Source organism: Chaetodon auriga, chromosome 12 (assembly GCF_051107435.1).
Source record: "Chaetodon auriga isolate fChaAug3 chromosome 12, fChaAug3.hap1, whole genome shotgun sequence".
In the NCBI taxonomy this organism is placed as follows: domain Eukaryota; kingdom Metazoa; phylum Chordata; class Actinopteri; order Chaetodontiformes; family Chaetodontidae; genus Chaetodon; species Chaetodon auriga.
Window position 1 is genome coordinate 4,575,431 of NC_135085.1, and position 139,043 is coordinate 4,714,473.

Genomic DNA, 139,043 nt, shown 5'->3' on the forward strand with positions numbered 1-139,043 from the left:
CATGAGGGCGAGCCCAGCTTGCCTGCTGAAGCTGTCTGGAGCACCGCTTGGAGCCATATTGGGCCCATTTATTGCTATGCCAGGAGCGACAGAGTTAGCTGGATAGCCAGGGAACAGTGCCTTGGATCCTGGGGTCATGGTGTTGAGCAAAAGATTTCCTCCTTGAAGAGAGAGGCTGCTTCCAGTCAGTTGTGAGCCTGCTGAACCAAGCATGGAGAGGCTGGTAGTGTAATTCCTATCAGTGGCAGAGAGGGATGAGGGATGCTGCGAGGAAAACTGAGCACTCCCCAGAACCAGTCCAGCTCCCTGATACTGAACAGGCCCACCTTGCAAGTTTTGTCCTTGCACAATGGCAGTAGTAGAAGCTGACTGGTCAGCAGTATTGGTGGTATCACCAGGTTCTGAGTTCTCTGGGTGTTTATTCTCACCCTGGTCACCTTCTGTACTTTCCTGGCCGCCTTGCACCCTTTTGGAAGTTCTGTTGCTTCTCTGTCCTCCTTCTCCTCTGTCTTCTTCCTTCTCTTTCTCACCTTCCTCCTCAGTAGATGCTTTTATCTTGGTGGATTTCTTCATTTTCTCACTGCTACCCTTTGTTTTCTTACCAGACTTTCCTTTCCCTTCCCGCTCTCCACTTCCTTTTCTATCCTGCCTTTTATCTCTACTCTTTTTTGAGCTGCTTTTCTCCAAGTGGGCCGGCTCAGTTTTCCTTCTAGGATGGACTTTGCTTTTTCTTAGCGGGTTCAAGTTTAGTTTAACCTTCAGTAACGGGCTTGACTGGACTTTAGCTTTGTGTGTTCTTACTCTTCCTCTCTCCTTGTCTCTGGAGATCCCTTCCTCCTCCTCCCTCTCATTCTCGCCTTGGCTGTTTCCTTGCACTAAGGTTCTTGACCTCTCCAGATCAAATGTTACATTTCTTGTTTCTCTTCTCAACTCTGTGTTCTTCATTATGTCAAACTGGTTGTGGTTAACACTCCTACCCCTGTCAATCTGTCTGTACTGAGAAGGGAAGCCATCAAACAGAGCACAGTCTTTCATGTGGGTGCGGGTAACCCCTTGTCTCATGTTCTGCTCTGGTGGTCTGTATGTCCTGTGGCAGCTCTCGCAGTGTAAAGTCTCATCTCCTTTGCTGTTACCTTCCATGCCAGTCCTGTAGCTCTCTCCAGCCTCTCTATAAGCAGTCAGGGTCTCTGGTCTCTGACTGAAGGTTTCTTTACGTGTATGAGAGGAAGAGATGGTGTTGCCATGAGAAAAAAGCTTGTTAGGAATGTCCCTGATCAAGATTCCCTGCTGAGTCCCAAGCCTCCGTCTTTCTTCCTCTGTCATCATCCTCACTCTCCTCTTCTCTATTTCCTCCTCTACCTGCATCCCTGCATTTATCCTGTTGTTCCATCTCATTGGGTTCACCCCCATCCCTCTCGGTCCTTCGGTGCTACACTCCGGGCACCAAAAATGGCTGCCGTCTTCTTCAACCCGGGACCTAAACTGGTGAATATAGCCATCTGTCCTTTCATCTGACATCATCACTTTCCTGTCCCAAGGCTGGCTGTTATTTGCTGGCATGAAGGGGTCTCTCCTCTTTTCACTAGCATCTCGGTGGTTGACATGATGATTTGCCATTGTGCTGCTTCCCTCTTCTTGCATTTTCTGTCTTTGACTTTCTTTCAGTTTCTTCCTCCAAGACACTTGATAGTAGATCAGGACAACCAGCAGAGTTAAGCCAACGCCACCTGAAGCACAGCAGGACAGGTAGGTCATTTCTTCGATGGATATTCACATTCATCTTTACCATTTTACATTAAGGTGATGTGTAGTATCTGTTGTGAGATATGACTGAATAATAGGTTTCCTTGAATTAAATGGATGCCTCTCCACTTAGTGTCAAGTAAGCTAGCAAGTTAGCTGCTGCTTTTATGTTACTAGTCAGAATCCTTGCTTGCCGAGCAGCCTGCTGACCAGTTGAATAAAATGCAATTAGCTGCTACAATATGTTTATCTTTTACACAAAATAAGGTCTTTTTCCAGCCAGCATTGTGACTAAATAAACCAATGTCAATGTTATCCACTGCACAACCCACATGTCACATTTCTACATACTTCTGATCTGACCATGACCTAATGTCAGCCTGCTGTCTCACTGTGTATGCTTTTTATTGGTGCAATATGAAATAACACAAAATGTGACATAAATGAGACAAATTTGCAAAATATACAGACAATAAACAAAACAGACACAGCATACATTACACTGTGATACTACATGTTTGACTGGAGAAAACAAAGGTGAGGCGATGATCACAACTTTGAATGAATTACGGCGAGTCCACGTGGACAGCTGTGCTGTCACCAAAAAATCAGATATGAGTAATTGTTATTTACTTTGTGTTCAAACACTGCTTCAAACTTTGTGTTTCCATTGTCTTTTCTTCTCTTTTACTCTTGATGCTTTAGTGCAGTGTGTGTTTATACAGTAAAATGTTTCAAATCTTATTCTCTTTAACTTTTTCATGATTACTTAATTTGTGACACCATGACACAGCTAAACTCAACAAATCAAACCATTTTTCTTCATTTTGTTGAGTAACATTCTCACCAATAAAGCAGATGACCGCTGTGATGGCCAGGTCTCGAGCGTACAGTTGAGGCGTCACGCTGCTTCTTGTCTCTATCTGCACTGTGATGTTCTGATTGGATGGGACACAGTTGGCCTCAGTCAGCTCCAGCACTGTAGTTACAGCCGGGTTGTCAGCACTCACACACACCATCCTCCGGCCATTATAGAGGGTCTGAGAGCAGCAGGGGGAAGATGTAAGGTTTATGTCAACTAGTCATTTTCTCCTTAAAACAACTAAGAAATATCTGCAGTGTAAGACCATTTGCTGGGTGCTTGATTCAAAATCCTCCTCATTATTGAGTACAATTTGCTCAATAGCGAAGGAAGGACACCTGCACCTTGTCAGGTTGTTGCATGAAGGTGGCCAGGAAGGCAGCCAATTCCAGCAGCTGACAGGAACAGTTCCAAGAGTTGAAGTCCAGGTTGAGGTTTGTCAGCCAGCTGAGGTAGGAAAAAGCCTCAGCAGGAGCAGAACTTAGATGGTTTCTGGACAGATCCAGAGTCTGCAGGCTCACCAACCCATTGAAGCTAAAACCATAAAACAGGATCATGCTGTACACATAACACTGGTGGTGGTGCTGAAACTCTTCTTTCCTTGAAAGACAAAATGTAGATCTTGAAAAAGCAGAAATACTGTCAGTAATGTACATTAAATATGCACTAACCTGTTTCTATCCAGATGATGTATGAGGTTATCAGACAGATCCAGACTCTCTAGATGTTTGAGGTCATTCAGAGGGAAGGAACCGGAGTCCAAATGGGTGAGCAGGTTTCCCTCAAGCTTCAGGCTCCGCAGGGCCTTGCTACCTTTAAGCCATCCGCCTTGGATCTGCACATCAACGTGGAGAATCATGTCAGAGGCTTTCACCCAGAGAACACAGAGCTGTACTACAGATGCATGTAGTTCTTTCCCACTCCAATAAGAGGTTTGTGGTAGCTATGTAAAACATCTACAGTGTGCTTTCATTCATTATGATTGCGCTTATAGAACAATCTCTCACCCACTGGACCACCCAAATCTTGTCTATTTCAAATATTTTCCCAGGTCTGAATTAAATCTAATCAGCCATACCCACCATGCTGATGAGGTTGTGGCCCAGGGCGAGGACCTCTAGCTGAGTTAGATTGGTCAGAGCTCCCCCCTGTAGGGCCTGGCTGGTCAGGAGGTTGTGGTCCAGCAGTAAGGTGTGGAGTGAGGGCAGGACTCTGAAGGACTGTTCAGCCAGCACTGAGATATGGTTATGACTCAGACCTGAAAGACAGACACACACATTTTAAAGCCACTATGTGTAGAATTTAAAAGACTGCGAGGCAAGCACCTGACTTGTTGCTATTCTTCTCTTCTTAAAGAGAATAACATGTATGCATGTCCATATGCAAACACACACGCACACACACATGCAGGTACTGACTGACCTATGACTGTAATGTTGCTGAGATCTGACAGTGAGGCAGGCTGGACTGTGGAGATGGAGCCCTCTGTTAGCAGCAGAGCCTGGGTCGTGTCTGGAGCCTCTGGTAACACACACACAGTTAACACACACAAACACACTGTAAGCACATGACGTCCCATCAGTAATAGTCTACAAAGTGTGTGTGAGGAAAAATCGAATACAATTACTCATTTAGACTCGCCAACATGAAACACAAAAGCCGGCTTTCAGTGTAAGTGTGTGTGTGTGTGTGTTTTACCGATAATGTGAGTCAGTCTGTTACAGATGACGGCATCTTCAGAACAAACCACACAGGAAGCAGGGCATGATGGAAAAGGGGACACACGCTGGGCTCTGATGACTGACAACACCAGCACCAGCAAAATACCTGCAGACAGATTGACATTTTCCACAAACAAAAACTGCATGAAAAATGACATAATGGAAAAGCTCAACCCTCTTAATTCCTGACACTGATGGACTGGAGTGCGTTTTTTTATTCACCTTACAGCATCTCTCTCACTAGTTTTAGCCTACAATATCTGTAGGCTGCGATGAATTTCAATAATGATTTCATTTGTCTGTGATGGAAATCCATTGTGTGTAGCACTTACTGGTCATGTTGTGTTACAGGAGAGGTAACACGGTGAAGAGGTCGCATCTCTTCCATAGGGCTGTAACCTGATCCAGCTGCAGCACTGTCATGATCATCATCTGTTCGGCCTATAGAAACACAGAATTGCATCTTTGAACATACACCATAATCATCCGTCTCCTCTCCAGCCCCCCAGGACCTGACGTTCATGTCCTGTGTTCAAAGATCAGCAGTCCTGACCACCAGTACCAATCATCAGCAATGATCGATACCATCATTATCATCAGCAGCAATGTTTTTGCTTTTTGCTTTCGTGTTTCCATCTGCGAAAACTTATTTTGTCCAAAAGCGCACACACACACACACACACACACACACACACACACACACACACACACACACACATTTGTGACATATGTGTATTTTTAACTGCATATACAATGTAATGAATCCTGACTGCTTTTATTTTAAAAAAAAATGATGTCATGGGCCATCATACTAAATGCTTGTGGGATTAGCATGAGTGCAGTAACATTGAGGAATAGATTGTGATGTCTGTCATTAGTCATTTGGTGAAAGGTTAAAAGACACAGGATTGAACTCTTCTTCAGTTTGCTTGGGGCCCTCTGGAGCCCCATCAGAGTTCTCAGTGTGTCCAGGGAACAAAGTCTGTGAACCTGTGTGATGGCTCACCAGTGAGTAATGTTTGTTCATCATTTGTTCTGAGTTGCTAGGCAAACAAACAGTGATAAATGGGTTGGCACTGAACTGTGTGTGTGTGTGTGTGTGTGTGTGTGTGTGTGTGTGTGTGTGTGTGAGATCATGGGGGGGAGGTTGTACCCAGAGGATGCTGACTGATAGATGACAGCCAGATATCGTAGCAGGATGAGGCCTATCATGTTTCTGCTGAAGCTCTTTTCCTAATGGACTTTCCTCCAGTGAGCTGCCCTCTTTAATGAACAAACACGAGTTACTCCACAACAATAATGTTTCCATGAAACATATGAACCAGAGCGGATCAACAGAATGTGAACATGAACAACCAGAGAACAGAGAAGCACAGAAACAGAGTATGATGTGTTATATGCTGACAGGCTTTGGGCAGTTTCACCTCAAATGATGACAAGTGTTAGGGTATTTTATTTGAGTAATCACTGATGCAAACCCAGCGCAGATACCTGGAACTTAAACAGCAGTTCTACAGTGTCAAGCAATTCATGATTTAAGAGCATCTGAAGCAATATTGCTTTGAATCAAACTGAATCAGATGTGGTCATTTTGCATCTATTTGTGATCATTCTTTATGGTCATTCTCAGTCACCTTGTAGTGCATCTCTGTCTCTTTATCATGTTGTTTTTTTCAGTAACATTTTGCAGGTGGAGTCCACTGACCCTTGGGCCCCTGGGCCTGTGCCCAGTAGGCCATTCAGCAATCAATGCATGATTGTATGGTTGAGTACTGTATAAATTATCTCATCAACCTTCAATATAAAGTCATAATCAGCAGTTTCCAACAAAAGAAGCCCTGATAAACCCACTGTGCGCCCTGTGTGAATGGTGTGCTTGCTCTTGTGAGTCTGTCCTCTTCCAGGTCTCCATGGTGAAGAGGAGGTTGTGTCGCTCAAGTCTGTTTGGCAGCACCTGAAGTTGCTCACCGCCCTCCTGGGTACGTATTCTTCATATATGTTTCCAATCTATAATTTAGTCATCCTGATTGTCAAGTAGTTTTACTATGCTGATCTACTCTGTCCACATGACACCTAATGCATGGCTGTCCATTATGAGAGAGGAACCCCTCCTCTGTTGCTCCTTTTGCTCAGGAGTTTGGTCTCAGGAGACCAAACCAGAGCTAAACAGAGAGTACATATTGGACTTAACAATTGTTAACAGGACAGGAATGCAATTTGCTAAAACATTAGCCAAAAGCACTTGGTAAGTTTATATCATGTCAGCATCTGAATTTTTGTGCTGGTTTTGAAGTGTCTCCTAGTGGTCAAAAATGAGTGATGCAGCTTTAAATTAAGTCACTTAAAGGTGGCTGTTACCCATGTGATTGGTTCACCCAAAGCAGTGAGGAATTAGGTAATGCTGACCGTCATCCACGGCTCATGATTCCTCAGTGTGTCTTTCTGGAGTAGTTTACATCAGGACTGAATTAAACAACCAGGAGCGCAGTCCCAGGTTTGCTGTATGTCAGTTAATATTTGAATTTCTTTAAACATAAATTTGTATATGGAGATGCATATCAACTGAAATATCAAAGGTATTAAAAAGCATCAAGCCTGGGTAAAATGGTTCATAATACAGAACAAGTTTGCGATTAATCAAATTGCCACAAAGTAAATTGAAATACATTACCCAGAGCTGGCGTGCTCTCTGCCTGGTTGGTAATCCAGCCTTGGTTTTGGACATTAGATGTCTGACCTGAGAACAGTTAGTTAATGAACTACTGCTAATGAACTGCTAACTCACTATAAACCATTTCATTAGTGTGGATTTCACCAAAGCACATTTTACTGTCTCATTACTGTGCGGTCTACATGGTGTTTTGGACATTTCACATTTCTCCATTAGGCATAATATTTCAAAGATTTTTGTTGTTCTTTCCCCCCATATTTGTAGTCTTTAGCCCAATTCAAAACTATACCTTCACCCTGTGGATCAGGTGCTTTACAACCTGACTGATCCCAGCACCACCTAAACATCTTCTCCCTCCATCCTGCAGGCTTGTAACTCGACCATTAAAATATCTCAACAGAGAAGTAAATATACCCACAGCTGTGTGTTTACCACAATACACCAGAGACAATTAAACTTTTGACAACTTTTTTCAGCAATTCCACTGATTGGCTCAATGCTCTCTGCCTGGCTTTAGTTTCTGAACATTCATACATCTCTTCCTAAACCAAACAAATCATGTCTAAAGTGCGGGGTCATTGAAAACCCATTACAAAGTGCTTACCTCTTGAACAGAACCCAAAGGTCCACCCCTGCAGAAGACATGGTACACTCCACTCACATATTAATCCATCAGAATGATCTGTAGCTCTATGGGACTGTCTACCGTTGGGGGTCAGCGCTCCATACTGGTTGCTACAGTGCCGTAGCAGGTACTGTGTAAATGTGTGTGCCTAGCTTAAGTTACCTGGCCCTCCCTGGAGCATGCCCAGTGGAGCCGGCTGTCACCTGAGAGGCACAGATGTCATGTCTGACTCACTTTCCTGAGTCAGAAATGAGCTTTTAACTTTACTCTAATACCTTAATTTCTTCCTCCTAAATAGCTATATTGTTAATAGTACTGCCACACAAATATTCAAAAAATATGTTTATTATCTTATTGATCCATTTTAATTTTCATTCACAATTTACTGCTAATAAAAATGTTTCCATTGCTTTAGCTTTCTTTGATTCCTTGCATGAAGGCACAGTGGTATTTCTACTGCTAATCTTCTGTGACATTAACAGTGAGTGTAACACAGTGTAATACAGTTTTACAACTGACGTCTGAAAAATCAGCAATTTCATTTAATTCCTTTCTCTCAACTCAAATGCTTGTGTTCATTATCATCAGCTGGGTTAAACAATATTCTCATCATTCTTGATTAAATCACAGCCGCTGTCCAGTAAAAAACCATGAACAGTGTATTATTGAACAACTACAATGGTTCATCTTAAAGATCCACTTAAAGCTGCACTAATCAAATTTTAGTTTTAGATTAGTCATGTCAACAGGGTCACGTAGTGACAATCCACAGAGAATTATCAGCCAAATCTGCAGTTCTGCTCAGCTCTACAGAGCCTTTAAGCGTTTCTGTAGCCCTTTGTTTTGGTTCTCTGGCCAGCAACTTCACTGTTTTGGTTCAGTCTCACCAATCTCATCGGCCTCATTTACAGCAGGCAGCTGTCTTCAGAACAAAAGCTCTGCTAACACAGTGGACCACCTGCTCTGCACCAGCAGACAGACACAGTAAGTGACTAGCTGGTGACCATAGTGAAGCATTTACCATGAAAGAGCTATATTTTTTCTCATATTGTGTCAGTGAAGACCAAAACTGTGTTAAAAAGAAATAGTTATTGAATTTCACAGATTTGTGAGGCGGCCAGAGACACAACTTTAAATACACTGAATGCAAATCCTTTGCAAATTTTTACAAACATACCAATTTTAGGGTGGCAATATGTTATTGCTGTGTTTTCAGAATGTACTGCTGCTTCCAAGTGGGCAAAAATAAACAATAATAATAATAATGCAGCTTTAAAGATTCCATGAAATTTATGTTTTTGCTATTGAAGATAATTTTCAGTGATCAAGCTTAATGTAATCATGCTCATCATTATTCACCCCTTCAAGAGACTCCCCTTTATGAACAGCCAAAACCCTACTTAGTGACCTTTAACCTCTGACATAATCACACCATCACATGGTCAAGACTATCTTCCCAGCTGCCCCGGGAGACTCAATGATGTCGTGGTGGGCCTGGGCAGCCTTCTCGAGCGGATACTGAGAACCGACGACTGGACGCAGCCAACCGCTTTCCATCCCTGCAGAGAGCAGCGCTGCACACTCCTTCTTCTCCTCCTGAGAGAGGAGGACAGGAAGTGATGTGCAACAGTTATCAGCATTACGTCCAACTGAATGTATTATCAGCAGCTGATATGACACACTCATAAGTATCATCAAGTGTGCGTCGGCATTTAAACCCAGAAAAATCTGACCACTGTGTGTGTGTGTGTGTGTGTGTAAAGCATGGCTTATGTAATGTCACTGCTTTGTACCGGTGTAGCAAAGGAAAGGGCCACTCCCACGATGCTGCTCTCTTTAGCCATGGTGTCTCTGGGGTTGATCTCTATGGGACCTCTGGAGCCAACGATCTGCAGATAAAGACGGTGAAGGAGCATATAGAAATGCACTGAGATGAGCTACACTGGGATAAAACTACTACGAAGAACTATAAGCTATAAACTAACAACGTAAGAGACAAAGTGCTCGACTGTACCACAGAGCTACAGAAAGATGGGGCTGGAAAAGAAATCATGCTGATTGTATTTATTTCCAGATAAAAGCTGCTTAACACATCAGTACTTTACTTTGTTTCATGTATGAAATCTGTGAAGCAGTTTGTATATCTGTCTAAATGTAATCACATTTGTTGCTCTCCTCTCCCATATATTGCTGAATATTTCATTTCTCTTCTCACTGCAGAGATAGTAAGTTCATTTGTGAAACATGATGTCATCCATAGCAACAGAGTCAACCTCGCCCTTCCTCTTATCTCAGTTACATGAGTAGCTCTTAAGAGGAACCCTTAGTTGGAACCTTTAGAGCCAGGAGGTCAATGGCCTCCTGATGACCATAAGATAAGAATACAGCATTAGCATCAGCATTAGCATTTGGTGAATACGGCCCCTGGAGTTTAGTCCTACTGACCAGAACACGTCCACCATAGGCCAACATCTGGAGGTCTTTACTGAGGTTGACATTTGACAGCATCTCCACGATCACATCTACGCCTCTGCCCTCTGTGGCTTTCTGGAACACACACACACACACACACACACACACACACACACACATATATATATTAACAGAGTCTATATCTCCATAACCACGGCTAAAGCAAGATAAGTTTTTCCTCCATAAATAAGATAGACGGAATAAAGATTATCAAATGTTTGAATTCTTGGTGAGCTTCTAACATGTTCCTTTCCCTCTGGGGCTCCTGCAGGGTGTGTGTACACGTGTGTGCGTGTGTGTGTGTGTGTGTGTGTGTGTGTGTGTGTGTGTGTGCGTATACCATGATTTTGTCTGTGTAACCCTCTTCCCTGTGATTAAAGGCCAGGTGAGCTTGGTTGTTGAGAACCAGCTTCATTCCCTCTGGTGTCCCTGCTGTCCCCAACACCTTGAGACCCAGAGCCCAGGACAATTGGCACGCTACCACACCAACCTACACATACACAAATACATGCAATGACATTTCTATTTTTTAAAATGGAACTAGAAAGAAAAGAAAGAGGAGGAAAAAGACAAGAAATGCACCCCTCCACTGGCTCCATGGATGAGGACGGTCTCTCCAGGCTTGGCGTGGCCTCTGCAACACACAACATATCAGTTAAAAGACATTTTAGTCATAACATCTGTGATTAGCTGGCTCACTTAACAGGTAGGTCTGGTGTCACACAGTCCTTAGTAACACAGTGCACTGCGGCTTTAAAGTGATGGACTTTCAGGGTGAGAATGGCTTCTTTCAGGTTCAAATTAATTCCTCATGGAGTGACTTTCAGTGCACTTTTGCTGGAGTGGGTGACGACACAGGTACAAGAATAACACATGCACAGGTAATGTGATGTGCAGAGATGTGTCGATTTAGAAAAATAGAAAAAAAACAGTGAGAATGTGTAAATAAAAATTCAGATTTCACATTAACAGCGATGTTACATGTTAAGTGAAAAACAAAAGTGCTCTGATAGAATGCAGGCTCGGAGCTACATTCACACCTGTGACACCTTATCCACCTGAACCCTGAATGAAGTTACTTGAAATGTTGCAGTGGCGAGGTCTTACTTATGAACCAAAGCTCTGTAGGCGGTGAAGTAAGGGATCCCTATGGCTGCACCCTGGGTGAAGTCTAAAGCATCGGGCAGTTTGTGGACACAGTCGTCAGCTGCCACAGTGTACTCTGCATACCCTCCATCAACTGTGGCTGTGGTGAACACACGGTCTCCTGCCTGGACAGCACACATGCACAATTACTTACACATGGACTGGATTCATTGCCCTAAAGTGGCTGCAGTGTCCCACTGTTTGACTTAACACGGTAACTGCTTCCGATGCACATTGTGCATGTTCCCTCACCGGCCAGTTCTCACTGTCAGTGCCTCTGGTTTAAAGTATACAGCCTGTGTTTTCATGGTATTTCAAAAGCTGTCAGTGCTCAAGCAGCAAGAACTGCAGGACAACCAGTTGGACATGTAGGCCTGTCTATCACAGCTCAGAGGGTTTCAGACTGCAAGCTGTGCCTGCATAACATGATATACAGGTTTTTTGAAACTGTACACGGACAAATATCTGCATTATTATTGCATGAGCCAGTAATATTTAGTGAACAGTGAGCATTCTGTACTTTGCTACATGTCTCTTAGCTCTGGATGTGCTAACGTCCTCTTCTGGCACAATACCTGCAGACAGGATTCAGACCATTAGGCCAGCCTGCGTTTCAATAACATTAAGAGTAAAAGAATGACATTAACAATAAAAACAGGCAGAGACAAAACATCAATCCACACGCACAAAAAAAAAGAGCCCGCTGGGATATATTAATGGTTAAAACAATAACTTCAATCATTTAAAGAAAAGGAACAGATCCTGTGGAGGTCAAGACTTTAAATGAAGATGTGTTTGTTGTGGTTTAGAGGAAGAACTGTCCAGGATGCCAGATGCTCTCATAAGCAAAATAAAACTGGTTTACTGGCTGTGCCTTTGTGCCCATCAGTGTTTGTTAATCAGACCTTTACTGCAGTGACTCCCTCTCCAATAGTTTCCACCACTCCAGCTACGTCTGACCCTGGGGTGTATGGCAGGGTGGGCTTACGGGTAGATCTCCCAGCCCGGATGTAAGTCTCCACCGGGTTCACTCCACAGGCGTGGACACGAATCAGCACCTGCAACATCGTGGACGTGCTTGAAAACCATAAAGTAATAAATTATAGACACGACATACATACACAAGAATATAAGAGACAGTATGTCCCCTAGTTTAACTGCAATTACTCAGTAGTTTGTTTGTTTGTTTGTTTTTTTGAATCCCTATGAATGATAATATCTTGTATAACTGCTTTTTCATATTCCTAACATGCGCTACTTTGCCTTCATTGCAGCTCAGCTCTGCAGCTAACATGAGCAGCTGTAAAGTGTCTGCACATTTACAGACAAGTGACACATTCTGGTGTTTAATGTGGGATCATCTTCAAAGAGCAGCTTTGTGTCCACTGAGGTCTCACCTGTCTGCGTCCAGGCTGAGGCACAGTCACATCCGAGGACAGTCTGAGCACTGACGGAGGTCCGAACTCACTCACTCTGATGGCTTTCATGAGCCTGCTGCCCGACATGTCTGCGCGCACACACACACACACACAAACTGTCGGTGGGTTGTGGGGCGACAGATTCAGACACTTCAGCCTCACGCTCCTTCCAGTCTCGAGTACAGTTCTGCTTCTGCGCTTCACAGAGCGTGCATTCGCGCCACCTTCTGGTCAGGAGTGTACTGCATGGGTTAAAAAAGATAACCATAAAATGTGAAGCGTAAACCAGGCTTTTCTGTGCCTTCTTACAAAGCTCCACACCCATAAACCAAGACTGATGGAAGACCAAAGTACTGGACTGATTTAAATTTTGAGCTGATGATGGCTCTGGAGAGGAAGAGGAGAGGGAACAGAGCATCACTGAAGTCAGGAGGATTCACCCTCTGGGGACCATGACGACTTGAACAAAATTTTATTGCAATCCACTCAATAGTTGTTGAGATGTTTCAGTCTGGATCAAAGGGGTGGACAGACAGATGAACATTGCTATCCACAGAGACTAGCATGGCTATAATGTGAAGTGCGTTCTCCACTGTGGTGTCAGTAAACTGCAGCATGTTCATTTTGTCAGCTCAGTCTGTCAGTGGGACCTCATATGAAAGTGGTTAGATTTGTGCTGTTGGTCAGTCTGTTTTCGTGGACGGAGCGGTCACTCACTGCTGTTCAGGACACAAAGTGTGTGTCACTCTCACATTGTAATTCAGAGTTAGTTGTTTTGCTCCTGTGTGGCCCCATTAAAATACTGTTTCTGCCTCCAACAGGCAAGACCTGTTTGTCATCCTGCGAGATTTCAGCGGCTTGACACAAGTTCTAATTCCTCAGGAAGAAGTAAGGATCCAAACAATTCAATGACCACCATTCAGTGTCTGTTATATCTGTCACAACAAATAATAAAGATATTTAGAATGTAAAACCGTTTCCAGCACAGAGGATTTACTGAAGTAAACATCATTAAAATAAGGACTTAACACTGAGCTCATTCTTGTTTAGGTGCAGTGGAAGGTCGACAAAGCTGTGACTTACTTGAGTTTAACCTGTTTTTGTGTGTGTTATAAGTCTGCCAGGAATTTGAAAGCAGTGCTGTGTGATCTGACAGCCGAGTCTGTCATCAAGGTTACAGCAACAGTCAGACGACGGCCAGCAGGACAAGAGAACAAGGTTTGTGTATGTTTGTGTGCAATATTAGATCATGACTGGCTGCCAAAAGCAGGTCCCCCCATTCATATGAGGACATTCAGCCCAGGCGGGGGTGGACTCAACATACAGTTTGCAGAGCAAGGCTGGAGAACAGCTTTAAGAAAACAGTGAGCAGGACACTTAAAGATCCTCTTTATTTTGGTGTTTGATTTATTCTTAATCTAGGCATTGCAAATTTTACATATAGTTTCTCAAAAACTGTTGCAGCACATTGCTCACCTTTGGCAGAAAACCTATTGTTCAGCCAGAGGGATGATGGACAACACTGGACTGAACATCTTTACACTGACTGTCCCTCTGCAGCTCAGGTGTTTCAAATAGCCCTGATTGGTTTGATTTTAGTGATTCCCTTGTGGGCAGAGCCAACCAGGTCCAAGTCTATGACACTTAATTGATCCGCAGGAAGAAAATGGTACTGTTCCCATACCGGGAGTCAAACACGGGCCGCCTGGGTGAAAACCAGGAATCCTAACCGCTAGACCATATGGGAATATGCCAAGGAGAAGAATTCCAGTCACCTCTGCAGTAAACACCTCTGATCATATGAAGAATCCAGTCATTGACCGATCATTTGAGATATTACTACAGTTGATTTATCCCAGAATTCATGCAGCTTTTGTCATTTGCAGACCAGTTCCAGTTTGTTCAGGCTGGCTGAAAGAGCAGTCAGGGTTGGGAGTAGCTTCAGTGACGTGTTTCCTGTGACGGGTCTGATATGTTCTGTGTCATATGTTGAAATGGATCGACTGGTGGGTGGTGGGTTCTGGGTTCGGTAATGTTTCCCTCTAATCTTTCTCACTGTTGGACGATGTTTCAAGAATGATGTTACTACTGCTAATGAACGGCTAACTCACTATAAACCATTTCATTAGTGTGGATTTCACCAAAGCACATTTTACTGTCTCATTACTGTGCGGTCTACATGGTGTTTTGGACATTTTCACATTTCTCCATTAGACATAATATTTCATAGTATAGCAGGTACTGTGTAAATGTGTGTGCCTAGCTTAAGTTACCTGGCCCTCCCTGGAGCATGCCCAGTGGAGCCGGCTGTCACCTGAGAGGCACAGATGTCATGTCTGACTCACTTTCCTGAGTCAGAAATGAGCTTTTAACTTTACTCTTATATCTCAATTTCTTCCTCCTAAATAGCTATATTGTTAATAGTACTGCCACACAAATATTCAGAAAATATGTTTATTATCTTATTGATCCATTTTAATTTTCTTCACAATTTACTGCTAATAAAAATGTTTCCATTGCTTTAGCTTTCTTTGATTCCTTGCATGAAGGCACAGTGGTATTTCTACTGCTAATCTTCTGTGACATTAACAGTGAGTGTAACACAGTGTAATACAGTTTTACAACTGACTTCAGAAATATCAGCAATTTCATTTAATTCCTTTCTCTCAACTCAAGTGCTTGTGTTCATTATCATCAGCTGGGTTAAACAATATTCTCATCATTCTTGGTTAAATCACAGCCGCTGTCCAGTAAAAAACCATGAACAGTGTATTATTGAACAACTACAATGGTTCATCTTAAACATCCACTTAAAGCTGCACTAATCAAATTTTTAGTTTTAGATTAGTCATGTCAACAGGGTCACATGTGGTGACGACCCACAGAGAATTATCAGCCAAATCTGCAGTTCTGCTCAGCTCTACAGAGCCTTTAAGTGTTTCTGTAGCCCTTTGTTTTGGTTCTCTGGCCAGCAACTTCACTGTTTTGGTTCAGTCTCACCAATCTCATCGGCCTCATTTACTGCAGGCAGCTGTCTTCAGAACAAAAGCTCTGCTAACACAGTGGACCACCTGCTCTGCACCAGCAGACAGACACAGTAAGTGACTAGCTGGTGACCATAGTGAAGCATTTACCATGAAAGAGCTATATTTTTTCTCATATTGTGTCAGTGAAGACCAAAACTGAGCTAAAAAGAAATAGTTATTGAACTTCACAGATTTGTGAGGCGGCCAGAGACACAACTTTAAATACACTGAATGCAAATCCTTTGCAAATTTTTACAAACATACCAATTTTAGGGTGGCAATATGTTATTGCTGTGTTTTCAGAATGTACTGCTGCTTCCAAGTGGGCAAAAATAAACAATAATAATAATAATGCAGCTTTAAAGATTCCATGAAATTTATGTTTTTGCTATTGAAGATAATTTTCAGTGATCAAGCTTAATGTAATCATGCTCATCATTATTCACCCCTTCAAGAGACTCCCCTTTATGAACAGCCAAAACCCTACTTAGTGACCTTTAACCTCTGACATAATCACACCATCACATGGTCAAGACTATCTTCCCAGCTGCCCCGGGAGACTCAATGATGTCGTGGTGGGCCTGGGCAGCCTTCTCGAGCGGATACTGAGAACCGACGACTGGACGCAGCCAACCGCTTTCCATCCCTGCAGAGAGCAGCGCTGCACACTCCTTCTTCTCCTCCTGAGAGAGGAGGACAGGAAGTGATGTACAACAGTTATCAGCATTACGTCCAACTGAATGTATTATCAGCAGCTGATATGACACACTCATAAGTATCATCAAGTGTGCGTCGGCATTTAAACCCAGAAAAATCTGACCACTGTGTGTGTGTGTGTGTGTGTGTGTGTGTGTGTGTGTGTGTGTGTGTGTGTGTAAAGCATGGCTTATGTAACATCACTGCTTTGTACCGGTGTAGCAAAGGAAAGGGCCACTCCCACGATGCTGCTCTCTTTAGCCATGGTGTCTCTGGGGTTGATCTCTATGGGACCTCTGGAGCCAACGATCTGCAGATAAAGACGGTGAAGGAGCATATAGAAATGCACTGAGATGAGCTACACTGGGATAAAACTACTACGAAGAACTATAAGCTATAAACTAACAACGTAAGAGACAAAGTGCTCGACTGTACCACAGAGCTACAGAAAGATGGGGCTGGAAAAGAAATCATGCTGATTGTATTTATTTCCAGATAAAAGCTGCTTAACACATCAGTACTTTACTTTGTTTCATGTATGAAATCTGTGAAGCAGTTTGTATATCTGTCTAAATGTAATCTCATTTGTTGCTCTCCTCTCCCATATATTGATGAATATTTCATTTCTCTTCTCACTGCAGAGATAGTAAGTTCATTTGTGAAACATGATGTCATCCATAGCAACAGAGTCAACCTCGCCCTTCCTCTTATCTCAGTTACATGAGTAGCTCTTAAGAGGAACCCTTAGTTGGAACCTTTAGAGCCAGGAGGTCAATGGCCTCCTGATGACCATAAGATAAGAATACAGCATTAGCATCAGCATTAGCATTTGGTGAATACGGCCCCTGGAGTTTAGTCCTACTGACCAGAACACGTCCACCATAGGCCAACATCTGGAGGTCTTTACTGAGGTTGACATTTGACAGCATCTCCACGATCACATCTACGCCTCTGCCCTCTGTGGCTTTCTGGAACACACACACACACACACACACACACACACACACACACACATATATATATTAACAGAGTCTATATCTCCATAACCACGGCTAAAGCAAGATAAGTTTTTCCTCCATAAATAAGATAGACGGAATAAAGATTATCAAATGTTTGAATTCTTGGTGAGCTTCTAACATGTTCCTTTCCCTCTGGGGCTCCTGCAGGGTGTGTGTGCACGTGTGTGTGTATACCATGATTTTGTCTGTGTAACCCTCTTCCCTGTGATTAAAGGCCAGGTGAGCTTGGTTGTTGAGAACCAGCTTCATTCCCTCTGGTGTCCCTGCTGTCCCCAACACCTTGAGACCCAGAGCCCGGGACAATTGGCACGCTACCACACCAACCTACACATACACAAATACATGCAATGACATTTCCATTTTTTAAAATGGAACTAGAAAGAAAAGAAAGAGGAGGAAAAAGACAAGAAATGCACCCCTCCACTGGCTCCATGGATGAGGACGGTCTCTCCAGGCTTGGCGTGGCCTCTGCAACACACAACATATCAGTTAAAAGACATTTTAGTCATAACATCTGTGATTAGCTGGCTCACTTAACAGGTAGGTCTGGTGTCACACAGTCCTTAGTAACACAGTGCACTGCGGCTTTAAAGTGATGGACTTTCAGGGTGAGAATGGCTTCTTTCAGGTTCAAATTAATTCCTCATGGAGTGACTTTCAGTGCACTTTTGCTGGAGTGGGTGACGACACAGGTACAAGAATAACACATGCACAGGTAATGTGATGTGCAGAGATGTGTCGATTTAGAAAAATAGAAAAAAATCAGTGAGAATGTGTAAATAAAAATTCAGATTTCACATTAACAGCGATGTTACATGTTAAGTGAAAAACAAAAGTGCTCTGATAGAATGCAGGTTCGGAGCTACATTCACACCTGTGACACCTTATCCACCTGAACCCTGAATGAAGTTACTTGAAATGTTGCAGTGGCGACGTCTTACTTATGGACCAAAGCTCTGTAGGCGGTGAAGTAAGGGATCCCTATGGCTGCACCCTGGGTGAAGTCTAAAGCATCGGGCAGTTTGTGGACACAGTCGTCAGCTGCCACAGTGTACTCTGCATACCCTCCATCAACTGTGGCTGTGGTGAACACACGGTCTCCTGCCTGGACAGCACACATGCACAATTACTTACACATGGACTGGATTCATTGCCCTAAAGTGGCTGCAGTGTCCCACTGTTTGACTTAACACGGTAACTGCTTCCGATGCACATTGTGCATGTTCCCTCACCGGCCAGTTCTCACTGTCAGTGCCTCTGGTTTAAAGTACACAGCCTGTGTTTTCATGGTATTTCAAAAGCTGTCAGTGCTCAAGCAGCAAGAACTGCAGGACAACCAGTTGGACATGTAGGCCTGTCTATCACAGCTCAGAGGGTTTCAAACTGCAAGCTGTGCCTGCATAACATGATATACAGGTTTTTTGAAACTGTACACGGACAAATATCTGCATTATTATTGCATGAGCCAGTAATGTTTAGTGAACAGTGAGCATTCTGTACTTTGCTACATGTCTCTTAGCTCTGGATGTGCTAACGTCCTCTTCTGGCACAATACCTGCAGACAGGATTCAGACCATTAGGCCAGCCTGCGTTTCAATAACATTAAGAGTAAAAGAATGACATTAACAATAAAAACAGGCGGAGACAAAACATCAATCCACACACACACAAAAAAAGAGCCCGCTGGGATATATTAATGGTTAAAACAATAACTTCAATCATTTAAAGAAAAGGACCAGATCCTGTGGAGGTCAAGTCTTTAAATGAAGATGTGTTTGTTGTGGTTTAGAGGAAGAACTGTCCAGGATGCCAGATGCTTTCATAAGCAAAATAAAACTGGTTTACTGGCTGTGCCTTTGTGCCCATCAGTGTTTGTTAATCAGACCTTTACTGCAGTGACTCCCTCTCCAATAGTTTCCACCACTCCAGCTACGTCTGACCCTGGGGTGTATGGCAGGGTGGGCTTACGGGTAGATCTCCCAGCCCGGATGTAAGTCTCCACCGGGTTCACTCCACAGGCGTGGACACGAATCAGCACCTGCAACATCGTGGACGTGCTTGAAAACCATCAAGTAATAAATTATAGACACAACATACATACACAACAATATAAGAGACAATATGTCCCCTAGTTTAACTGCAATTACTCAGTAGTTGTTTTTTTTTTTTGATCCCTATGAATGATAATATCTTGTATAACTGCTTTTTCATATTCCTAACATGCACTACTTTGCCTTCATTGCAGCTCAGCTCTGCAGCTAACATGCGCAGCTGTAAAGTGTCTGCACATTTACAGACAAGTGACACATTTTGGTGTTTAATGTGGGATCATCTTCAAAGAGCAGCTTTGTGTCCACTGAGGTCTCACCTGTCTGCGTCCAGGCTGAGGCACAGTCACATCCGAGGACAGTCTGAGCACTGACGGAGGTCCGAACTCACTCACTCTGATGGCTTTCATGAGCCTGCTGCCCGACATGTCTGCGCGCACACACACACACACACACACACAAACTGTCGGTGGGTTGTGGGGCGACAGATTCAGACACTTCAGCCTCACGCTCCTTCCAGTCTCGAGTACAGTTCTGCTTCTGCGCTTCACAGAGCGTGCATTCGCGCCACCTTCTGGTCAGGAGTGTACTGCATGGGTTAAAAAAGATAACCATAAAATGTGAAGCGTAAACCAGGCTTTTCTGTGCCTTCTTACAAAGCTCCACACCCATAAACCAAGACTGATGGAAGACCAAAGTACTGGACTGATTTAAATTTTGAACTGATGATGGCTCTGGAGAGGAAGAGGAGAGGGAACAGAGTATCACTGAAGTCAGGAGGATTCATCCTCTGGGGACCATGACTACTTGAACAAAATTTTATTGCAATCCACTCAATAGTTGTTGAGATGTTTCAGTCTGGATCAAAGGGGTGGACAGACAGATGGACATTGCTATCCACAGAGACTAGCATGGCCATAATGTGAAGTGCGTTCTCCACTGTGGTGTCAGTAAACTGCAGCATGTTCATTTTGTCAGCTCAGTCTGTCAATGGGACCTCATATGAAAGTGGTTAGATTTGTGCTGTTGGTCAGTCTGTTTTCGTGGACGGAGCGGTCACTCACTGCTGTTCAGGACACAAAGTGTGTGTCACTCTCACATTGTAATTCAGAGTTAGTTGTTTTGCTCCTGTGTGGCCCCATTAAAATACTGTTTCTGCCTCCAACAGGCAAGACCTGTTTGTCATCCTGCGAGATTTCAGCGGCTTGACACAAGTTCTAATTCCTCAGGAAGAAGTAAGGATCCAAACAATTCAATGACCACCATTCAGTGTCTGTTATATCTGTCACAACAAATAATAAAGATATTTAGAATGTAAAACCGTTTCCAGCACAGAGGATTTACTGAAGTAAACATCATTAAAATAAGGACTTAACACTGAGCTCATTCTTGTTTAGGTGCAGTGGAAGGTCGACAAAAAAGCTGTGACTTACTTGAGTTTAACCTGTTTTTGTGTGTGTTATAAGTCTGCCAGGAATTTGAAAGCAGTGCTGTGTGATCTGACAGCCGAGTCTGTCATCAAGGTTACAGCAACAGTCAGACGACGGCCAGCAGGACAAGAGAACAAGGTTTGTGTATGTTTGTGTGCAATATTAGATCATGACTGGCTGCCAAAAGCAGGTCCCCCCATTCATATGAGGACATTCAGCCCAGGCGGGGGTGGACTCAACATACAGTTTGCAGAGCAAGGCTGGAGAAGAGCTTTAAGAAAACAGTGAGCAGGACACTTAAAGATCCTCTTTATTTTGGTGTTTGATTTATTCTTAATCTAGGCATTGCAAATTTTACATATAGTTTCTCAAAAACTGTTGCAGCACATTGCTCACCTTTGGCAGAAAACCTATTGTTCAGCCAGAGGGATGATGGACAACACTGGACTGAACATCTTTACACTGACTGTCCCTCTGCAGCTCAGGTGTTTCAAATAACCCTGATTGGTTTGATTTTAGTGATTCCCTTGTGGGCAGAGCCAACCAGGTCCAAGTCTATGACACTTAATTGATCCGCAGGAAGAAAATGGTACTGTTCCCATACCGGGAGTCAAACACGGGCCGCCTGGGTGAAAACCAGGAATCCTAACCGCTAGACCATATGGGAATATGCCAAGGAGAAGAATTCCAGCCACCTCTGCAGTAAACACCTCTGATCATATGAAGAATCCAGTCATTGACCGATCATTTGAGATATTACTACAGTTGATTTATCCCAGAATTCATGCAGCTTTTGTCATTTGCAGACCAGTTCCAGTTTGTTCAGGCTGGCTGAAAGAGCAGTCAGGGTTGGGAGTAGCTTCAGTGACGTGTTTCCTGTGACAGGTCTGATATGTTCTGTGTCATATGTTGAAATGGATCGACTGGTGGGTGGTGGGTTCTGGGTTCGGTAATGTTTCCCTCTAATCTTTCTCACTGTTGGACGATGTTTCAAGAATGATGTTACTACTGCTAATGAACGGCTAACTCACTATAAACCATTTCATTAGTGTGGATTTCACCAAAGCACATTTTACTGTCTCATTACTGTGCGGTCTACATGGTGTTTTGGACATTTTCACATTTCTCCATTAGACATAATATTTCATAGTATAGCAGGTACTGTGTAAATGTGTGTGCCTAGCTTAAGTTACCTGGCCCTCCCTGGAGCATGCCCAGTGGAGCCGGCTGTCACCTGAGAAGCACAGATGTCATGTCTGACTCACTTTCCTGAGTCAGAAATGAGCTTTTAACTTTACTCTTATATCTTAATTTCTTCCTCCTAAATAGCTATATTGTTAATAGTACTGCCACACAAATATTCAGAAAATATGTTTATTATCTTATTGATCCATTTTAATTTTCTTCACAATTTACTGCTAATAAAAATGTTTCCATTGATTTAGCTTTCTTTGATTCCTTGCATGAAGGCACAGTGGTATTTCTACTGCTAATCTTCTGTGACATTAACAGTGAGTGTAACACAGTGTAATACAGTTTTACAACTGACTTCAAAAATATCAGCAATTTCATTTAATTCCTTTCTCTCAACTCAAGTGCTTGTGTTCATTATCATCAGCTGGGTTAAACAATATTCTCATCATTCTTGGTTAAATCACAGCCGCTGTCCAGTAAAAAACCATGAACAGTGTATTATTGAACAACTACAATGGTTCATCTTAAAGATCCACTTAAAGCTGCACTAATCAAATTTTTAGTTTTAGATTAGTCATGTCAACAGGGTCACATGTAGTGACGACCCACAGAGAATTATCAGCCAACTTTGCAGTTCTGCTCAGCTCTACAGAGCCTTTAAGTGTTTCTGTAGCCCTTTGTTTTGGTTCTCTGGCCAGCAACTTCACTGTTTTGGTTCAGTCTCACCAATCTCATCGGCCTCATTGACTGCAGGCAGCTGTCTCCAGAACAAAAGCTCTGCTAACACAGTGGACCACCTGCTCTGCACCAGCAGACAGACACAGTTAGTGACTAGCTGGTGACCACAGTGAAGCATTTAGCATGAAAGAGCTATATTTTTTCTCATATTGTGTCAGTGAAGACCAAAACTGAGCTAAAAAGAAATAGTTATTGAACTTCACGGATTTGTGAGGCGGCCAGAGACACAACTTTAAATACATTCTAACTGAATGCATACCAATTTTAGGGTGGCAATATGTTATTGCTGTGTTTTCAGAATGTACTGCTGCTTCCAAGTGGGCAAAACTAAATAATAATAATGCAGCTTTAAAGATTCCATGAAATTTATGTTTTTGCTATTGAAGATAATTTTCAGTGATCAAGCTTAATGTAATCATGCTCATCATTATTCACCCCTTCAAGAGACTCCCCTTTATGAACAGCCAAAACCCTACTTAGTGACCTTTAACCTCTGACATAATCACACCATCACATGGTCAAGACTATCTTCCCAGCTGCCCCGGGAGACTCAATGATGTCGTGGTGGGCCTGGGCAGCCTTCTCGAGCGGATACTGAGAACCGACGACTGGACGCAGCCAACCGCTTTCCATCCCTGCAGAGAGCAGCGCTGCACACTCCTTCTTCTCCTCCTGAGAGAGGAGGACAGGAAGTGATGTACAACAGTTATCAGCATTACGTCCAACTGAATGTATTATCAGCAGCTGATATGACACACTCATAAGTATCATCAAGCGTGTGTCGGCATTTAAACCCAGAAAAATCTGACCACTGTGTGTGTGTGTGTGTGTGTGTGTGTGTAAAGCATGGCTTATGTAACATCACTGCTTTGTACCGGTGTAGCAAAGAAAAGGGCCACTCCCACGATGCTGCTCTCTTTAACCATGGTGTCTCTGGGGTTGATCTCTATGGGACCTCTGGAGCCAACGATCTGCAGATAAAGACGGTGAAGGAGCATATAGAAATGCACTGAGATGAGCTACACTGGGATAAAACTACTACAAAGAACTATAAGCTATAAACTAACAACGTAAGAGACAAAGTGCTCGACTGTACCACAGAGCTACAGAAAGATGGGGCTGGAAAAGAAATCATGCTGATTGTATTTATTTCCAGATAAAAGCTGCTTAACACATCAGTACTTTACTTTGTTTCATGTATGAAATCTGTGAAGCAGTTTGTATATCTGTCTAAATGTAATCACATTTGTTGCTCTCCTCTCCCATATATTGATGAATATTTGATTTCTCTTCTCACTGCAGAGATAGTAAGTTCATTTGTGAAACATGATGTCATCCATAGCAACAGAGTCAACCTCGCCCTTCCTCTTATCTCAGTTACATGAGTAGCTCTTCAGAGGAACCCTTAGTTGGAACCTTTAGAGCCAGGAGGTCAATGGCCTCCTGATGACCATAAGATAAGAATACAGCATTAGCATAAGCATTAGCATTTGGTGAATACGGCCCCTGGAGTTTAGTCCTACTGACCAGAACACGTCCACCATAGGCCAACATCTGGAGGTCTTTACTGAGGTTGACATTTGACAGCATCTCCACGATCACATCTACGCCTCTGCCCTCTGTGGCTTTCTGCAACACACACAGATATATTATTATTATATTATATATTAACTATAAGTCTATATCTCCATAACCACGGCTAAAGCAAGATAAGTTTTTCCTCCATAAATAAGACAGAAGGAATAAAGATTATCAAATGTTTGAATTCTTGGTGAGCTTCTAACATGTGCCTTTCCCTCTGGGGCTCCTGCAGGGTGTGTGTGCACGTGTGTGTGTATACCATGATTTTGTCTGTGTAACCCTCTTCCCTGTGATTAAAGGCCAGGTGAGCTTGGTTGTTGAGAACCAGCTTCATTCCCTCTGGTGTCCCTGCTGTCCCCAACACCTTGAGACCCAGAGCCCAGGACAATTGGCACGCTGCCACACCAACCTACACATACACAAATACATGCAATGACATTTCTATTTTTTAAAATGGAACTAGAAAGAAAAGAAAGAGGAGGAAAAAGACAAGAAATGCACCCCTCCACTGGCTCCATGGATGAGGACGGTCTCTCCAGGCTTGGCGTGGCCTCTGCAACACACAACATATCAGTTAAAAGACATTTTAGTCATAACATCTGTGATTAGCTGGCTCACTTAACAGGTAGGTCTGGTGTCACACAGTCCTTACTAACACAGTGCACTGCGGCTTTAAAGTGACGGACTTTCAGGGTGAGAATGGCTTCTTTCAGGTTCAAATTAATTCCTCATGGAGTGACTTTCAGTGCACTTTTGCTGGAGTGGGTGACGACAAAGGTACAAGAATAACACATGCACAGGTAATGTGATGTGCAGAGATGTGTCGATTTAGAAAAATAGAAAAAAATCAGTGAGAATGTGTAAATAAAAATTCAGATTTCACATTAACAGCGATGTTACATGTTAAGTGAAAAACAAAAGTGCTCTGATAGAATGCAGGCTCGGAGCTACATTCACACCTGTGACACCTTATCCACCTGAACCCTGAATGAAGTTACTTGAAATGTTGCAGTGGCGAGGTCTTACTTATGAACCAAAGCTCTGTAGGCGGTGAAGTAAGGGATCCCTATGGCTGCACCCTGGGTGAAGTCTAAAGCATCGGGCAGTTTGTGGACACAGTCGTCAGCTGCCACAGTGTACTCTGCATACCCTCCATCAACTGTGGCTGTGGTGAACACACGGTCTCCTGCCTGGACAGCACACATGCACAATTACTTACACATGGACTGGATTCATTGCCCTAAAGTGGCTGCAGTGTCCCACTGTTTGACTTAACACGGTAACTGCTTCCGATGCACATTGTGCATGTTCCCTCACCGGCCAGTTCTCACTGTCAGTGCCTCTGGTTTAAAGTACACAGCCTGTGTTTTCATGGTATTTCAAAAGCTGTCAGTGCTCAAGCAGCAAGAACTGCAGGACAACCAGTTGGACATGTAGGCCTGTCTATCACAGCTCAGAGGGTTTCAAACTGCAAGCTGTGCCTGGAGCACATGATACACAGGCTTATTGAAGCTATACACTGAAAAATATCAGTATTATTATTGCATGAGCCAGTAATATTTAGTGAGCAGTGAGCATTTTGTACTTTGCTACATGTCTCTTAGCTCTGGATGTGCTAACGTCCTCTTCTGGCACAATACCTGCAGACAGGATTCAGACCATTAGGCCAGCCTGCGTTTCAATAACATTAAGAGTAAAAGAATGACATTAACAATTAAAACCGGCAGAGACAAAACATCAATCCACACGCACACAAAAAGAGCCTGCTGGGATATATTAATGGTTAAAACAATAACTTCAATCATTTAAAGAAAAGGACCAGATCCTGTGGAGGTCAAGTCTTTAAATGAAGATGTGTTTGTTGTGGTTTAGAGGAAGAACTGTCCAGGATGCCAGATGCTTTCATAAGCAAAATAAAACTGGTTTACTGGCTGTGCCTTTGTGCCCATCAGTGTTTGTTAATCAGACCTTTACTGCAGTGACTCCCTCTCCAATAGTTTCCACCACTCCAGCTACGTCTGACCCTGGGGTGTATGGCAGGGTGGGCTTACGGGCGTATGTCCCAGCCCGGATGTAAGTCTCCACCGGGTTCACTCCACAGGCGTGGACACGAATCAGCACCTGCAACATCGTGGACGTGCTTGAAAACCATCAAGTAATAAATTATAGACACAACATACATACACAAGAATATAAGAGACAATAGGTCCCCTAGTTTAACTGCAATTACTCAGTAGTTTTTTTTTAATCCCTATGAATGATAATATCTTGTATAACTGCTTTTTCATATTCCTAACATGCACTACTTTGCCTTCATTGCAGCTCAGGTCTGCAGCTAACATGCGCAGCTGTAAAGTGTCTGCACATTTACAGACAAGTGACACATTCTGGTGTTTAATGTGGGATCATCTTCAAAGAGCAGCTTTGTGTCCACTGAGGTCAGCTGAGCCTCCACCTGTGCAGCGTCTCACCTGTCTGCGTCCAGGCTGAGGCACAGTCACATCCGAGCACAGTCTGAGCACTGACGGAGGTCCGAACTCACTCACTCTGATGGCTTTCATGAGCCTGCTGCCCGACATGTTTGCACACGCGCACACGCACACACACACACAAACTCTCGGTGGATTGTGGGGCGACAGGTTCAGACACTTCAGCGTCACGTTCTTTCCTGTCTCGAGTACAGTTCTGCTTCTGCGCTTCACAGAGCGGTGCACAAGTGCATTCGCGCCACCTTCTGGTCAGGAGTGTACTGCATGAGTTTAAAAACATAAGCATAAAGTGTTTCTGTGCCTTCTTACAAAGCTCCACACCCATAAACCAAGACTGATAAACAACAAGTCAAATAGTTATTTGATAGACCTTAAAATGTCTTTAATTCTCCAAAGAACTTTAAAACTTGAAAAGCGTCCAATCCATCCACATGTATATTCGCTATGTGTATTCGCTAAGTGTGTAACTATAAATTCCAATAAATGTATTATTTTTTATTCACTTATTTATCTGTATGATAATTTCTTATTTTCTGTTGTCACTGGTGATTAGAAAGGTCTATTATTGCTGTAATTTTTTGCTTTAATAAAGAGACGAAAGCACACCATCATGGAAGATGATTTAGATCGTGTATAAGTCTGTATTATTGAAAAGTATTATTATTATTATTATTATTACTATTATTATTATTTTTATTTTATTTTTTTAAGACATCTGGATTATCATGTCACCCATCACCGCTCATTTAAAAACTACAGTGAATGTCCGCCTTGAAAACCCACTGCCAATTGATTACAGATTTAAATCGATTATGTTGCAGGTTGACTACTTTAGTCTAAAACCAACATTTCGTCACATCCGCTTTCGCCCCGCAGACTCCTACATGTATGGACCAGCATTGAGCTCATGTGAAGCGCCACAGAGAGTCCATCCACATGAGCAGAGGGGCGTGAAAGCCGCTCAGGACGACCGCTACTGCGGAACCAGGACCAGAACAAGAGACAGCGGAGGTTTCTTACCCAACCCACACAGCTAGACCCGGTCTGTGAAGTCCGGTCGCCGGTGTTAGCGCTCTCATGTTCAATAATAGAGAAATTACATTAACAGAGCCTGCATAGAGGCGTGTTTCCGTGTCAGAAGCGCTTCCATGTGCGTCATTCAAACAGCAAGACTCCTCGATAACTTCCAGGCTTATGTCACGTTAAGTCAGCCTCACTTCGTGTTCATAGAAAATGGCAACAAGAAGCAGATATGTGCTGCAGAGAGTGTTCAGTGGACTCAGGGCTCACACTGTCTGCTATCAGAGCTCAGCTTTGACCTCAAGCCAAGGACGCCTGCTGTGGAAACCTCAGCGCAGACACCTGAGCTGCTCGCACACTCTCCACAAGTGTGACCCTGCCAGCACAGGTACCCTGAAAGCCACCAGCTCTGCGACTGATTGACAGACAGACAGCTGATAGTTTACTGACTGACGTATTGTTTTTGCACAGGGACTCCTGTTAGACTCCAGGATGTGCACAAATACAATGATGTATCTCCTTGAAGTTAGACCCAAAACTCACGCAAGAGAGTGATTGTTGTTTCAGGCTTTCTCCAGGAATGCTCACAGTAAATACACAAAAGGTGTCAGCTGACAGGGAGAAATGATACTCACTATACAGTTTAACACTGTATTAATCTGCTGGGAAATTCAGTATAAGACTTACAGGCAAACTGAAATTATAGCATTTTTTATGTCTATGCACTGACATATAACAAAGTCACATGACAGAATCAAACTCTGTATTTGTGCTTCATAAAACTCCAACGGCTAACTTTTACTTGATCATTTACTGGTTTGCGGCTTGCTTTGAGTCATTCATTTGGACAATGGACTTCTGTAGAAGACAGCATCACATGGTCATATAATCACAACTGTCTCACTCATCATCCAGCCATAATCTTAAATCTGTTTCTTGTCCAGGTCCCAGCAGTCTGTCGTTCAGGAGTCACACCTGTGGAGAACTGAGATCAGATCATGTGGGAGAGAGAGTCACTGTGTGTGGCTGGGTGCAGTACCTCAGGTATTATTCTGTTACTTCAGTCTGCACAGTGAGGTGGAACTAACTATTACATTACATACAGCAGTGAGAGGTAACAGTTTAGCCAGAGAGTCTCCAGCCATGCTAGCAGCTCTGTGAGGCTCTTCCTCACCGCAGTGGTACTCTGGCATGTACTATAATTGTTCAGGATGCTGGCAAGCTAATGCGCTAATTAGCATTTAACACAAAGTACAGCTGAGTCATTGGTTTGCATATGGTGTATTTGGACATGAACCAAAGTACTGGACTGATTTAAATTTTGAGCTGATGATGGCTCTGGAGAGGAAGAGGAGAGGGAACAGAGCATCACTGAAGTCAGGAGGATTCACCCTCTGGGGACCATGACGACTTGAACAAAATTTTATTGCAATCCACTCAATAGTTGTTGAGATGTTTCAGTCTGGATCAAAGGGGTGGACAGACAGATGGACATTGCTACCCACAGAGACAAGCATGGCTATAATGTGAAGTGCGTTCTCCACTGTGGTGTCAGTAAACTGCAGCATGTTCATTTTGTCAGCTCAGTCTGTCAGTGGGACCTCATATGAAAGTGGTTAGATTTGTGCTGTTGGTCAGTCTGTTTTCGTGGACGGAGCGGTCACTCACTGCTGTTCAGGACACAAAGTGTGTGTCACTCTCACATTGTAATTCAGAGTTAGTTGTTTTGCTCCTGTGTGGCCCCATTAAAATACTGTTTCTGCCTCCAACAGGCAAGACCTGTTTGTCATCCTGCGAGATTTCAGCGGCTTGACACAAGTTCTAATTCCTCAGGAAGAAGTAAGGATCCAAACAATTCAATGACCACCATTCAGTGTCCGTTATATCTGTCACAACAAATAATAAAGATATTTAGAATGTAAAACCGTTTCCAGCACACTGAGCTCATTCTTGTTTAGGTGCAGTGGAAGGTCGACAAAGCTGTGACTTACTTGAGTTTAACCTGTTTTTGTGTGTGTTATAAGTCTGCCAGGAATTTGAAAGCAGTGCTGTGTGATCTGACAGCCGAGTCTGTCATCAAGGTTACAGGAACAGTCAGACGACGGCCAGCAGGACAAGAGAACAAGGTTTGTGTATGTTTGTGTGCAATATTAGATCATGACTGGCTGCCAAAAGCAGGTCCCCCCATTCATATGAGGACATTCAGCCCAGGCGGGGGTGGTCTTAACATACAGTTTGCAGAGCAAGGCTGGAGAACAGCTTTAAGAAAACACTGAGCAGGACACTTAAAGATCTTCTTTATTTTGGTGTTTGATATATTCTTAATCTAGGCATTGCAAATTTTACATACAGTCTCTCAAAAACTGTTGCAGCACATTGCTCACCTTTGGCAGAAAACCTATTGTTCAGCCAGAAGGATGATGGACAACACTGGACTGAACATCTTTACACTGACTGTCCCTCTGCAGCTCAGGTGTTTCAAATAACCCTGATTGGTTTGATTTTAGTGATTCCCTTGTGGGCAGAGCCAACCAGGTCCAAGTCTATGACACTTAATTGATCCCCAGGAAGAAAATGGTACTGTTCCCATACCGGGAGTCGAACCCGGGCCGCCTGGGTGAAAACCAGGAATCCTAACCGCTAGACCATATGGGAATATGCCAAGGAGGAGAATTCCAGTCACCTCTGCAGTAAACACCTCTGATCATATGAAGAATCCAGTGATTGACCGATCATTTGAGATATTACTACAGTTGATTTATCCCAGAATTCATGCAGCTTTTGTCATTTGCAGACCAGTTCCAGTTTGTTCAGGTTGGCTGAAAGAGCAGTCGGGGTTGGGAGTAGCTTCAGTGACGTGTTTCCTGTGACGGGTCTGATATGTTCTGTGTCATATGTTGAAATGGATCGACTGGTGGGTGGTGGGTTCTGGGTTCGGTAATGTTTCCCTCTAATCTTTCTCACTGTTGGACGATGTTTCAAGAATGATGTTATGATTTAAGATTTCATTGGTTTCAAATAGTTTTTCAGGGTATTTTGAGAGACTTCCTCTGACGTTTTTGAAGTAATCATTTCTTATTTAGGGTGCTCCATCTTCTCATTCTGCTGTGTTCAACAGGAGATGCCAACCGGGGAAATAGAAATCCTGACTGAGAGTGTGGAGGTTTTCAACAGGTGCCGGAAGCTGCCTTTTGAAATCAAAGACTTTGTCAAAGTAAGTTCATCTCATGTTCCTCGCATGTGTGCTATTACTCTTACAAATGGTCAACAAAAAAATTAGAATTGGTATTAACACTGAATGGTTGTTTTGTTGTGCAGAAATCAGAGTCTTTGCGGATGCAGTATCGCTATCTGGACTTGAGGTCGTCTCAGATGCAGCAGAACCTCAGACTGAGGTCTCAGCTGGTGATGAAGATGAGAGAGTACCTCTGTAACGTGCACGGTATGGAGAGCGAGACACACACCGTCACATCCACACTCTCAAGAATATTGCTCCTGTTGATCCCCGTTCCATGTGACCTGCCTGTCATTGGATTAGTGGAGTTAGAGGACGCGGAGGAAACCCAAACGCCTCACAAACACTACAGAAACCAACAGTAGAATCAGGTCCTCATTGCTGAAGCATGAATAAACTCAACTGTTTGTAATTCTCTCTTGTTTTTCTCATTTGTAGGTTTTGTTGATGTGGAAACTCCTACGTTGTTTAAAAGAACACCAGGGGTAAGAAGGCCCTTTGAATGATTTCAGCTCCACACAGTCACAGCCACTGGAAGGGAGACTCAAACATTCAAAGACTCAAACAATTTCTCTCTCTGTCTCGCTAAAAAACCCAGAAAAATAACAGAATAAACAAAGAAACAATGCATTATTTGGTTTGTTTTTTTTCCTCATGCGAATTAAAAAAACAGAAATCCATATCATTTTAGCTTTTATTGTTATACAGTATCTATATTATCTGCCTCTACTGCATCTCTACAGAAACACTGTCAGTGGCAATTTGGAAACTCCCAAAAGGCAAAACACAACACATATGATATCTAACATCCAGGAAAAATCGGAATATAGCAGTTACAACATACACTGTACGTATGATGCCCAAAATGAGTTTATTCTTTTGTGTTTCAGGGAGCCAAAGAGTTTGTGGTTCCATCCAGAGAGCCGGGCCGGTTTTACTCTCTACCTCAGAGTCCACAGCAGTTCAAACAGCTTCTAATGGTGGCTGGTATAGACAGGTGGGTCCAGGCTTGAGCACAAGAAGACTAAATGTTCCTCCAGCAGTGGTCTGACTGACATTTGCACTGTTACAGAAGACCAGTGCCCTGTTCTATGTGTGTGTGTGTGTGTGTGTGTGTGTGTGTATATGATGGTCTGCAAATCACTCATCAGACATTCATAGATTTGCATCTTTGTTGTTAATTCAATAGAGTGTCAGGAGTCCGTGCTGAACCTGCACACAGTACTACACAGTAGAGACCTCAGGTAGTGTAAAGCTGCCTGCTGCAGCTTTACACTACCTGCTCAGCACACACAGTTAGACGCTTGCTGGTGAACACAGGAGCGTCTGCCACTGTTGTGTCACAGTCTGTTTCTGCTGCCCCCAAGTGGACAGAAAAATCATTAAAACATTTTAAGTAAGCCTCGGAAACTTGTGCTAGTGAAGTCAGTGATTGACTCAATAATGTCTGCACAGCAATCTGATGTTTTGTTGCTTCAGCCAATAGCCAAGAAGCATGTAATGACCAACATGCTTTGTTGTCACTGTGCAGGTACTTCCAGATGGCCCGGTGCTACCGAGATGAAGGCTCCAAGCCAGACCGGCAGCCTGAGTTCACGCAGGTAAGACAGAGCACTGTACTCTCAAAGACGTTACTTTCTGTTACTGTCGTTATTTCGTCCCTCTTCTTAAAGTGGTTGAGCTGAATGAATTGAGATTAGCTTAATGATGAAATTAACTTAAATGTTTGTTCCCATACCGGGAGTCGAACCCGGGCCGCCTGGGTGAAAACCAGGAATCCTAACCACTAGACCATATGGGATGACATGGGAGAGCAGAGCTCAGTCTGGACAGCACTTTTCAGATAGTCTGCACTCTGGAGTGATTTTACCAGTTTAATTTCTCTTCTGGTGTGACAAACCTACTTTGGAGATTTCACACTTCACCTCATTCATCACATTTCTATGCATTAGTTAGCAGGTACGAGGTGTTCCTTTGGTCTAGGTGCTGATTTTGATTTGATTTGTCCTGTTTTTGATCCAGTTTCTCTTTGTTCTTAGCTCTGGTGTTGACTTGGACTTTATACTGTACAGTTTGTCACTTCACAGCCAGTTTACAGTCCTGATCTGTGTTTTCTGAATGTTATCCTCTCATTATCTCTCACAGGTAGACATAGAAATGTCCTTTGTGGACCAGGCAGGCATCATGTCCCTGGTGGAGGGATTGATACAGCACTCCTGGCCTGCAGAGAAAGGTCCCATTAAGGTTCCTTTCCAAACCATGACATATGAAGAGGCCATGAGGGACTACGGTGTGGACAAGCCTGATACCAGGTTCAGTATGAAGGTGGGTGATTGTGGGTTGTTTGAGGAAGGCCTGGAACAACACAGTGATTCTACTGACCTATACAAACACCTATTGCTGTTCATTACTGGTCAGTTAATCACAAAGTCTACTTTTGAGCCATGTGGACCAAAGTACACAACTCCATTACTTGGTTCAAAGTATAGAAACTTAGTAGTACTGCAATACAGGTGAAAGCTGTTCACTCAAATCTTTACTGGAGCACTTGCTTTTAGAAATACTTAAAATTCCAAAGTACATTTTCTTTTAATAAAGATAATGAAACAATCTCTATAAACCAACATCAACAACATTTTCACATCAGATTAATTCACAAACCAGTTTTGGTGGATGATAGCATAGCATAGCATGGCAGAATATAATCCTTCATTAATCCCACAGCAGGGATATTTGCAGTGTTACAGCAGCAAAGGGGACAGTGCAATAGTAAAAAGCATCTGTTAAAAAAAAAACAATATAATGCTTAAAGCAGAGAGTTTAATTGAGTTATTCACACACAGGGAATATTTAATATCGCACAAGTTTCACATGCGCTGATGTTCCTCATGAATTGTCAGTTTGGTGTGTGTGGTCTACTGGGAGCAGTGTTGATGTGTAAAGTCTGACAGCAGCAGGAATAAAGGACCTGTGGAAGCTCGGAGAACAGGAACACTGTTTCCAGAGCAAAGACCAATGAGAGGCCAGCGAGTGGCGTCTTTGTCCATTCATGTCTCAGGAAAGGAGAACACTGGTCAGTCCTCTGTTGTGCCTGTCCTGAACGTGCCTGTTGAGCCTTGCTGGGCGACAGTGAGAGTTGGCTGTGTTAACCCAAACAAACTGTTGGGTTTTGGCTGCTGACTTTGAGCTAAAAAAAAAATCTTTGCTGTTAAAGACAGAAAATGCTTTTCCTGGTGTTATCTGCCTGAATCCCTGTCTTTCTTCTTGTCTGTCTGTCTGTCTGTCTGTCTGTCTGTCCAGCTGGTCGACCTCAGTGACGTTTTCTTATCCACGGATATTGAGTTCCTCAGATCAGCTCTCAGCCAACCAGACGGCTGTGTTCAGGCCATTTGTGTCCCCAGTGGAGCGGTAAGAACAAATTCTCTCCTGTTGACTGTACACACAACTTCAGAGTAATGAAAATCACTCAGAACCATGTTTGATAAGTAACAGGTTTGGGTGTATCTGTGTTTTGCCACCCTTTGCTGAGCCCTTCACTGCTGTCTGTCTCAAATGAGATTCTCTGTCTTGTGTCTGACCACAGAAACTATTTACTGGGAAAGATTTAGAAAAACTGAAACAAACAGCTCAGACTCAGTTTGGCCAGGTAGGTTTGTCTTTCCTCTTTTTCTCTATCCTTTCACATTGTGTTGTGAGTTTTTTGTGAAGTCAACATTTCTTGTTATGTCAGTTTAGTAGCACATAGTAGCGCAGTGTAGCAGTAGCCAACGTTAAAGCCTCTGATAACTTGGCTTGAAATCAGAAGGGTTTCTCTATAATGTGAAATATTCATGACTAAATTAGCACCTGTCAAAGTAACAAAAAGGTATTAGTTATACAGAATTTATCTGTTTATCTGCGTCACTGTGATCGTGTGGGTGCAGTTTGCTCAGATTTCACTGAGATTATTGCGTTAGGGCTCCAAAATGATCATATTTCAAGTGAAACTGAAAAAATGTTAACAGTTGCTTAATAGTACTAAATACAAAGTACAGCTGAAACTGATGGGGATGTTTTGCAGGTATTAAACCAAAGTACAGATTCAGACTTTGATGTGACGATGGCTCTAGATGAAAAGTCAGAAATCCCCAAAAATTGTTACAATTCATCCTGAGAGGGGAAAGAATGTGTGTACCAACTTTCATGGCAGTCCATCCAGCAGTCACTGAGACTTGATTACAAATGTAAACCGCATGATGGCACAGGAGGTGATGAGGATTCATCACCTGAGAACTGTGAATGTCTCTCCAAAATTTTGCTGCGCTCCATCCAATAGTTGTTGAGATATTTCAGTCTGGACAGACTGACAGACCAACAAGAGTGAATTTTACAGGTGTTGTATTATTGTGTTCACCCACAGTACTTTCCTTCATGTGTTCATGTCTTGTCTGAAGGAGCTCAGCGTGGTGCTGGTCAAAGCAGACAGGACATTGAAGTCCCCCCTGAAGAAGCTGCTGTCTGTCTCAGCCACAGATGAGTTGCTGCAGAGGACTGAAGCCACAGCAGGAGACCTGCTGCTGATGGCAGCCGGCTCCCTCCACACTGTGGTCAGAGACTCACTCACACTACGTTAGACGGATGATCTATCATGTGAGTGTATGTTGACTTCTGTTCTTCTGTCTCTCCACCCTGCCCTCTCTCTCTTACTCCACCCTGCTCTGCTCTCAGCGCCTGTTGCTGGGTAACCTCCGCCTGCAGTGTGCACAGCTCCTGGAGTCTTGTGACATTTCGGTCCGCGACCCTTCAGCCTTCCACTTCCTGTGGGTTGTGGACTTTCCTCTTTTCTTGCCCAAAGAAGAGGAGCCGGAGCAGCTGGAGTCAGCCCATCATCCGTTCACTGCTCCAGTGCCAGAGGACACTCAGTTACTCTACACAGAGCCACACAAGGTAGACACAGACTCTTTGTAATTCATTTTTGGATATTTAGACATAATCAGACGTCATATGGGATGCATCAAGCCTTATGGAGAGTTTTCTGTCATTCCCAGGTACGTGGTCAGCACTATGACCTGGTGCTGAATGGCTGTGAGATTGGAGGAGGCTCCATCCGCATCCACAAGGCCTCAGAGCAGCTTCATGTCCTGAAAAATATCCTCAAGGTCAGTCGTTGTGTATTTTGCTAGCGTTCAGCCTACCTTTGGATTTGGGCTGAATCAGTCACCGGTCATAACTGTTCTTGACGTGTGTGCCATAGGAGGACCCCACTCTTCTCTCTCACCTGCTGGAGGCTCTGGACTCAGGAGCACCGCCACATGGAGGCATTGCTCTGGGTACGGTCAGATCAGAGTGTGCTTTAGCAGTCACTGGTCCATTCAGCTGTCAGTCTACATGCAGTTTACTGCTGCTGTTACAGTGTCACAGATGAGCGTCTGATGCAGTGTAACTGCAGGAGTAAAATAATAACCTGCAAATGACATTCACTGAGTTCAGCTGACAAATCACACTCTTTGGATTTATTATAAGAAAATTAATTGTAAAATATTATTTCATTGTTCTTGCCATTATGATAACGTAGGTTTATTTTATATCATTTTTATTTCATTGTAGAAGTACCTTTATTCAAAAGTCAAGTGTTTAAAGTCAAGTTTTTAAAAACTTGACATGAATGACAACGAGGCTGCTCATGCTGTTTACCTCGCAAGCTTAGTAGCGAGGTCGGTTTGTGAGATTGGATCATTACTCAGCGTCAAAGTGAAGCACCAGTGTTAGGTGCTACTCTCGCTAACCTGCGTTAAATGGCTAAACATGGCAGCAGTTGAGCTGGCTGTCTTAACAGGCAGGGGACATGGGGACATCCCATATCAGTGTGCTGCAACTTAGATGTGGAACGTTGAAATTTGACATCAGAGTTTAAGTGGCAGTGGTGCATTGAGCAGATCGTACCCAAGTGATATATGTAATATTCAATACCACTTCTAAAACTACACAAAGCTAAAAGGTGAGAACAGTCGCATAATTATTAAGTTGTCGTAATTACTCTTCCATGCATTTCTAGGTTTGGACCGGCTGATCTCCATCATGGTCGGGGCTCCCAGCATCCGTGACGTCATTGCCTTCCCTAAGTCATTCCGAGGTCACGACCTCATGAGCAGCGCCCCTGACTGGGTATCTGAGGAGGAGCTGAAGCCTTACCACATCTCTGTCAAATGGCCAGCAGAGCAAGATGCAGGAGAAGGGGGGGGAAGTGAGGAAGTAAAGAACAGAGATAAAGAGACATGATCGCATCTCTGTAACCCACAAAACAGAGGAGCATGACGATGAGCAGACAATCAGCAGGCGGTGCGGAGACTGAAGCCTGTGAAGATGTCTGCCAGCTGGCCAGCAGACACGAGGAGGAGAGAAAATGAGGAGGAGGTGATGTTGTGGCTGCATCTCAGTACTGTTACTTTGAAATGGAAGAGGAAAAGGAACATGGAAACAGCAACAGCATACAGCATGGAAATCTGAAACACTGGCTGCTTCAACGAAGACAAAAAGCTCGCTACCAAGTCTCACTGATAATGAACAACACTTGAGATTCACACATACTGAACATCTGTCATGATGGTGGTTCCTCCAAGACCAAAACCTCATATAATCCCTCTTTAATAACAGGAAGTTTATATAAATACTTAACAGTTTCCTCAATTCAAAAAGAGTGACATCATTTCAAGGACTTAGAGCTGCACTGACTCTAAAGAGCTGCTCATTTTGTTCTGGTTTGTGTCACATAATGGTCTAAATGTCGCCTCAGAGTGTGTTCCACCTTGGTAAGAATAAAACTGCAGAGAAACACTTCAAACCTGTAATTTGCAGGAAGGCCACTATTAATGAAGACAATATCTGACTGCTGTAACGCTAATGAACAGCTGATGGATGTTGTGGTTTGTATTCATCAGTCTTGACCATGAATGAACTATAATATCAATACAGACGGCAACAAAACTTTTCTTTGTTTTGTTAAAATAATGCAACAATGTGTAAGAGGTTACTCACAGTGATGAGTGTAAAGAGAATTATCAAACTGATCTGCAGTCCCCCTCAGCTTTACACAGATTTATAAGAGTGTCAGCTCATCGTTTAGCTGTATTGTGACCAGAGCTTGAAGACAGTGAATATTAGATTTATTCACCAGGCAGCCGCAAACAAGAGTCAAGTGAATGCTAATGTTTCTGCGACTGCTGAGTGTGTATATAAACAGTTATACAATGTTTCTATATATTATGCAATTCAAAAATAAATGTCTTATTAAAATATTGTTTTTTTTCGTTATGAAAATTAATGGGGGAAAAAACAGGCTCCCCAACTGATGACGTCACCAGTGTTAACCCGGAAGAGAAGTGGCCCTTGACCTCCGTGCTGTGTACGTAACGTTAGGGAGGTAAAATGACTGAACAGAGATGTGATTGTTCCGTTTTGCCTTCGACACCAGTGAACTCTTGGCTTGCTTCGGCGAGTTAACAGCGAGAAAAAGGAGCACAGTCGAGCTGTCCGACCAGCGGAATGTCGCTGCAAGCAAACGACAGTCGGCTGTTCGGTAGATTTCGTCAGACAGACGACGCACGATGCTAAACGTCTTGCCAAATCGTCGACATTAGCCGGAGTGTTGGTGCTTTGACAGCTGCAGTTTATCCGCCGTTCAGCTCTTTGCTACATGACAGTCGACGAATTTATCCGAAAACTAAGCGCCAGGTGCGAAGCAGCCAGTTAGCCGCTCTGTCGGAACTTGGGTGGCGGTGACAGCCACGTCAGCTAACGCTAGCTCACGTCCCTCCAGTCTGTTACACTGCGAGCACTTCACTGCTCTTGCTTTGGGTTTGGATTTTGGATTCCAGCAAAAACCTTAGAGGCTGTTTTTCTGCGCCAATGGCCCCGATGGGTATCCGGCTGTCCCCGCTCGGTGTGGCGGTGTTCTGCCTGCTTGGAGTCGGTGTCATCTACCACCTGTATGCAGGGGTCTTCTCCAGCCGCTTCGCTGCGTTCAGGTCAGACTCTTCTCTCATTACCATACTTGTTATACCGTCACATTATCTCACTGTACTGTATGTGCAGCTGCAGGGCTTGACACCAGACCACCATCTGCTGCTTGTCTCAGTGTTTCTGAAGATAACAATAAGTTTGATGTCCTGAAAGAAAGTTAGATTGTCCACTCTCTGGCGTGAATGATGTAAGGGTAACAACAAGCTGATATTCCAGCAGGTTATCTGTCATTATACTGCAGGTTAAAGGTGTAGGTGAGGTCATACCACTGTACGCATTTGGATGGACATCTGGCTGATCTTTTGATTGAAGTCTAATATTCCTCAGCCAGTGTTGTCTGCTGTCATTATGCTTGAGGTTTGTGCCTCACCGTCGCCCAAGTTAGTTCTATTATTTATTGAATGTGTGGTGAGTCACGCTGCTGCTCACTCAGGCTGGGTTTGGAACTTTAAGCACAGGCTGACAAATGTCTGTTGCATTGAATATTGAAGGCTGTAAAGCACATAAAGCTGCCACTGAATGTCCAAACTTTATCAATTATATTTAGGTCTTGTACAGCTTTATACATTATATATATATTATGAAATATATATATAATGCCGTCCCTAAAGCGTTACCATTCACTGGCTTTCAGTGGTCTGTGGGTAAACACTGAATCTTTGTAAGTGTGTGACATAACAGTGGTTTGTTTGTAAGATAATTAGTATGAGCACACAATTTCAGCTTCATTTCAAAAATACTAAGGGCAGTGTCCAAAACCTGCTTCCTCATTCGCCTCCCCAAAGCTGAAGAGGCTGATGTGGTTTCATCAGGTTTGGTGTCAGTGCTGTTTTGAGGCAAACGCGTTCTTGTTCTGTCCCTTCGTCTCTGCAGACAGAGAAGAAAAGTGGATCTGAGGGACCTGCTGGCTGTCTCAGTGGAGGCTGCAGTACTGGGTGGCAAAGAGGTAAAAACACTGTTTTTTTCACAGCTTAATGAACAAGTGTCTCGTAGGCTTTCATAGTACAGACACTGAACTAAGAAGCATTATCAAGTAATTCACCATTAATAGCTTGTAATAGCTTGCTGAGTCATGCGATCTTTACAGTTGTGTGAAATCTGTCTTTGCAGGTCTTTTTCAAATATTTTTTTACCCACTGTCATTAGAGCAGACAGGAAGTGGTTGTTCTTTTTGAGCTGCTCACCTTCAGCAGAGTCACAGGCTTTGTTTTGGAAAAGTAAACTGTATATTTTTCAAGCTGTTTCTCACCTAATGTTTAGAATATACTGATATTATTAAAATTTCCAGACCAGACTCAGAATGAGTTTCCTATATCACATGTTTTATCACTTCATTATGGGATGATTAGGTGATGTTTTTAAAGAAGAATCAATTCACCCAAAGACATGAAAGACATTGTGTCACTTGCCCCTTCTAGCCATGCACATAGTTTTGTTTTAGTGCCCTGAGTATAGTCTAGCAGCCTTTCTTTGAACCTGCTTTCTGCTTAAGAAATAGTTGAATCACTCGAACATGTTAACTTCCTTAAATTTAAATGTGGCACACCTGTAAAGAAGGCTGAATTTGTAGAGTTATTAACCACTGCTGTGTTGTGCAGTCCACAAAAAGTGAACTTTCCCCAAGCTATGCCATGCTAAAGAAACCACAGGTGTACATGTGGGTGCAGCTTGGACTCTTAAACCATATCAGTGTGTGGGATGTGAGTTGTTTTTCTGCTCCCCAGGTGAAGACGGTGCGTGATGAAAATGGCCTAAACGAGAAGTCAAAGGGCAAGACGAGGGAGGGAGCCAGCGAGCCTCTGACTATGGGTGACCTGCAGTCTCATAGAAAGATGTTTAACCTCCTAAAAAACACCTTTCCTGAGATCACGGTGAGCACAGTGTCTTTTATTCTGCACAGTGCATCGTTGTTGCTGTGTTCTTGCTTCGTTCAGTCAGTAATCGTTTACTGGGGAAACTCAGTGATGAATACCAGTACTTGTTTGGTAGATGAAGGAACTCAGTTCTGTTTAGTTTCACTTAACTAAGACAGTTCAATCACAAATTATAATCTCTCATGAACTAGCAACAAAGCTAGAAGCCACAGAACAAAAGCTTGTCAGAGGCAGACCTTTATGAAAGCTGCCCTCATCATTCCTTCACTTGCTTTAATTATATCTCAGTCAGACTGGAAAGACCGGAAAGCAGATGTATGGGATGCCTTCACATACAGTTCTGAAGCTTGAAATGAGCCTAATGCACAGGACTTCTAATTCTGTATGTATGTGTTTGCTTTCAGGTGAACAGCGAGGAACATGACAACATGGTGGACAAGGCAACCTGGAGTCGGGACATTCCAGCTGACATACAGGATAAGATCGAGGGGGGCAGGGAGGTTCCTACAGAGAGCATCACTGTGTGGATCGATCCTCTAGATGCCACGCAGGAATATACAGGTGTGCATATTTCTGAAGTGAAGTCATTTTAGACGACATATTGGACAATAATGTTCACCTCTCGTACATCTTGAGCTGCTCCTCTTTAAGGAGCTGTGAAAAACTGGGCGTTGATTTGTCTTTACAGTTGAAGCTCACGGGACTCACTCACAGTGTAGTGCACACAAGTGTTATGTTTAAAAAGCTTAAATGGATATATGAGGTTTGGTGGCTGCACTTGTTTGAATAAGGTATGTTTTCATGGTGCTGTGCAGCAACGCCCTCTTAGCATTCATCCAGCTAATCTCATACAGCCCGAAGCTGCCAAATACAGTTCCTGTTTGCTCTGTCAGCCACTGACAGGACGTCCACATCAAGCCAGGGAAATCTGTAAACATCTTTCTCTTTTTGTCTGTTTCGCCATCTAGACTCTAAACAGAGCTTTTTCTAAACAGTGATCCGAGTGTATAAATTCTACTGTGTTTATTAATATGATGTATAAAAACAGGCTCTGTGTTTCAGTGTGTACGGGGTAAACAGAGGTTTTGCAAAACGATGATATGAGCTGCCCAGTGAGGGTTGGGGGCTGAGTAGAGTTAAGAAAGACTTTCTGTTGCCTCAAAACTCTTCTGTGATCACTCATTCTAAATGTCAATATAGCTGAATGCACAACAGAGCTGTTGTTGGCTTCGCAATCATAAAATAATGATTTTGGCTCCGGGCACAGCAGCATGCTGGTTAACATGCAGTATTTATAAGCCTGGATTAAATCACTATTTCACACTTGTTCCGTTGTCTGGCAACAGAAACAGAAAAATATGGAAATGAGTGCTAATAAACTGTGAATCCAGCTGTAGTGAAGCACAGTGTAAGTGGTCACAGAGAGCAGGAGGGGACTGAAGGGACGCTGAACTGGCTGTCAATCAGCAGTCTGGGGTAAAGAGTCTCTAACATTTCGATTGTCATTATAGTCTTTCACACAGCTCAGCTGTTGTCATTCATCTGTATTCATGTAGATTTTGTTAGACGACATCACGTGTATAAAATAACGATTTGGTCTGCCGCTGCATCAGTCCCAGTTCTTACCACATGTGAGCCGTGACGGGCACTTTTGTTGGAAGAGATTTTAGCACTTTCTCAGATGTTCAGGTCTTTCACCTCACTGGGAACGCGAGTGTAGACACATCAGTCTCCTACGATAATTAAAAAATGAAACGCTTCACTACATCATTCGTTTCACTAGACAAGTTTAAAAGTCATCCAAAATAAAGGTCAAACATTTGGTGTGAAGAACACAGCACACGCATATTAACAAACTCAATAACAGACTGATTACCTTGTTTGTACAAGACCTATTGTAGTTTAAAGTAATAATAACACAAACAGTCTATGCTAGCCTATAAAGCTGTGTAATTGTTACTCTTCTTTTTTGCCTAATCATGTAGTGTTCTCATGTGGGCCAGTAGCATAAGTTCCGTGGCCTGGTACTGGTCTGTGGTCCTGGGGTTGGGATCCACTGTCTCGAAGAACCTCACTGGTGGTTGTCCAAGGGTGTGGGACAGTTTCCTGGTTCATGTGTACCTATTTAATACCCAGTTGGACCAGGAATGAAATGCGTTCTTTCAGACTCTTGTATAATATTGACTCACCTCAGTATCCTGTGATCTCTCCACTGCTCTCCTCTATTCATCTTTTATTTCCCCTGCTCCCACACATATCCTGTAACCTCTTTCTTCATCTCGGTCCATCTTTCTTCTGCCCTCCTTCGGTATCTGCCGATCTTTCTCTCCCCACAGAGAGTCTGGTGAAGTACGTGACCACGATGGTGTGTGTGGCTGTAGATGGTAAACCAGTCATTGGGGTCATACACCAGCCGTTCACTGGGTTCACTGGTTAGTGAATGTGTCTCCACAATTTTCCTTGTGTGTGTTAAACAAGATACCTCCACATGCTTAGACTCTTGACTGTGGCATATAAAATAAAACCTTTTTGACATATATTGGCATAAAGGATCACAGGTCCTGCCACAGGCATTCAGGGGAAGAAACAGTGAAATGTGCTTTCTATAGATTTCATAGTTGAAATGTTGGTTGACAGAATAATAATGCATATTATGCATTTAAATTCTAACCTCCCTTTGTCTCTCTGTCTCCCATTGGTCTCTCCCTCAGCCTGGGGGTTTGTAGGTCAGGGCTCAAATATGCGTCCTCGGTCGTCCTACAGTGGCAGCCATCCAAAGGTGATTGTATCACGTTCCCACTCTGGACAAGTGAAAGGTTATGTTCATAGTGCTTTTGGAAATAGCACAGTGGTCATGGAAGCAGGTGGAGCAGGTGAGTGGAGAATTCTTTCATGTCTGTATTTTCCGTATTCAAGTATAGAATGTGCAGATGAAGCAGGACACATTCATAATTGGTACCTCTCATACAGTCTTCCACAGCAGGCCAGTTAGTCTCCTTCTATCAAGACACAGTTTCCTTCTCTTTCTTTATTCGGTCTCAAAAGGCAGAGGTTTAGAGGTGCTGAAGTGTGAGATAAGACCTTACATAGATACATCCGTACACTTGAGTCTGAGTTTGAAGTGGGGCACACAGCTGTGAAATCTGGTACATCTCTTTTTTTAAGTTGACCTTTTGTGTGTTTTGAGGGTGTTTTAACCATTTTAACCATTTGTGATCTATTATTTGTCATCTAAAATGTTCTATCCATCCATCGATGAAAACATTAACAAAGACCGCATTCCATTTACATCCAGTAATGCCAGTGACGAGGGGGGAAATCTGCTGAGCTTGTGTAAAGCTGTAAAGACAGCAGCCAGCCCTTGATGACAATATAATAATACAGGCCAAATGTGTATGACTAGATATCAGCGTATCATAGCACTAGTGTGATAAAGAAGAAACAGATCATATTGACCGAGGTCTCGTTCTCTCTCTCTCAGGGTACAAGGTCCTGTCACTTCTGGAGATGCCTTCAGGTTCAGCAGATTCCGTCGACCAAGCAGATGTTTACATCCACATCACCTTCATTAAGAAATGGGACATCTGCGCTGGTGCAGCACTGCTGAATGCACTGGGTAATGTAACAACTATTCTATTCCAGTGTTTGGTTTCCTTTTCAGTTTCAAGTTCTATTCAGATTGTGCTGTTGATTAAACAATTAACAAAAGCCCTTTTTGGACTAAATTCATAATCCTTTGAAGCTCCTGATATGTTGGTTTCAATCTGAATTATTTTTCTATATATTCATGACTAAATAAGCAACAATCAAACTTTAAGTTAGAAGATTCTTTGGTGTTGTTTATTGAGAGTTAAACATTCCAAGTCTGTAATCTGCTTCATCAAGACGGTGTAGGTTTGATTTAATCAGACTTAACTGACAGTGGACATAAGCAAACATCCTCACAACCATTATCAGTCTCATTCAAATGTTGGTAGACCCTGATAAGTGCATGGCAGTACGTGCCGCCATGTTTTTCCAACTCCGAGCACAGACAACTTCAAACTCCCTGAGACAGATCCTCAGGAAATACACAAAACTGTTATGACTTTTTAAAGAAAATAGTGTGTTTGTGGAGGAAACCCTCCTCGTAGTAAGACGCTAATTGAGAGAAAGTTTGTCTAGGCCTTTATATCTTAACGCATTCTTCTAAATGCTTGTGCAGTGTTGATGGTTCCTAGAAAAATAAGATATCTTGCTCCTCACATCATGCACACATAAACAGATATGCTAAAATGCAGCAGGATATCAGTTATACTCCAAAAGAGATTAAATACAAGGCCCTGTTTTTATTTTCTAAGGAATGTATCGTTATCATATCTGTAATAAATCTTTAATGGGTGCACTGTACCAATGACATGTCATCACAATGATTGTAGGAGGCCAAATGACAACCCTGAAGGGAGAGGACATCGACTACAGTGGAACGCCAGTCAACAAAGGAGGACTGGTGGCCAGTGTTGGTGTGGACCATAAGGCTATACTGGAGAAACTACCAAACTGGGACCCTGACAAGCACTGAGAGACACAAACACAGAGCCATTGATGTTTGTCCGGGTTGTAGGAAGGGCAACATGTGGCGGCCCTTTTCTGTAACTTATAGTCGGTTGCCAGTGTAACCAGACCTGCACAATTTCATCATCGTGGTACACCACACATCTGCCAATCCGGTGACAGAGAGAGTTACTGTGGAACCAACATGGTTGCCAATGGAAACTACAACGGCTGATACAGTGGCTCTGAACACACACTGTGGGACATGCATACATACATGCAGCCAGGGGAAACGGTACATCATGCTTTTACACACAAACACATGCTCAGAGTGAAGACTGGGGACAGCCCTTCATCTTCAGAGGACAACAGAATAACTAATGTGAAATACTGAACTGAGGAGCACAATGCTGAACATGACAACAAAACCTATGGAGCGACTGACTTCAAAGTCTTTTCATCATATTAAATCCCGTCTTCATCACATGATATTCCAGAGAAAACACAATAGTAATGAACGCGATGTATTCCAGACAGGCACAGTCAAAGTCAACATCAGCTCAGCTCAGTAAGTGAAACGGCAACCCATCACTGTTTGGAACTGGAAACAATGAGCCTCAGTGGCCTAAACAATCAGTGTAATATGGACCTGCTGACCTTTACTGACTGAAACCTTCTGGTCACCAGCACCATTATACCACAACAATTCACTTCTATCGGTCTTAAACTGATGTGTTGCTTCAAAGCCGTTCTCTGAGGTGTCAGAGATGGAGCATTTGAGCTTTGGACTGACAGAGAATATTCTCACTGTGGAGTGTCAGCTCCAATAAAGGGTCACTAACAATAAAATTTAAAAAAGAACTCCTCAATTAATGATTTTAGGAGAGTAACCACCACAGATTTCATGTGAGTCCTAGAGAGAGAACTACTAAAGGTGAACTGCAAAAATTGTCTAAATTAGTCAAAACTGAAAAGAAAAAAAAACCCAGCACATTTATTTGTAGACTACATTATTTCCTAAGTCTTGGCAAGGCCCAGGAGGGAACAGTCTTTTACAAAGTTACTAATTTGGTAAACTATGTTGAAACCAGTCACAGTGAAATTAAGATGAAATGATCAAAAGGAAACTTGGGAAGTTGAAGGAAAAGTTGCTATTTTTTCTATCGTCTCTTGTCTGAAACAGATTTTGGGCTGGTTAGACATATTCTCAGTTATGGGTGTGAACATGCTGTGATTGATGTTTCTCTTACACTCCTATTATAAGAGGTTATACACAAAAAAAGCACAATATGATGACTGCAAGGTGTGTTTACTAGTTGAAGGGTTGCTGCACAGCTGGCCAGGGATGGAGGATGATGGCAGTGTTCAGTGAACCTTAACCCTGATGAGCTCAGGTCTGAGTTGTCGTTTGTGGTCTTTATCTTCCTCAACAATCCTGTAAATAAAAGTTGGACTGAATTGAAGTCATTAAGCAAATTCAGTCTTTTCTCCACACTTCACCCCCCCTCTGGTACAAACTGTATTGGTTGGGCTGTTGCATTAAGAGTTCAGAGCAGAGGATCAGCTAAAGGGTCGTGTGGAACCTGACTTAAGACTGGATTGTGTACAAAAACAAGTCCCATCTAATGTGTACAGTCTCATCCATGACTTTAAAAGTCATCAGTCTGCCTAAGGAGCATTACAGAAGAAAAGCATTTGTTTCAATCACCAAGAACTGAAAGTTTAAAAAAACTAGAGCATGAGAAATACCATGTTGAGGACTGTGGAACAAGTCTGGAATGAAACTTACCTGAGCTGGACAGGTACATTTCCTCCTCCCAGATCCTTTTCTGCTACTGAATATTGTACTGTGCGACATTGAAATTCATTCATGCAAAAATGACACGTCGGTACCAGTCCCATTTTGTCAGAGACTGGACTGAGCACTTTGTTTAAGTACACGTGTACTTGCATGATTTTGTATTTTCATTAACTTTTGGAACTCAAACTCTTTTTCTGCAGACTGGTGAAGGTCTTTCTCTGCTGTCTGCTGTGCCAGTCTGTTCAAACTGCTTCATTGACTGTTCTCCAGCCAATATTTGTATTGTGTGTTCAACAACAGACACTGATCAGAGGTGGGATGTTTCCTCAGCAAAATGTGAGCTCGTGTCAGTGTCTTGAAGCAGATACTCTTACAAGTGACCTGTTTTATGTTCAGTTTGTCTCAGTAGCCTTTGATTAATTGATAACATTGTGTAGATGTGTGCAAAGGTGATGAGTTAAATGTTTGTACCTGTTCTGCCACAGACTGCTGTTAGCAGGTTAAAGGCCTGATCTGGATGGTGAGGTGATGACGTTAAAAAGGGGACAGCTCGACTCAAAGAAGCAACAGAAGGCAGCTGTCCGTCTCAAAGCCTGAGCTGTCACTTTATATGAGTTGGGTGCCTTTGATCAAGACAACATTGTAGGATGATGGTGTTTGCCACAGCACTCGTCATGAGCTCTGTACTTGTTTCTATGGTAATGGTTAATATGCAAGGGTGATGCTGCAATAGCGATTTTAATGTCATGAAGGTGATATGGATATTATGTGGGTACTATTGTTTTGTTGTGTTTATGATTGAAGGGGAACTTATTTTATACATTAAAGTCTGCTTCCATGTGTTGGAGAGTATGACAGCATATTTTTAAAAGGTTACACAAAGCCTTTTGTGGCTCCCGAGGGAGCTGTGTGAAATCTGATAAACTCTGACTCAAGTGATGTCACTTGAGTCAGTGTTGGTTGGGTCTGAAGACTACAAGTTTGAAAATGAAGTAAAATTGAGTGTGTGGAGTTAGAAGTGCTCTCAGCATCTGACGACTCATCTCTGTTGTAGGCTAGATGCCTGAGGTCGTATCAGCCACTACTAGCAGAACACACGAGCATCTCCAACTGAACTGTGGTCAAGTTGCATTGTGGGTACTGTAGATGCCAGGTGTTGGCAAGGAAGAAGAGTTCATGGAATAAAAAACACAATATTTCTGGCTCTGCTGCATCAATTCTGATTGTTTTTTTTTACTGTCCATTGTGAGTCCAGCAATGTTAGTTACAGAGTGCAATGTTAAGTCAGTGGAGAACTCTCTTAATGCACGTCTGAATCAAACAGTAGGCATAATTACAGATTATGGTCAGGTTGTAAGAGGGTGCACCATGTGTTCTGCTCTACACGCCTGAAGACTATTGTTAAGAAAGTGTAACAATTGCCAGTTCTTTTAAACCTCGAGCATTGAGCTAAACTACATTTCTTTCGCCTCACTAAGAGTTTGAATTGTGACTTGGCAGAATCTTCCCAAATGTAATTCTAGTTTCAGTCAAGTTTTTTATTTTGCTGTGTTTTCTGCATGCTTTCCATATTTAGGACTTACCAAAAAATTCCCTTCGAGAGACATCTTTGTCCCTGTGTCTCAAACAAGCATAGGCTTCACTGATTTTCAGTTCAGGCCGGGTTAAGAAGTGACATAAGAAAATGAATCAACTGAGGTGGAAACAAATTCAGTGAAAGGTTAAAGCTTTTTATATTGTGTCAACTGTCCTCCGTTGGTCTCTCCGTGTGTGCAATGTTACAACACTAATGGCTAAAATGACATGGCGATAAAACCCAGTTGTGTGGTTTAACTGACGCCTCTATCTGCCTCTAACCACCGATACATGGCAGCAGCATGCAAAGGAAGTAAGGACGAGCAGTATCCCCTTCAGTTTGCAAGTGAAATAGCAATAGACCTCAAGTAAAAACCTAAACTCAAACATGTTCACTTGGCCAAACTCCCTGTGTTCTTAGAGATACTCGTGTTAAATGGAAAGGAGGCAGATAATGACCTGAGAACTACGGTTATACTACAAGGTTACCCTGCCATGTACCATGCTGTTACTTGGCTGTTTCGTGTGTGAACTGGCTGTCTGTCAGTTGGTTTGATAACCAGGTTGTTGCAGCTACTCTTGAGTCTGTCTCATCCTGCTTTTGCTGTGAATTTCCAATAAAACATCATTGTGCATGATGGTATGGGCTATGTCTCTTTTAGTCTTATTCGTTGCAGCCAGTCGAAATGACTTCCAAGTTACATTTTAAGTCCAAAGGGTGGAGCATGAATAGTACCTAAACACAGTTTTACTTGCATAGAACCTCATGAATGCAAGCAAATATAATGTCACTAAGGTTTAGGTCTGAATCACATTTTTTTTTTTCCATAACTTAAAAAGTAATTTCCAAATGAATTTCAGTTTCCAAACATTATATACAGAAAACAGTTTGACATTTTTCAGACATTCGTTGGGGCACTGACGTTGCACAGATCTTCCTCTGCATTAGAACTCTTCTGCTGGTTTGACTGTCACCTCTACTGTGTGAAATTTGATCAATTAGAAGCAAAAAACAAATATCAACATAATAGCATCATTTATGGCACAACTCTAGTTGTACGATGTAATGTACATATTTATCCATATTGTGTTCCTCAATGTCTGGACTGTCTTTCAAACCACTGTAAACACTGACATTTCCCACCCATTTCACTTGTTAGTGAATGCAGCATAATGTGGTCTCATAGGGGTTCCATGGTGTAATGGTTAGCACTCTGGACTCTGAATCCAGCGATCCGAGTTCAAATCTCGGTGGGACCTGATTTTGAGTACAAGGTTCCGTGAAAAATTCAGTACCTTGACTACAAGAAATGACTCTTCCAATTGCATATTTCCTCCTGACTGATTGAATCACTTACAATTAGTATACTTCACCGAGAGAAATAAACATGAAGAAAGACATGTAGCTAACCATCAGATATGTCATATTCAACAAGTTTACTTCTGCAGCAGTGACTCCATGTAGCCTTTTAAAAAATGTTGCACTACATGTTCGGTGCCAGACATCATGCATTGAGTGCCACAAATGGAAAGGCCCTTGAAAGGGACATTATCATGATCAGGCTGCACATAAGAGCAAAATCTAATCTATAATGACCAATGTCCAGCAAATACTCAGATTATCAGAATCAGAATTGGAAATACTTTATTGATCCCCGAGTTGTTTTTCTTACAGGTGCTCCTCAAAAGAATACAAGAGATAGAGAGATTTGTCTGTATTTACAAAAATGAGTTGCGGATCAGTTTGCTGAGTCTGTTGGTGTCTCCCATCCTCAGCCTGCTGCCCCAGCACGTAACAGCATAGAGAATAGCACTAGCCACCACAGACTGGGCCATGGTGTCTTTGGCGCAGGAACAAGGCAGGACATCTTCCACAGCATGGGGACCCTCTGGAGACTTAGGCTCATGTCGAAGACATGGTGAAGAACTCCACACAGCTGGGGGGCACAGGCACAGGGGGGAGTGGGGAGTGGTTGATAGCGGTCGTCCAGGACAGGCAGCAGAGGAGCCGGAGGGGGGATGAGCCAGGCCTGCAGTGTCAAATCTATTAAAAAACAGATTCAGTTCATTGGCCCTGTCAACGCTGCCTTCAACTCTTCTGTTGTTGGTCGTTCTGAAACCAGTGAAGCCAGTAATGGTCCTCATTCCACTCCAGACCTCTCTCAAGTTGTTCTGCTGGAGTTTCCACTCCAGCTTCCTTCTGTATTTCTCCTTAGCCTCCTTGATTTTCACCTTCAGTTCCCCCTGTATTGTTCTCACCTCCTCCCTGTTACCAGCTCTGAAAGCCCTCTTCTTCTCATTGAGGATGACTCTGATGTCCTTTGTTACCCACAGCTTGTTATTTGGATAACCATGGACAGTCCTGGCTGGGACAGTGGAGTCCACACAGAAAGTGATATAGCACTCTGTGAGCCCATCAATGTCGTCCCCATGCGGCTCACAGAGTGCCTGCCAGTCTGTCACCTCTAAACAGCCCTGCAGCGTCTCAGATGTCTCCTCTGATATCTCCTCACTGTCCTTGTGACGACTCTACATAAACTTGCGCATCTGCAGGGCCATGGGTGTCCCTTTTGGCAAGACATTGAGAATTTCATACACTGAATAATGAATAGAAAACTGACAATAATATTAATTTATGGAGTGAAACAGAGACAATGTCAAATTTACTATATCAAATCCAGTTTCCATTAGCAGTATCATCAGTTCAATGTGTTCACACAGGTTGACAGTGTCAGGATCCTCTTTCAAAGCTTTTGGTATAATCATGTAGCATCCTGCCCACACCAGGGTAATGTGATTTTTTGTGGTTCCATGGTGTAACGGTTAGCACTCTGGACTCTGAATCCAGCGATCCGAGTTCAAATCTCGGTGGGACTTGATTTTGAGGACAAGGTTCTGTAAAAATACTTGAAAAATTCAGTACCATGACTACAAAAACTGACTCTTTTAATTAAATTGCCTAATTTCTTCTGACTAATCGAACCACTTTCAATTAGTATACGTCATCTAGAGAAATAAACATGAAGAAAGACATGTAGCTAACCATCAGATAAGTCATATTCAACAAGTTTACTTCTGCAGCAGAGACTCCTTCATGTAGCCTTTTTAAAAATTGTTGCAGTACATGTTCGGTGCCAGACACCATGCACTGAAATCTAATCTATAATGACCAATGTCCAGCAAATACTCATAAGTCTATATTTAAATCTGCGCATCTGCAGGGCCATGGGTGTCCCTTTTGGCATGACATTGAGAATTTCATACACTGAATAATGAATAGGAAACTGTCAATAATATTAATTTATGGAGTGAAACAGAGACAATGTCAAATTTACAATATGAAATCCAGTTTCCATTAGCAGTATCATCAGTTCAATGTGTTCACACAGGTTGACAGTGTCAGGATCCTCTTTCAAAGCTTTTGGTATACTCATGTAGCATCCTGCCCACACCAGGGGAGTGGGAGTTTTTGTGGTTCCATGGTGTAATGGTTAGCACTCTGGACTCTGAATCCAGCGATCCGAGTTCAAATCTCGGTGGGACCTGATTTTGAGGACAAGGTTCGGTAAAAATACTTGAAAAATTCAGTACCTTGATTACAAGAAATGACTCTTCTAATTACATTGCATGAATTCTTCTGACTAATTGAACCACTTACAGATAGTTTGATTCACCTGGAAAAATAATCACAAAATGACACATGAAGAAAGACATGTAGCTAATCATGAGATATGTCACATTCAACAAGTTTACTTTACTTCTGCAGCGGAGACTCCTTCATGTAGCCTTTTTAAAAACTGTTGCACTTGATGTTCAGTGCCAGACACCGTGACAATTACTCACTCAACATATCCCATACTGAGATGGTAAAAGACATTAAGGATAGGGTCTGAAATATATTTTTGTGTGTGCCCATGGACAGTTACTCAATATTCCTTTATTAGTCCCACAAGGGGAAATTACTGTAGTGTTTACAGTAAATGTTCAGTTATGTCCTTTCACCAGAGACTACAGCCTCTGTGGCAGGATTTATGGACAAATTAAATACATTCTGGTTGAGAACTAATACATTTGCAACCACAAACCAAACCAGTCCACAGTAACAAGTATAACTTGAGATGGTTCCTCCATTGGGGAGAAATTTGCTTGTGTTCAAAAGTCAATTCTGAAAGCTCAGTGCTGTACAATAATATCAATGCTTACATTGTGCTGACAGCTTGCTGAGAATAGGCTGAAGCGTGTCCTCTATGTCTTTCCTTTGGGCCACGACGTCTGAGACTGTTGAGTGTTTGACACTCTGGATCCAGTCTGACTTGGCAGAACAGGCACGTGTACAGATGTTCTGTGCAGAAATTTACAGAAGGCACGAGAGACACATAGTGAAGAAAAGCTAATGCACTCAAAAGCACTCAAGCTAATTTTACAGCAGAAAAGACACTTGTTGGCATTGTTGATATTCTCATTCTTATCATTATTATTATCACTGAAGTCGGTGTTTCCTCATCTGCACCAATAGGAGACAGTTAGAAGCTTGTCTAATACCTACTTGTTTCAATAACAAACATGAAAAGGTCCAATTTGCCATTAATGAAAGTGACACACGCACAGTACAAACATGGACCTTTTAAAGTTTGATGAAACATCTTTCACATGCAATGAGAAATTTTGGGTTCACTTAACATGTAGACAGGAAGAGCCAAGGAGTTTTGCAGACTATAAATACCCCTTATTGTTTCTTGAATATTTTTTGCCATATGAAATCTTGACGCATGCTGTGAAGTAGCAATATATGCTGGATGAGGAACTAATCGCCTAAAATCCAAGGTTTTATTCATAATATATGGCAACAATCTGTATTTAAAAGGACAATATAAATAAATAATCTTTCTCTTGAGTTTCAATAAGTTGTTCAGTCCTGACGTAGAGAAATGTGTTACCTTTTCCTCTTTTGTGAGCTTCCTCTCTGGGTCAGAGATAAGGTCTTTAACAAAGGCAACGTATGACATCAAGTCCTGTTTAGCTTCTGTGCAGAGATGAACACACACACACACACACACACACACACACACACACACACACACAGGTGAAGAACATTAGACATTTTTGCTGATCAAAGTTTGCCACAGATGATGTCTTAACATCACACCTGCCAGGACCAGACAGTCAGCACAGTCTGTCTGTGAGTATCTCCTGGCCAGGTCTACAGGCCTCTCCCCCCTGAAGGTCCTGGTCTGAGTGTCAGCTCCCAGCTCGAGCAGAGTCCTCAGTGTGTCCAGGTGGCCCCAACAAGCAGCAAGGTGCAGCGAGGAATAACCTGCTGGACGAAGAGTACCAAACTGAGGCCAGGGACAGATGAATCATTTCAACTGTGATTACAGCAGCTCAAGAAATACACCTCTTACTTCGAATGAGTGTGCAGGCAGGCTAAGAAAACAAAATTAGACCCTGTTTTTCACTGGCGTCAATGTACTAATACAGGAACAGACATGACAGCTCAGAACAAGACTTAAAGTAGTGGCTTTGCACTTATTTAGAAGATGCGTTGTCACACTTATTTACTGACTCAGCTACGCATCTTCTTCCACTTTGCGAAGCTCAGCAGTGCATTTGAGCCTATATAATTACCCAGCAAACGGTTTTCCACTCACCCCTGACGGTCTGCTCGTCGACATGGGCTCCGTTTCTGACCAGTTCTCGGACGATGGCGCTCCTCCCCAACATGCAGGCAGTCAACAGGGCATTTCTCCCAGCCTCGTCCTTCAGTCCGAACAAATCCTTCTCCTGCGACTCCTCCGAGACACCCCCTCGTTCAAAGTGCTCCTTGATAGTTTCCAAGTCCCCAGACAGCACACATTTAAAAATTGCTTCCTGTATCGAAGTCATTTTGCGCACACGTCCTCAGCTACCTGTCCAACACAGTCTAGAGTGTACTATTGCCATGGTTACATAGTCGCAGCTGTAAAACTCGCGCGAGACACCGCTGCATGGCCCTCCGTAGATGACGCGCGAACCACGAGCATTCATTTATGCATTAAGGCCGTTCATGAACAAATTTTTCATTCTTTAAATCCTGTTTTTGTTAGCAGTGTCATACATAATAATGTGTTTACTCCTGTTGATGATTGCACTTTACATGTCACTGAATTTTAAAACAGCACAATTCATGGCACTTCCCACCAACTGTACTTGTACGATGTAATATACATACATGTTGTGCTCCTCAAACAATTTCTGGATTGTATCTCAAATAATGGCATGATTTTGACATTTCCCACCCATTCCGGTTGTAAGTGAACGCAGCGTTTCAGAGTGATATAGTGGTTCCATGGTGTAATGGTTAGCACTCTGGACTCTGAATCCAGCGATCCGAGTTCAAATCTCGGTGGGACCTGATTTTGAGGACAAGATTCGGTAAAAATACTTGAAAAACACAACACCTTGACTACAAGAAATGACTCTTCTAATTACATTGCGTAGTTTTTCTTAGTGTACTTCACCTAGCTAAATAAACACGAGGAAAGACATGTAGCTAACCATGACATATGTCATATTCAACAAGTTTACTTCTGTAGCGGAGACTCCTTCATGTAGCCTTTTTAAAAATTGTTGCACTACACGTTCGGTGCCAGACACCGTGCATTGAGTGCCACAAATGGAAAGGCCCTTGAAAGGAACATTATCATGATCAGGCTGCACATAAGAGCAAAATCTAATCTATAATGACCAATGTCCAGCAAATACTCAGATTATCAGAACCAGAATCCGAAATACTTCATTGATTCCCGAGTTGTTTTTGTTACAGGTGCTCCTTAAAAGAATAGAAGAGATCGAGAATAGAAGAGTTCGGTAACAATACTTGTAAAATCCAATACCATAACTATAGGAAATAACACTTCTAAATTGCGTAAATTCTTGGCTAATTAAGATAGGACTTTATTGATCCCACACTGGGGAAACTTAGTCGTTACATAAGTGGCATAGTGGCATAAAGACGTAAAAATGAAAACATAGAAGTATACAAGGTACAGGATAGATTAAAAAAAAAGAAAACAACTATGCATATGTACATTTGTACAGATTATAAAAAATAGTAAATGCCAAAGAATCCTACAGCCATTAAAAAAAAAAAAAGGATTGTTGCTAGTGGTCATATGAGAAAACCTACGTACTGGCATGACATGTCATATTGCACTTGAGAAATGCTATTGCACCTGAGAAAATACTATTTCACTTGGGAGATACTAGGTCTATGTATATGCACAATATATACAGTTTATAAAAATACAGTTGCCAATATGGATAATAAATAGTGTTATTGCACTGTTGAGAGAAGTATACAACTTAGAAATTTAGAGATTGCACCAGGTGAAATGAATAAATGTAAGCAGATTAGCATTATAGCATAGATTAGCATTGAAACAGTAGTGCAAACAAAAAGAGGGTATGATGTATAATTGAGAAAGACTGCATCAACACAGTGCTACATTACGTGATGCTGGAGTTAAACAGTCTGACAACTGTTGGGATGAAGGACCTGTGGTTGTGTTCTTTCTTACAGAGTGGATGCAGCAGTCTCTTACTGAGGGAGCTGCTTTAGTCTCCCCCACATCTCATGCAGGGGGTGGGATGGGTTGTCCATGGTCAATGCCAGCTTGGCTAACATCCTCCTCTCACCCACTTCCAAGATGGTGTCCAGAGGGCAGTCTAGGATAGAACCAGCTCTCCTGACCAGTTTGTTTAGTCTTTTCCTGTCCCTCTCAGAGCTTCCACAGCCCCAGCAGACCACTGCATCGAAAACTGCAGATGCCACCACAGAGTCAGAAAAAGTTTTTTACAGTGTCCTACATACTTCAAAGGACCTCAGTCTTCTTAGGAGGTGCAGACAACTTTGGCCCCTCCTGTACAGGGCATCTGTGTTATTTGTCCAGTCCAGTTTGTTGTTGAGGTGAACACCTAGGCATTTGTGATCCCCCACGATCTCAATGTCCAAGCCCTGGATGTTCACTGGTGTAATCTGTGGTACATTCCTTCAGAAATCAATTACCATCAATTATCTCCTTCGTCTTGCTGGCGTTCATGTGCAGGTGGTTCAGTCCACACCAGCAAGTTGACTACAACATCCCTGTTTTCCAGTTCATTCCCCTGTGATACGTGTCCAACAATGGCTGTATCATCAGAGAACTTCTGGATGTGACCGCCGTTGGTGATGTGTCTGAGGTCCGATGTGCACAGGGTGAAGAGGAAGGGGGAGAGCACTGTCCCCTGTGGAGCCCACATACTGCAGACTACCACATCGAACACGCAGTTGCAAAGCCTCACATACTGTAGTCTGTTGGTGAGGTAATTGATGGTCCACGCAGCCAGGTGGCAGTCTACGCCAGCTCCTTCCAGCTTCCCCCTGAGCAATGATGGTTGGATGTGTTGAAAGCACTGGAAAAGTTACAATTAGTAAAATTGCATATATACAGTTATAGTATAAACACAGTTTTACTTACATAGAACATCATGAATGCAAGCAAATATAATGTCACTAAGGTTTAGGTCTGAATAACTTTTTTTTGCATAATTTAAAAAGTAATTTCCAAATGAATTTCAATGTCCAAATATACAGGAAACAGTCTGGCATTTTTCAGACATTCGTTGGAACACTGACGTTGTACAGATCTTCCTCTGCGTTAGAACTCTTCTGCTGGTTTGACTGTCACCTCTACTGCTGCAAACAGAAATTTGATCCATTAGAAGCAAATAAAATAAATATCAAAATAATAGCATCATTTATGGCACTTCCCACCAACTCTAGTTGTACGATGTAATGTACATATTTGTAAATGTTGTGTTCCTCAATTTCTGGATCGTCCTTCAAACCTGTTGGCACGACTTTGACATTTCCCAACCATTCCAGTTGTAATTGAACGCAGCGCATTGAAGCTTCATAGGGGTTCCATGGTGTAATGGTTAGCACTCTGGACTCTGAATCCAGCGATCCGAGTTCAAATCTCGGTGGGACCTGATTTTGAGGGCAAGGTTCGGTAAAAATACTTGAAAAACACAATACCTTGACTACAAGAAATGACTCTTCAAATTGCGTAATTCCTTCTGACTGATTGAACCACTTACAATTAGTATACTTCACCGAGAGAAATAAACATGAAGAAAGACATGTAGCTAACCATCAGACATGTCATATTCAACAAGTTTACTTCTGTAGCGGTGACTCCTTCATGTAGCCCTTTTAAAAATTGTTGCACTACATGTTCGGTGCCAGACATCATGCATTGAGTGCCACAAATGGAAAGGCCCTTGAAAGGGACATTATCATGATCAGGCTGCACATAAGAGCAAAATCTAATATAAAATGACCAATGTCCAGCAAATACTCAAATTATGAAGTCTCTACATAAACTTGTGCATCTGCAGGGCCATGGGTGTCCCTTTTGGCATGACATTGAGAATTTAATACACTGAATAATGAATAGGAAACTGACAATTATATTAATTTATGGAGTGAAACTGAGACAATGTCAAATTTACAATATGAAATCCGGTTTCCATTAGCAGTATCATCAGTGCAATGTGTCCACACAGGTTGACAGTGTCAGGATCCTCTTTCAAATCTTTTGGTATAATCATGTAGCAATCAAACCAAGCAGCTGTCTTTTTTGTGGTTCCATGGTGTAATGGTTAGCACTCTGGACTCTGAATCCAGCGATCCGAGTTCAAATCTCGGTGGGACCTGATTTTGAGGACAAGGTTTGGTAAAAACACTTGTGAAATACTGTACCTTACCTACAAGAAATGATTCTTCTGATTGAATTGCATGAATTCTTCTGACCATCTAAACTGTTTACAGAAGTATTAGTGCTATGCTTTCCCTAGAGAAATAAACATGAAGAAAGACATGTTGTTAACCATGAGATATGTCATATTCAACAAGTTTACTTCTGCAGCGGAGACTCCTTCATGTAGCCTTTTAAAAAATTGTTGCACTACACGTTCGGTGCCAGATCAGGCATCAGGTATCAGGATTCTCTTTCAAAAGACCAGGTGGATGTGACCACATCCAATACACATCCATCCGAGTACAAATCTCAGTGGGACCTGGTTTTAAGGATGAGGACAAAATAAAAAAAAATTAGCACTAATCAAGTTGATCAGACTTAATAAAGTCAAAACCATAAATCTGATCAAGAAAGCTGCCATAAAGCTGGTAGATTACCCAGTGATCTAACCTGGTCATAATATTTGACCCACCAAATGTGAAGGAATCAATTAAACTAACATGTACAGTGTATTTAAAAGTAAAGTGCAATTCAGCCAGGTTATCAATGGACCAGTCGTATGAAGGAAATGCAACTTCTATTGAGTCTAATAGAACATTGATGACTCTAAACGCTACATTAACAATACTTTAGCAGAGCTTGCCTCAACTGTAAATTCTACCTGCTGGTCGAGAACCGCACGCCCCTCGCGGCAGCCTAACACCGGAAGTAACACCACCTGAGACGGAAGAGGAACCAGTACTCGACGTGTTTAGCTTGAACGTGTGGAGAACTTTTAACATTGCAAAATTTCGCTTTTTTGCACCCCCCGCAAAACACCAACGACCTCCTTTACAGTTTCCTCTCCGTTCCAGCCTTCAAGATGTTTAACAGACAGACGAGTCTGTGGATGGGTGATGTATGTCTGAAGTCTGTTTCTTTCAGTGTGGCAACATTAGCTTAGCTACGCATGCTGGTTGCTAGCTCGGTTACTTGGTAGTTAGCCCGTGTGTGTGACCCCTGTTGTGAACGTTTTGGCTCACCTCTGTTCTAAGGTACTTAGTTGGTAGAACTTGGCTTTACACCTTTCATTAACACAAACAGAAGCCAACACTGGTGGTTAAATATTTCACCAAGCACTCCTTACTTCAGCTGAATCGTTGCCCGCTAAGCTATTGACCTGTGTAGAAGCCATTAGCTGTAACTTGGCACGAGCTAATAGTTACAATTCACGTTTAACGATATCGTGTAAGTTAGACTTGCACTCTTATACATTAAGTAACGTCACCAAAGAAACGCGAGAGTGCCTAAGCGGCTGGGAGAAGTCTCCAAACTCTAAACTGGTATAGATTTGAGTGGAGTTTGGCGGAGGATCTCTCCATTCAGGGAGCCAGCTGTAATGTTTCTGTGGCCTCGGGCGGCGCGAAGCGACTGAATTTGTGTTCACATAAGTGATTAACTTGAAGGTAACGTCACGCGTATGTTGTATGTAGTCCGCTAACATTACGCACACTTATGTTGGCCAACATTGTAGTTTCTGCCTCCTATTAAATTGCCTTTTTATTCTTGAGAGTTATAAGTCTAATAAACCTTGCTAATAAATACCAAATATATAAAGTCAATAAGTGTGTGAGACACAAACTGAGACGCCTCATCCGGTTTTTCGGCAGCAAAGACGCGAGTGTGATTACATTAATCACGACGCCATTTATGTTTACGTCATCTAAATGCAATAGAGCCATCATTTATGTTAATAGTTAGACCCCTGTGACAGTTTAAAATGTCATACGTTGTAAGTTACGCTGTAAGTCGCACGAGCTGTATGTGTTGCATTAACCAGTAGTGGAAAGGACCATGCTCGTTTTGTTTCATATGTTTGTTTTATCATTTTATAGGTGTTTTATCCAGTTTTTACATTACAAACTTTTGCCCTCTACTATTCTGACCTATTGTTTTTGGTTCGGATTGATTGTGCCTCATGTAAAATTTTATTTCATGTGTGTTTAGTTGGACCCATACATGGATGAGAACTTCATCAAGCAGGCCTTTAGTGCTATGGGAGAATCGCCATTTGGAGTGAAGATCATCACTCACAGGATAACAGGGTAGGATACACAGAGCGCCTTAAAGCTTCTCTTGAAGCTTTCAACACAACTGATATGGTACATGTATTGGTAAAGTTTAGTAGAGGTGGACAGCTTTGACTTCAGTCTAAAGTAGGGATGCCCTGATCATGTTTTCTGTGCTGTTGATGCAAATTACCAGTCATCTTTGAGCAACTGATTGGTATGTTGAAGCAGCTGGTATAGTAGTATTATAGGTAAGGAATTCTGGTCAAATGTTATCTGATTATGGACACTATTTACTAGGCATGGTACGGTTTATGTGGACAAACCGAACCGTACGCTTTGCTTCTCACGGCACGGGGCATGTGTAAACCGTACGGTGTCCACGGTTTAAGTTTTTTTGGTGACCAGACGTTCGATGTGCGCATTGTAGCCCGTATGTTACCACGTGGTTATCATTCGCGCCAAAGAAGCGAAACCAAAGCAAGGAGGAGCAGCGTGTACAAACATGGCAAGTGGAAGTGAGGAAGGCGGGCCGCCTAGGCCGGACATAGAGGATGCACTAGGGATGGGACGGTTAATGAAACCGAGCCGAACCGTTCGGGTCGACCTTCCCGGTTCGGTGCGCGTGCGTGCCGTTCGAATCATACTCGCGCGCAACTTTGGGTGTGTTGGGGGAAATCAGTTTTAGAGGAGGTGCGAACATGGCGAGCGGAGAAGACTCGGAGCTAGAGGATGCGCCAGCAGCGTTATATAGGTCTGGTGTGTGGGAGCATTTTGCATTCAGGGTGACCTATGAAGGCGGTAAGAAAGTTGTGGATAAAAGTGCCACAGTGTGCAAGTACTGTGCAACGCGTATCGCTTACGCTAACGGAAACACATCTAACATGTTGGCTCAACTGCGGAGACATCATCCCAGTGTGACCGTTGACAGCGCAAGAAGGAGGGGCGGGGAGCCGGGCAGAGAGCCGGGCAGGGCTGCACAACTTCTCCTCCCCGCGGCTTTTAAACAAACGTACACAGACAAGTCAGACAGGGCGAAGGGCATAACGAAAGCACTGGGGTGTTTCATCGCCAAAGATATGCAACCTTATGCCGTGGTTGAGGGTGCGGGATTTCAGTGCATGATAAGGCACTCGAGCCACGATATAAAATCCCCTCCCGCAAACACTTCAGCTGCACGGTAATTCCCGCACTTTATGAAGAGGTCCGACGGGGAATTGTGAAAGAGTTGTCTGACACAGCCTATGTTGCTCTTACTACGGATGGATGGACATCCAGGGCAACTGGATTATTTATTGTATTTTGTTTTGTTACTTTAGATAACACAGTGACACTTTAAGTTTGATTAAAAAAAACAAACAAACAGACTCCAGCCTTATTTCTTTGATTGTATTTCAAACACTGCAGTTCAATTTTCGAGTGGAAAATACTTAGCTTTTCATGAACCACTAATAGTCCATACGGAGTTGAAACATGTTACATGTTAGAAGAAACATGTTATTTTTGTGTTGATTTCAAAGGGACCTAAGTCTGATAGAGCCTATGCTTTACTTTATGTTGATGGTATATAATGTGAGTTGTAAAAACAGTAAAGTTAAATTCTTTCATAAGCACCAAGCGTCAGAGTTGTGAGAGCCGTTTTGGCGAAGCGTTTTATTTTAGATAGAGATATTGTTTTCCAAATAAATGAAAAGCATGTTGGAACTAGCAATATCTCCTCTCTTTCAGTGCCAGAATCTCACTTACCTTTAACCCAAGACCGTCACAATGATGTATCAAATGTCAGACTGCCTCATTCTTTCAGTTTTAACATTACTATACAAGACATAATTGATTTTTGAAACAATCAATGTACACCCAACCGAACCGAAAACCGTGACCACAAAACCGTGATTCGAACCGAACCGCGGATTTTGTGAACCGTTCCACCCCTACTATTTACCCATGTTTTTGTGCCAAAGTGATTATTGGAGACAACAATTATTGAAGTTCTTTCAGTATTTACTTAGTCTGCTCAATTAACTGATCGGCACAAAGAACTCCCAAGGAGAAATGCAATGAGTGGACAGTGTACCAAGAAACAAATGTGGGAAAGTTGACTAGTTACTGATCTGCTACTCACTGAGAGTAGCCACTCATTTTTTACCAAATATCAGCTGATAGCATTTGGTGGCTGATTGATCTGGGCATCCCTAGTGTTAAGTGTTGACTCATCTCCACAGCAAATATTGCTCACTCTTGACTGAAATGTGACAGCAGGTTTGATGGCGAAATGACCCGTGTGGCTTTTATACTGTTAATTGCTGTTCTGTTGTTTGCATAGAAAATGTCTTCTCTGTGTGTCCCTAACATTTCTGTCCTCTTGTGTAGTGGTTCAGCAGGATACTGCTTCGTGGAGCTGGCAGATGAAGCAAGTGTTGACCGCTGTGTCCAAAGGCTCAACGGAAAACTGGTCCCTGGATCAAACCCGGTCAGTTCTATGACGTAATAGCAAAATACTTGCTCATATATCGTTGATACAATCGTCCTGCAATATTTATATATATTATTGTTTCTCTCTATATATATATATATTTATATATACTATTGACAATTTAATATCGCCTCCTTTTTTTCCTCCAGTGTTAGAGTTATGTTATCAAACAGTATTTATGTGTTGATTTGACTGTGGATAGTGGAGCTCAACTAGTCTTGGTCCTCCTTTGTTATGACAATAACTTAATAGTACTGAATGATTCTAAGTAAATACAACATGAGGTTGTCATTTTTCTCTGTAAACACACCAGATTCTTGTTAATGCATTGGTTAAATGTGTCAAATCAGTTCAATTTGCTGTTTGTGTTGCTTTAGCTACCACTATTGTGCTATCCCAGGCTGTACGAATACTATTAAGTGAAACTATATTCTATACTGGCTGCAGTGACAGCAAGTCTCCTTAAAGGTTTGGTGGTGTAATAAATACATAAAGTAATAAATAGGAAAATTCATGCCAGCTTGAAACTTCTTAAAGTCTCAAGTGGAGTGTAAAGTTGTGAGCTTAGCTGCTTGCTACTGAATTTGAAATGCTGTTGGCCCTGTGAGCTGGCCAAGCTGCTGGGCTCCCCTGTCCACCTGTACCTGCTGCTGAAGGTGGCTGAGAGGCTGCTTGTACATGAATGTACTTTGTTTGAAGCTGGTGAATAGAGTCTCTGGTAGGAACTAACTGAGGAATGGGCTAAAGGCTGGTCTGGGTGGTGGAGGTATGTAAAACCAAATAACAACCATAATAACTCCACTTTTTATTTCCAGCAATATCAGTGCTATACTACACGTCTTTGGTGTTTGAGGTTGGCTTAGTGTGTGTGTTTTCTCTCTCCCCTGTGCAGCCCCGGAAGTTTAAGCTAAATTATGCCACCTATGGCAAACGGCCAGAGGCAGGGTAAGATATGATTCACATTCAACTTTTCCATCATTTTTCTGTTATATCACAGTATGGTAAATGTAAAAAAAAGAAATAAAATAAAAAATAATATGTATGTATACATACATACACACACACACACACACACACACACACACACACACACACACACACGTAATACATCCCATGTAATACATCCACATTTACTCCTCAGTCTGTTTTCAGCATTTGGGGAGTGCTACTGCATATGTGAAAAACGTTCTTTAAAGCCCTTTGTGTCCAGTGGATGCTGTGTGAAATATCCTTGTGACGCCACTTGCTTACCAGACCTCTGTAGTAAGACTGATGAAGTTGTCTTTAAGAATATTATGAGTGTCTGATCAAAGGTTTTGCTCATCTCAGGCCGGAGTTCTCAGTGTTTGTGGGTGACTTGGCCTCTGAAGTAGATGACTTTCAACTACACCAAGTTTTCAAGAAGTACCTTTCCTGCAAGGGAGCCAAAGTGGTCACTGACCAGTATGGATACTCCAGGTATGTCAACTCATAGAGGTGGACTGGCAGCAATGTGGCTTCAGAAATGTCATAAGTGTTCAGTTTGACATCGGCTGGTTTCTTGAACTACATATGATTTGTTTAATTTCCTTTGTGTGTTGTAGGGGTGGGTGGTATGACCGGAAATAATTTTTTACAATGGTGAATACTGCGCTCAACATGATTCTACCTCTTTTCACTCTATTGGCAATATAAGGGGATATAGCTTGAAGAAAAGCATATTTTAAAAAACTGATGTGTTTATTGGCTCCAAATAGGGTTTAGGCTATTCCTTGCATCCACATGGAAGGAGTACCCTGCACTATAATATAGGTTAAGCAGTAAATGTAACATGATTCATTCTCAGAGTAAACAAGGGGTAGGATTAGGCATCCCTACAGCATTTATTTGGCAGGAAACTCTGAGTATATAAGTACAACAGTTCATGTGCCGCAGGACATGTCTGTCAAGTACATTTACAGACGGCAGCAACAAAATTTACAGGTTCGAAGTTTGAACACGGTGTTGATCAATCCTTGAGGTTACGTTCTGAAGCAAAGCCTACTTCCCCAAGGAAAATGATTAGCACACACACATAGCCTAAAAGTTATCCAGTCATTTCATGTTAGTTCTTGCAGCCAACAACAGAAAAATTGACGTGCATAGCTCATAATGTTACCTTCCACATCTTCCTGTTACTGGAGTCAGCATTGTACCAATGAAAGTAGTAGTTACTGGGTGTAACTCCAGTTCTGTGAGTACATGCATAGCCCTCTACCTGCATGTTATCGCAGCCTCAGTAAAGCACATAATTTTTAATATGCTAGAACATTTATCACTGTAATGACGGTTTTGTAAAATCCATGTCGTGGCATAACGTGACACGTGACGAAACCGGTATACCGCCCACCCCTAGCGTGTTGTATAATGCTCTGGTTTGAATATTATTGTAAGAAATGTACAATAATATAAAGATATGTCCTGGTTTCTGTGGTTTAATGATTATACAGATAGCCGTGCTGTGGACGTTGACCACAAGTACCTCTTCATCTATTTTCGAAAAAAGCCTGAAGAAATGTTTTCTTACCGTCTTATGCTAAAACTATTGTTTTCCCCATATAGGCTAAGCAAGAGCAACTCACAATTCAAGTGATGCTACCTCATGTTAAAAGTAAAACAACAAGTTTCAGTTCTACCATAATAATACCCATTATATTCTGTTTCTCATTATAAGTGGCTATTAAATGCCAAGTATGGAGCGTGTGGTGGTGTGGACAGGAGGTGTGACTGCTGTTTGACTTTCAGAGGTTATGGCTTCGTAAAGTTTGGGGAGGAGAGCGAGCAGAAGAAGGCGATCGAGGAGTGCCAGGGTACGATGCTGGGGGGGAAGCCACTCAGGCTCAGTATTGCTGTGGCAAAGAGGTAAGACACCGACCCCGAAACACGATGGAACATGGCAAAATATCTGGACTGTATGTCACGATTTAATGAACCCCGGCATAAAAAGATGCAGATACCAGCAATGAAAACACACCCAGTGAGACACAGAGATTATCATAGTAAGTGCTGCAAAGCCACCGATCTGTCACTGTTCAAATAGCTTGGTGGTCTTAAAGTATTCTTATTTCACCTGCAAGTCTTAGTGTGATGCCTCATGCATGTCCCATCATGTGTCACAACCTTTGAATGTGAACGGACCAAAAGACGGGGTGGAATCATTGAAATACACACTGTACATTTTATGCAGTGTAATCATTTCACTGCGTGTATGTACCTCAAGGACAGAATGAAGTATTTAAAGGTGTAGATTCAGTGAGGTACTGAAAATACTTTTGGTTCATGCTGACCTGGCTGGCCTGTTCATTAACATTTAAATAGTCCCCAACAAATACACCATTTCCTCCTAAACTACAGTGGACTGCACTGCAGTACTGAGGCTGTTTTTAAAGATTTATGTCCTGAGTGGGAACAAATGCTGCTGAGATCTAGTAGAAGTGAAATGACACTGAATAAAATATCCCGGGATTTTACTTGAGAACAGTGTTTAAATGATAGTTGGCAGCTCACATACTACAGAGAGCAGAGCAGAAAGTGTACCTCAGTGTAGTTTCCAGTGAAACATCATTCATTTCATTCTGTTGTCTTCTGTTCTTTGCTCATATCCATCTTACAGCCTTAAATCCATTTAGATTCCATCGAGACTTAAGGTTAAAACTTTGACGATTTAAAAACTGGTGGTTCATTGGTTCATTTGATGACTTAAGAGATGCACACACTTACACACACACCCTATATCATCTTTTAATTTGATGTTGAATCCAATAACTGAGCTGAATTATTCAGTGTCCTTTGCCAAATTTCCATCAAAAGTTAATGAGACTTTGTTCTTTTTTTGTGTTGCAGCCAGAAGATGAGCAACTACCACGGGGGCCAGGGCCAGAATTACCATAGCAACTACAGCCAGTCCCAGTCTAATTACTATGGCAGCAATAGCAGCGGGGGTCAGGGGGGTTACTACTCTCAGTGGGGAGGCTACGACCAGTACGGCGCCTACAATAACAGTGGCTACAACAGCGGCTATAACAGCGGCTACAACAGTGGCTACAACAGTGGCTACAACTACAACTATGGTCCCTATGGATACCCCCCACCAGGCCACATGATGCCACCCCCTCCCATGGGGATGCCACCCATGACCACTGACATGTCAGGAGCTGTCGAGGTGAGGGAATGACCTTGACTCCCATGCTTAAAGGAATACCTGGGTTCCTGCAGGGGTTTTCCTTCTTGTGACATACATTTCCAGTGTTTCAGAAATAACTCCCAATATTGAATGTTTCTCCCAAGCAGGGCCACGAGGAGGCTGGGGACATGGAGGAGGACAATGCAGAAGGTAAGACTTTTCTTTACCACGGTAATGCTCTTCTGTGTTCCACTGTGAACATACAGGAAATGCTGTCAGCCCATCAGCAGACGTGTTCTTGTGTTGCCAGATTAGGTCTTTTTCACATTTGCCATAACTGGTTATGTCTTTCATGTACATATGATATTAAATGTGCAACAGCTGATTAAGATTTTTCTTTAGCAGTGGAGGCAGTGAATATCTTACAGCAATGATGCAGTAAATCCACAGTGTCAGGGTTTTCTGGTGCCACAAACAGGGCCTGGCCATTACCCACGTGTTTGGGTACCTGTTAAGGTGTCCAGTAGAGTTGGTAATTTTCCAACTGGCCACCATCAGCCCAACAGCTGGCAAGATTGCATATATATAGGTCCAATGAAAATACAGGTCTAATAAACAAAATAAACAAAATAAACATATAATAATAAAAATAAACTTCATCCAATGTGTTTTGCAGAACCCATCCCTGACTGTGACGTGGAGCAGTGGAACAAAGATTTCATGCAGCGCAGCGAGGAGCTCTATGACGCCATGATGGACAGTCACTGGGAACCCCTGGACTCTGTCAACTCCCCCATTCCATCCCTTTCTTGATAATTCTTCCTCTTCTGATCCTTCCCTAAACCTTTTATGATTTTTGTACTCCCCATGAATCTGCCATGATCTGACACCCCGTCGACACCTTCAAAGGGCCAGCTTCAGTTCACTGTCTCAGTACTTAGGTAACTGATTGAAGGCTGAGAGTGCATTCAAATACTTGTCCCTCTTCAAGTACACACAATTATTCACTTGATTTTAATGTTTACCATGTTGGTAATATTCAAAAAGTTGTTCGATAATCAGTGAAGTACTGTGTAGTGCATGCCATGACTCTGTAAAGTTTAAGGATGTAGTGCTGAACCAGCCTGTCGACTGGCACACAGTAGCTGTAGCAAACCGAATGTCATGTCAATATTTCAATATTTAATGATGTCACTGAGGAACAAACTCCACTGTCATTGACTTTTGTTGATCCATGTTGAAACGTGGCACCAGCAGCGTGCCATTGAATATGGCCCCGACTTTTAAAGAAGAGATTGTCTTGTGAAGACAAAAGTTAAAACTATGCCTTAATTGTCATCAGCCATGGACTTCCTCTCAGTCTAGGATGCTCATTAGAGTTATTTTGTATATACACGATATCAGTCTTTCTTGTCTCGTTTTTTAATGAAGGAACTGTCCTTGTCCTTGTTTTGTTTTTTCTGATGTAATGAACATTATCTGGGTAGAGGTTTAAGGATGGAAAGATGCTGATTCTGAGTTTAGCCAAACGGTGATCAACCACAAATTTAATGAATCACTGTTTCTGGACATGAGCTCTGTGTCTTTCTATGTAATAGAACAATGCTTCAACCTCCCGGTCCCTCTGAGCGCTGTGAAACTGCATGTAATGATTTTGTGAGGTTGACAGCTGATTTGCTGTTTGAGATGTCAAGGCAGCATTTATCTTCTGCTGTTTGATGGCTGATGTTTTGTATATATTTTTTTCCCTGAGACATTTTATCAATAAAATAAATTTAGGAGGAAAAAGGTTCTTCTGTCTTCATCAGGAGATAAAGAGTGACGTGTTTCTCTGGCGAGCTTTTTCGATACTGTCGGCATTTTAGAGTTTTGTAAACAGATGTTGGCTCTTTAGTTTTTCATTAAGATTAGGTAATTGGCTAGTTTTCATGTTCAGTTCAGATGCTGTCAGGCAATGGGCTTTCTCAAACATGTTCCTCACATAAGATACTGCAAGAGAAACGCATGGAGTTGTGCATTTCTCCATTTATTTAGCCTCCACAAATGGTGGCCTGACTTCGTTGTTAATTTACATGTTACATATCCATCAAATCATTTCAGTTACTTTCTTTCTCCACATTGTAAACAAATTTGGAGCTGGATGTCAGAAAGTCTGGGGTTCTCAAACATTTCCACTTGTCCTGAGCTCCTGTCTGTGGAGACTCTCCTGTCATCCATTTCCACAGAAAACAGGCCTTCAGAGAACCACAGCGTGTATTTGCAGCAACCATTTGAACACTAGTATCCAACCTTTTGACTTTAGGGACCCCTTTTCTATCATTGAGTAAACTAACAACCCCTGACTGACATATTTCATGGACACTTAATATATTGAATGTGTAACAATAACAATACAGAACAACTGAAAAACTACAATTATCCCAAATTCTGATCAGAACTGCAGAAAATTTGTGTAAAACAAGTGATTTGGATGAAATGGAAGCAGATTATTTTCTCCATCAGAGTTGAGTTTTCCTAATAATTCCAGGAACTTTATACATTTCTCTGTATTGTATGTTTCTTTCATTTTAAACAGGCATACATATTTAAGAGGCTTCTTTTTAAAAAACAGGATGAGCCTGTTTAGCAGAGTGAATGCCTGTGTGAGTATAGCTTGTGTTCAGGCCTTCACTGCGCCCTTATCCTGTGAGATTTTTACAAGTTTCTACCTTAAAGGTCCAGGATTTAGTGGCAGCTAGCTGTGAGGTTGCAGACTGCAACAAACTGAAACCATTCGCCTCACCCTTCCTGTAGAAACTGCAGTGGCCACAAAGTATACAGTACACACTAATGAAAACATGCTTATGAATATTATGTTCCGTTTCTGCCACATAGATCCCCCTGAATCCTACACACACTGGTCCTTTAAATAATAATCTAAACTTTAAAAATAGCAATTTCACCTAGTTTTCCTCACAGAAATGAATGAAATGCTGACATATAGGCCTACTGTAAGTAAGTATAAGTAAGTTTTTTCCATAACTCCCTTAAAATCAAAAACCCCTTACAACCCCCCATGAAGCTCTGGGGACCCCACTGGTTCCAGTAAATTAGAAAACAGCATGTTAGATGCACAGACACATTTCTGAAAGCACACTTTGTCCATTTGTTCAAAGTTTCAACAGGATTTCGTGTGTTAATCTTAAAAGAGGACGACAAACAAACAGGCAGGCTTTGTGTTTGTAAGAGAATCTTCAGAATCAACAGCCACCATCAATGATTGAATTCATCTTTGTGTTGGTGTTACAATCTGTTTCTTCAATTAATTGCGGTGATCATGGTTCATTTTTGCATCCTCTGCTTCAGTACAGCTGGACTTGGTGTTGAGCAGTCCCAGTCCAGGCCTCCCAGGGCAGCACCAGCTGGGCCCCAGACGGTACCAGCCCTGATACAGCCCCCTCCAGCTCAGACAGCCGAGCGCGCCCCCCAGCAGCTGTGTGGGGAACTGAGGGAAGTAAGCTAAGAGACAGAGCAGCAGAAAGATCCAGAGCCAGAGCAGGAGAACACAGAACAGAAAGAGGATCCTCAGAGGGGCATCCGAGATCCCACCCAGGCTCAGATAAGGTCCAAACACTGCTGTTTCCTCAGCCAGCAGCAGGCAGCAGAGGCAGAGGAGGAAGACGTCTTCTGAAACTTCATACCCTCTCCACAGCATCCCAGCTTTGAGGCACACAGACTTACTCTCCCCCTCTCGCAACACCAACAGAGGCTGTCCGTTGGTGACCTCTGGACCGGTGAGCAAAGGTTCATAGCAGCTTCCTGTGGCGTTCTCCAGAAGGTCCAGGAGTTTACAGAAACCAAGCCACAAGCCGCCAGCCACCCCGAGCCGGGAGAGGTGACGGATGGAGAGAGAGAGGGAGCGACGGATGGAGAAGGAGAGGAGGAAGACAAAGGAGCCGACAAAGATGCAGGTCCAGCCCCAACCAGAGCGCAAGAATATCCTGGAGGAAAGAGATGAGATGTGAACAGGTTTAGAAGAGAAGCGAGAGATTGGAGGAGGGAGGAAGTGATGGGAGGAAGTTAGATCAATTCGATTTTGTTATCTGGAAAGTAAAGTGTAGCTGTTAAACATCAGGACACCACTGCCACGTTAGAGGACAAATTACTGTGATTCTATGAAAGCCACCAATGAGAAGATCCTCTGATGGCGACTTCTCAGTATGTCCCAACATTTCTCACACTGCCATCACGCCAAATTTAGCAGGAAATCTAATGGAAGTCTGTGCTTTATGGCACAGAACAGGAAATACATCAAATACAGCTTCCTCTGCTGTCCCCAAGTGGCCAGACAAACAACAAAAAACAACTCTTTTTGGAGCTTCAAGTTGAATTGGCAGTCCTGCAGTACAGAACTGCTGCGTCAGATGCAACTCTGTGGTTCAAAGAAGGCAAGTGAGCAGAAGGTAAACAGGAAGCAGCCTCACCTGTAGAGGAAGTGGGTTCTCTTGGCAAAGACGCTGTGCTGGGAGACCCAGAGGCTGAGCGCCGGGCCGAACATCACCACTGCTGACAGCAACAGGTGGAAGTGCTGCCGGAACACCGTGTTACCCAGGCAACGGGCGGCCAGGTCCGTCAGGACCACCAGCAGCGTGTTGAGGAACATCTGGACCCAGAACCGAACCCCTGACCTGATCTCAGCTTAATATTACTATCTGAAAAGGATTGGTGCTGGTGCTGGTGCTGAATGCAGCAGTATGTTGGTGTTGATTATCGACCTGACTAAACAGCATGCGGTGTTTCATGTGATAAAGCTGGAATCCCGTCAAGAATGTATGAAACACGCTAGCCGATGCTGAGGATTACCTCTGCTGCATAAGGGAACAATTCAGCATCATGGGCGGCCAATCAATCTGTTCAAACTGAAATATATCTTTCAGAGTCTGTAAAAGATGCTGGCTGTGTAGTACAATATAGCTGAAGTCCACCGGTGTTAGCTGCTAGTGTTCAGCATCCATGTGTACTATAGCGTTCACTCTCACATGAATGAAGCGACAGCTGGCCCCGAGCATTCCACAGACTGCAAATATGTGCACGCTGTGAAATCCAGCCGTGAAACTCTTCAATCCAGTAGGAACTTACTGTATCTGCCAGTAGCTACAGTGTTTTCACACTGAAGGCTTCAACAATGGAGCCATACCACATAACTGCTGCTTGGCTGGTTTTTCTTGCAGGTGCAGGAAGGTGAATGGAGCGTCAGTCCTCTCTGACCTTGTACAGCAGGTTTCTCGTGTGTCTCCTTCCTGCTTTCTCTTGTTGAGCAGTGACTGTCTCGATCACTTCTGCAGAAATGCAATGGCTGCAACCGTATTCCACTCAGCGATGGCCACCGCTGTGTCACTGTGGGAGACATCCAAGAGTTGTAGTTTCAGAAAACCTTCCCTGATCGAACTATCTCTGAGGGAACTGTAGCTTCTCTGCTCCTCTCTGTCACTGATACCTAACCTCTCCAACACACACACACACACAAATCCAGAGTATGTTCTCGCCCTGTCATATTCCTCCTGGGCCTTGAAGGTGTCACATTGCTCCTACTGAGGCGACAGAAGGACACAGAAAGGTTGAAAGAGTCACACTGATTCCTTGGTGTTAACTTGTATCACAGGATTTCTGGCTAATTTCTTCTTAATTGCCAGCAGAGTGAGAAGCTGAGAGAAAGATGAGCAGCGCCAACAGCACCAGAGTCACAGAAAAGTCACGAATTGTCAGCAATGATGTGTGATTAGATGCAATGTGTTGCATTATGTGCGCGTGTGTGTTCATGTGTATTAATAGCTGTAACCTTTGTACTGTATCTGGGCTGGGACTCAGCTGTTGCAGCTGTCTGTCTCTGTCAATCAGGGACCCCCCCCCCCCCCCCCCACACACACACACACAGTACATTTACAGAAAGACCCTTCAACTTCTACTTTATTTATTTGTTTCCTTGCTGAGCGGTGAATGAGAAGATGCTTTTAAGCTTGAGCCAGCTAACTTAGCTTAGCATCAAGACTGGAAACAGGGGGAAACAGCTAGCCTCTCTCCATCCAAAGGTAACACAAACCACCTGCCAGCCAGCACCTCTCTAGCCAGCTCTCAATTTGAACATCTAACACTCAGCAAGAAAGCAAGTAAGCTTCTTTTCTTAAAGGTGGTCATGGACTAGCTTCTGCAAAAGTGGTGAACATCTATCTTAAATCTGTTTGTTGGATCTCATAATCCATAAAGTCTGTCTCCATGGAACCACAGATTGAGTCTACGGTGCACGCTGAGAAGTGGCTGCATTCACCTGCTCAGGGGCCCTGCACTGTTGATTTGTGGGTAATCCAACCCTGCTGACAGTTTCCATTTTCTCCAACATTATTATCAAATCCACTGGCCAGAGGTTAACATTCAGAGCTGTGATCCATCTCCATTTGTTCTGTTAAACTAGGAATTAGCCAAATGTATGCTTTTTGTTCTCTTGTTGCAATGACTTTGCATTGCTGCTGTGCTGTTATTGCTCTCTGTTTTCCTTTCCCATCTGATGATATAGTTTTTGGCATTTTGTGCAATTCACATTTCTGTACATGTTCAGTTTGTAATTTTCATGTCTGAGATGAAGATAATATTTTGCCAAGGAGGACCGTACTGTAGCCTCCCTCTGTCCATTGCTGTACTCTGTATTTCTGAACTATCTGAGCAGAACTCTATGTCCGTCTCTCAGTTTCTGTTTTGAGCTTGCCTGTTGTGTCCTGGAATAAACGTTGACCTGGTTTCAAAGTGTTAAATGTCCTCCTTCTCTTGTTCCAGCTGCATGCAGAAAGGCTGAAAGGGCTGGTTCAGTTTCAGTAGAGTAGCTCAACTTCGAAAATATAAATAATACATTTTTTTTTATTGAGAAATACATCTACATATTGAATCAGCTTTAGGATTGATTATGGGTGAGAGGTTAGCAGGCCTGCACAGAAGTCTGAGCAATTAGTTGGATAAATGGTTGAAATAGCTAAAAGTAATAAATGAATATACATTTCACATAGTTGGCAAATGTAATGGAGAAACAATGCTTAGCTGAAAGTGAAAGCAAATGGTTGAAATAGAAAACTAAGCAACTGATGAACTGTTGAATGGTAGCTAAAGGCAATGAATAAATTATGAAAAGCTCAAAGTAATGGATAAACAAATAAAATAGTTTGCTGCAGTATTTGGAAAATGGTTGAACTAGCTAAAAGTAAAGGCCAAATGTTTGCCAGCTTAATGTGTAGATGTTTATTCATTCAGCTTCTGACACTCCAAGCCAAAATTGACCAAACTCAACATTTATCAGTCACAACTGCATGAAAAATCACAGTAATAATATCCACTTTTATTTAATCAGTAACAGTGTTAAATAACATCCAGTCCAGAGTACTTTAGTTCAGGGCTGAGGAGGCACATCAGACAAAATAGTGAGGAAGCTCCAGAAAGTGTTTATGGCTGGATGGTGTTAAATGCTGAAGGTATACGAAAGAGTCCTGCGTGGGTTCAGTCGGCATCAGCCCCAAACCTTTCACCATCTAACAAGTGAGTGAGACATTACTGTAAAAACTTTGGGGTTCTTATTTCAATCAAGCCTCTGCTGCCAGTCACTACAAGAGCAAGCACCACCCTCTCATGTTCGGTGCCACCCCACTGTTTAGGAACATGTGGTGCAGGCTTGATTTCCAAAGCTAGTAGAGCTGCAGGTTGACTCACTGAGAAGACCCTCACACCATCTTTCAGCCAAGGACCATGCATCCTCCTTTAGAAAGTGATCCCCCTGATCAAGTGTCCTTTAGCGAAACACCCAGGCTTCTGCTGTGAATCTGAGCCGGACCTGCGTGTGGAAGGAAAAAGATAATGTCCCTGCTGAGACCAATATAATGTCACTTACACTGTGTTAAGAGCTTCAGTTTCATGTAATTAATGTCACCAAGCTGATTTGATATGTGAGGACTAGAACACAAAGCTAAAATAAAGTGGTCCTAATGTTGATCTTTAGAGCAACAGCACCCCCAAGAGCAATACTCTCATCTAGGCGCTGCTCACTACAATCTCATGTGTGCTGCTGACATCTACAGGAATTAGAGGCAAGTTCCATATGTTGGTTGAACAGCAGACGACTGCTACCACCCAGCTAAAATAAGACCAAGCTGGACACGACGCTGGACACACTCTGCTGTTTATAATAAACACATAATACAACCTTTCAAAAGATGATAGAAATGTCAGGCAGAGAGACAGATGCTGAGCAGATACACTGAATCATAAACATGTGAGTCCTCCGAAATCCTTTAATGCATTGATGACAAAACACTGCCACTGTGTGGACCACCTGTGATATTACTGTTTACTCAGAGGGGACATGGCTTACAGTCCAGAGCAGTTTCACCCGATGAGTAATGGAGTATATTAGATCATTTACTCCCATCTGTAAAAATCCTGTGCTCAGATGGTGAATGTTGTGTTGAAGTATTTACAGAAGCTGATGGAGTGATAATCAGTATGTAGCAGGCCCTAGCTCTGATCTATATAACAGTATGATTCACCATGACGCTTTAGGGCAAGGTGGGAGGTTTAGGCATAAACTCTCTCACTCAAACACACTTGCAAATATCTAACTTTAGAATCAGTATTGTTATCTAAACAGCTTTGTAACCAGGTCACATGATGCATGCCACATTATTATGCCATGGAAGTGTTCTCTGCTTTTATCTCTGTTCATCACTTTGGTCATCAGCTGTATCTTTAGTCACATCAGAGTCCATGTTTGGTTTTCTCTTTGCTCAACATTGTTTTAGGAACATATTTTGTAATATAATTTGATGGCTTTAGTGCCTCTCACCAACACAGCCATTAGACAATCATGACTCGCTCGCTAGCCTTCAGGGCTTGCTATCCTTTGCCATCCTAAATACCCACCTGCAAGTCAGTCAGCAATGGGAAGCAATAGCCACCATGATAAATGCACAAAGAAGCTCTGACTTCAAACATCCTGTTGCATCCTGTTCAGCTTTCAGATTGAGTTTTTTCTTAAAGGAGCTATGCCAGTCTTATGAATAAATGAATGATTAGGACATCACAACAGTGGACACTGATGATAAGGCATGCCATCTGTAGGAAGGGCATTGAACAACATGGCAGCAGCCAAACTTATATAACTTTTAAAATACTTAAAGTAATATACTGTAACTAATGATTGACAAAAGACACTTGATGTCAGTTCCTGTGATAAGCCACAGTTAGTCACTCATGATCTTATCCCACTCCAATTCCCATAATGCTTCACCTGCTCATGATAACTGATCCTGAGATCTTCTGCTTGCTATTTAACACACTCCACACACCTTTTGTGGACAGGATGGGCTTTATAACTTGCATAACTTCCATCAGGAACACAAAATTGAAAAAACAAACAAACAAAAGAAACAAAACAGAAACCTGATTCATTTAATTACAACTGCTAGCTGCTAGCATACTAACTTCAGTGGATATCTCTTCAACTCATTCCAAAGACGTCTTTGACGTAACGTCAGAACTGTTCTTCATATTGTTTCTCTTGATCATTTCATTTCATTTTTTGAATGCTTCAAACTAACATTCTTGGCATATCTTACCCACTGTACCTTTAAAGTGCAATTCGTAGGCAGACCGTGGTCCACTTACTGGTCTCACAAGGGATTTCGAGTTGAAAAATGTTTGGATTGATGAGCCATTTTATGTAGGATGTTCCCTTGGCATGACTTATGAGGGCGGCCTCCCTGGTATTACTAATATCAAAGCTTTTTGCAAAGCTTAAATCTGCACATTGTCATTCTCTTGTTTAGTTTCTAAAGGTTTGTATTGGTCATCAGAGAGTCATCAAAAATTCCATGTACACTTTATTCATCATTCAGACAGGACTGAAGGATGAAGGATTTTTACTAATTCTATGACTTTTCTAGGTCTGGAAAAAATAATTTTGAAATTAAATTACTTTTCCAGGTTTTCCATGATTGTGGGAACATGACTGTTTAATTCCCACGTGCTTTGGACCATGCTAGGATCATATGTCACAGCAGACATCCTTCAAGTGTGTATTTTCAAGATGTATATTTCACAAGGGGCCCCATCATCTCGTGTAAGTGTGTAGCCACACCAGCAGCTTAATGGAACACTGACTCCTTTTCCATACCTGCTTTCCAGCCATGTTATTAGAACATGATCTAACAGGTGTTGTTAGGTCAAAGTCACGATTGTGCCGACCAGAGCGGCAAGACTGCAGCTCTCTTGAAGGAAGCATCTGATGACTGCACAGTGGTTGTCTGATGAGATGAGTCCATCACATGAACAAGACGAAGTGATGGTGCTGCCATGCAGGACTACATCAGTGGGTGCTGCTGATGGAGTTATTATCGTTTGAGGGATATTCAACTGACATACAGAGGGTACATAGTATGCAAAGTTCAGTTATGGCCTCTCCTGTCATGGCCCTGGCTGACATCCACTGCAACTGCTGCTACTATTAATCATACTGCCATTATTATCACTACATCCATAGTGCTGTATTACGTACATATACTATCTGTTACTAATACCTACATATATCACATACATAAATATATCATATTTGTATGCTATATATACTACATAGACTCAAGAGTTACTGTGACTGCATTTCTGTGTCTGTCTCTGTCTGTCTCTCCCTCTCTGGCTGTCTGTCTCTGTCTCTCTGACTCTCAAACCCAACTGTTTGAGGCAGATGGCCGCCCACCCAGAGCCTGGTTCTGCTCGAGGTTTCTGCCTGAAGCTTTTTCTCGCCAAGTTCTTGCTCATGAGGGAATTGTTGGGTCTCTGTAGATAAGAGTATAGAGTCTATGCCAGCTCCATATGGAAGGTGGCCTGAGACAACTTCTGTTGTGATTTGGTGCAATATCAATATAGTGGAACTGTATATACATCATATGTGCAGATTTCTGAATAAATTTGGGTTATAAAAAAAGAAAGAAAAACACTCAGAAATTCAAAATTTCATCTTTCAGAAAACAGAATAGGGAGATTTTTCCACACTCTTTTCTTTTTCCATGCTATTTTTTCCCCCAGACTTTTCCAGACATGGGAATGACTCCAATCAAATTCCATACTGCGCAATTTGGAAGCCGACCATAGTCCAGTATAAAATTACACGTGTAATGTCCAGTCATGTGGAAGCTCCATGTTCCAAACACTGAGAACAGACTTGCAGACTTGAGTAGAAAGACGTCTTGTCCAGTGGTTAAACACAGATTCTGCATTTTAAATGAAACACAGGGAGCAGATGTATTTTTAATAATTTTTTAATGAAGAACTTTACAAAAACATACTGTCTTATTAAATAATGTTAAAGAGAAGCATAGAATTGCTTGATGAGTCATGTTATTAAATCATAAACACAACGATGTTCCATTTTGTGTCAAACTGAGTGCACTCAATCATTACCTGCTGTCTCTTTAGAAGCTGAAGCTTTGTTAAATGTGTCATCATGAAATAAAACATGCTGATGTTTAATGTTAATTAAATTAATCTTTGTCAGTGTCCTTCAACTATAGTTTCTACTTTAGCACTGCTAACTGTATTTGTGATGTCAGGAGGATGTAGCACATACTCACCCCTCCCCGTGGTGCTCCTCCCAGTGCAGATCCATGAAAGGGCCTGTTATCTGTGTGGCATCCCGGCAGCCACAGGGACTGTCAGCTGTGGGATCACACCTTTAATCCTCCATAAAACACTGACTGAAAACACAAACAGCTGCCTGCCTTATCTGCTCTGCCCTGTCCTGCTGCTGAAAATGTTCCAAAGCAGAAAGCCAGAAAGGAAGGACATGGATGGACGTGCTGGAGGCCTCATGTTCAATTCCAACTAAAAGGCAAAAATATGAATTTTAATGACTGAATGAGTGAAGGATTACTCACTGCACTTACATATGGACACACGTACATAACACATACCCCTTGCAATATAACAGCAATCTACTCCTGATGATTGGCACAGAAAATCTGGTTCATGGGGACACATATGTAGCTAAGAGCTGTAATCTTCTACATATTATATTCAACAATATTTACAAATATTCAATATCATAACAGCATTATAAAACCTTCCATGTCAGAAAAATACCAGCCAAATTATGACTGACAGAATAAACATTTCAAGCTTTGTCCAGCCATGGTGCTTATTTTTTCCACATGACTATCTTCTGTGCATGTTCAGCTCAGTTCTGGTGAAAGTGAGCTCTTATCTTCCTGGCTGCAATCAAGCTGAAAATGCCAGTGATGGTGTGACCAGTAAACAGGCTCAAACACAGTTTGTGTGGTCTGTTTATGCAGCGGAAGGCTATGGGGTCAGGCAAGGTATCAAACAAAAGGTTTATTAATAGCCATCACACTCAAAGTATTAATAAACTGCACACATGCTTAATACCAAAATGATGAGACAACAATGGTGAGTGCAGCTTTCTATGGATAGAGCTCTCACTATCTAGGAGTGGACTGGGGCTTTTGTTCCACTCCTGGCATAGTATTAATTGAAAACAGTATTTCTTTTTACAATAGGATCTTTGAGTGGGTAACTGATGGATCAATGGCATTTGACAATGATGTTTGCTTAAAAAGAAGCAGCTATCATTGCATTACCTCTTTGTGCCACTGTTCTTTAGTTTCAATTTGCTATTTCCTGGGAGCACAGAAGTGTACACACCCAACAGGACCCTTTTTATTTATTTATCGTACATTATTAGGACAAAAACTGTGAATTCACAGTGTCTATTACAGAGTATTAGTCTTTCATCGGTGGATGGTCAAATTTCTGCTTTGTCTAAAACCACTAATGTGCAGTAGGCGACTGTCTAGCCCAGATCCCTTTATTGCAGAAGCAGAACACCTGACGACACACCAACATGCAATGCTGTTGCTAGCTAGCTAACTGATGAAAATTTGCTCATTGCTGCTAAAAGTTGAAGACTGATTGATGGGTAGATGCCATGATGTTATTGGTTGAAACTGGTTGGCGCCAGCTTAGGTAAGCACATGTAATATTTGGTTTTACTGGAAAAAACATGATTAGTCTTTGATGTAAGAATACAAAGAAATAGATTTTCTGTATGTTTTTGGAATATACTGTTAATATGCCAGAAAAAAATGATAGAGGATGTGATCTAATGGGTTAAAATTTCCGTTTCATCTTGACTTTGAACAAAATCTAAAAATTAGGACTCAATGTTTAGGAACTTGGAACTTGACAGCTACGACTTGAAACTTAAAATGGCAAATGACAGGTGACTTACAACAGCAATAAACAACAGAATTTGGAAATTGTAACACACACATGAATGTTTACAATTAATGGATTAGTGCTTTGAGACATTGTTTCATGTAATAGTTTTACATTATAACCAATAACGCCTGCAAGGTTATTTAACCTTAAGGTGGTGATCACTTTGGTGATCTGAACATAAATGTAGCTGACTTAAGCGAGGTCTTGTCCTCAAGAATTAATGTTTGAAACAACTGTTCTTGAACAGTGTGACAAAATCTGGCTGCACAAATTTTTAAACTGTCCTCACTCAGTATTCAGTCCTTTGAAGTCTGTCCATCTGTGTCAACTGCATTTTAATGGCCCATAAGGACACATGCAGGAGGTCATGACAGAGCCAACACTGAAGGGTCAGTAGTGGTTGCTGACAGGATGCCAACCACATGTAGCTTGGCCAGCCTTCAGTATACAAATTAGACCTAAAGCCTGGCTGTGCTAAGTATGTGGTAATGAGACAAGTGTTAATTTATAGGTACCATCCAACCAATCAACCCTGCTATCATGAAGGGGGGAGTGATCTAAAAGCCAATTAGCACAAGCAAGCAACTGTGGATGCAAATGTTGACATTGTACAGTGTTGCTACTGGAGCCTCTCATACTGCATTAATACATAACAGGAGCATTTCATGCACAGCAAAATAAGGACATTGCAAATAACCCCCCACTAGCAATTAACAGAAATCAAGATCCCACAGGATGCTTACAAACAGACCATGACTAAAGCAGGTGAATGTCGGGAAATAGACAAACAACTCAGTCCAATGAAATGCAAGAATTACCAATGTCATTAATGTGACCATTACAGCAAATAGAAATATAGACATCAATTTGACTTGACAGGATGGCTCTGCTCTTGGGTATGCTCCATGTGGCTGTAGTGTAACATAACAGCATGGAATACACATCACATGAATTACATGTGGAGCACATTTTCAGTATGCCAGAAGCTCATTTCTTTCAATCTTGTTCTTTTGGGTCAGTGTTGCCCCTGGCATGGGCAAGCTGAAGACCGGGTCAGGCAGCACTGTGATGCAGCGGTTAGGACTGGTACCTCATGGCAAGGTTGCTGGATTCATTTAGCAGATTCTGGGTTTGAACCTGCTGGCCAAGTGGAGGCTTTTGTGTGGAGTTTGCATGTTCTCCATGTGCATGTGTGGGTTTCCGTCGAGTGCTCCAGTTTCCTCCTGCAGTCCAAAGACATTGAGGTTTGGTTAACTGTCAATTCTAAATAGCCTGTGGGTGTGAATGGTTGTCTGCCTATACAGTATATATCGGCCCTGTGACAGACTGCAGACATGTTCACATGTGTACCCTGCCTCTCACCCAATGACAGTAAGGGTAGGCTCCAGCTATCCAGAGCTCACGACATTGGTAAGGGTTGGAGCATAAATCAACTGGTAATTGAGAACTTCACCTCCAAGCTCATCTTTCCCAAACACAGGGCCTGCACCACTACCAACACTGCACCAATCTGTCTGTCAATCTGATGGTACACCTTAACCCTTTTTGAGCAAAGACTCTGTGTTACGTGAATCCCCTTACTTGGGGCAGCAACTGATTGACCACATTACAAGATCTTTCACCAAGAGGAATCTCTGACGAGTCTGTCAGGTCTCTCAACTATGGTTTGTCACGAAAACATGCAAGAAGTTACACAGGAAATGACACAATAGCATGTGCAGGGCAGGATTTTGTTATTGCAAAATGACGTTTGCGAGAAACAAACTGTCCAAGCTATTTGTGCACTGATTTGCAGCAACAATACACCAGTTTTAGTTGCTGTTTTCATGAAGCATGTGGTTTCTAGCTACTGCTCCTATGCTCTTCTGTCTCTCCTTCTTGAATCCTGCTCTCCTCCAGCCCATGTCTGCTCTCATTGGCTGTAGCTTGTTGCATTGCTTCCTGACCCGTAACCAACATGGCCTCTTTATTTGGTCCCTGCTGCTGAAAATCAAGTTTTTAACATTGTTATTATGTCAATATGGTGTTTTCTATATGCTACAAGACCACGAGTGAGCATGAACGAAATAAGCAGTCAACACCATGGAGTATTTTCACCTTGCAACTGCAGTGTGTCAATGGCAGTCTCAAAAACACAGATTCAAACAGCCAGGTTCTAATACGGCACATACCTAACAAACCAATCCCATCAATTTGCAGAGTGGGGCTACGGTGAAATGAGGGGTATTATAGGAGGAACCAGGTGTAGGCTAAGTTTCACTATTTTTAAAATGACGGCAGAGATGTGTTCTGTTTTTGGTTGCAAAGTTGAAGAGGACAACTGGTGAGTCTTTGTGAATTACCAAACAACCTGAAAACCTCAGACACAGAAAACTCTGGTTTGTAGTAGCCATTTTCCAGAACATTGTTTTGAAAATTTGCCACACATACTTTTTTCCACAAAACTTATACAGAAGCTCAATATTGTTCCATCCATTAATCTTTCTTAATAAATGAGCCAACATGTTGGTCAACTGGTAAGTTTATTTTTCTTGCATTTTATGCATTGATTTTGCCCAACAAATCTGCAGTGTGCCAGATAATGCCAGCCAACGTTGGCCTGCCAAGTTACGTGATCATTTGTGTCAAATTCTGAGAGGACAATTCATATGGTTTTGGGATGTTGACAAAGAAAGTTATGGTAAACATTACTCACAACGGTTAGCTAAACTGATGAATAAGATTACAGCTATATTCATTACTATAATTCTGACAGAAAACTTTATATAGCTTGGGCTCACTCATGAAGAATTCATGCCATGATAATGGTTGTTCTCATAAGCTGCTAGAATAGCGTTAGCAAGATATAGCTAATTAACTTGTATACATGCTGTTTTCCTCCAGGGTTTTCTGCCAGAAAATGTGGTTTGTGTATGTGGTGAGCACAGTTGAAGGTGAGCAGGTATGCTTGAACCGCAGGGGAGCAGTGGAGAGTTGGGGGGTGACAGAGGGGAAACTATTTGAATATTCATAGATAAGCGCATAGAGACAATATTTGAAATTGGTCCAGTATTGAGTGAGAGTATTGCAGAAATGGACCACATGTATCCCCTTTGAGCATTTGGACAACTGTCAAAGTATGTCCACTAAAAGTGTTTTTGCCACTGACAGGCTCAGATTGTTATTCTGACAGACAACATTATGCAAAGGATCCCTACAGAGATTGACCTTTTCGTCAAAGCGTAAGATCCTGGTGGTTGGTGGTTTGTATTTCACTGTTCCAATGATCACCACCACCTGTGGTTTGGTTGAAATAAATCCTTAATTTAGTGAATTGGGAGAGGAGTGAAAGAAAGCAGACATCAGAGAAGCATTTTCATCAGACATTGTGAGAAGAGATATTTAAATAAGTCAAACTTCAACACATTTTCCTGGTAATTAGCAGATAACAGAGACCCTGCTATAGTCACCACTGATGAAGTAGCAGGTAGTTGTGGTGTAACTTTAGTCTGTGAGAGCTGTCCAGCAGTTGGAGTTCAGAGCTAGCTTCTTTGTGCTGGCTAGCTTGACTTTTAGCTCATTCTTCTTTGCCTCAATTCATTTAATCACAGCAGCTCCCGTTGGAATAACATACTCTGTCTTGAGGTACCAAACTAGCTCTTTGAATCCCTCGACCTCAACCACACTGATTGGAAGCATATTGGTCTCAGCCATTCCACACAGCAACTGAGTGATGGCCTCAGACCAGGGTGCATCACACTGTGTGTGTGTGTGTGTGTGTGTGTGTGTGTGTGTGTGTATATACAAATTAAGTTATAGATCGACATGCATAACCAATAAAAAATATTCTCAGTGGTTAACCAACTTAACCACTTAAGTTAATTGCATCTCTATTTCACACATAGCATTCAAATTGTGGTTGCCAAGCAAATACAGATTTGATCTGGGAGATTTTGTTGACGATCTCCAAAAAACTGTCAGAGAGTGGAAAATCATGGCTGCAATCCTGCCGTGAGAGCTCGGTATACACAAGTTTAACAAGTAACTTTAGAAGTTGTTAACTGACCACCACATGATGACCTGGGTGTCCAGGACATGTAGCCACAGAAGTTGGTTACCAATCTAAAGCCTTACATATTCTTACCAAATAAACATATCAACTACCTCATCGTGCAAAGGGTGTTTGTTATGGACAGTGCATGACCACAATAGATGTTCAATAAGAGCACCCCACTGAGACTTATGTCAAAAAATCAGGGCCAAAAGAGTCCATACAAGCAGCCTCAGTCACGTTTCTCTACAGGGTGGTAGAGTCACTCTCTTTTGAAGGTCTGGAGCCTTGTTTTCTTAGAATGAATTTTGTTGCTGAATCTCTGCCCTTGTGCTTTGGGATGGGCCATTGAGATGGTAAAGATGTCCTCTGTGCATTGCCATAGAGGTGTACTGTTCCACAGACAACTGTAAACAGCTCCCAGAATGTTGAAATATTAATATTTGCTTTTTTTCAGAGCAAAAAAGTTATCCAGAACTCACTGGTCACTGATGCACACAAACCACATACCATATACTCTGGCCATTAGTGTGGAGCAGCCAGATTAATGAATAAATTGAAAATGACATGTGGACTTGATACATTGTCAAGTTATTGTATTTTTGACCTAGGTAGCGATTCATGCCTTTCCTGTTACACTCTGCCTCTCTTTGCTCCCCCTCACCAGCAATAAATAGCATCTGGTTACTGTCCACAACCACTCCTCACTTGGACAAAGAATTTAAAAAGTGTGGTAGAATTAGAGATAGAGAGGCTATGGTTGGGTGAGTCACACATGAGTTATGCAGGAGAAAGTTCCTGGCGCTGCTCCCGAAAAATCACATTATTTGAATGTGAGCAGAGAGGGCAGCCAGACATCATGAGAGCCATGGAGAGCCCTGTCATAAGCGATGAAAGTGATGGCGATTACCACAGTGTACGTGTGTGTGTGTGTGTGTGTGTGTGTGTGCGTGTGTGTGTGTGTATGTGTGTGTTCGTGTGTGTGCGTGCGTGTTCATGGATGTGTATTACTCACATTATGTGGTGATAGATCTGTTTACATAGTCACATTGTGGAGACTCTCCTTGCTTATGGGAAATAAAAACATAATGAACACACACAATGAACAGTTCCCATAATGTAAATCATTAAATTTTAGGGTGAACACCTGGGGTGAAGTTAGATTTAGGCGAGGAGTGGTTATAGTTATTGTTAGGATAAGTTTCCAGGGAATGAGTGTAAGTCAATGTAATGTCCTCTGAAGTGATGGAAACACATCTCTGTGTGTGAGAGGGAAGAAGTGTGTGTGTGTGTGTGTGTGTGTGTGGGTGTATGAGTGTGTGTGTGTGTGTGTGTGTGTGTGTGTGTGTGTGTGTGTGTTAGTTAGCAGGTTAGGGTGGTGCCTTTGGCCTTGTAAGGCAGGGTTATGTGGGGTTATATATTTGATCTCTGGCCTCCCTGCAGGTCTAGCAGCCGCTTCACCTGGCCTCTGTAAGTCTGCACAACTGGTTGTATTTTGTATTCATACTGTTTTTCATACTGTATTTTTCTCATTGTCTAATCTAAGGGTAAATATATTTAACCATGATCTTATTCATAAAAATGGTTTAATAATCAAATTTAATAAAATGTTGATGTGAGTATACTGCTTTAATTCAGACTTTCAATAACCTGAAAATATCCTACTTATAGTTTTCTCTGCTAACTTCAGGTGGATCATTGAATTATACTCTGAAGTCTGAGCTTGTCATCTGAGTTGAACCCACTGGTAAATTCTCCTTACTAATACTTTTCTAGCAATCAATATCATAGAGTTAAAGATTGACATAATTTGTAGAAGACTAAGATGGATTTATAAATAGCTAAAATCAAAATGCTAAAGAAAGATTTGTAAGAATTCCTTGAGGTATGACAATACAGATATTAAAGTGAAGTATCAGATACAGAGTGAAGCCTTTATCAGTCAGTATTACCTGTATGTACATTTGTGCAGCCATGGGGGATGCAGAGATGGCTGTGTTTGGGGCAGCTGCCCCGTACTTGAGGAAGTCGGACAGGGATCGTATGGAGGCATCGACACGTCCCTTCGACATAAAGAAGGAATGCTTTGTACCGGATCCAGTGGAAGAGTTTGTGAAGGCAACCATCACAAGCCGAGATGGAGACAAGGTCACTGTAGATACACAGCATGGGAAGGTCAGTGGTTACATTATACCAGTCAGATATTCAGTTTGCATTATCAAACCACACATATGGTGTTCATGTCATAGTTCCAATGATAAAATTACTATGAACCTAAAGCCAAAGTTTAACATACCAACATATACAAAAATGAATGTAAGCGCAATGCTGAAATACAGCAATTGCAAAAAATCTGGGGATAACCATAAGTACAAGGCAGGCTGAGGACAGAAGTTTGTAAACTGGTAGAGATAAAAGTTATGTCAGACTGTGAAAAATCTGTGACTAATGGATTCACAATGAAAAGGTTTTGCCTTAACCTGCCTACTATGCCAAAGAATAAGCACTATGAAACCAAAGACTGCTCCACTTCATCGGTTAGTGCATTTGAAACCAATCTGTCCCAGAAAAATAACTGAATCCATTTAGTCACTCTGAATAACTGGGTTACTCCAGTCACCAGCGTCAATTAAAGCAGCACAGGAAACATATTAGATGTGAGTTTGAGTGAGAGTCTGTGTGGGAGTCCTCGTTTGCGAGCAAGTGTTAATCTGAGTGTAAATGATAGGATGAATGATGATGTAAATGTATGACTGATTCTAAGTGTCCTCCTCGAGCGAATGTAAGTTTAAATTGGAGCTCCAATACTACTGCACTTAAAGCGTCTCCAGCCACTACACTGACCAGCTGAGTGATGAAACGAGGCATTGCTGCCATCTGGCAATAACAATGTGTGGCATGCTTTGTAATGTTACATAAGCAGTGCTGATGATAACAGGGTAGCACAGCAGTAGCAGATATCAGAAACTGTTTAAATGTTTTTACTCACTCAAAAAAAAAAAAAAAAAAAAATTCCAGGTGAAAATATGTAACTGTGACATATTATTCCAAAAACTGCATTTGTTTGTTTTCCTTAGTCTGTGACCGTCAAAGACTCCCAGATTCTGCAACAGAATCCTCCAAAGTTTGACAAGATCGAGGACATGGCTATGTTGACCTTCCTCCATGAGCCGGCTGTGCTGTTTAACCTCAAAGAACGTTATGCAGCATGGATGATCTATGTGAGTAGCCTACAATCCAATAAACAGGTTTTGTCAATAAACTGTGCTGTGCACCACTCAAAGTACGATTCATAAAAGTTCAGCATAGCATAAAAGTTCCACAAACCCCAGCTTTGCTGAGTAAGCATTGTGCTGAAACCTATCTGGATGCAATAAAACAGTAGTTTTACGCTCATCAAAATGTATTCAGAGTTAATTCTCCCTATTTTTAAATAAATGTTGTTCCATTGCCATTAGTTTTCTCTATGTCAGCTAAAACAGAATAATGGACTGAAAGACACAAGTACACAAAACCTGTCCAAAACCTGAACTGATCAGGATATAAAATGCTTTAATTTATCAATGGCAAATTCTTGATGTGAAAACAATGATTCATCTGTGAATTACAGACCTACTCTGGGCTGTTCTGTGTGACTGTCAACCCCTACAAGTGGCTGCCAGTCTACAACCAGGAAGTGGTTGTTGCCTACAGAGGAAAGAAGAGAAGTGAAGCTCCTCCTCATATTTTCTCAATCTCTGACAATGCCTACCAGTACATGCTGGCAGGTAAAACTAAGACAGATATCGTTTTTGGCAAACTTTGTTACACATAATAATGCTGAATCTTGAGACTAACCGAATTGTACACTCTGCAAATTTGTTTTTGTAGACCGTGAAAACCAGTCAATTCTGATCACGTACGTAATATCTTCTATGCTTGAAAAGCGTGACAGTACATGGTCTGAAATAAAATGTTATTCTACATTACGCCAATATAAGTGTTTATCATTGACTTTGTCTATTCTGTAATTACAGTGGAGAATCTGGTGCAGGAAAGACTGTTAACACAAAGCGAGTCATCCAGTATTTTGCAAGTATTGCAGCTGGAAACGTGAAGAAAGACCCCAATGCCAAAGACAAGGTAACTAATGAGCTCTATCAAATGTGTGTTGTTGGAGGAATTCTGGGGAGCCTTAAACTGGCAAAAAGTACAAATAACACTGGTATACAACAAAAAGATAAATGCTGACCATCAATTCTTACCCCTTTCAACTGAAATGGAATATATTTTTCTTACCCATTTAAATTACTGGTGTAAAGTGACACTGCCTGGAAATCTTCACAAATCAAACTTAAAAATAACAAATTCACCAACAAAGGCAAACCCCGTTCATGGTCTCCAATTTCAACAGCTACTGTGTTACAATAGTTGTGCGTCTGGAAGTTCTTCAAACATTGATAAACAGAAAAAATATCACTTGATGCCACCAGAGGCTGCAAAAGTTTCTTTGTGTAGCTTTAAATATGAATTACAAATTGAGCATACACACTGTTTGTCTTTGACAGGGTACCCTGGAGGATCAAATCATTCAGGCAAACCCTGCTCTAGAGGCCTTCGGTAATGCCAAGACCATCAGGAATGACAACTCCTCCAGATTTGTGAGGGTCTAATTCTTTTGTGACTGAGTTATGAAACAAGATCCAATGAAAACACAATCAGTAGCAGCAGTAGATATCAAAGTTTTTTCAAAAATGCAAACTTTATCCTTTCAGGGTAAATTCATCCGAATTCATTTTGATACCAGGGGAAAACTAGCCTCTGCTGATATTGAAACATGTAAGAACAAACACCCTAATCCTACAGTTCATACACTAATAATATAAATGGAATTTGTGTTTAATAATGTAGTAATACATTGGGTTTCACATGGGAGTATTTTCACTCTTGTATTTGTCATCTGTCAGATCTTCTGGAGAAGTCCCGTGTGATCTTCCAGCTCAAGGCTGAGAGGGATTACCACATTTTCTACCAGATTCTGTCCAACAAGAAGCCTGAAATCCTGGGTTAGTATGTGGTTCAGTGCTTAAGTGGTGGTTGACCAACATGGAAAACAAACAAACAAACAAACAAACAAACAAACAAACAAACAAACAAAAACATAGTTGTCATCAGAGTTTTACTGCAGTAGTGTGTCAATCTGTCTGACCTTGTCCCTCTCTTTATTCCTCCAGAAATGCTGTTGATCACAAATAATCCCTATGACTACGCCTTCATCTCTCAGGGGGAAACCCAAGTGGCCTCTATTGATGATGCAGATGAGCTGATGGCAACAGATGTCAGGCTCTCACTCATTCCTTTTTACAAGTTGACATTAAACTTTAATCATAATTACTAAATATGAGTTTTGTAGGATTCAGACTGAAAACTGGCCTGTATGAAAACATGGCAGGGGGCTGTGGGAGTGGGGTGCGTTGTTTAAAAGGACTGGCTAGATAATGAAATATGACTCAAGAAGTTCAATTGGAGTAACAGATGAATGGGTTTAAAAAGTTGTCAGCCACCAAAACACTGAACAATACTATGAGACCGGATTTTACAACTTTGTAAAGTTATCATGGCAACTATCAACTGTTTTATCTTTCGTCGTGTCAATGGCAAGGTAAACAGTACAAATAAAATATTCAGGTTACAAACTAATCTACCAGGAATGTGTGCTTGCATATATTTGAATGACCATTGTAGCACCTTGCCAGAGACGTCATCATGCAGTAAAAATTAGCAACAGCCTTGGATTGTTTTGCTAGAGCCTTCTGTGATAGCACCCCTGCTGTGTTAATAGACTTGCACCATTCAAATGAATGCAGGCCTGGAGTCGATCTTAACGCGGCCTTTCGCTGCACTCACACATACAGATACAAAGTAGGAGGCAGTTTCTGGCCTCTAATGTAGTTCATTGTTTGTGTTTTGTTGAGCAACTAATGTACACACACTCCTCTACATTTATGTTCAAATGCAGTTGCTGAACTCCACACAAGGAAGTTGTTAATTTCTTGTGGGGAAAAAAAAGAGAGCTTTTGCCTGCAGCATGTTCTGTTTAAACTGTTTTAATACAACAATGGTGCCTAAGATGGCAAAAGTGATTAGTGCTGCAGTCCTATATCTACACTGGATGTGTGAACAGCCACAAAGTTATCATGTGATCTTCCATAGAGTGCCTTTGATGTGTTGGGCTTTACTCAAGAGGAAAAGAACTCTGTGTACAAGCTGACTGGTGCCATCATGCATCATGGCAACATGAAGTTCAAGCAGAAACAACGAGAGGAGCAGGCAGAGGCTGACGGCACTGAAGGTTAGAGAAGTTTTGTTGTCAGAACCAACAAAGAGCAACACTGGCCTAAATAGGCAGTTTTACAGCTTTCACTTTCCTTCTTCAGATGCTGACAAAGTAGCTTATCTGATGGGCCTGAACTCTGCTGACCTCATCAAAGGTCTCTGTCACCCAAGAGTCAAAGTAGGAAATGAGTGGGTCACCAAGGGACAAAATATCGCTCAGGTAAGAAACAAAAAAAAAATCAACTTAAATATTTGTTATAAGATTCTATATCTAATACATTAACACATTATGTTTTCTATATGGCTACTTCTGCATAGGCTGAAAAATTAAGTTTTTCTTGATTTGTAGTAAAAAATATATTGCCTGTTTGACAGGTGAACTATGCCGTTGGAGCTCTATCCAAGGCTGTTTATGAAAAGATGTTCCTGTGGATGGTAGTAAGAATCAACCAGTCACTGGAGACCAGGCAACCACGCCAATACTTCATTGGCGTACTGGACATTGCTGGATTTGAGATCTTTGATGTAAGTGAGGTTATTAGCACACAACAAACCAACCCTTTCAATATAAAATGAATGGACAATCTCACTATTTTCCTCATTGCAGTTCAACACCTTTGAGCAGCTGTGCATCAACTTCACAAATGAAAAACTGCAACAGTTTTTCAACCACCACATGTTTGTGCTGGAGCAGGAAGAGTACAAGAAAGAGGGCATTGAATGGACTTTCATTGATTTTGGCATGGACTTGCAGGCCTGTATTGACCTGATTGAAAAGGTGATTATTTACAGTACATGTTCATGAATACAAATCAATTAAAAAGTACGATCTGTGAACTACTTCTATTTTGTCCCCTCAGCCCATGGGTATCATGTCCATCCTTGAAGAGGAGTGCATGTTTCCCAAAGCCTCTGATGCCACCTTTAAAGCTAAGCTCTATGACAACCATCTGGGGAAATCTGCCAACTTCCAGAAGCCCAGAATTGTCAAAGGAAAACCAGAGGCCCATTTTGCCCTGATGCACTATGCTGGAACTGTTGATTATAATATCAACAACTGGCTGGTGAAGAACAAGGATCCTCTGAATGAGACTGTTGTAGGACTGTACCAGAAGTCGACTCTCAAGCTGTTATCTTTGCTCTTTGCAAATTATGCTGGAGCAGATTCAGGTACCCTGGCATGAATCTTTTCAACTTCAGATGACAAAGGTTTTTTTTTTTTGTCTGGCTCTAAGTTTAAACATGTTTGTACAGCTATGGCCGAAGCTGTTGAAGGCAAAAAAGAGAAGAAGAAAAAGGGATCATCATTTCAGACTGTGTCTGCTCTTCATAGGGTACTGTCTATGACTGTATCTTGTTTTTACCCTAAAATATGGTATTTCATATGCTGCTGAATACTTTAGCGGGAAGGATTTATAAATGTATGATTCACTCTATTGAAAGGAAAACCTGAACAAGCTGATGACCATTACATTACTATTTTACATTAAATGTGCCACAGTAATCATCTGGGTGTTAAACAGGGTGTTAAACAGGGTTTGAATTACCTCCACAGGAGAACCTGAACAAGCTGATGACCAACTTGAGGTCTACTCACCCTCACTTTGTACGCTGCATCATCCCCAATGAGACCAAGACTCCTGGGGCCATGGAGAATCCTCTGGTGATGCACCAGCTGCGCTGTAACGGTGTGCTGGAAGGCATCAGGATCTGCAGAAAGGGCTTCCCCAACAGGATCCTCTACGGAGATTTCAAACAGAGGTATTATCTCATATATCAAATGTTAAAATGCTTCAGAATTACAAAAGAAAAAGTGAATATCATTCTCCAGGGTATCATTGATTTCTTTTCCAGATATCGCATCCTGAATCCAGCTGCTATCCCTGATGGTCAGTTCATTGATAGCAGGAAGGGAGCTGAGAAACTTCTTGGGTCTCTAGATATTGATCACAACCAGTACAAGTTTGGACACACCAAGGTATCATCTGAAGTTATTCTGATATTGGGAAAAGTGAAACATTCTAGAAGGAGATGAAAAAGATTGGGAAAAATGTAATATATTAAATACCCACTGGTGTTAGGTGTTCTTCAAGGCTGGACTGTTGGGTCTGCTTGAGGAGATGAGAGACGAGCGTCTCTCCAAAATCATCACTGCTATTCAAGCCAGATCTCGTGGTCTTTTGTCTCGCATTGAGTATCAAAAGATGGTGGAGCGCAGGTATCTTTTGTATCCGGCTGATATTGGTCACTAAAGATAACTGGTTTGTAATTTGTATATTTAATGAAAGCCATTTATTTTCTTTTAAAATATTTTAGGGATGCATTATTAGTGATCCAATGGAATGTCCGTTCATTCATGGGGGTCAAAAATTGGCCCTGGATGAAGCTGTTCTTCAAGATTAAACCTCTGTTGAGATCTGCTGAGGCAGAAAAAGAGATGGCCAACATGAAAGAAGAATTCCTGAAGCTGAAAGAGGCTTACGCAAAATCTGAAGCTCGTAGAAAGGAACTAGAGGAGAAAATGGTAACTCTTCTCCAAGAGAAGAATGACCTGCAGCTCCAAGTTCAAGCGGTGAGAATGGCACTATACTGATATTTTCCATTGAACATCTCATTAAGGTATTTGCTCATGAGGTTAAATGTTTTGCAGGAGCAAGACAATCTCTGCGATGCAGAGGAAAGATGTGAGGGGCTGATCAAAAACAAAATTCAACTGGAGGCAAAAGCCAAAGAGCTGACAGAAAGGCTGGAGGATGAAGAGGAGATGAATGCTGAGCTTACTGCTAAGAAGAGGAAGCTGGAGGATGAGTGTTCTGAGCTGAAGAAAGACATTGATGACTTAGAGTTAACTCTGGCTAAAGTGGAGAAAGAAAAGCATGCCACTGAGAACAAGGTATGACTATTGACGTAACCTTTTGCTTCAACACAGACAACTTTATGAAGCATTTAGTAATTCATATTTTCATATTTCACAGGTAAAGAACCTGACTGAGGAGATGGCTGCTCTGGATGAAATCATTGCCAAGCTGACCAAGGAAAAGAAAGCCCTACAGGAAGCTCATCAGCAAACACTGGATGATCTGCAGAGTGAAGAAGACAAAGTCAACACTCTGACCAAGGCCAAGGCTAAGCTGGAGCAGCAAGTGGATGATGTAAGAATCCATATTAAAATGTTACTAATTAGATGACATTTTAAGTATGAATAATTAAACATTTCACAAATGCTGGAATCACATTTATTTGCATTAAGCTTGAAGGATCTCTTGAGCAAGAGAAGAAGGTTCGAATGGACCTTGAGAGAGCTAAGAGAAAGCTGGAGGGAGACTTAAAGTTGACCCAGGAGACCGTGATGGATTTAGAAAATGACAAGCAACAGCTGGAGGAGCGCCTGAAAAAGTACATATTCATCATGGTATTGTTAATTCAGTATGATCGTGTAATAATATGTACACAGTTTTAATTAGCCAATTCTGATTAAACAAAACCATGCAGGAAAGACTTTGAGATCAGCCAGCTGAACGGCAAAATTGAAGATGAACAGGCGATAATCATTCAACTCCAGAAGAAACTGAAAGAGCTGCAGGTAAAAATGTGCACTAGTGGGTCTTACTTAAATGTCAACATTTTCCCAAAGTGCTGTTACAGTTAAACATGTTCTGAAAACTAGGCTCGTGTAGAGGAGCTGGAGGAAGAGCTTGAAGCAGAGCGAGCTGCCCGAGCCAAGGTGGAGAAGCAGAGAGCAGACTTGTCCAGAGAGCTGGAGGAGATCAGTGAGAGGCTGGAGGAGGCTGGTGGAGCAACGGCTGCCCAGATTGAGATGAACAAGAAGAGGGAGGCTGAATTCCTGAAACTCCGCAGAGACCTTGAAGAGTCCACTCTGCAGCATGAAGCCACCACTGCCACACTCAGGAAGAAACAAGCTGACAGTGTAGCTGACCTGGGAGAGCAGATTGACAACCTGCAGAGAGTCAAGCAGAAACTGGAGAAGGAGAAGAGTGAGCTCAGACTGGAGCTGGATGATGTGGTTGCCAGTATGGAACAAGTAGTTAAATCTAAGGTATGTAAGCATGAAGATGCTCAAGGCAAATCTCCACAACTGGTGGAAATAGCTGCCAAAGTGGTAGTTATTTGAATGATGACAGATTAGTACCTGAAACATACCCACAAACACCTCCAACTTACTGTTCTTATTAGGGTAGGTGGATGAGATGAGCAAAATTTAACATAAAATCGTCTGTTACTCTGAGCTGGAATTGTGAGTGCAAAATAGTGAATAAATGCCAAGACAGGGGAACATATTTAGTCCCTAGCTGTTAATATTACCCATAGTATTAGAGCAGCGAATAAATAATACATGTGAATCGTTGTATATTTCTTTGAAGACTACGTTGGAGAAGACCTGCAGAACTTTGGAGGATCAAATGAATGAATACAGAACCAAGTGTGATGAATATCAGAGATCCCTCCACGACTTCACCACCCAGAAAGCTAAGCTTCAAGCTGAGAACGGTCAGTGTTATACTTGTTTCCCCTGAATTAATAAACTTCTTCAATGTAGAACAATGCAATTCTAAAACATAATCTAACCTGACTTCTCTAGATGAGCTCTCAAGACAGATGGAGGAAAAAGAATCACTTGTTTCTCAACTGACCAGAGGAAAGAATTCCTACAATCAACAACTTGAGGATCTAAAAAGACAACTAGAAGAGGAAATAAAGGTATGAAGATGGCAAAATGGACTATTTTATCTTTACATCCCAAACATAGTTGCTGATGTCCAAGAGAATATTATAGTCATATTATCAATATCAATCCAGGCCAAGAATGCATTAGCCCACGCAGTGCAGTCTGCTCGCCATGACTGTGACCTGCTCAGGGAGCAGTATGAGGAGGAGCAGGAGGCGAAGGCTGAACTGCAGCGCAGCATGTCCAAGGCCAACTCTGAGGTGGCTCAGTGGAGAACTAAGTACGAAACTGATGCCATCCAGAGAACCGAGGAACTGGAGGAGGCCAAGTGAGTCCAGTATATACAAGAACATGAATCTAATCATACCACATTTAATGTGGTATGATTAAGAGTTCATGAGAAGTACACTTGAGGAAAATGTGGGTATATTTTGGGTGTGTTACACTTGCTTTGTATTACAGGCCCTGGGTGTGTTTCTGACTAATGTGGTGAGAAATGAGTGGAGATGATTTGTGTAAAACAACGTATATCCAATACATTATTTTTACATGAATCACTTAAAATGCTTGTCTATCTGAAAGGAAATAAAGAAAGTAGCTCCTTCGAATGGCCACTTGGGATAACTGCATAGGATCTACCACAAATCCAGAGGGGTGAGGCCAGCAGGTCATAAAAAGGCAGTAGATCAGAACACAGGTAGCATAAAACAGGCAGAAATCCAGAAGGAGGGAACAGGCACAGGTATAGCTGGCTGGTGAGACACTGAAGGACTGATGAAATAATGAGAGTCACATGTGTCCACAGCTCAGGGTGATTTGGGAATGTGAATAGATGAGCAGGTTGATGTGGAAGTCAGTTGACCAGGATTGGCAGAAAAGTCTGAGGGCAGGTGGAGATGGCAGGTTCCCATCTCTACCACCTTAAATTCCTGTGCCTGAAAATAAATAAATAATAATAATAAAAAAGAGCAGTTAAGCACCAATGGATACTTGTTTTTGATCTTCAGAAAGAAGTTGGCTCAGCGTCTGCAGGAGGCTGAGGAAGCTGTTGAAGCTGTGAACGCTAAATGTTCCTCTCTGGAGAAGACCAAACACAGGCTGCAGAATGAGATTGAAGATCTCATGGTGGATGTGGAGAGGTCTAATGCTGCTGCTGCTGCTCTGGACAAGAAGCAAAGAAACTTTGACAAAGTATATCAGTATCTTGAAATCATAAAACACCTACACACATTAGAATTAATTGAATCCTGTTTTATATGTTTCAAGGTATTTTCTTACCTCATGTGAAAGATACGTTGGGAATGCTGTCAATGACATCAATAACTACTTGCTTAGCATCATGCGGCTAAAAATAATAAATAATTGAAACAGCATTTTTATGTAAAACCTGGGGTTTCAAAGTTTCCTTATAGTGCAAATACAGTGTCCTCAAATAATGCACATTTCCAAACTCTAACTGTACAATGTGATGGTTTAAATGTAAAATTGTACAACTTGTGTCTCAATGTCTAGATCCTGTCTGAGTGGAAACAGAAATATGAGGAGTGTCAGTGTGAGTTGGAGAGCTCTCAGAAGGAAGCCAGGTCTTTGAGCACCGAGCTCTTCAAATTGAAAAACTCCTACGAAGAATCTCTAGACCACCTGGAGACCTTGAAGCGAGAGAACAAGAATCTTCAGGGTAATACATCAGTGAATGTTTTAGCAGGAAATACGCTTACACTGAAGGTGCCAAAAAGCCCATTAAATACAACTACTTTCATACACAGAGGAGATTTCTGACCTCACTGAGCAACTTGGCGAGGGAGGAAAAACCATTCATGAGTTGGAGAAGGTCCGTAAACAGCTGGAGCAGGAAAAGAGCGAGATTCAGTCCGCCCTTGAAGAAGCAGAGGTAAAACTTTAAATCTTCAGTTTCTCGCATATGGGAAAAATAGTTGGAAATGTACTGTAAATGGTTTCAAAAATCCTGCCGTCTATCTTAGGGTTCTCTTGAGCATGAAGAGGGTAAGATTCTGAGAGCCCAGCTTGAGTTTACTCAGATTAAGGCAGATATGGAGCGTAAACTTGCTGAGAAAGATGAAGAGATGGAGCAGTGCAAGAGGAACCTGCAGAGGATGATTGACACCCTGCAGAGCTCTCTTGAGGCTGAGACTCGCAGCAGGAATGAGGCCCTGCGTCTGAAGAAGAAGATGGAGGGAGACCTCAATGAGATGGAGATCCAGCTTAGCCAGGCCAACAGGCAGGCAGCTGAGGCCCAGAAACAACTTAAATCTGTTCATGCACATTTGAAGGTAAAAAAGAGGACTTTACCTTTCAATTTTTGCTCGCATCTATGGTATCTTTGAAACCAGAGATGTTTTTTTTCCCCAGGATGCTCAGCTCCAGCTTGATGACTCTCTGCGAGCCAATGATGATCTTAAAGAGAACATTGCCATTGTTGAGAGACGTAACAACCTGCTTCAGGCTGAAGTGGAGGAGCTCAGAGCTGCTCTGGAGCAAACTGAGAGAAGTCGCAAACTTGCTGAGCAAGAGCTGCTGGATGTTAGTGAGAGGGTGCAGCTGCTGCACTCACAGGTGAGATACACACAAGCAGATACTATATTCTATTCTTTTCTAGCTATTAAAATGTTGCTCTATACTACACTGTATGATGTACTTGTCTTAACTTTATAATAAAAGAACACCAGCCTGATAAATCACAAAAAGAAGCTGGAGGCTGACACATCCCAGCTTCAGACTGAAGTGGAGGAAGCAGTGCAGGAGTGCAGAAACGCAGAGGAAAAGGCCAAGAAGGCCATTACTGATGCTGCCATGATGGCAGAGGAGCTGAAGAAAGAGCAGGACACCAGCGCTCACCTGGAGCGTATGAAGAAGAACATGGAGCAAACCATCAAAGATCTGCAGCACCGTCTGGATGAAGCTGAACAGATCGCCATGAAGGGAGGCAAGAAGCAGGTGCAGAAGCTCGAGGCCAGGGTGAGCATTTCCTTTGCATTTATGATTTGTGTAATTTTTGGTCAGCAGTGATGCTGAATAAGTTATTTGGAAAGATTGTTATCTAAAAAATATTGTCCCTGACCAGGTGAGGGAGCTGGAGAATGAGGTGGAGATGGAGCAGAAGAAAAGCAGTGACGCTGTGAAGGGCGTCCGTAAATATGAGAGACGTATCAAGGAACTTACCTATCAGGTTTGTTGAATGTAGCAAAGTTCATTAATCTGCATGTGTGGTTCTCTGAAAGGCAATCAAACTCGTAACCTTATCTCTATTTCCACAGACTGAGGAGGACCGCAAGAACATTGCTCGACTCCAAGATCTGGTAGATAAGCTGCAGCTGAAAGTTAAAGCCTACAAGAGAAGTGCTGAGGAAGCTGTAAGAGTGCAAAAGTATGAAGTGATGTCTTTATTTGGCTTCTTCCTCTGTCACTGTGTAACAAAATTTTATTTCACCTAAACAGGAGGAACAAGCTAATGTTCATCTTGGCAAGTTCCGCAAGCTGCAGCATGAGCTGGATGAGGCTGAGGAGCGAGCTGACATCGCTGAGTCTCAGGTCAACAAGCTGCGCGTCAAGAGCCGTGACGCTGGCTCCAAGGTTTGAAGCATGCACTCTGTAGCAGGTTTACAGCATCTGACTCTAACACGTGCTGCCCTCTCTTGGTTGTGTTTAGCTTGTATGCTGCTCTGCTCTAGGTGTATTAGTACAAGTTAGGCCAATAGCAGTGCTGCAGTTTATATTAGTCTGCTCATGAATACATTGCTTTGTGGCACTAAAGCAATACTAATCTGAAGACCTAAAAGCTGTTTCTCTTTTTCTTTCATTTCAACTTCATCGGCTGCAACAGAAAGGGTTTGATGAGGAGTGAAGCTTTGGAGTCTGCTGAAATCCTTTTGCCTGCTGTGTCCCATAGATCCCCTCAACTATCACTATTCACAACCTGTAGTGCTTAATAAAATCTGATCAAGCTGTTGCACAACATTGTATTGTATTGTATTTATTGTATTTTAAATGAGTGGGTTCATGGAACCCTGAACAGGAAGTATTGTTTTTAATGTAACTTCAGTATATCATATTGACTAGTCACTAGCAACAAAGAAGTTATAGTGCTTGTATTTTGAACTATAAACATTACAACGTGGTGAAATACACAAGTATACATAAATATACAGGTACGTATATACATAGAATTAAAACTTACAAAGTAATTTACAATGTAATGTAATTTATACAAATGACTGTGAGTAGTAGCAATATGCAGCTATTTAAATATGCTGATGACATGGCCTTGGTCGGACTTTGTGTGAGTCCACACATACTGGAAATGGCATACAGAAGCCTTGTTGAAAGTATTTTACAGTTTAACATAGCTGCCTGGTATAGCAATTTGAGTGTGAAGCACAAAAACAAGCTTTTCACAATTGTCGCAGGGAAGGTAGTTGGTAAGCCACAACAACAACAACAACTCTGTGAGGTATTTAACAGGGCAGTAGTTACGCCCAGACAGATATCTGTGGATGCCTCACCCCCCTTAAATTCAAAGTTCAAGTTGCCTCCATCCGGCTGCCGATTCCAGGGCTCGAGGGCGAGCTGGAGAATAGAAATCTTTTATTCCATTTTCCATACAAGCACTGAACGAAAAATAACTGCACCAGGGGAAAAAAAGAAAACTAAAGGATTTAGTTGTCATTGTATGGTGTGAAGTGTATTATAATTTGTTTTTCATTTCTAATTTAACGTATTGGAGAAGCCAAAGACAAGTTTCCACTAAGGTAGACAATAAAGTCAATGTAATCTAATCTAATGTAAATGACAAAATTGCCAAAATGAATTTTTGTAAACTAAATCAGAAACTGTCAGTGTCAGCTTACTTTTTGACAAGGATAAGAGGAATGATATTGACTAAAACGTTCTGATGAAAGGCAGGCATCGGCTTGGCAATGAGGAAAGAGGAAGAGCAGAGTTAGACCTAAGCAGGACAACTCTGTGGGCCAGTACAGTGTGGTGGCAGAGGGCTAAAAACTGGAAAGCTGAGGTGAGGTGATTTCTAAAATAGAACGAGATAAAACAAATCTCTTGTTCTTAAAATAGAGTTAAAGAAAGCCCAAGAGCCTGGGCCTCAAGGTCAACAATAAACCAAAGCTCATACTCAGGCCTACTGTAATACCATGCATGATCACTCACAGCTGCTCAGTAAATCCCTGTTCAAGTCTGCCTGTTCCTCCAAACGGCTAGGGAGGATTTCAAAGAATAAATAAACAAATATCTAGTTCATATGCAGCAAAAAATCAACAGAAATACAACAAGTTACACTGATAAGCCTATCCTACAGTTACAGATAATTAGGCATGTTAAACTGAGTTGTTTACATGAAGCCCCTTCAGACATTCTCATAATGTCTTAATGGAAAAAAAATGTTGAAGGACTATCAGCGTTGCAAATCAAAGAATAGCTGTTTTCTAGCCTTGGGGTGTTAAGTAGTATCTTAAAGTAGTTTGCAGTGCTATAGAGACATGAAGAGAAATTTCCATCCACTTTTCTAAGTTGAACTAAGCGTGCTATCCTCACCTGACTGTCTGAACTTTGCCTCTGTGCTGTTGTCAGGTCTCAGCCACTGTTGCTGCGGCTAGAAATAATGATTTGGGGCTGAGAGGGAGGCCCCAGACTCCCCTTGTGTGAAATTCAGGGAGTCCTGTCTCCTCTCTTATTACATGTCATGTCCTTAACTCCTGAGTGGACGAGCAGGTATCTATTAGCTAATGAAAGAACATTCACACCTCTGGTTAAAGAGGTACATCACATACAGCACAGAATGTGTTGAGGATTATCAGCATGATTAACAGGACATCTGAGCACATGCTCGAATGAATAAGAGGACCCGACCAAAGATGGAGCAATTCACTGCCTCTATTATTAGACCACCTTTATCACAGTATATGATGCCTATGGTCTAATCGTGGGAGTTAAAAGCAGCCATCTTTGCCACTGTCACATAGGACTTATACACAAGACTGCTCACTACTATCACTGACTGGTCTAACACAGTGGTGATTTTGTTAGCCAGTGTATAAAAGGTTTTAGACATGCAGTTCTGACCCAGGTCTCTCCAGGGAAAATATAAATGTGCCCTTCCAGCACCAGCAAAATTGGCTGTATGGAAAAAGTAAAACTGGTTACTTGCCATGAAGAGCAAAAGTTACCACAAAGAAGGGAACCACATACAGAAACTCAGACCTCAACAGAAAATCCTTGGGCAGATGATGTCATTCCTCAAGGTCATATTTGATTTAAAGCAGTGATGACCACTTAGCACCAAAGACGAGACACAGTTTAATAGAGAAAACGTACAGCTTACAGATTTAATTGGGATCAAATAAAATCCTTATTTGCAAGAACTAGATGCATACTTTGAAAATGTACTTTAATTTTTCAGTTGTACTAACATCAAGTTAGTGTGATTTGATGTACAAAACATGAAACCAACACACTGTATCGGCAACTTAGCAATTAAAACAATAATAATTATAATAATAAACTTTATTTATCCAGCACTTTATAGTAAATTGCAGAGTAAAGCAGAAGAAACAAAACAAAACAATAAAATAGCTATAAATGGTAAAATCAGGCAGGCTGGCTGCTGGTATGCTGAGTAGGTGCCTGTTCTGTGCCCTCTGGGACCAAAGCCCATTGACATGCATGTAGCTGAATGCTCCATCTACATATCCTTCCCCAGGTTGTATTTCGTTAAATGTTTATTTGTTATGACATAAACAAAGCATTTAAATCATGTCTCCATTAATGAACAGATGTTTGACCTGTAAGGTCAGTGTTATCTTCACTCGGTCTTTAGCAGGGTCATGGAATCTCTCACTTCCATTTGGCACCTTGACGCCAGCTGTCACTAACAGGGCAGGGGAAGTTATCAGAATGGAAATAATCTCAGCACTTGTCAGCAGCTCTTGACCCCCCTTTTATCTCTTAACCTTTGAAGGGGCTGTGATTAGTGGTGTCCGTGATAGGCTCTGCATCATAGCTGCTACACATACATTATACTGTCTATAATGCATGTTGTATCACTTAGTTAAGTTTTAGAAGTCATAAATTATAAACTGTTATAAATGCTCATTAGGTTAATTGGTAACTCTAAAAATTGTCCTTAGGTGTGAGTGTGAGTGTGAATGGTTGTCTGTCTCTATATGTTGCCCTGCGATCGACTGGCGACCGGTTCAGGGTGTACCCCGCCTCTCGCCCGTTGACAACTGGGATAGGCTCCAGACCCCCCGCAACCCCGAAAGGGATAGTCGGTATAGAAAATGGATGGATGGAAAATAGTGGGTTAAGTCAATAACATTTAAATAAACAGTAGTGTTTTGGAGTACAAATCAGCAAGTTCGATGAACAGCACCAAAAGTTGAGCAGTTGGTAGGGGCAGAGTGAGTGAGGGGAGGTAAAATATAGGTCCTATAGAGCCGAAGCAGCTCAACTTAGACTCCATGCAGGAACGGCATTTTAAATGGTACATTAAAATTTGATGGGCTGCGGGATGTACCTGTCACTCTCAGTATATTTATGTGAGATAGAGCTCAGTGTAAGGCTCTTCATCTGCTTCAACTGATCCCAGATGCAGGCAAAGGCAGGATCCTGAAAGCCTGTGTGGCTGCTCTCCTCAATCAGTGCAGGGTTCTCAGCAGGAATTTCACACAGTTATCTTTGTCCCCAAAGACACAATGCCGTGTCAACAGGACTGTAACTGAGGGGCCAGCTTTCGCAAGCTGCTGTCTGATGATGGGAGAAGGCTTCTACAGTGACCTTGGCATCACATTGACGCACGTCATGCCGGCACAGTCTTCTATTGTGTGTCATCAGTTCTGCCTTTCAGTGAATCTCAAGCACGTCACCTGTGGCAGACCTCTGCCCGTGTGCCTCACACTTGTCGCCTTGTTAATCGCACAGATGAATGTTCTTTATTTAGACCGACCCACTCGGTATCTGACGGCTGTTTATGTTACCGCAAAGTCCATTCTATGATAACTAAACTCAATATGTCACCAATGCCTCAATGCGACTCCACATAAGCCCTCTGGGTAATTGAGACCCACACATGACATACCTCTCGAAAAAATATCTCCACAGAGATCTCCCCGGTTTCTTCCTTTGTGTTTAGACTACAATGCCAGAAGTTTGCATTTACATATTCATATTTCCTTTTGATTTCATTTGCTTTTTTGTTTTTGCTGATGTTCCAAGATGCATTTCTTTCTTAATCTCTAACTCATTTATTATGTAATGTTGAATCTTTTGTAAATGCAAAAATATACAGAATTAGAATATTAGAATGTAATGTGATGATTTAATTATTTGCAATTATGCAAAGCAAAGAAAAAATATGCATGTGCTATTCTAGTTTTTGCTTGCTTTAATTTTTATTTAATCATCATCATTTTAGAATTTGCTTGACCATCATGGTAAACAGTAACAGGCTGATAGGACCAATTAGGAAATTTATGGAATTACATATCTATACTAACATATCTATACAAAAAATGTATAGATAACAGATATTCATATTGGTAATATTGATATTTGCACAGCTGTATGTCCACAATGTCATTCTCTACTACATCAGTTATTGTAAACCATACCTGACTGTCGGCTTTAAGTTTAAAGAAAAAAGAAAAGATTTTGACAAAGTCGAGCATAACACTAGATTTACATCTATTTAAATCATAAACCATTTAAAACACATTGAAAATGTTTTTGACCAGGGTCAGTCTTACCTGTCTTAAGTGAGGATGCTTCTGTTCGTATCACATGTATTGTTTCTGTAACAGAAGCACACTAAGGGATAAAGAGAAAGGAATTCCTCCCCGTGTCTATTTAAAGATTGAGTTGTGGTCCCCTAGCTGCTTGAGGATACCTATGATTAATCACCACACTGCATGGAGCTCCTAATATGGCCTTGTCAGGAGACGCCATCACTGATAAGACTCTGACCCGCTGATTTCTATATTGCTCTGTGCCACTCATTAACCCCCTCCCTTCAAGTACCCGCAACCAACTCAGACACAATAACATTCCAGGACCCTGAAACGCTCCTCCATATTTGGCTGAGAGGCTTTGTTTATAAAGAGACCTCATGGTGAAACCCCCAATAGGTCACCATTCTATCTCAAGGTAAGGTACAGGGACACTGGCTTACAAATCAACGACTACAATTCAGTACCAAAGCATTACCTGTGCTGGTGTGGACTGCAGACTCATCACATCAGCACCATTCTTTCTTTCCTCAGGACCATTACACCTCAGTCTCCTCAGCAGGGATTGGTAAGGTAAGAGCATCTGAAAAATGCAAATGTGTTTGATTTAAAAACATTTTTTTGACATGGAGAAAGAAAGAAAATATAGCACCAATATGACAAACTAGCACAAAAAATCGCTCTATATTGACATATGTGCTCTTTTATCCGTTGCCTTTAGATAAATATGTAACATAGTTGCATTTCAGCTGGGATTTTTTTGCCTGTAGACTCAGTGAATAATGGGTGACGCTGCCATGAAAGAGTTTGGGGCAGCAGCTCCGTACCTGAGGAAGTCAGATAGGGAGCGTCTGGAGGCCCAGACCCGTCCTTTCGACATGAAGAAGGAGTGCTTCGTTCCTGACCCTGAGGAGGAGTATGTGAAGGCTTCCATCACCAGCCGCGAGGGGGACAAAGTCACTGCTCAGTCTGAGAAAGGAAAGGTCAGTGAGCAGGCAGGCACAGCTGCCCTGGATGCAACAGGTTTCCTAACCAAGACACATATACAAGAGATGATTCAGGTCCATTTGTTGTTTAGTCATTCATAGCAGAGACACAACAGAAGTCAGAGACTCTGATGTACAGAGACATGATGATCCTGTGCCCCACCCTCTCCAGTATCCACACAAAAAGCACTTTGAAATGAGCTGTAATTAATGCTGACTTTCTCCATTTCCAGACTGTCACAGTGAAGGAGTGTGATGTACACCCTCAGAACCCACCAAAGTTTGATAAAATTGAAGACATGGCGATGTTCACCTTCCTCCATGAGCCCGCTGTGCTGTTTAACCTCAAAGAGCGTTACGCAGCCTGGATGATCTATGTGAGTTGAAAGCTTTGAAAAACATTATGAGGCAAAGACTGCACTCCTAACCTACAATTCCATACTTTATTCTCATATCAGTAGCTGAAATCATGTTATCTTAGTTTGTTTCCTCTTCTCATAGACGTACTCGGGGCTGTTCTGTGTGACTGTCAACCCCTACAAGTGGCTGCCAGTCTACAACCAAGAAGTGGTTGTTGCCTATAGAGGAAAGAAGAGGACTGAAGCTCCTCCTCATATCTTCTCCATCTCTGACAATGCCTACCAGTACATGCTAACTGGTAATTTACCTTTGGTTATCATGTGATCACAAAAAGGTAAAGAGGAAATTCACTCAGGAGTCCTGGAATACTTACTTTCTTCTCTTTTCCAGACAGAGAAAATCAGTCAATTCTCATCACGTAAGTTGCGTTTATTTGACTTTGCTATACTGCAACTCAAAATTATATCATGCTGTGAGAATTTTAGTAAGTGGTGTTCAGCAGCCTTCCACAAAATATTACCTGATTTGTGAGCTTTTGCTGATGTGCTCCAGTGAATATCAGTCATATACGTTATTATTTTAAGTGGAATGTTAGCAATGAACATCATATTGGACTAGAACCCATGAATATGAACATTAACATTAAATCATGGATTTAATGGCAGGAAACTAAAAAACTCAACAACACTTTAATGGGAAATGATTCAGTCACAAGCCACTGATGCTTTGAACACTGTAATAATTTGCTACCTTTTATTAGCTGCAATAGACCAATATGGAACCATGTATGTAAAAACTAGTTCTTCTTATTATATTATTATAGAAAAAGTTATTATAGCGACTATGGATAATAACAGTCATAGTGCTAGCTAAGTAGCTTACATTGATCAATCAAAAATCTGACTAGGTGACAGGTGATGTATTGCAAGTTGCTCATTTGTCACTTTATCAAGTCAATTTGTGTCTTCAGTGGAGAATCTGGTGCTGGGAAAACTGTTAACACGAAGAGAGTCATCCAATACTTTGCCAGCATTGCAGCTGGAGGCGGGAAGAAGGACGCAGGCTCTGATAAAAAGGTTATAATGCCAAAATTACAAAATAGACCCTGTAATGGAACATTGCATCCTTTTCTTGAGTGTTTATCTGTGTGAATGAATGTTACACTCCTGTGTGTTTTTAGGGTACTCTGGAGGATCAAATCATCCAGGCTAACCCAGCTTTAGAGGCCTTTGGTAATGCCAAGACCATCAGGAATGACAACTCCTCCAGATTTGTAAGTTTCTGTCTGTCATGAAATAGCACTTTGTGTCGATCTATTGTAATGTCATTTTGTCATACGTTCTAGGGCAAATTCATCCGAATTCACTTTGCCGCCAGTGGAAAGCTGGCCTCAGCTGATATCGAGACATGTAAGCAGTCTCTTCTCTGTCATTCATTCATTCTATTGTTCCGCTCATACTGATCACCTTCCCACCTACATAATGCAAATGTCTTTACAGATCTGCTGGAAAAGTCCCGTGTCACCTTCCAGCTTAAGGCTGAGAGGGATTACCACATCTTCTATCAGATTCTGTCTCAGAAGAAACCTGAGCTGCTTGGTAAATAAAAACAACTAGTAATTGTAATGTTGTTATGTCCTTAGCATACAAAAGCTGACACTTCTGATTTGCTTTTCAGAGATGTTGCTCATCACCAACAACCCCTATGACTACGCCTTCATCTCCCAAGGAGAGACGACTGTAGCCTCCATCAATGATGCTGAAGAGCTGATGGCCACTGATGTGAGTAGGGATGCACCATAATGTCAATCACACAAAAAAGTAAAGTAAAAGCTGTTAACATGTGGCATTTGTCCAATTTATAGATTTTGCTATTCTAGCTTTAGACTGTGCAGGATTCACTGAAAAATAATTCTTAATTAATTGAAAATGCCAGAAAATCTATGTCTTTTGTTCTTGCTTCTCTCAAACTATTTTCTTTCTAGCTGTTGGAATAGGGTTATGGAACTTGATGTCACTTGTAACCCAGTATCAGTGTCCCTAGCTGAGAGCGAAAATTATTTGAAGGGACTGAATTAGATATCTGATGTCAGCCATGGATTAATGGGGGTTCCTGGCTAAGAGAGCATGCAAGATCTTATCCTACAGATCTCTCTTGGATCAGATCACTCTATAGGCTGATATAATACAAAAATCCAATGACAGATCAAATATAATACCCATCTTCTTTTTCAGGATGCCTTTGATGTGCTGGGCTTCACTCAAGAGGAGAAGAATGGCATTTACAAGCTGACTGGTGCCATCATGCATCATGGCAACATGAAGTTTAAGCAGAAGCAGCGAGAGGAGCAGGCAGAGGCCGATGGCACTGAGGGTAAGAGAGGCTCTCTGAAGCCCTGAAGCACGATAAACCAGATATAAAACATATCAGGATTTAAGGCTTTTATTGAGATATAACACTTATTGAGAGATTTTACATTTCTCTATGTATTTTCTCAGATGCTGACAAAGTAGCTTATCTGATGGGCCTGAACTCTGCTGACCTCATCAAAGGTCTCTGTCACCCGAGAGTCAAAGTAGGAAATGAGTGGGTCACCAAGGGACAAAATGTCCAACAGGTAAGAATGAAATGTAAAAAATTGAATTTATTGCAAGGTGTCCCTCAAAGGACAACAGATGAGGAAAGAAACGCTGAGGGCGCAATAAGGGTTATTTACTGTAACTTTTAAAGTGTGGATTTTTTTTAGGTTTACTATGCTATTGGTGCACTGTCTAAGTCAGTGTATGAGAAGATGTTTCTGTGGATGGTGGTGAGGATCAACCAATCCCTGGACACAAAGCAACCCCGCCAGTACTTCATTGGTGTGCTGGATATCGCTGGATTTGAGATCTTTGATGTGAGTGCCTTCCATTTATGTTTATATAATCTATACTCTACTGCCAAATACATTTGTTCAACTATATCTTTTTCATTTTGATGCAGGTAACAAACATATGAGTATGTAAATAACTTTACTTTTGTCACTTTACATTATAGTTCAACACCTTTGAGCAGCTGTGCATCAACTTCACAAATGAAAAACTGCAACAGTTTTTCAACCACCACATGTTTGTGCTGGAGCAGGAAGAGTACAAGAAAGAGGGCATTGAATGGACTTTCATTGATTTTGGCATGGACTTGCAGGCCTGTATTGACCTGATTGAAAAGGTGAGAGACTATTTATACATGCTCATCGACATTTAAAGATTGAATGAAAATACTGTGATATTTTTTTCAAACCACTCATATTTTGTCCCCTCAGCCCATGGGTATCATGTCCATCCTTGAAGAGGAGTGCATGTTTCCCAAAGCCTCTGATGCCACCTTTAAAGCTAAGCTCTATGACAACCATCTGGGGAAATCAAACAACTTCCAGAAGCCCAGAATTGTCAAAGGAAAACCAGAGGCCCATTTTGCCCTGATGCACTATGCTGGAACTGTTGATTATAATATCAACAACTGGCTGGTGAAGAACAAGGATCCTCTGAATGAGACTGTTGTAGGACTGTACCAGAAGTCGAATCTCAAGCTGTTATCTTTCCTCTTTATGAATTATGCTGGAGCAGACTCAGGTAAGGATAAACTGAATGGACTTCATTAATCTCTGCTAGAAAAGTCAATATATGAATAAATTATCATTGTGAGAACAGCAAGACTGAATCATCTTTTCCTGTGTCTGTTAATGGAATCTAACGAGTCATACATTGGTTTATTAGCTGAAGGAGGAAAGGGTGGCAAAGGAGGAGGAAGCAAGAAGAAGGGATCATCCTTCCAAACTGTCTCTGCCTTACACAGGGTTAGTAAAAACACATAAATATGTGTGAATGACTACTTCATATGGAAACCTGAGACTGTGACTGGGACTTAATTTTACATTGAAATGTGCCACAGTAATCATCTGGGTGTTAAACAGGGTTTGAATTACCTCCACAGGAGAACCTGAACAAGCTGATGACCAACTTGAGGTCTACTCACCCTCACTTTGTACGCTGCATCATCCCCAATGAGACCAAGACTCCTGGGGCCATGGAGAATCCTCTGGTGATGCACCAGCTGCGCTGTAACGGTGTGCTGGAAGGCATCAGGATCTGCAGAAAGGGCTTCCCCAACAGGATCCTCTACGGAGATTTCAAACAGAGGTATTATCTCATATATCAAATGTTGAAATACTTCATAATTACAAAAGAAAAGTAAATATCATTCTCCAGGCTATCATTGATTTCTTTTCCAGATATCGCATCCTGAATCCAGCTGCTATCCCTGATGGTCAGTTCATTGATAGCAGGAAGGGAGCTGAGAAACTTCTTGGATCTCTGGATATTGATCATAATCAGTACAAGTTTGGACACACAAAGGTAGTTATACCTTGTATAGATTGGAAATTCGTAATGAATGTGCTTTGAAATTGCAAATTACAGTAAAGTGGTAAAGCAGAAGCACAAGTAGAGAAGAGTCAGTAAAACTGACATAAATAATGGCAATTATACAGCAATATTCATCTTAGGTTCACTGAGGCTTTTCATTTCCAAAGAGGAGCAATGTATTACTTATCCTGTCAAAAGTTAACAGTCATGCTTTAAAGCTACAATGTCCTAGAGTGCAAACATGTATATGTAACAGACCTGGTGGACAGTAACATGCTGTGACTTGCTCCTAAAGGTGTTCTTCAAGGCTGGTCTTCTTGGGCAGCTGGAAGAGATGAGGGATGACCGTTTGTCACTCATCATCACTGGAATCCAGGCTAGATCAAGAGGTCTGCTAGCAAGGGTGGAATTCCAGAAGATTGTTGAAAGGAGGTAAGCGGAATCTGGAATTTTTTATGGTTTTTCATAATAATGTTGGTTTGTCTTAAGCTGTAGTAAGAACTTTGGTTGATCTCGGACAGAGATGCACTATTGGTGATCCAGTGGAACATCCGTGCTTTCATGGGGGTCAAGAATTGGCCCTGGATGAAGCTGTTCTTCAAGATCAAACCTCTGTTGAGATCTGCTGAGGCAGAAAAAGAGATGGCCAACATGAAGGAAGAATTCCTGAAGCTGAAAGAGGCTTACGCAAAATCTGAAGCTCGTAGAAAGGAACTAGAGGAGAAAATGGTTTCTCTTCTCCAAGAGAAGAATGACCTGCAGCTTCAAGTCCAAGCTGTAAGACTAATGACAACATTCTTAGTATCTTAATGTCCAAATGTAACCATACTGTATATACCTTATGAATATGAATAAATAATATATACATTAATCATGTATATTGCAACTTATTATATGATATCAAATGAATGTCCATTTCAATTTAGGAGCAAGATAATCTTGCAGATGCTGAAGAAAGATGTGAGGGGCTGATCAAACACAAAATTCAGATGGAAGCAAAAGCTAAAGAGCTTTCTGAGAGACTGGAGGACGAGGAGGAGATGAATGCTGAGCTAACTGCTAAGAAGAGGAAGCTGGAGGATGAGTGTTCTGAGCTGAAGAAAGACATTGATGACTTAGAGTTAACTCTGGCTAAAGTGGAGAAAGAAAAGCATGCCACTGAGAACAAGGTATGACTATGACTCAGTTATTTATATTTCTGTTAATATTGAGTGCATGAATGAATAGCATGTTTCTACCCTGTAAACTTAGAGGATTTTCAATACTTTTTACTCATTTCACAGGTGAAGAACCTGGTCGAGGAGATGGCTGCTCTGGATGAAATCATTGCCAAGCTGACCAAGGAAAAGAAAGCCCTACAGGAAGCTCATCAGCAAACGCTGGATGATCTGCAGAGTGAAGAAGACAAAGTCAACACTCTGACCAAGGCCAAGGCTAAGCTGGAGCAGCAAGTGGATGATGTAAGAATTCAATCACTGTAGTGTCATGTCTTTGGTAAGATCATATGCTCCTTGCATTCTGGGGAAAATAATTTGACTTTCTGTAATGAAACTGTCCAGCTTGAAGGCTCACTGGAACAAGAGAAGAAGATTCGGATGGATCTTGAGAGAGCTAAGAGGAAGCTGGAGGGAGACTTGAAATTAACCCAGGAGAGCCTAATGGACCTGGAGAATGACAAGCAACAACTTGAAGAGCATCTCAAAAAGTAAACACATTACTCTACTGTATGTACACAATGTCTGTATGTCATGCACGATAGAATAGCTGTACAGATACAAGCAGAACGGATGACAGGTTCTCATTGTAACTATTATTTTCACCACAGGAAAGACTTTGAACTCAGTCAGCTCAACAGTAAAATAGAAGATGAGCAGGCCATAACCATTCAGCTTCAAAAGAAAATGAAAGAACTTCAGGTAACGGCCAATTATGTGTAATGGTTTAAAGCTGGTAAAACACTCAGTAATAAGTAGCAATTAAATTATTCTGCCTTTACAGGCCCGCATTGAGGAGCTGGAGGAAGAGCTTGAGGCAGAGCGAGCTGCCCGAGCCAAGGTGGAGAAGCAGAGAGCAGACTTGTCCAGAGAGCTGGAGGAGATCAGTGAGAGGCTGGAGGAGGCTGGTGGAGCAACGGCGGCCCAGATTGAGATGAACAAGAAGAGGGAGGCTGAATTCCTGAAACTCCGCAGAGACCTTGAAGAGGCCACTCTGCAGCATGAAGCCACCACTGCCACACTCAGGAAGAAACAAGCTGACAGTGTAGCTGACCTGGGAGAGCAGATTGACAACCTGCAGAGAGTCAAGCAGAAACTGGAGAAGGAGAAGAGTGAGCTCAGACTGGAGCTGGATGATGTGGTTTCCAATATGGAACATATTGTGAAGACAAAGGTTGGCTAAACTGGCGAACTATTTCTTTGCTAATGTTGACATTATGCAGATATGTCAAGATTTGGGGTATAATGGGTATGTTTAATTTTTTTTTTTACTTCACATCTAGACAAATCTTGAGAAGACATGCAGGACTGTGGAAGATCAGATGAACGAATACAAGACCAAATTTGAAGAGGCTCAACGCTGCATCAATGACTTCAATATGCAAAAAGCAAAACTTCAAACAGAAAATGGTATCTTGTTATATTTGCTTTAATACAAACTAATCTATTAGATGTATTTGATCGCTGACAATTTCCATATATAAATGTTTAAATCCTTCAAATCATGGAATTGAAGTAGTTATTTTGAGAATACGGACAAAGTTTCACTAAAAAAGTTGAAAAAACTTCCTGATGATATAAGGTTTGTTGGGACACAGACAGTAAAATACTGAATTTGTCAAAACGCTAGGTGAGCTCTCAAGGCAGCTAGAGGAGAAGGATTCTCTTGTGTCTCAACTGACAAGAGGGAAAATGTCCTACACTCAACAGATTGAGGACTTAAAGCGACAACTGGAAGAGGAGACCAAGGTGAAATGAAGTTTCAGTGCACAGTGACAGCATTGGATTGTCATTTCGTACAGTGCTACTTATTCATATATATATTGTTTTTGACAGGCAAAGAGTGCCCTGGCCCATGCAGTGCAGTCTTCCCGCCATGACTGTGACCTGCTCAGGGAGCAGTATGAGGAGGAGCAGGAGGCGAAGGCTGAACTGCAACGTGGCATGTCCAAGGCCAACTCTGAGGTGGCTCAGTGGAGAACTAAGTACGAAACTGATGCCATCCAGAGAACTGAGGAACTGGAGGAGGCAAAGTAAGACAGTTTGAGATCCAAATTCATTAATTTGATGTGTAATTGCTAAAGACACTTTGTCTAGCAGATCAGCTTTTTGTTTGTGTTTATGTTCCTACTAAAATGTAAGACGAACAAAAAGTTTGTCTGTTAGATGATCGAGCAGCCAGTCATATTAGTCAAATTCAATATAATCTATACAACCGGCACAACTGCAGGGACATTAAACTATTTGAATGATTGATTTCTCAAGGAAAAAGTTGGCTCAGCGTCTGCAGGAGGCTGAGGAAGCTGTTGAAGCTGTGAACGCTAAATGTTCCTCTCTGGAGAAGACCAAACACAGGCTGCAGAATGAGATTGAAGATCTCATGGTGGATGTGGAGAGGTCTAATGCTGCTGCTGCTGCTCTGGACAAGAAGCAAAGAAACTTTGACAAGGTGAAGTACTATGAAGTATTCAAGCACCAAAAGCATCATCAAGAACCAAAAGTATCAATTGGTGGTGTAACCTTTGAACCTTTGGACCAGCAAAAATACAATTTAACTTGTTGTTTCTAGTAGTGCCCAGCTTCACATTTACACACATTCAGATCTTGGGGCTGCCCAGTACAATTACAGGATACCAGAGTGCACTTAACTTTAAGTTGAAGCCGGGGTTCACAGAAACTGTTAAAATAAGCTAATACCTATGTGTGAACTTTATATGTTCTCTATCTTGAAAAGTAGGGTTTTCAAATACAGGGTGAAGCAGTTTCATAAAAGACAAACTCCCCAAGCCTGTAGTCCTTTCTCCAATCATCTGGCACATATACACTTATTGCTGGCCTTTCTAACCACTGTAGGTCCTGTCTGAGTGGAAGCAGAAGTACGAAGAGTCTCAGTGTGAGCTGGAGAGCTCCCAGAAAGAGGCCAGGGCTCTGAGCACCGAGCTCTTCAAACTGAAGAACTCTTACGAGGAGTCTCTGGATCATCTGGAGACCATGAAGAGAGAGAATAAGAACTTACAGGGTAAGATGCTCTTCCTGGCTTTGGGTCCAGGCTTCTGCAGACGTGCCTAACAAATTACATTGTAAAACTATCTTTATCAAACTGCTTGATATTCCACAGAGGAGATTTCTGATCTCACTGAGCAACTTGGTGAGGGAGGAAAGAGCATCCATGAACTGGAGAAATTACGGAAACAACTGGAACAGGAGAAGAATGAGATTCAATCTGCTCTTGAGGAAGCTGAGGTACAGACTCTATTTGATGAATGAAAATGTTCTGAGTAAAACTGTCTGCTGCTATGTGTAACTCTGTACCCTCCTGTCCACCAGGCCTCCCTGGAGCATGAAGAGGGTAAGATTCTTAGAGCCCAGTTAGAGTTCAATCAAATCAAAGCTGATATTGAACGCAAACTTGCTGAGAAAGATGAAGAGATGGAGCAATGCAAGAGGAACCTGCAGAGGACGATTGACACCCTGCAGAGCTCTCTTGAAGCTGAGTGTCGCAGCAGGAATGAGGCCCTGCGCCTGAAGAAGAAGATGGAGGGAGACCTCAATGAGATGGAGATCCAGCTTAGCCAGGCCAACAGGCAGGCAGCTGAGGCCCAGAAACAACTTAAATCTGTTCATGCACATTTGAAGGTATACTAGAAAAGGAAAGGCTCACTTTCTTACAATGTTTTAAATTCAAACTGATTCTAAACATGTTAATGTCATGTTCAATGTCATTCAATTAAGGATTGCCAAATTCAGCTCGATGAGTCTGTTCGGGCCAATGATGATCTTAAAGAGAACATTGCCATTGTTGAGAGACGTAACAACCTGCTTCAGGCTGAACTGGAGGAGCTCAGAGCTGCTCTGGAGCAAACTGAGAGAGGTCGCAAACTTGCTGAGCAAGAGCTGCTGGATGTTAGTGAGAGGGTGCAGCTGCTGCACTCACAGGTGAGACCTAATGATTTATCGCAACCACCACAGACAACTGACTGGTTTTCTTGGACATTATAAAGCATGAATATTTGTAAGTGCACTAACATTTTCTCACATTCTCAAATCTCACATCTCAAAAATCTCTAGAACACTGGCCTGATAAACCAGAAGAAGAAACTTGAGGCTGACGCATCCCAGCTTCAGACTGAAGTGGAGGAAGCAGTGCAGGAGTGCAGAAATGCAGAGGAAAAGGCCAAGAAGGCCATTACTGATGCCGCCATGATGGCAGAGGAGCTGAAGAAAGAGCAGGACACCAGCGCTCACCTGGAGCGTATGAAGAAGAACATGGAGCAAACCATCAAAGATCTGCAGCACCGTCTGGATGAAGCTGAACAGATCGCCATGAAGGGAGGCAAGAAGCAGGTGCAGAAGCTCGAGGCCAGGGTAAGAGAAATTTGCCTATATACAACTATCACACATACATTGATGAGACCAAAATTACTTTTACATTTTTAAAGCTGCTGTATCACATTTTAAACTTCAAAACAAGGCAACACATTACTGCTTTAGATTTTGTTTAGGATAATACCAACCACCTTGCACATCCAGCAGACATCATCATCCCATTATTGTTGTCCTGAGGTGTCTGAAAAAGCTAAAAAGTTCCATAGAGCTGCAGAATTGGTTGATAATTCTCTTGGAGTTTGTTACCCTTTGCATTGTACTTAAATTGAAATAGTTCCCTGTGAATTTTCAACAAATGATTTTCTCATGATTTCAGGTGAGGGAGCTGGAAAATGAGGTGGAGTTGGAGCAGAAGAAGAGCAGTGAAGCAGTGAAAGGAATCCGTAAATATGAGAGACGCATCAAGGAGCTCACGTACCAGGTTATTTATTTATTTTATCCATTACTTTAAATAGATTATCGCAATAATTATACATAGCAACAATCGTCTGTATTTTCATCAATACAATGTATACTATCAATAGGCCATGCTGTCTATATAAAATTAAGATGCTAATTGAAGAGAATACTATTTCATCATTATCATCATTATTAAACGTGCAAGTCTCTTTCGTATTTCCCTGATTTATTCAGACTGAGGAAGACCGCAAGAATACTGTGCGTCTGCAGGATCTGGTTGACAAACTGCAGCTGAAGGTCAAAGCCTACAAGAGAGCTGCTGAGGAGGCTGTAAGTGTGGGCTGGAAAGATGTCTCTCATTTGTGCTGTTTGCTCAGGATTCATTTAAATTTACTTCCCTTTGCAAAATGTCAGCTGGGACTTTTTAAGTTGTCATACTTCAAAGTTACAGATCATGGTGCATGTTTAGATTATACAGTTTATTACATTTTGTAAATGCTAAATTACTACTAAACACTAGCTGTTTTGAATTTTAGCCAGGAAAAATCAACCTATATCTCAACCGATTTTTAACTTGTTTTAGACCTAGCTGGTAAACTCCAGACCAATGTTATATTTTCAAAGGTGCATAGTGAGACTGTACCTCTTCCAGGTTCATTATTGCTTGTAGTAATTCAGTATTGATAATAGGACATTTTTGTTGAATCCTGTAGGAAGAGCAGGCCAACACTCATCTGAGCAAGTTCCGTAAACTGCAGCATGAGCTGGATGAGGCTGAAGAGCGAGCGGACATCGCTGAGTCTCAGGTCAACAAGCTGCGTGTCAAGAGCCGTGATGTGGGCTCAAAGGTAAGAAGCTACTGTACATTTAAACGCAACACGTCATGTCCTGTCCTACTGCCAATATTGCACACTTTTCTTTAATCATCATCATCATCATCATCATCATCATTCTTGTTGTCATTTCAGTGTAATTCATTTCAAACTGTGTTCACTTGCAGAGGAATCAGTAATTATAAATCTGTGGATAATTATTAATGGGATTAAATAAACCAGACCAGGCTTTGTATAGATCAATTTTATTTTGAATTTTCTTTTATTATGAATTTGTTAGGTTGTATTAGTGCAACTGAATAGGTTAATGCAATTTTTGTCACACGGAAGGCATCTTAACAATTTAAATGGTAACTACAAAAGGGTGTAAACTGATACATACTAAATATATATGTTTTTATTTTCCGGGCATTTCAAGCCTTTATTAGTGAGTTGACAGCAAAGATATGACAGAAAATGAGGGAAGACAGAGATAGCATCTTAACCTTTATATCACCAGGCTGCCCCTAAATTAATAATTTTACAATAACATCACTGTTTTTTTTGTTTTTTTTTGGGGGGGGGGGGGGGGGGATTCAAAGACAATAAACATTATCAACCAATCAAATAATGTAAACTAAATAACATAAATATATAGTTCCAAATAATGATGCAAAGCAATGGCTTGATTAATGTTCTTAGATGATCGTCTTAGAGCACAGTATGTGTTAATGTATGGTCTTAGCCCTGATGCAGTGAGTGGAACATGCTGATGTTGTGGCTGTATTGGTATACTTAATCCACATTTTGGTTTACCTTCTGTTTTAAAAGATAAATGATTTAAGTGTCTAAAAGAAAAACCACAAACAAAAAAAAACAAAAAAAAAAGCAAAAACACAAAAGACAAACTAATTTCCACTGAACTCAGGCTTGGAATCCACCTTCAGTGTCTACAAACAAATGGCTTGACCTTTCAGCTTTTATGTGATTTTCGTTAAAACATCTTACCTTTCCTCCAAACAAATTCAGTGTTATGTTTAGATTCAACCAATCCTAAAAAATCAACATGAATCTTCAATTATTCCAAATGATTTGTGTTTAAAATAACATACTTCAGTAAAGAGATGCTACTGTCACAATCACTAACTTGTCACATCTTAAATTAGTGATTTGTTACAAATGAATAATGAAGTCAAAACCTAGTTCTGGTGTACTACCTTGTGTAACACTTGTTGAGTCTTGTTGGTCATCTGTCACTAATCTGTCTCTCTTTGTCTACTCTCTTATTATTCTTCATCACAGAAAGGGCTAGATGAGGAGTGAAACTCACAGATGGCCACCTAAGACCTTTGGGATCTCCTGTGCTGTAGTCCCCTTTTGTCTTCAAATTACTGTAACCCTGTAGAATAAAGCAAAGTGCATTCAAATTAATGTGTAGATTCCTCATTTATTTCCGGCAGAGGGGAGACTTGTCATGTAATGTGTAAGTCAATATGTTAAATTCACCAGATTTCACTTTGTCACCAATGAAAAATATCACAGTTTGGAAAATAATAGATGAAGACATCAGAAGGATTCACATAAGAAACACACATACAAAAACACACACACACACACACACACACACACACACACACACACGTAGTAGGTTTTCATCAATTTTGAGGACATGTACATAGACTTAGATTAATTTCCTGGAGGCTTACCCACCCTAACCATAACGATAACAACTACTCGCCTAACCCTAACCCTTACTCTAACCTTAATCCAGGTCTTCACCCTAAAATGTTCTCATTTACATTATGGGGACCTGCGTTTTGTCCCCACTAGCAAGGCAAGTCCCCAGAGTGTGACAGTGTAAACAGATCAGTAATCCATTGGGCACGCACACATACATACACTTGGCAATCTGTGGGTCACAGATGGAGAGATGTTCCTCACGTTAGGTCAGTCACTCCTGCCACCTTGTGCTGACATTCTGAACTGTTCTCTTACTCTCTATTGTTGCAAGAATGTTTCTGACAATCTGACATAGGATTTTTTTCCTGTCAAGACACCCGTGAATATTAATAGTGTCATTACTTGCAGTATATTGCAAGTATTGTTGTTCCTACCTAGACAGCTGTCTAGGTAGGAGCTTTTTTTTTTTTTTGAAAATTGTATATCAGGTAGTATATGTCCCTTCCTAAACACATCAATAAAAAAAAAAACATCTGTAAATAGCAGAAATAACAGAGAAAATAAATGCTGTTGGTGGAAATTAGCTCATGACAGTCAAAATGCTATTTCAGACTTTTCTTCAGACGTTCCTTCTCCTTGAGGAAACGGATTCCCTGACAGTTATAATGTTAGCAGTTAGATGACTTTACCTGGTCCCCACTGTGAGAACCATAGAATCCAAATGAACATTTTCAGCAAAGGTCCTTCCCATTATTCTGCAATGTTAGTATGTGCAACATGAGCAGGCCTGCAGGTGTAGTAGGAACACAAACTGAACAAAATATATTATCTTAATGAATAGTATAATCCTAAAATCCTCCTTTTTTTTTTTTTTTTTTTTTTTTACAGAATGTGAAAGAAATCTGTCAGTGATATTACCAGTATAATTGTTTTACCTGTTTCCAATGCAAATGAAGTTGTTGACACTGACACTTCTTTCTAAAAATACTTGCTTAAAACAAAGGACAAATACAAAAGTGCTTATCTCAGTTTTAAAGGTTCTAAAACTGGCAGCTCTTTAGATGCAGATGTAGTAGATATCCTAGTATGTTTTAAACATATGTAATATTCATGAATCTACTCTGACCAGATGGTAACCTGAAGCAGCAAAAACTGAAAATGTGTAAAAATTCATTTTAAGCATCTAACTACAAGCAACGGATCATATCACTCCCTGTGTGTTCTGTAATGTAACAGTTAACAGTGATGAAGTTTAGGAGAGGTTTTGAAGTGACACAATTAGAATTATTTGATGTTATAATGTTATAATAATACCAATTTCAATAATATTAGAAATTCAATCATATCAGAATGTTGACTGTTGCTTAGGCAAGTGCATGCAATCATTCTAAACTGTTTTATATAGTGAAATACAGAAATTAGTGAAAAAACAGAATTAGTAAATTAAAAATACAATATAAAGGAATAAAAAGCTGAAATTACAATGGGTATGGTATTTCTTGACAAGCTAAATTTAATCACCATTGTTCACAATAAACATACCTTCAAGATGAATCTAGTTGACAGTCTGACCGTACCTCATCCTTCAGCAGCAGCAGGAGGGACTGATGCTGCGGTTCTTGCACTGGCAGAGGGAGCCAAGTGAGGGGTGGACATCCGCTCGACACTTGTCTGGCACTGCATGCTCACCTTGATCTCACATGGCCTGTCCTTCAAGGGTTTTAGATATTTGCAGAGATATTATAAAATAACAAATACATTGCATAGTGTTGTTCTTTGTCATCCACATTCTAGCACTAACAAAACTGGGTAAGCTTTGTTTTCCTTCCTGCTGACCCCTAAAGACTAAACAAACGTTTTACATCATTACCTTTGAGCCACCGACTTCTCTGTGTCAGCTGCTTAACATGTACAACTGTGATGTTTAGAATTAGCAGACACCACCAACAATAGCATATCAAGGTGACACCAGTTGTTCTTTCCATCAAAGACTTTAGACACCAACAATTGGCCTTCCCTTAGAGGAGTCTGGTGACAACTCTGCGGCCATACAGTGAGAAGGTGCCAGAAGCCAGGAAGGGGACACAAAATAGATGAAGATTTCCACAGGGATTTAGACAGCTGAGAATGAAAATGAAAATGAGTCCAACAATGTGAAAATGTGTTTTCACACGTGTGACAATGTGAAAACAAATTCTGATCAACTCTTGCAAGGTCCATTGGAAAACTGCCCCAGCATTCATCATTCACATTTTACAGGAGCAAACAAAACTTGCATACAATTTATGGCTTAATTTGCGAAAGGGCAAAACAAAAAAAAAAGAAAATGAATTCAATGAAAGAAGTTGATAAAACTTGTGCTCTAGAATAAAGGGAGGTTTCTGGGTATGCACCTGTTACTCCTCATCTGTCAGGACATCAGAGACTCTGCACTTCAGCTATATCACTGCCCTCGAAGGCTGCCCTTCTCAATCAGAGAGAAAAAATCCAGGCAAGAATTTCACAGGGTTATCTTTGTCCTCAAGGCCAAAGGAAAGGGAACAATGCAATGACAACACCATGAGACAAAGGGTGTAGACCTTGCTGGGCAGAACAGTGGTGAGTGATAATTTAAAGTCCCTGACCTTAGCTCTCACTCAGCAACAGCTGCAACACTTTATTGTCTCAGCAGAGGCTGTTGAAATGCATTCACCACCCTTCACATGACTGACCTTAACTGAACTTTATCTTTTTGATTAGGAATCTGAAAGCACAATGTTTGAAGAACGAATTAGTCTTATTAAGTCTTTAATCTTGCTTGTCTATCCTCCCTCTGTTTAGGATTTAGAAGAGACGCTGAATTGACTAGTGATGAATCATGGAAAAGAAAGGCAACCCTGCTGCTTCTCAGTTTTGCTTTCACTTTTTTTTTCAATATAAATGTGAATTTAAATGGATACAGTAGTTTGAACTCCCTCCATGTTTGAATTTTTCCATCTTTTCAGTTGTGGTTATTAAAAAACTGCAGCTGCTAGATAATTAAGGAAGATTATAAACGAAGGATCGTCTCACCCATATCAAAATATACTGTAAGGTCATAATAGGCTGATATTATTTGGCATTAGGCCATTACATCCATAAGACATCAACATAAGGCAGGGGTTAAAAAGGTACAGTACCTAATTTAAATTCAACATTTAAATGCCCTCTAAAATGTTAAAATACCAATTTATTTTGGTAAAAGTAACCAAAAAACAATAAACAAAGCTGAATTTTGAAACTATGAAATCACATTCAACAGATCTAATTGAATCAACTCAGTAGCTGGTAAGAAAAAATATATAAAATGACAAGTTTAAATGAATAAAATGAGTCACTGGATATCAAGCTTGTCCCTACTCCCCACCTCTTGCCCTCCCCTTTCTTTGTACCATGCATCGCCCTCGCCTTGTTTGTCACAAGGTGAAAGCAACAAATAGCAGCAGTACATTCTGCCCAATTATGAGAACGCTTTTTTTAATGTGCAACCTTTCTCCAAAACTTCATCCCATATTTGGTGGATAAACAGCCTTTATTAATGGAGGGAGGGCTGCTGTCAGCTACAGGGCTCAACACTGCACTTGATTAAAGGTTGAGAGTCAAAGGTAAGCAAGACATTTATATCAATACTATGGAACAGAAATGTGACACATGTCTTGACTTTGCTATAACATGTTTTTGGGGTACAGTTTTAGTGACATACTTCACAAGTATATCATGTTCCTTGTAACGAAATAATGTTTTGCTTTGTTGCTGGGTTTGAAGAGCATAGACCCCGACTGACCCTAGTCTCCTTTGGACTCCAAACCCACCCTTGGTAAAAACCACTTTTGATTCAATCCAAAAAGTCTTTAATCATGACTATAACACAAAAAACTTAAGTCAGGAAGTAAAAGTAAAATTATGCTTTTTTATCTACAGTTTTATGTACATCCTTAAAAGGTTAACGGTATCTGCATACTAAAGACACAGATTGCAGAGAAAATACTGTCATAGTATTATCTACCTTGTCATATGGCATATGTGGTGTCCTGATGGCTAATGTACTGTAGTGCATGAAAGGATGTGACCAAAGTTCTGTTTGGTAAATCTGTAACAGGTTTAAACATGGGTGATGCTGCCATGAAAGAGTTTGGGGCTGCTGCTTCTTATCTGAGAAAGTCAGATAAGGAGCGTCTGGAAGCCCAAACGCGTCCCTTCGACATGAAAAAAGAGTGCTTCGTTCCTGACCCCGAGGTTGAGTATGTCAAGGCTTCCATTACAAGTCGTGATGGTGACAAAGTCACTGCTGACACTGAATTTGGAAAGGTAGATACATTTTAGATTCTGCATGCGATTACAGATTTCTACAGCTGCATTTGGTCAGATTTTGGTCAGTGTGACTGTAAAATGTGTCATTTTCTTTTGTAGACTGTCACAGTGAAGGAGTGTGACATACACCCTCAAAATCCACCAAAGTTTGATAAAATTGAGGACATGGCAATGTTCACCTTCCTCCATGAGCCTGCTGTGCTGTTTAACCTCAAAGAACGTTACGCAGCGTGGATGATTTACGTAAGACAACTGCTAAATTGGTACATTTCCTCCATTCATGGGACAGCTCAGCATCTGAAGCCACTGTCTTCTATCCCTCAATATGGCAGACGTACTCTGGGCTGTTCTGTGTGACTGTCAACCCCTACAAGTGGCTGCCAGTCTACAACCAAGAAGTGGTTGTTGCCTATAGAGGAAAGAAGAGAAGTGAAGCGCCTCCTCATATCTTCTCCATCTCTGACAATGCCTATCAGTACATGCTGTCAGGTGAATAATCTATTTACGCTTTCATCTTGTTTGAATATTCAATTTTCACGTCATTACATTTTTTGACTGATGATGTGAAAAATCTCTTATACTGACAGACAGAGAAAACCAGTCAATCCTTATCACGTAAGTCACACAGCCAACAAAAACCTCTCCAGTTATTGGTCACAGATACTGGCCTAAAACTTTCTGTCTCTGTTCCACTCAGTGGAGAATCCGGTGCTGGAAAGACTGTCAACACTAAGCGTGTCATTCAGTACTTTGCCAGCATCGCAGCTGTACCAGGTGGGAAGAAAGATCAAGCTGCTGAGAAGAAGGTCTGTGTTACAAAATATATTTCAGAATATTTTGCAAAGTATCATTTATAAAGCACAACTACACTTAATGATCATTTCTAAAAGGTGAAACACACTTTGGAATTTTATATACTTGGAGCTGAACCTGAGGTTATGTCTTTATTTAACAAAATCAGGGTACCCTGGAGGATCAGATCATTCAGGCTAACCCTGCTCTGGAGGCCTTTGGGAATGCCAAGACCATTAGGAATGACAACTCCTCCAGATTTGTGAGTGTGGGACTGCAAATGGTAATTTCTAAATTGAGTGAATTAAATGGACTATAATGAATGGCTTTCATTCGCTTAGGGTAAATTTATCCGCATTCATTTTGACAACCGAGGAAAGCTGGCATCTGCTGATATTGAAACTTGTAAGTAGCATGGTTTATGTGACAAATATGAAGATATCACCTGTAAATGTATCGATATAGCACAATAACAATTGATTTCTCAATTACTCTCAAAACAGACCTTTTGGAGAAGTCTCGTGTAACCTACCAGCTCAAAGCTGAGAGGGACTACCATATTTTCTACCAGATCCTATCTCAGGCAAAGCCTGAACTTCTGGGTATATATCTGATAAAAATACCGTAAATCTCAAGAACCATCAACAGTGAGAATTACTGCTGTATTTGAACACAGTGAGATATTTCATAACACATTTTTTCATTCCCTCCTTAGAAATGTTGCTTATCACCAACAACCCCTATGACTACGCCTTCATCTCCCAAGGAGAGACAACAGTACAGTCTATCAATGATTCTGAAGAACTGATGGCCACTGATGTGAGCTGAATCTTCAAATCCCAGTCAAAAATGAATTTAGAAATCAACTTTTACAATGCCAGTAATGATTTTGATCATGCATTATCTTTTTCAGGATGCCTTTGATGTGCTGGGCTTCATTCAAGAGGAGAAGAATGGCATTTACAAGCTGACCGGTGCCATCATGCATCATGGCAACATGAAGTTTAAGCAGAAACAGCGAGAGGAGCAGGCAGAGGCCGATGGCACTGAGGGTAAGAGAGGATTTGGAAAAGAAACTACGGACAACTGTGCTACAAAAATCAATTATAAAAGAATGATGAGCACATTGAAAGGTTGTGATGACCTTGATGAATTACCACAAAAATGTCTCAACAGATGCTGACAAAGTAGCTTATCTGATGGGTCTGAACTCTGCTGACCTCATCAAAGGTCTCTGTCACCCAAGAGTCAAAGTAGGAAATGAGTGGGTCACCAAGGGACAAAATGTCGCTCAGGTAATGAGTTGTAGGGAACCCTCTGAAAATAGTTTGATCAAATAAAAAGTTCAGTTTTAAAAATATTTCTAATCATTTTCTTCCCAAGGTGTACTATGCTGTTGGTGCACTGTCTAAGGCAGTGTATGAAAAGATGTTTCTGTGGATGGTGGTGAGAATCAACCAATCCCTGGACACCAAGCAGCCCCGCCAGTATTTCATTGGTGTACTGGACATTGCTGGATTTGAGATCTTTGACGTGAGTTTTAAAAGAACATATAATGTACATGAAGTATTTGTTGGTGAAAGGAGAAATCATCAAGCCTGGTTGTACTGTGGACTATTTAATTGCAGTTCAACACCTTTGAGCAGCTGTGCATCAACTTCACAAATGAAAAACTGCAACAGTTTTTCAACCACCACATGTTTGTGCTGGAGCAGGAAGAGTACAAGAAAGAGGGCATTGAATGGACTTTCATTGATTTTGGCATGGACTTGCAGGCCTGTATTGACCTGATTGAAAAGGTGAGTTATGAAGTATCATAAACTACTCGATCAGGACAGTGGCATTTAAGTATGTAACTGCATTGTTAATTCCACTTTTAGGAACTGCCATGACATTTACCTTTATACTGTAATGATTTTTACAGCCCTTGGGTATCATGTCCATCCTTGAAGAGGAGTGCATGTTTCCCAAAGCCTCTGATGCCACCTTTAAAGCTAAGCTCTATGACAACCATCTGGGGAAATCAAACAACTTCCAGAAGCCCAGAGTTGTCAAAGGAAAACCAGAGGCCCATTTTGCCCTGATGCACTATGCTGGAACTGTTGATTATAATATCAACAACTGGCTGGTGAAGAACAAGGATCCTCTGAATGAGACTGTTGTAGGACTGTACCAGAAGTCTACTCTCAAGCTGTTAGCTTTGCTCTTTGCAAATTATGCTGGAGCAGATTCAGGTTTGTATTTATAAAGGAACTAGCATCTAAAAAGGATTATCAATGTGTCCTGTGGAAGAGTTGTAAAAAGGTAGAACTGTGGAATGGAGAAGCTTTTAATATAAGTGAAAAATGTATATTTTTCTTCATTTGCTTGTCATGTCACTTGCACTATTTAAACCTCTAACAACATATCTTCTGTATACTTTTGCTTTTGAAAGTCTAATGATATATATATATCATATTTAGTTCAAGAGACTAGTGGGAAGGGCAAAGGTGGTGGGAGCAAGAAGAAAGGTTCATCCTTCCAAACGGTATCAGCCTTACACAGGGTAAGATCATTCTAATTCAGTTTGTGAAACATTAGCTGATTAAGAGTTTTTTCTCAGATTAAAGACAGTGTCCTCGGAATCCTTTACCATATGGGATTATATTGTTTATATTCATAATGGTGCTGTCATGGCAATGGCAACAGGAAATCAATTCTGTCCTCTGTGGTGCAACAGGAGAACCTGAACAAGCTGATGACCAACTTGAGGTCTACTCACCCTCACTTTGTACGCTGCATCATCCCCAATGAGACCAAGACTCCTGGGGCCATGGAGAATCCTCTGGTGATGCACCAGCTGCGCTGTAACGGTGTGCTGGAAGGCATCAGGATCTGCAGAAAGGGCTTCCCCAACAGGATCCTCTACGGAGATTTCAAACAGAGGTATCTGTCAGATATACAGATGGGTGACAAATTAAAGAAAAAAACATCACATCTTTTTGAAGGTGGACAACCAGAGCAGCTTCACGGTGAACTGTCATAGATTCTTCAAGTCTTCACACCATTCTACTAAGATATTCCCTCTTTAAGCATTTTGATGATGTGATGAAGAGCACTGTCTAACATGTTGGCCCAAAACTCTAACAGGTGTTCAACTGTTTTCCTTTGTCACCCAACAATACATTCTACTATATTTTTAGTGATAGTTATTGAGTTGGGCATATTTTGGGAATGATATTTCATTAAACTTGAAATACTGAAAAAACTGAAAACTAAAATGATCTTTCATCTTCATTATGAAGATACCGCATTTTGAATCCAAGTGCTATCCCTGAGGGACAATTCATTGATAACAAGAAGGCGTCTGAGAAACTGTTGGGTTCTCTGGATATTGACCACAACCAATACAAACTGGGGCACACTAAGGTAAGTGAATGGTGAACTACATTCTAGCATATATAGTATAAAGCATATATATTTCTGCCTCAGTGTAGTGAGGAACTGTGCAGAGTGAAACTGGATTTTAGGTTATTATGGTTTTCCATTGACTACAATTCTTAACCATGGACAAAAATTGGATATCACTTTGTTCAGCTAAATCTACTTTCATTCACAATAACACCATCTTTGTGATGACACAAAGAAACGTATCTGTAACAAGCTGCAGATGAGAGATCATCTTCAACATACACACTCACACTCGCCTTCAATGTGGGTGTCTTGTGAATGCCACTGATGATCTCATCTGCATGTGAAAACCAGGTGTTCTTCAAAGCTGGGTTACTTGGTCTGCTGGAGGAGATGCGAGATGACCGTTTAGCTCTAATTATCACCAGAATCCAGGCAAGGTCACGAGGTGTTCTGGCAAGAATTGAATTCCAGAAGATTGTTGAACGAAGGTACATGCAGTAATCAATCCCAATCCCTTACGCATAAGCAGAAGATAAAGATTCATTTGCTCTAAAAAACAAGCACAGCATATTCAGATAATGGGGTCATGATACAGAATGTCATTATTTAAAGTGTAAAGGAAATAAGCGCTTGTATTGCACTCCTCAATACTTTTATCAATCATTATCCACAGGGATGCACTACTTGTGATCCAGTGGAACATCCGTGCCTTCATGGGGGTCAAGAATTGGCCCTGGATGAAGATGTATTTCAAGATTAAACCTCTGCTGAAGTCGGCAGAGACTGAGAAGGAGATGGCCAACATGAAAGAAGAGTTTGCAAAACTCAAAGAGGCTTACGCAAAATCTGAAGCCCGCAGGAAGGAACTTGAAGAAAAAATGGTCACTCTTCTCCAAGAGAAAAATGACCTGCAGCTTCAAGTTCAATCTGTATGTTCAAACACTGTCTCTGACTGAATTACAATTAATATCAACATCAAACCAGGACTGCTTATGCTTTATGGCATGCTTTATGTTTTTAATAACAGGAGCAAGACAATCTCTGTGATGCTGAAGAAAGATGTGAGGGGTTGATCAAGAGCAAGATTCAGTTGGAGGCAAAGCTAAAAGAGCTGACGGAAAGACTGGAGGACGAGGAGGAGATGAATGCTGAGCTTACTGCGAAGAAGAGGAAGCTGGAGGATGAGTGTTCTGAGCTGAAGAAAGACATCGATGACTTAGAGTTAACTCTGGCCAAAGTGGAGAAAGAAAAGCATGCCACTGAGAACAAGGTGCCACAAACAAGAATTACTGCGAAATTACTCTGTGTGTCCCAATTAACAATGGTGTTGAAGTCCGTCATAAAAATGTCCACTGCCCACAGGTTAAGAACCTGACTGAAGAGATGGCGGCTTTGGAAGAAATGATCGCCAAGCTGACCAAGGAAAAGAAAGCCCTACAGGAAGCTCATCAGCAAACACTGGATGATCTGCAGAGTGAAGAAGACAAAGTCAACACTCTGACCAAGGCCAAAGCTAAGCTGGAGCAGCAAGTGGACGATGTAAGAATTTACAAGATCAGCAGGATTTGTATATAACAAATAATAAATAAGTGAAAAGAAGATTTTATAATATTTCTGTCCACAGCTTGAAGGATCCCTTGAGCAAGAGAAGAAAGTGCGTATGGACCTTGAGAGAGCAAAGCGGAAGCTTGAGGGGGACCTAAAATTATCTCAAGAGAGTATCATGGACCTGGAAAATGACAAGCAGCAACTTGAAGAGAGGATGAAAAAGTAATATTAAAAGTGCACTTTTAAAAACTCAAATAGATTTTAAATTCTGTGTCACCCAGTATGTTTTACTTTCTTTGTTTTTTTAATTCACAGGAAAGATTTTGAAATCAGCCAACTCAATGGCAAAATAGAGGATGAACAAGCAATGAGTGCCCAGCTCCAGAAAAAATTGAAGGAGTTGCAGGTAATATTAAATAAGATGAAGAAAGTCAATTGGCTTGTGCCGGGATGTGACATTTGGCTACTTCTTCACAGCCATTCAATGCAAAAATTCACTTTGACTTTGGTCTAGGCCCGCATTGAGGAGCTGGAGGAAGAGCTTGAAGCAGAGCGAGCTGCCCGAGCCAAGGTGGAGAAGCAGAGAGCAGACCTTTCCAGAGAGATGGAGGAGATCAGTGAGAGGCTGGAGGAGGCTGGTGGAGCAACGGCTGCCCAGATTGAGATGAACAAGAAGAGGGAGGCTGAATTCCAGAAACTCCGCAGAGACCTTGAAGAGTCCACTCTGCAGCATGAAGCCACCACTGCCACACTCAGGAAGAAACAAGCTGACAGTGTAGCTGACCTGGGAGAGCAGATTGACAACCTGCAGAGAGTCAAGCAGAAACTGGAGAAGGAGAAGAGTGAGCTCAGACTGGAGCTGGATGATGTCATCTCCAATATGGAACATATTGTGAAGTCAAAAGTAAAATACTTTGTACTATGTTTTCTCCTCATTGCTTGATTGGTATCTTACTTGGCTAGTTTAAGACGTCACTCATTTTGAAGTAGTTTATCTGAAAGTGTTTAACTGCTTTTTGTTTTCAGAATAATTTGGAGAAAATGAGCAGGTCTCTGGAAGACCAGATGAATGAATATAAAACAAAGTCAGAAGAGGGACAGCGTACCATCAATGACTTCAACATGCAGAGAGCAAAGCTTCAAACTGAGAATGGTATGCATTTGATTTGAACACAGTGTTTTGTTTGGGTTATTTTGAAGTACTCACTCTGTTCTTCAAATTAGGTGAACTTGCAAGGCAGCTTGAGGAAAAGGATTCCCTTGTGTCTCAACTCACCAGAGGAAAACAATCCAACACTCAACAAATTGAAGACCTTAAAAGACAACTGGAGGAGGAAGTCAAGGTAGCAGACAAACAGCAATGAGACTTCATTTTGTGTAGATTAAATGTTGGTACATGAGAGGCATTAAGATATGCTTTCATTTCAGGCCAAGAATGCATTAGCCCATGCAGTGCAGTCTTCTCGCCATGACTGTGACCTGCTCAGGGAGCAGTATGAGGAGGAGCAGGAGGCGAAGGCTGAACTGCAGCGCAGCATGTCCAAGGCCAACTCTGAGGTGGCTCAGTGGAGAACTAAGTACGAAACTGATGCCATCCAGAGAACCGAGGAACTGGAGGAGGCCAAGTGAGTAAAATAAATTTTCACTCAAACAACCCTACTTTAAAAGTTTAAATGCAAAGAATTTATAACTTTTTCAATCATAATCCAGAAAGAAGTTGGCTCAGCGTCTGCAGGAGGCTGAGGAAGCTGTTGAAGCTGTGAACGCTAAATGTTCCTCTCTGGAGAAGACCAAACACAGGCTGCAGAATGAGATTGAAGATCTCATGGTGGATGTGGAGAGGTCTAATGCTGCTGCTGCTGCTCTGGACAAGAAGCAAAGAAACTTTGACAAGGTTGAATTTACAATACATACTGTATGGCAATTCTGCTCTTTCAGATGAAAAATTAAAATATAACGACCTTCAAGCAGACACATTTCAAATCCTTTATCTAAAACGTGAACTGTCTCTCAGATTTTGGCAGAATGGAAACAGAAGTATGAGGAGTCTCAGACTGAGCTGGAGAGCTCTCAGAAGGAAGCCAGGTCTCTGAGCACTGAGCTCTTCAAACTGAAGAATTCCTATGAAGAATCTCTGGAACATCTGGAGTCCATGAAGAGGGAGAATAAGAATCTGCAGGGTAAGAGTAACATCAGCTTACACCTCTACTGCAGAGTTTGCTCCAATGACTAAGCCACTTACAATGTTGGACTTTGTTTCTCAGAGGAAATATCTGACCTCACTGAGCAAATTGGAGAGAGTGGAAAGAGTATTCATGAGCTTGAAAAGATTCGAAAACAGCTGGAACAAGAGAAGTCTGAGATACAAACAGCCCTGGAGGAAGCAGAGGTATGATGAAAGTGCTGATGCTGGACGTCACGAACTCTGACATTTTTTGGCCATTGGCAATAACGAGTCAAATATTTGATATATTTTTCTTACAGGCCTCACTGGAGCATGAAGAAGGGAAGATTCTCAGAGTTCAGCTTGAATTCAACCAGGTTAAGGCTGATATTGAGCGCAAGCTGGCCGAGAAAGATGAAGAGATGGAGCAAGCAAAGAGAAACCAACAGCGAACTGTGGATACTCTTCAGAGCTCTCTTGAGGCTGAGACTCGCAGCAGGAATGAGGCCCTCCGTCTGAAGAAGAAGATGGAGGGAGACCTCAATGAGATGGAGATCCAGCTTAGCCAGGCCAACAGGCAGGCAGCTGAGGCCCAGAAACAACTGAAGGCTGTTCATTCGCATCTAAAGGTATGTATTTTATTTCAAAAAGGACACCCTGTACACATTATGTTCCCATTTTATTGTCCTCACTTAAATATGGCACTCCTACAGGATGCTCAGCTCCAGCTTGATGACTCTCTGCGAGCCAATGATGATTTGAAGGAGAACATTGCCATTGTTGAGAGACGTAACAACCTGCTTCAGGCTGAAGTGGAGGAGCTCAGAGCTGGTCTGGAGCAAACTGAGAGAGGTCGCAAACTTGCTGAGCAAGAGCTGCTGGATGTTAGTGAGAGGGTGCAGCTGCTGCACTCACAGGTGAGATACATTATCAATACATTCTAGCATGTTTGGTTTACATTCACTGTTTCCAAATTCACATTCTACTCTATTTATGTAAAACTAGAACACCAGCCTGATAAACCAAAAGAAGAAGCTGGAGGCTGATACATCCCAGCTTCAGACTGAAGTGGAGGAGGCAGTGCAGGAGTGCAGAAACGCAGAGGAAAAGGCCAAGAAGGCCATTACTGATGCTGCCATGATGGCAGAGGAGCTGAAGAAAGAGCAGGACACCAGTGCTCACCTGGAGCGTATGAAGAAGAACATGGAGCAAACCATCAAAGATCTGCAGCACCGTCTGGATGAAGCTGAACAGATCGCCATGAAGGGAGGCAAAAAGCAGGTGCAGAAGCTTGAGGCCAGGGTGAGTTTCAGCTGGATCTTTGGCATTTAAACATAAAAAGCTGCTCTATGTGAAGTACAGAAGTATTGACTGACTTTTTGCATCCTTCATCCTGCAGGTCAGGGAACTTGAAAATGAGGTAGAAAGTGAACAAAAAAAGGCAAGTGATGCTGTAAAAGGAGTACGAAAGTATGAAAGACGTATCAAGGAGCTGACCTATCAGGTAACTATTACATTAAAAATTTGACCAAACATGCTGTGTTTTTACAATGGTCATCTTGATAAGCTCAAGTAATCAGATTTCCCCAGATAACCTTTCACCAGTGTCAAAGGTCAGGAAATCATATTCAGTTTCAAAATACATATGCATTTTCATTTGATGTTGTTTTTGCACAACTCAGACAGAAGAGGACCGTAAAAATCTAGTCCGTCTTCAAGATTTGGTGGACAAGTTGCAGCTAAAGGTCAAATCCTATAAGAAGAGTGCTGAGGAGGCCGTAAGTACTGTGAAATTCAAATGCAAAACTTTGATTGAACCAGAGAAGCTATGCATCATCTAATCAGACATAATGTATAACATATACGGTGTTTCTGTTGCACAGGAGGAACAGGCCAACACTAATCTGACCAAGTTCCGTAAGCTTCAACATGAGCTTGATGAAGCAGAAGAGAGAGCTGACATTGCTGAGTCTCAGGTCAACAAGCTACGTGCCAAGAGCCGTGATGTGGGCTCAAAGGTCAGTATACACATACTGTGCATACATTAAAAAATTAGGAAGTCCTCCTATTCTTTCTTATGTCCCTACACAGACAGAAATGTTACCTAGCAGTGTATAACACATATACTGTATAACAATGAGGCGCTTGTCTTGTAAGAGGTCATTGGCTACATTTAGAAAACTCCTCTGAGGGGTCTAAAAGGCAAATAATATGGGGATACTGTATACCATTACCATTGTGACATATGGGTTGAAAATACATCTCATTATTTATATTGCATATTCTTTCTTTTGTTTCAGAAAGGACATGATGAAGAGTGAAGTCCTCTCAGTTTTTTTTTTTCTGAGGCACCTGTTGCCTGTGTAATGGTGTCTCCCTACATATGTTTTGAGTTCGGTAGAATAAATTTATGTGCATCTGAACCAGCTTCCTGAATTTTCACTGACAAAGACTCTAGTGGTTCATAAACTTGAGTTATTTCTCCAAAGAATTAAACAAATGAATACATACATTACATTTTTACATACATAAATAAATTGAGAAAGAAAAGAAATGGTTACACTAATATAATGATAAACAATGAATAAATAAACGAAAAGTACAATTACAAGAAGAAAGTCTAAGGATGTGTGTTGAATTGCCAAATGTATCTTTAAATGTGAATGAAGAACTGTATTTTAAGAAAAAGATTTGTGTCCTAAATATTGACATGTCCACATATTAGAAGGTTGGCGGTTTGATCCGTGGCCTCAGCAGTCTATGTGTCGAAGTATCCTTGTGTAAGATACTGAACCCCAAATTGCTCCCGATCAGTGTGTGAATGGTTAAAGCTCATAATGAGCAGGTGGCCTAGCTATCATTGTATGAATGTGTGTGTGTGAGTGGGTGAATGCAGACTTTGAGTAGTTGTCGGACTAGAAAAGAGCAAAATATAAATACAGTCCATTTACCATTAAAAAAAAAAAAAAGTCAGTTTCACCTGTTCATTGGACACCAAAACCAAAAAACAAAATCTGTGAAACCTGGAAAAAACCTTTAGGAAAATTAAAGAGGTTATATTATGCTCATTTTCAGGTTTATGCTTGAATTTTAGCTGTCTACTAGAATAGCATGTAGCTTTAATGTTCAAAAAACACACTGTTTTCTCATACTGCCCATTGCAGTAGAAACACTTTCATCTCTGTCTGAAACACTCTGATTCAGCTCCAGTCCTTCTTAAGGCTCCCCTCCTAAGAAGCACAGTCTACTCTGATTGGTCCCCTCCAGGCCTTTACACCCTCCCATTCTTCCCAGAATTCTAGCACGCCTTTACCTCTCTCCCAGTACGCTCCCGTTTACATATTTTCCAGTAAATTTCCTGTATTTTTAACCTTTCTAAACTAAATAAAGGCTGGGTGTAACGTTGACTTTTTGTAAAATATGCCACATGGATTTTTGTTTAGCGGCACAGTGGCACATCAGGTAGTGCGCGTGCCTCATAACAAGAAGGTCGCCGGTTCGATCCCCGATCGAGCAGGAGCATGTGAAGCTTGCATGTTCTTCCCGTGCATGCGTGGGTACTCCGGCTTCCTCCAACAGACCAAAAACATGCTCATTAGGTTAATTGGTGACTCTAAAGATTGTCCTTAGGTGTGAGTGTGAGTGTGAATGGTTGTCCGTCTGTATATGTTGCCCTGCAATTGACTGGCGACTGGTTCAGGGTGTACCCTGCCTCTTGCCTGTTGACAGCTGGGATAGGCTCCAGCCCCCCCAGCAACCCCAAAAGGGATAGTCGGTATAGAAAATGGATGGATGGATTATCGCATGGGTGGTGAAGTGACAAAGCTGCCAAGCATAAGTGCAGCCATGAGGCACAGAAACATGCTTCACCATTGACTGCATTTATACTACTTCTCCCATCAATTTTCGCCACCACCCTACCAATTGCTAGTAGCCTCTCTCAAAATAACAATTGAAGCATAATGTGTAAGTGATGTGTACATATCCTTCAAGTAATACATAAATAAAGTGCTGAAGTTACATGCCCTTTTTTGTTTTCATAATGTAGAGATGGTCAGAGCACCTTCAACTAGGTATTTGTAGGTACTAGTTCTTCCAAAATAAATGGTAAATCTACATTAAAAAAGGTAAAATGTCCAAATTTCCAAATTTGAAGATGAGTCACTGACAGCCGAAATCGACCAACAGAGAAACAACAGCAGAAAAACTGGCTACTTTGCTCATAACATCACCTTCCACATCTTCGTGAAACGTCAGACAGCGAGGTGGGCAGACGGTCACCTACACAGAGGATGAAAGTGGTGCTGTTTTACACAGTGATGTCGAAAAGTAATAGAAGAAAGGGTTGGACTACAGACAAGATGTTTAAGGTGGCTCAGGATCAGTTTGGGCTTTGTAACTTTGAAAATGTTTTACAAGTACAAAAAAGCCATGTAACACACTGAAGGAAAGGGAAAAAACCAAATGCATAATACGACCTCTTTGATAAATTTGATAAATAAATTAAATAAATGTTTAAAATAAACACAAATACAGCATTTCTCAGATTTCAGATTGTAAAAAAAAAGATACTGAAAGAGAATCGAGAATCTTCATAAGTGATCATGTGATAAGGAGAACAGACTGCAGAATGTTGCTGCTTCAATCCCTCATTTAAAAAAGCATAAAGGTGACTCAAAGCAGAGTAGTACAGCTGAGTCTACCTGGGAGAAAAACTAATGAAGAATTCCACATTCTTAGTATTAAACATGGGCCCACAATCCAAGAAACAGCCAAGGTATTCTGACAGAATTGACCTATTGCTAGTTCACTACTTCGCAAATCACAGTTCATAAAAGCTTTTTTCTGGGAGAGAATCCTCCACTGCACAGGGCATAGAGCATTTTGAGTTTGCAGCAGTCCTTAAGCAAAAGTGGAACATCTGGGATTATTAGAGGAGGATGTCCCTTCAGAACAGTAGTGGATACAGACTGTATGAGAAGAACTATGAGAAGGATGTAATACCTACAATGGACATATAAATATGAATCTCACCAATCACCCCTTTAAAACTGCTAAAATAGTAGTGCAAAGTGCTGCTATAGTGCGAACTAATGATAAATGAAATATTTTATTTTTCGGATTACAGTTATGCAAGGTAGTTGCAACTGAAAAATAACTATCTATCCATTTAAAAAATCTTTTAATTACTAATTTTGGACATAGAAAATTGGAAATCATCCATTGATGATGAAAGCCTTTGTTTTTTTTACATATCTATAACTCAAAATGTTTCACTCCATGTTGATAAGACAATGGACTAAAATGTCAAAGATCTAAACCAGCCAAATTTAAATTACTAACCTTCATATTAGGAGTGCACTTTAGTCTTTCGTTGGAAAGAAGCAACTTCTTTTCAAAGCCAGATGAGGGGAGGCTATCTGGAACACAGAGAGGATACAGACTTGACAAAGATGTCTGACTGACTGCAGATAATCTGAATTTGGTGTGTTCAGGGTTAGAGTCATACAGGACAGACCAACAATTCAAGAAACACCATTTCATCAATCAAAATAGGACAGTTAGAGTATATTATGGTTATATCAAATCTTTGTCAGTTTTCAAAATTAGGAGCCAGTTTAAATGTTTTTCATCCAAACAAAGTAGACATTCCAAGTTTTAAATGGTCAACTGTACCTTTCCATTATTTCACCATGTCGTGGTCATTGCCTTAGAAGAAGACAAGCAGTAATCAGGAGGAGAGTCCACACAGCAGTCCACAGCCTAAACAAGTGCGTGGAAGACAAGCCAAGAGAACATCAAGTCCTCACCTCCACCAGAGCTCAACACCCCTTAGAAGTGACCTTTCACAACAACAAAGGACAAATACTAACAATAGCTTTGTTGGCTCTAGTTTCAAACTTAAGTCAGGCAAGGTGCCTCACACCTTCCCTTGTGTGTTCATGTGATTGTAAAAGTCAGAGACACAAGGACTTTGGACAGCTGGGAATGAGACCTTTACTGGACTGCTGAGTGCTCTGCAAGGGCCTGGAATACACTGAGGGACAAGTAAAGGAGATGACAGTTCTAGTACAGAGGCAATAAGGGACAAGACCTGGTGAGATGTGATGTGATAGAGAGGAAGACAGCTGAGATTCCAGTTGCATTATTAGCCAGCATGCTGTGTAAGACTTCATTTGTATCAGTGAGTTTTACTATACCCATGTTTAAATTCTGTGTTAGAAAGCTTATGATTGCAATCACCCGTCCTAGTTTGGTAAGTTGATTTGCCTTATTGTCTTTGAGAGTATGACACACTTAAGTTCTTTTAAAATCTGGGGTGAATACAGATTCCTTTACCATATTCTTCTATATAAGCGATATAGTATCTGATGTCAAACTATGCAAAGTACATACAGTACATAATTGGATTCTCATGGGTTTGTCACCTGTTGCTGCTGGTCAAAGAAAAAATAAAAATGTGTCCTGACTACCTGCGTCACAAGCTGTCCCCAAGCTGTCCTCTGAACCGCCAAACCCCCAAAGGCAGCCAGCAGGAATTTCACAAGTTATCTTTGTGCTCAAGGATAAAGACAAGAAAACAATGCCATGTCAACGGAAGCAGGCCAAGGGCATTCACAGTAGGCAACTTTTGGAATGAGGCCTAGAGTAGACAACAATATGAATTTATTTCAGTTGCATACATAGGTATCTGGTATATGTAGATTTTGGTTTTTCTAAAAAAGAAATGATGAGAATTCACCCGTATTTCTAAAGACTCAAAGAGAGGGTATAATACAATGAAAAAATTAATAAAACAAAAAAAAGGACACAGCAACAAACTGCATTATGAAAAAAATAGTTACTTTTATGATAATTAATACTGCCATTACAAAGAACAGAGAAGATAACATCATCTGCAAAGCCTGGAATGCACACATGTAATTTCTACCACCCTTATCCTGATGATTGTTTAACAGTGGTATGGTGATATACAATTCCAAAATTTACAGCTATAAAATACAAATACAAACAAAATACTGATACAGTAATTTAAGTTGTTTAATTTCTGACAAAAAAACCAAACTGTACAACCAAACTGTACATCCTGGGCCATAAATGCAACATTTGAAAACTCAGTCAATAGTGTGTGTGTGTGTGTGTGTGTGCGTACACAGGACACCACAAACACAAGACAAAAACACACACACATATGCATACTTGAGTGAGTGAGTGTGAATGGAACAAAAGCATAAATTAAGAATCATTTCAATACCTCAGTGAATACATACACAGGTACACCAACACTTGTGCAGTTATACAAATCTAACATCAAAGGTAATAACTCATCCAAATGCAGAATGCAAGTAGGAATAAATGACTTGATGGCTTTGTTACTATGAAACAGTGGTATCTTTAATGCTGCATTCACAAGCAGACAGCAGAAGGAAAACTGGATATCATTTTATTGAATGAGAAAAGCCATGGTACCGTTAGATGGCATTGCATTCAAAGTTAAGATATGCAACTTTTTGCCATCCTCCACAACAGAATTTACAACCGGATGCTACAAAGTTCCCTCACACCAGGAGAAAACATGGGTGTTCCGGACCATCCATTCTTTGTAAACAATATAACATCAATGTAGTAACATATCGTCATGCATGTTTCGTTTCACCATCTTGCCATTCCATTGGACCGTTGGTTTTCCCGTGCTGTCCAGAAAGTGTTATCCATGTACTGTCTACTGCCGTCTGCCTCAATGCAGCATTGGTACCTGCCTTTCTTCACTGCTCAGGACAACATAGAGGGCATGTAGATTCAGTTTCCCTGCAGCTTCTTTATTTGGGGAATGCTCTACCTATACATTTTTGTTGTTTCATGTCCTATTAGCTAATTTTATGTAATGCAAAGGCCTTGACCACAATCTTGGATACTCCCTATAAAAGATTGATAGGTGAGAGAGTACTCTAGCCCTTGATTTATAGTTTGAACTATTTCAGCTGTCTCTCTACTAATCTTTATTGATTATCAAGCATGTGGGCCTTTGACTCCAAAATCAAAGAAAATCTTTAAATATATAAATTATTGAGGTGGGGAGAGGTTTTGCTCAGTTCCAGCTCATTGAACACTGTCTATCTCGAAAGGGCAACTCAAG

General features: G+C 41.5%; 11 protein-coding genes and 10 non-coding genes across 23 annotated transcripts; 12 read left to right on the plus strand and 9 right to left on the minus strand.

The window, feature by feature from the left end:
- Positions 1–7,951: 7,951 nt before the first annotated feature.
- LOC143329342 (quinone oxidoreductase-like) lies at positions 7,952–12,823 on the minus strand. The gene is made up of 8 exons (XM_076745185.1): positions 12,638–12,823; positions 12,146–12,298; positions 11,202–11,365; positions 10,677–10,728; positions 10,435–10,584; positions 10,068–10,169; positions 9,416–9,511; positions 7,952–9,218 (listed from the first exon to the last, which is right to left on the minus strand). The coding sequence occupies exons 1-8, from the start codon at positions 12,743–12,745 to the stop codon at positions 9,057–9,059; spliced, it is 987 nt and encodes a 328-aa protein (XP_076601300.1). The 5' UTR covers positions 12,746–12,823; the 3' UTR covers positions 7,952–9,056.
- Positions 12,824–14,333: 1,510 nt separating this feature from the next.
- trnae-uuc (transfer RNA glutamic acid (anticodon UUC)) lies at positions 14,334–14,405 on the minus strand. The gene has a single exon. It is a non-coding gene; the product is annotated as a tRNA-Glu (tRNA).
- Positions 14,406–15,295: 890 nt separating this feature from the next.
- On the minus strand, positions 15,296–19,959 carry LOC143328757 (quinone oxidoreductase-like). The gene is made up of 8 exons (XM_076744057.1): positions 19,768–19,959; positions 19,285–19,437; positions 18,341–18,504; positions 17,816–17,867; positions 17,574–17,723; positions 17,247–17,348; positions 16,595–16,690; positions 15,296–16,367 (listed from the first exon to the last, which is right to left on the minus strand). The coding sequence occupies exons 1-8, from the start codon at positions 19,873–19,875 to the stop codon at positions 16,206–16,208; spliced, it is 987 nt and encodes a 328-aa protein (XP_076600172.1). The 5' UTR covers positions 19,876–19,959; the 3' UTR covers positions 15,296–16,205.
- Positions 19,960–21,169: 1,210 nt separating this feature from the next.
- Positions 21,170–27,077, minus strand: LOC143329875 (quinone oxidoreductase-like). Its single transcript, XM_076746007.1, has 8 exons — positions 26,862–27,077; positions 26,359–26,511; positions 25,417–25,580; positions 24,892–24,943; positions 24,650–24,799; positions 24,337–24,438; positions 23,685–23,780; positions 21,170–23,481 (listed from the first exon to the last, which is right to left on the minus strand). The coding sequence occupies exons 1-8, from the start codon at positions 26,967–26,969 to the stop codon at positions 23,320–23,322; spliced, it is 987 nt and encodes a 328-aa protein (XP_076602122.1). The 5' UTR covers positions 26,970–27,077; the 3' UTR covers positions 21,170–23,319.
- On the minus strand, positions 21,473–21,544 carry trnae-uuc (transfer RNA glutamic acid (anticodon UUC)). Its single transcript has one exon. It is a non-coding gene; the product is annotated as a tRNA-Glu (tRNA).
- Positions 27,078–27,851: 774 nt separating the features above from the next.
- On the plus strand, positions 27,852–38,401 carry dars2 (aspartyl-tRNA synthetase 2, mitochondrial). The gene is made up of 17 exons (XM_076746057.1): positions 27,852–28,287; positions 28,844–28,943; positions 29,672–29,738; positions 29,924–30,025; positions 31,018–31,113; positions 31,218–31,341; positions 31,573–31,619; positions 32,025–32,131; positions 32,666–32,735; positions 33,280–33,459; positions 34,435–34,542; positions 34,718–34,780; positions 35,568–35,720; positions 35,842–36,060; positions 36,162–36,272; positions 36,368–36,443; positions 37,169–38,401. Exons 1-17 carry the CDS (start codon positions 28,113–28,115, stop codon positions 37,390–37,392), a joined length of 2,022 nt encoding a protein of 673 aa, XP_076602172.1. The 5' UTR covers positions 27,852–28,112; the 3' UTR covers positions 37,393–38,401.
- Positions 30,483–30,554, minus strand: trnae-uuc (transfer RNA glutamic acid (anticodon UUC)). The gene has a single exon. It is a non-coding gene; the product is annotated as a tRNA-Glu (tRNA).
- Positions 32,864–32,935, minus strand: trnae-uuc (transfer RNA glutamic acid (anticodon UUC)). The gene has a single exon. It is a non-coding gene; the product is annotated as a tRNA-Glu (tRNA).
- Positions 38,402–38,486: 85 nt separating the features above from the next.
- Positions 38,487–49,558, plus strand: bpnt2 (3'(2'), 5'-bisphosphate nucleotidase 2). Its single transcript, XM_076745001.1, has 8 exons — positions 38,487–39,137; positions 40,006–40,078; positions 40,857–41,003; positions 41,411–41,567; positions 43,343–43,438; positions 43,718–43,879; positions 44,488–44,622; positions 45,425–49,558. The coding sequence occupies exons 1-8, from the start codon at positions 39,019–39,021 to the stop codon at positions 45,565–45,567; spliced, it is 1,032 nt and encodes a 343-aa protein (XP_076601116.1). The 5' UTR covers positions 38,487–39,018; the 3' UTR covers positions 45,568–49,558.
- Positions 49,559–50,103: 545 nt separating this feature from the next.
- Positions 50,104–50,175, plus strand: trnaq-cug (transfer RNA glutamine (anticodon CUG)). Its single transcript has one exon. It is a non-coding gene; the product is annotated as a tRNA-Gln (tRNA).
- Positions 50,176–50,534: 359 nt separating this feature from the next.
- Positions 50,535–54,798, minus strand: ankrd45 (ankyrin repeat domain 45). Of its 2 annotated transcripts, none has more exons than XM_076745625.1 (5): positions 54,564–54,798; positions 54,062–54,229; positions 53,853–53,938; positions 53,119–53,257; positions 50,535–50,959 (listed from the first exon to the last, which is right to left on the minus strand). In XM_076745625.1, exons 1-5 carry the CDS (start codon positions 54,796–54,798, stop codon positions 50,688–50,690), a joined length of 900 nt encoding a protein of 299 aa, XP_076601740.1. In that variant the 3' UTR covers positions 50,535–50,687. The 2 variants fall into 2 exon arrangements, with proteins under 2 accessions (XP_076601740.1, XP_076601741.1); XM_076745626.1 differs by lacking the exon at positions 50,535–50,959 and adding an exon at positions 52,327–52,458.
- trnaq-cug (transfer RNA glutamine (anticodon CUG)) lies at positions 51,721–51,792 on the plus strand. Its single transcript has one exon. It is a non-coding gene; the product is annotated as a tRNA-Gln (tRNA).
- trnaq-cug (transfer RNA glutamine (anticodon CUG)) lies at positions 52,389–52,460 on the plus strand. Its single transcript has one exon. It is a non-coding gene; the product is annotated as a tRNA-Gln (tRNA).
- A 436-nt stretch (positions 54,799–55,234) lies between the features above and the next one.
- On the plus strand, positions 55,235–55,306 carry trnaq-cug (transfer RNA glutamine (anticodon CUG)). Its single transcript has one exon. It is a non-coding gene; the product is annotated as a tRNA-Gln (tRNA).
- A 2,546-nt stretch (positions 55,307–57,852) lies between these two features.
- On the plus strand, positions 57,853–57,924 carry trnaq-cug (transfer RNA glutamine (anticodon CUG)). The gene has a single exon. It is a non-coding gene; the product is annotated as a tRNA-Gln (tRNA).
- A 654-nt stretch (positions 57,925–58,578) lies between these two features.
- trnaq-cug (transfer RNA glutamine (anticodon CUG)) lies at positions 58,579–58,650 on the plus strand. Its single transcript has one exon. It is a non-coding gene; the product is annotated as a tRNA-Gln (tRNA).
- Positions 58,651–59,407: 757 nt separating this feature from the next.
- Positions 59,408–69,146, plus strand: trnau1apb (tRNA selenocysteine 1 associated protein 1b). 2 transcript variants are annotated; one of them, XM_076745252.1, is made up of 9 exons: positions 59,408–59,592; positions 60,681–60,778; positions 63,113–63,212; positions 64,108–64,160; positions 64,545–64,673; positions 65,979–66,095; positions 67,077–67,395; positions 67,521–67,566; positions 68,033–69,146. In XM_076745252.1, exons 1-9 carry the CDS (start codon positions 59,557–59,559, stop codon positions 68,167–68,169), a joined length of 1,035 nt encoding a protein of 344 aa, XP_076601367.1. In that variant the 5' UTR covers positions 59,408–59,556; the 3' UTR covers positions 68,170–69,146. The 2 variants fall into 2 exon arrangements, with proteins under 2 accessions (XP_076601367.1, XP_076601368.1); XM_076745253.1 differs by having other exon boundaries at positions 59,411–59,592; positions 67,524–67,566.
- Positions 69,147–70,657: 1,511 nt separating this feature from the next.
- Positions 70,658–71,998, minus strand: fitm1l (fat storage inducing transmembrane protein 1, like). Its single transcript, XM_076745983.1, has 2 exons — positions 71,820–71,998; positions 70,658–71,336 (listed from the first exon to the last, which is right to left on the minus strand). Exons 1-2 carry the CDS (start codon positions 71,996–71,998, stop codon positions 70,658–70,660), a joined length of 858 nt encoding a protein of 285 aa, XP_076602098.1.
- A 14,380-nt stretch (positions 71,999–86,378) lies between these two features.
- LOC143329099 (myosin-7-like) lies at positions 86,379–99,656 on the plus strand. Its single transcript, XM_076744815.1, has 38 exons — positions 86,379–86,435; positions 86,661–86,863; positions 87,766–87,909; positions 88,299–88,455; positions 88,559–88,586; positions 88,705–88,810; positions 89,236–89,328; positions 89,443–89,506; positions 89,635–89,733; positions 89,902–90,005; positions 90,881–91,019; positions 91,105–91,223; positions 91,379–91,528; positions 91,611–91,781; positions 91,864–92,173; positions 92,258–92,337; positions 92,559–92,764; positions 92,858–92,981; positions 93,085–93,221; positions 93,320–93,575; positions 93,654–93,896; positions 93,979–94,155; positions 94,254–94,399; positions 94,496–94,586; positions 94,671–95,060; positions 95,386–95,512; positions 95,604–95,722; positions 95,822–96,018; positions 96,698–96,881; positions 97,203–97,368; positions 97,457–97,581; positions 97,673–97,981; positions 98,061–98,264; positions 98,370–98,666; positions 98,773–98,877; positions 98,966–99,061; positions 99,147–99,281; positions 99,532–99,656. Exons 2-38 carry the CDS (start codon positions 86,663–86,665, stop codon positions 99,550–99,552), a joined length of 5,820 nt encoding a protein of 1,939 aa, XP_076600930.1. The 5' UTR covers positions 86,379–86,435; positions 86,661–86,662; the 3' UTR covers positions 99,553–99,656.
- A 5,306-nt stretch (positions 99,657–104,962) lies between these two features.
- Positions 104,963–118,392, plus strand: LOC143329100 (myosin-7-like). The gene is made up of 38 exons (XM_076744816.1): positions 104,963–105,013; positions 105,211–105,423; positions 105,660–105,803; positions 105,928–106,084; positions 106,177–106,204; positions 106,757–106,862; positions 106,967–107,059; positions 107,132–107,195; positions 107,286–107,384; positions 107,464–107,567; positions 108,021–108,159; positions 108,285–108,403; positions 108,533–108,682; positions 108,823–108,993; positions 109,088–109,397; positions 109,548–109,621; positions 109,759–109,964; positions 110,057–110,180; positions 110,485–110,621; positions 110,711–110,966; positions 111,116–111,358; positions 111,473–111,649; positions 111,749–111,894; positions 112,015–112,105; positions 112,188–112,577; positions 112,687–112,813; positions 113,034–113,152; positions 113,240–113,436; positions 113,669–113,852; positions 114,257–114,422; positions 114,522–114,646; positions 114,731–115,039; positions 115,136–115,339; positions 115,472–115,768; positions 116,106–116,210; positions 116,423–116,518; positions 116,902–117,036; positions 118,303–118,392. Exons 2-38 carry the CDS (start codon positions 105,223–105,225, stop codon positions 118,321–118,323), a joined length of 5,814 nt encoding a protein of 1,937 aa, XP_076600931.1. The 5' UTR covers positions 104,963–105,013; positions 105,211–105,222; the 3' UTR covers positions 118,324–118,392.
- Positions 118,393–122,253: 3,861 nt separating this feature from the next.
- LOC143329101 (myosin-7-like) lies at positions 122,254–133,227 on the plus strand. The gene is made up of 39 exons (XM_076744817.1): positions 122,254–122,303; positions 122,464–122,515; positions 122,798–123,006; positions 123,109–123,252; positions 123,342–123,498; positions 123,597–123,624; positions 123,707–123,815; positions 123,971–124,063; positions 124,143–124,206; positions 124,305–124,403; positions 124,517–124,620; positions 124,715–124,853; positions 124,978–125,096; positions 125,185–125,334; positions 125,430–125,600; positions 125,726–126,039; positions 126,277–126,346; positions 126,521–126,726; positions 127,086–127,209; positions 127,546–127,682; positions 127,868–128,123; positions 128,222–128,464; positions 128,557–128,733; positions 128,819–128,964; positions 129,058–129,148; positions 129,257–129,646; positions 129,769–129,895; positions 129,967–130,085; positions 130,171–130,367; positions 130,453–130,636; positions 130,757–130,922; positions 131,007–131,131; positions 131,227–131,535; positions 131,620–131,823; positions 131,912–132,208; positions 132,306–132,410; positions 132,589–132,684; positions 132,790–132,924; positions 133,207–133,227. Exons 3-39 carry the CDS (start codon positions 122,806–122,808, stop codon positions 133,225–133,227), a joined length of 5,817 nt encoding a protein of 1,938 aa, XP_076600932.1. The 5' UTR covers positions 122,254–122,303; positions 122,464–122,515; positions 122,798–122,805.
- The last annotated feature ends 5,816 nt before the right edge of the window (positions 133,228–139,043 follow it).

Bases quoted from the DNA above. Each gene is read 5' to 3' on its own strand.
- LOC143329342 (XM_076745185.1), bottom strand. From the start codon at position 12,745: ATGTCGGGCAGCAGGCTCATGAAAGCCATCAGAGTGAGTGAGTTCGGA. The intron at 11,366-12,145 runs GTCTGATTAACA...TGTGCTGTCCAG, and splicing joins AGGGAGTCACTGCAGTAAAG to GCAGGAGACCGTGTGTTCAC. The intron at 10,585-10,676 runs GTGCATTTCTTG...GTGTATGTGTAG, and splicing joins TCCATGGAGCCAGTGGAGGG to GTTGGTGTGGTAGCGTGCCA.
- LOC143328757 (XM_076744057.1), bottom strand. From the start codon at position 19,875: ATGTCGGGCAGCAGGCTCATGAAAGCCATCAGAGTGAGTGAGTTCGGA. The intron at 18,505-19,284 runs GTCTGATTAACA...TGTGCTGTCCAG, and splicing joins AGGGAGTCACTGCAGTAAAG to GCAGGAGACCGTGTGTTCAC. The intron at 17,349-17,573 runs GTATACACACAC...TGTGTGTTCCAG, and splicing joins GTTACACAGACAAAATCATG to AAAGCCACAGAGGGCAGAGG.
- LOC143329875 (XM_076746007.1), bottom strand. From the start codon at position 26,969: ATGTCGGGCAGCAGGCTCATGAAAGCCATCAGAGTGAGTGAGTTCGGA. The intron at 26,512-26,861 runs GTGAGACGCTGC...ACGATGTTGCAG, and splicing joins CTCAGCCTGGACGCAGACAG to GTGCTGATTCGTGTCCACGC. The intron at 24,944-25,416 runs GTAAGACCTCGC...TGTGTGTTGCAG, and splicing joins TACAGAGCTTTGGTTCATAA to AGGCCACGCCAAGCCTGGAG.
- dars2 (XM_076746057.1), top strand. From the start codon at position 28,113: ATGGCAACAAGAAGCAGATATGTGCTGCAGAGAGTGTTCAGTGGACTC. The intron at 31,620-32,024 runs GTAAGAAGGCCC...TTTGTGTTTCAG, and splicing joins TGTTTAAAAGAACACCAGGG to GGAGCCAAAGAGTTTGTGGT. The intron at 34,781-35,567 runs GTAGGTTTGTCT...TCTTGTCTGAAG, and splicing joins CTCAGACTCAGTTTGGCCAG to GAGCTCAGCGTGGTGCTGGT.
- bpnt2 (XM_076745001.1), top strand. From the start codon at position 39,019: ATGGCCCCGATGGGTATCCGGCTGTCCCCGCTCGGTGTGGCGGTGTTC. The intron at 39,138-40,005 runs GTCAGACTCTTC...TCGTCTCTGCAG, and splicing joins AGCCGCTTCGCTGCGTTCAG to ACAGAGAAGAAAAGTGGATC. The intron at 43,439-43,717 runs GTTAGTGAATGT...TCTCTCCCTCAG, and splicing joins GCCGTTCACTGGGTTCACTG to CCTGGGGGTTTGTAGGTCAG.
- ankrd45 (XM_076745625.1), bottom strand. From the start codon at position 54,798: ATGACTTCGATACAGGAAGCAATTTTTAAATGTGTGCTGTCTGGGGAC. The intron at 53,258-53,852 runs GTAACACATTTC...ATTTCTGCACAG, and splicing joins AGCTCACAAAAGAGGAAAAG to AACATCTGTACACGTGCCTG. The intron at 50,960-53,118 runs GTAAGCATTGAT...GTTTTTTAATAG, and splicing joins CAGCAAGCTGTCAGCACAAT to ATTTGACACTGCAGGCCTGG.
- trnau1apb (XM_076745252.1), top strand. From the start codon at position 59,557: ATGTTTAACAGACAGACGAGTCTGTGGATGGGTGAT. The intron at 60,779-63,112 runs GTAGGATACACA...CCTCTTGTGTAG, and splicing joins ATCACTCACAGGATAACAGG to TGGTTCAGCAGGATACTGCT. The intron at 66,096-67,076 runs GTAAGACACCGA...TTTGTGTTGCAG, and splicing joins AGTATTGCTGTGGCAAAGAG to CCAGAAGATGAGCAACTACC.
- fitm1l (XM_076745983.1), bottom strand. From the start codon at position 71,998: ATGTTCCTCAACACGCTGCTGGTGGTCCTGACGGACCTGGCCGCCCGT. The intron at 71,337-71,819 runs GTGAGGCTGCTT...TCTTTCCTCCAG, and splicing joins AGAACCCACTTCCTCTACAG to GATATTCTTGCGCTCTGGTT.
- LOC143329099 (XM_076744815.1), top strand. From the start codon at position 86,663: ATGGGGGATGCAGAGATGGCTGTGTTTGGGGCAGCTGCCCCGTACTTG. The intron at 92,338-92,558 runs GTACTGTCTATG...TTACCTCCACAG, and splicing joins CTGTGTCTGCTCTTCATAGG to GAGAACCTGAACAAGCTGAT. The intron at 98,265-98,369 runs GTGAGATACACA...TTATAATAAAAG, and splicing joins TGCAGCTGCTGCACTCACAG to AACACCAGCCTGATAAATCA.
- LOC143329100 (XM_076744816.1), top strand. From the start codon at position 105,223: ATGGGTGACGCTGCCATGAAAGAGTTTGGGGCAGCAGCTCCGTACCTG. The intron at 108,160-108,284 runs GTAAGAGAGGCT...GTATTTTCTCAG, and splicing joins AGAGGCCGATGGCACTGAGG to ATGCTGACAAAGTAGCTTAT. The intron at 115,040-115,135 runs GTATACTAGAAA...CATTCAATTAAG, and splicing joins CTGTTCATGCACATTTGAAG to GATTGCCAAATTCAGCTCGA.
- LOC143329101 (XM_076744817.1), top strand. From the start codon at position 122,806: ATGGGTGATGCTGCCATGAAAGAGTTTGGGGCTGCTGCTTCTTATCTG. The intron at 132,209-132,305 runs GTGAGTTTCAGC...TTCATCCTGCAG, and splicing joins TGCAGAAGCTTGAGGCCAGG to GTCAGGGAACTTGAAAATGA. The intron at 132,925-133,206 runs GTCAGTATACAC...CTTTTGTTTCAG, and splicing joins GCCGTGATGTGGGCTCAAAG to AAAGGACATGATGAAGAGTG.